This window comes from Chlorocebus sabaeus, chromosome 8 (assembly GCF_047675955.1).
Source record: "Chlorocebus sabaeus isolate Y175 chromosome 8, mChlSab1.0.hap1, whole genome shotgun sequence".
NCBI classification, from domain to species: Eukaryota; Metazoa; Chordata; class Mammalia; order Primates; family Cercopithecidae; genus Chlorocebus; species Chlorocebus sabaeus.
In genome coordinates this window covers 11763664-11907842 of record NC_132911.1, presented here as the reverse complement: position 1 = coordinate 11907842, position 144179 = coordinate 11763664, and the positions used below count along the sequence as shown (strand labels likewise).

The window sequence follows — 144179 nt, the reverse complement described above, 5'->3', positions numbered from 1 at the left end:
CAAGTGATCTGCCTGCCTCAGCATCCTAAAGTGCTAGGATTATAGGCGTGAGCCACTGCACTCGGCCTAATTTAACAGAATTTGAGCAAAGAATGATTCACAAATCAGGCTCAAAAATTAGACACAGAAACAAAATAGGTTCAGGGCAGCTCTGCGCTGCTGTGTAGTCAGAGAAAATTGATGAACAGAAAAAGGAAAATGATGTACAGAAAAGGGAGTGAGGTACAGAAGCAGCCGGACTGGTTACAGCTCAGCATTCACCTTATTTGAATGTGGTTTGAACAGCTGGCTGCCTGTGAGAGGCCAAAACTCTGTGACTGGTATACGAATATGAATAATTCACTACCCATTTTTCTGAGCACCTAGGTGTTTTCTATTCACACTTTCAATTAGGTGTCAGTTCTATAAAACAAAAGTAAAATTCTAAGGCCCCCCATCCATCTGAATAGACTTCTTCCTCAGCCAAGACTGCTTCAAAATTTAACCTGAGACAGTTTCAGGCCTTGCCAGGAAGTGGGGGTCACATATGCCTCATGATACCTGCCAGGCGTTAATATCAACACAGACTTTAAGTCTGATGAGAAACATTTTACAATCTATTCTCTGTGAAGCCTATTACCTGAAAGCTTCCTCTGCCAATAAGAACTTGGGTCTGCACCATCCTTTATCTTAACCCAGTCGTTCCTTTTTATTGATCCCAGGTCTTTACATATACTCAACCGATTGTCAATGAGTAAATTTTAAAATCTACCTGAAAGCTGGAAGCTCCCAAAACCCAACTTTGAGTTGTCCTGCCTTTCTGGACCAAACCAATGTATTTCTCAAATGTATTTAAATTACTTTGAATGGCAAAAACAACAATTACTTTTGCACGAACCTAATATTTGATCAAAGTCTCATGTCTCCCTAAAATGTATAAAACCAAGCTGCACCTCGACCACCTTGGGCACATGTTCTCAGGACCTCCTGAGGGTTGTGTCACAGGCCATGGTCACTCATATTTGGCTCAGAATAAATCTCTTCAAATATCTTACAGAGTTTGACTCTATTCATCAAAAGTTCACTATGGACGCAGATACTTTTAGGCTGTACCTAAAACATGTCAGAAGGCGGCTTTAGACCAAACTTAATTTAACAGTTCATCTCTTCTGGTCAACCTCTCAATTTTGGTCAAATTCTCAATTTTGAGAGATTGAGCAAAACTGTGTAAGCATTGACATCACCCCGACACCATCATCAAGGGACGTATTTGGTCTCAGATTCCACAGGGAAATAGCAGAACAGGGGGTTTTATAAAGCGAGAAGAAGGAAACAGAACAAAACAAAACAAAAATGGTTACTTCAGGGTTATAGCGAAGAGAATTTTCCTATTCTGCTGAAATTTCCTGTATCAGGGAAAAAAAACTGGGAATTTAAAAATTGGTCTATTTTGGGATCTGCTTCCTTAAAGTTTCAGTTTGATTACATAGCATTTAGCATGATCAGACTCATGCTGTGATCAAAATCACAGAATTAAGACCTCAGGCCTAAATATTGTACCATCATATGCTCAACTCAATAAAGAAGGGTATAGGCAAAAGCCCAGTTAAGATGGCCAGGAAAGACACCTTAAACAAAAGTAAGATTTGCCATGTACATTTCAACCCATGGACAGAGTTTCTAGTGACTGAGTCCTCTTTCTTTTCCCAATGCACACAGGCAGACATCCTCGCAAATGGAGATTTCTTCTATGTATGTAAATTTCTTTTACAAAAGCGTTTCAAAATAGCCAGCGAAATGCTAGAAAGGTGTACTTTGAGACCCATTTAGTTCAATAGGTGGTCTTTTTTACTTGGCTTCTATGTCTTAGCTAAAAGGGACAGAAAATAAAATAGGCAGAGTCAATTAAGGAGTAGGGCAAAGAAATAGTCTCTCTGCCTGGACTCAGCATGGATAGCTCTGAAAAACAAGCAAGCCAACTGCCTACCTTTATAAAAGGGCCTACCTTTTATAAACATTTAATCCAGCTTTCTTTTGGCCTTTGGGGTGAGAGTAATTATGCCAATTTTTAAAAATCAGCTAGTCCTTTAAGCTTTTTATATGCCTTTTGTAAAGAGTCTTTTAAAAGAGGCAACAAAAGTATTGAAACCTTTTTAGAAGCACAACAACAGACATCCCTGGATTAGCCCAATTTGGGAGACCTCATTTCTAAGTGCACTTCTTAAAGTGCGGTATTGTTCATTTGGAATATTCCACTGTGATTTTAAATCATCTTTAGGAAGATTCTGACAGTTTTGTAAGCGTTTGCTGCTTCCAGGGACTCATATTTGTCCATGTAAATGTAGGCATAGCTGGAAGGTGGAGTATATTCAGCTCTTCAGAAATTAAAGGTTTCATTTTTACATTGAATCTTGCCTTTGGCTCTCAGATCCACCTGATCAGCTTTGTCAATGATTTTCCCTACTAAGCATGTAAGAAAAAGAAACAAAGGTGATAGAATACAAAAATCCCTGCGAGTTTCCAAAGGCCAAAGTTCACACCCCCTACAATTTTGCCATTTACTGCCAGTTGCCATCTGACCCAGTCAGACAAATGAGGTCTCTAACTGGATCCAGGCTAGTTAATTCTTGGACCCAGTCCAGTTTCTGTCACAACTTCTGAATGCAGTTTGGATAAAAAATTTGCTCAAACAAACTCAGATAGCTCAAAACACAAATCTGCGGGGCTTCAGAATCTGAGAGAGAATTTAGCAGTAATCCCCAGTTGTGAGACAGCAATGGACACAGTGGGCTGGCGGGTACTGAAACTCCCTCTGCAAAACTTCTACCAGTGAGAAAATTATGGCAGTGAAAGAAATCTGATTTAACCGCCCCACATCTTGTCTGCACCTTTTAAACTGCCCTTCATTATTTCCTGGGCATGGGCCAATCTAACTTTGGGAGGCATTTAGTTTATAGTTTCAATGATAATAGCTCTTCTCTAAAGCTCAATTACCTTTGTAAAGCTGATGAGGGACCACCAGGCTAAGAGGATGGGAGGAGCCTGATTTCTGCTAAGGTGTAGACATAAATGATTACCTGCCATTATTCTGGAGGTCACAAGACACGCAACTTCCCCAATCACTCCTGCAAATCACATCACTATTGTAGAACCCATTATCGGCCTTTTCAGATGTCTTTTCAGGTTTTTGCTTGTCTGATGACTGATGGCTCCACCCAGACCTGCCAACCACTCCCGCGGCCCCATCCAGAAGCGGCTCAGCGTGCACCAGGACCATCTCCAACATCCTTATGATTGTACCCCCAACCAACCAGCAGCAAGAACCTATTGCCTCGTCACCTCCCCTCTCTTTCCCCAACTCTCATTGAAAGAGTCTGGATTCCAAATTTTCGGGGAGGCTGATTTGGGTAACAATAAAACTCCACTCTTCTGTTCAGCCAGCTCTGCATGAATTAAGCTCTTTCTCTATTGCAATTTTCCTGTCTTGATAAATTGTCTCTATCTGGGCAGCGGGCAAAATGAACCCATAGGGTGGTCACGGTACCTTGTCGGGTCACTCGGTATTCCTGGAGGGTCACTGGAAGCGCTATGTGAATCCCACTTCTGATACTGTAAGTTTCTCTCCGGGACCGAAAGCTTAAGAGGATGAGTAACTCCTCACTTCTCACGCCCAGCCCCAAGGCTTGCGCAGGGCCGCTTGCCGTCAGCAGGGTGCGTGAGCAGGTGCGCCAGCAAGATAGCGGAAGCAGGAAGAGGGCGGCAGGAAAACAACCACCGCTGAAGACGGAGAAGGAAGTACCCCTGAAGATCGAGAAAGAGGCCATCCGGGTACAACGCTGCAGGTATGTCAGACCAGGACACTTCCTGTTTACCGGAGACTATAAAACCTTTGCCCGCCCTCACTTGGGGCTGACGCCATTTTAGGCCTCAGCTCGCCTGCACCCAGGGGCTCATTAAAACAGCATGTTGGGCCAGGCGCGGTGGCTCACGGCTATAATCCCAGCACTTTGGAAGGCCGAGGCTGGCGGATCACTAGATCAGGAGATCGAGCCCTGGCTAACATGGTGAAACCCCGTCTCTACTAAAAATACAAAAAATTAGCCGGGCGCGGTGGCGGGCGCCTGTAGTTCCAGCTATTCGGGAGGCTGAGGCAGGAGAATGGCGGGAACCCGGGAGGCGGAGCTTGCAGTGAGCCAAGATCTTGCCACTGCACTCCAGCCTGGGCGACAGAGCGGGACTCTGTCTCAAAAAAAAAAAAAACAACAAAAAAACAAAATCCAGTATGTTGCTCTCCACACTGGCTCATGTTGTCTGTTGGCATGCTCTCGAGATTCAAACTGATACAAGAACCTTACAATACCATCTGATAAAAGAAAAACTTTAAACAAATTAAATTTGACAGAGTTTAAGTGAGCAAAAAACAACTGGAGAATCAGGTACCCCTAGAACCAGAGTAGGTTCAGAGCAACTCCTAGTTTTTTAAAAAATGTTTAGCGTTTATGAAAATTCTGCAACTTCAGCCTTCAGAATTTATAATGAATTGTTACTTTAGTTACCATCTTTATAAACTTTGAAGAAGTCTTTACTTTTTAAAATTTATCTATTTTTACATAACATGCTCTTCTGATCTAAGTGTAGCTTTTTACCCTCTCCTGCATCTTTTGTTTCCACTAAGTTGGTTTTGGTTTGCATTTTTCATGGTGATGACTTTCCTGAAATGTGTGATGACCTCTTGATACGGAAGGTAGAAACTGTTTAGGCAGATATTGACGGTAAAAGAGTCCTTGACAAGGCTTCACTTCTGACAAAAAGTAGCCCAAGAAATTGTTTGTTTCTAACAAAGAGCAGCCTGAAAAAATCGAGCTGCAAACACAGCTAAGCAAGCTGGAAGCTGGAAGCTTGCACGGGTGAATGAAGGCAGCTGTGCCACGAGGAAAAGGCTACCTGGGGGCCAGGCGTGTTCAACATGGAGGCCCCATCTTCTCTTTTATCACCGCGTGTAAAGAAACAGGCAACATGGCCCTGGCCAGGTAGCGAACCACGTGCATAATAAAAGATACGGGTGGGCAGCCACCTTTTCACACCCAATAAAATGGCACACTAAGCAATCTTTCATGCCCTATGTAAAACAGATACCGCCTTCTCAAGCTCTTCTGTAAAACCCCCTGCATTTCACCATGGAAGCGGAAACCCATTCAGGACCCCTAGAGGGAGCTCTTCGCTTTCTTTCGCCTGTTAAATTTCCACCTTAAGCTCACTGTTGGTGTGTCTGTGTCCTAGTTTTCCGTGGCCGTGAGACAAGGAATCTCAGGTATTTATCCCAGAAAATGATGCCGCTTCACTTTGACCATCTATTCATGTTTTAGAGAAAAACCTAAACAAGCAGGGCTGGGTTTGTTGAAGGCTAGCTACACAGAAGACTCACCAGTTAGCCAGCCTTCTTCCTGAGGGACTTCCGATGGCTGTACTCTTTGGCTTCTCCAGAAAGGAGCATGGGAGCAGTGCGTAAAGGAGGTTGAAGACCCGCCATTCAGTGTGTGGATCTTCCCTCAGTTCCCTCCCTGTGTCCTCCTGGTCTATACTGGGACTGCTATCCCTGAGCTCAGAGCAGTGGGACTGAAACTGTCCTGAGTGTGAACCTCCTGACTCCAATGTGAGTAGCTGGGTGAACAGAATTTGAATCCACTCAGTTTGCAGCCCCTTGCCTCATCTCTCTGCTCACAGAATATAGTGACTTCAAGCTTTGAACCCCGTAGGTGATCTTCAGAGCAAGACAGAACCAGTTTCATCAGCTGTCCCTCATACAGGCCAGTAACCTTAACTTCCTCTGTTCTGTTAGGTCAGTCACCCCATCTGTCCTCTTTCTGTCTTCTAAGGATTTTATTGAAGTCTTTTGTCACCTGTGGCTGGAGTCCCCAGCCCCTGGGCCATGGACTGGTACCAGTCAGTGGCCTGTTAGGATCCAGGTGGTACAGTAGGAGGTGAGCGCGGGTGAGCAAGTGAAACTTCATCTGTAGTTACAGCCACTCCTCATTGCTCACATCACTGCCTCCCCTCAGATCAGCAGCAGCATTAGATTCGTATAGGAGCGTAAACCCTATTGTAAATTATACATGAGGGATCTAGGCTGCATACTTCTTATGAGAATCTAATGCCTGTGATCTGAGGTGGAGCTGAGGCCGTGATGCTAGCCCTGGGGAGTGGCTGCAAATGCAGACTAACATTAGCAGAGAGTTTTTATGGCACAGAGACCAAATAAATCAACCGCTTGCACACTCATATCAAAACCCTATCAGTGAGTGGCAGGTGACAAGCTGCATCTGGTGGCAGGCTTTATAGTGGAAAGTGAGTTGATGTACTTCAGTTGCACAGCTGCATTTGGTGCCCTTAAAAGTATGTTTAACACGTTGGGAGGCCAAGGTGGGTGGATCACAAGGTCTGGAGTTCGAGACCAGCCTGGCCAACATAGTGAAACCCCATCTCTATTAAAAATACAAAAAATTTGCTGGGCATGGTAGTTCATCCGTGTAATCCCAGCTACTTGGGAGGCTGAGGCAGGAGAATCACTTGAATCCAGGAGGCGGAGGTTGCAGTGAGCCGAGATTGCGCCATTGCACTCCAACCTGGGCAAAAAGAGCGAGACTCCATCTCAAAAAAAAAAAAAAAAAAAAAAAAAAAAAAAGAGTGGGTTTGAGACAACTTCAAATCTCCATATGTTTTGGATTAAAGTCAAGGCCAAATATCCTAAAATTGCCACAAAAGCACTGAAAAGCCTGCTTCCATTTCCAACACCCTATCCTTGTGAAGCAGGGTTTTCTGCAGTGACAGCGACCAAAATGAGATTATGGAGTAGACTGGACATAAACGACACACTTCCGGTGTCACTGTCTCCCATCAGCCCCAGATGGGTCCATCTAGTTGCAAGAAAACAAGTTCAGGGCTCCCACAGATTCTACGGTGGGAGAGTCGTGTAATGATTTCATTATATATTACAATGTAACAGTAGAAATAAAGTTCACAATAAATGTAAGGTGCTTGAATCATCCTGAAACCATCTTCTCCTCCCGCACCCTGGTACGTGGAAAAATTGTCTTCCATGAAACTGGTCCCTGGTGCCAAAAAGTTGGGGACCACTGCCCTATGGGATCATCTCCAGTTCTCTTTGCCTCTGTGGATTAATAACATTTTAATCTTGTTATCTCCATTTTAGTGGAGTTTTTGAAATAGAGATGATAAACATATCTGGTCATTTTATTTTTAATTAGAAGTCCCACATTAATCCCTGTTACCCTTAAAAATGAAGGGCTCAGTTTTCAAATGAAAAAATTCGCTCTCGAGGTCTATGTCTGCATTTGTGCCACTAGAGGGTGCTGTGACATCTGTAAGATGAAACGCCTGGCTATTCGCAGCTTCAGAAGGGAACTGGGCTGATACATGTTTTAAAGCCTTTTCTCTCATATGGACAAAAAATATGAGCTTAGACATGGTCATTGTGTTTTTTAGGAACTATTTTTTTTTTTTTATTAGAAGTAGAACACTTTTTAATAATATCTTTGGAGCCTGAACCATGAATGAATATTCTTACAAATATTTACTAGATACGAAATCTTAGCTGAGTCACTTTACTTTTCTAAGCCTGAATTCTCTCATCTGTAATAAGATAATATATAATATATCTCATGTTTTGTAGGAGTGAAGTATTTATTACATCCCTCGTAGGGACAGAGTGCGTGTACAAAAAAATGCTAAAAATGACAACTTCATTAGAATAAAGAAGCTTTAAGATGATCACTTCAAAGGTCAAGGTAATTTCTGGCACCATTTTGTTTAAAAATGAATTATTGGTCAAGCGCGGTGGCTTATGCCTGTAATCCCAGCACTTTGGGAGGCTGAGGCGGGCAGATCGCCTGAGGTCAGGAGTTTGAGACCAGCCTGGCCAATATGGTGAGACCCCATCTCTACTAAAAATACAAAAATCAGCTGGGCATGGTGGTGCGTGCCTGTAGTCCCAGCTACTCGTGGGGAGGCTGAGGCAGGAGAATCGCTTGAACCCGGGAGGCAGAGGTTGCAGTGAGCCAAGATCGCACCACTGCACTCCAGTCCGGGTGACAGGGTGAGACTCCGTATCCAAAAAAAAAAAAAAAAATTATTTCTTCTTACTCTCATGCATATTTCACTTGCATGGTAAAAGAGTTTTTAAAAAATAAGATGAAACAATGACTACATTTTCTAAAAATTGAAAATGATTTTCTGTGAATGTGCTCTGGAGTCTGAAGTGTTCTGTTGCCAGTGACTCACTCGAACTTGATCTCTAGCAATGGAATAAAATCTTGTACACTCATTAGGTCACACCATAAACATTTCTGGGGGTGTCTGGTTAGGTCACACTGATTTCTCCTTCTATAGGAATTACCTGTGATCCTCAGAGACTATGCATCTAACATCTGCATTTTTACGATGAGACACTGTCTTAAGGTCTAGCTATTTAGTTCTTTCTTAAGTTCCCTTAAAACCATAGTATCCTTGAGGTAAAAAAAAGAAAGAAAGAAAAAGAAATGATGGTATCCTTACAAGTAAATTCCTTAATCTGCTTACCTCAGCTTAATTTGGATTCTATTATTTAAAACCAAATGAACTTTAATGCAATGACCTGTTAATAATAAATTATTTTAACAGCACCAGAATTTCTTTTAGAGATGGAATTGGTATTGCCTGGGAAAAATACCTTAAAAAGTAGCTTAGAGTTTATGGTAAAATCCCTAAGGAATAACTTGGCAAGAGAGAGTGAACTCCTACAAAAGAAAAGAGTGGGAATTTGAAAGTGGGGAAGGGCAACACAGTTTACGTGTTTGTATGTACTTGGGTTCCACATCTGGATCAAGGAACAGAACCAGACTAAGTTCCACATCTAGATCTGGAAGGATTGGACAGTATGAATATGTACATTCATTCCATATATGTGGAATTTTGATAGGAGAGTATACATATAGATAGATATGAATATAGATATAGATCAGTATCTACAAGCTATATCAATGCAAGAAAAATGAAAGGTGGACCCAGAGAAGGCCAAAGATCACTATAAACCAGCTTCCTCTCCTAAATCTGGAGAGAATTGGAGGGATTTAGAGCTATGACTACACACATGTGGTTTTACTTTGATTTCAAAAGATAAGCTACTTATGACATTGGAATTACACTTCTAGGACAAATTTAAATAAATCAACTTTGTAGTTTAAAAACATCAGCTGCTGGCCAGGCATGGTGGCTCACGCCTGTAATCCCAGCACTTTGGGAGGCTGAGGGGGGCAGATTACCTGAGGTCAGGAGTTCAAGACCGATCTGGCTAACCTGGTGAAACCCCATTTCTACTAAAAATACAAAAAATTAGCGGGGTGTGGTGGCAGGCGCCTGTAATCCCAGCTACTTGGGAGGCTGAGGAAGGAGAATTGCTTGAACCCAGGAGGCAGAGGTGGCAGTGGGCCGAGATTGCACCACTGCACTCCAGCTTGGGCAACAAGTATGAAACTCTGTCTCAAAACAAAACAAAAACAAAAATACCCATCACTGCTGATGATTTATAGCCATACCATAATTTCATCTAGTTCAATTTTTGTTCTAAATGCTTCAGTTAAATTTAACTCTTCAGCAATGATCTCACATCTCTGTCTGATTGACCAAACCAACTATCTTCTTTCAGCACATGTTTACTGAGTACCTTCCAGGCACTAAATTTAGGCTAAATGTTATTTCCATTCATGGATATTAACATCTAGCTGGAGAAATAGACTATCCACTGCAACAACAGCAAGTAATTTCAGGTTGTGATGAGTACTGTACAAGAAGCAAATAGGATATAATTTTTTTCTTTTCTTTTTTTTTTTTTTGAGATGGAGTCTTGCTTTGTCACCCAGGCTGGAGTGCAGTGGCACCATCTTGGCTCACTGCAACCTCTCTCCTGGGTTCCAGCAATTCTCCTGCCTCAGCCTCCCAGGTACCTGCCACCACAACCAGCTAATTTTTGTATTTTTAGTAGAGATGGGGTTTCAGCATCTTGGTCAGGCTGGTCTCGAACTCCTGGCTTCAGGTGATCCACCCACCACGGCGTCCCAAAGTACTGGGATTACAGGCATGAGCCACTGCGCCCATCCTAGGATGTAAATTTAAAGAACAGGGCTGGGTGACCTATTTTAAATGGAGTGGTCAAGGAAAACTTTTTGATGAGCGTGAGATGCGCCCGGGCATGGAAGGAGCATTGCAGATGGTGAGACAGGATGAGTGAAGGCTCTGAGGTGGGAAAGGTCTTGAGATATTTGAAAGTTGGAAGGTCACCTTTCAGAAATGCCCTTCCCCTTAGTCAGAGGGGAAGAGTAATCTGGTGACGAGTTAGGAGATGAAGCCCTTCCCAGAAATGTCTCCGTTCTAATGAGCAATTAGATCACCCCTTTAGGCATGGTGGTAGACACCTGCTTTTGTTTGGTTTGTTTGTCTATCTTTAAAGCACTGTTTACGCCAGTCATACACACTTGCTCTAGACATTACTTCTTCCCTGTGTCTCCCAGAACACAGGCTCAGGCTTGAAACAGTTGACTTTATGCAAAATTTGATACCTATCTTTTGTACCAAATGGACTTTTATTTGACTATGTCCTGAAATGCATAAGAAAACTGCTACCACAAAACCATATGCACTTACTCTGCTGAGGTTGCAAGATGAAACATGTTCCAACATGTCCTTATTCCTTTTCTGCTTCCAGAAGCCACATGTGAAAACTGACCTCGTTATGTTTTAGACACACCTCATAGCTCCTGGAAACACTAAACATGAGAACGATCACACCATAACATTCTCTGTTTTCCATGAGACAGAGAGAAATTACTAGATGAAACTGAAGTCTTTGCTACAAAAGGGAAATTAAAGGGATCCTCTATGTACAACAATAACTCATTGATGGAAAGGATGTTATTTGGCTTTTACAGCAATTTTATAACAGTTGGCTTGCAGAAAAGCAAAGACATTAAGAATCTCAAGTTACTAAAAGGAAACCTTATTCTTTGTGTGGGAATGTTATCACCACTTCCTCAATGCCTTACTGGAATTTTTACTATCTGATATATGGTAGTGGAAAAAGGGCTTTTAGATAGTAATCAAGAATTCTGGGTCTGCTCCAAGATATGTGATTTTAGGCAAGGCAAGTCGTCATTATTTCTGAGCCTCATTTTTTCCATCCATATAATGAAAGGCGCAAATTAAATGTTTTCTGAGATTTCCTCTGGTTCTAAATTTGACGATACTATGGAAAAGCAGGGTGAAGCAGTAAATAGAGAGTTAAGATTGGATTCAGCAGAGCTCATTATGAGTTTCAGCTTTGATCACTTAGTAGTCATTTGAGAAAGATTTTTAACCTTTCTAACGTCAGTTTCCTCATCTCTAAAACAGAATGGCAAAATTAGTACACAATTTCATCACAGACAGTTGAGGTCAAACGAGATGTCAGCTGTGAAACTTTGCAAACTGTAAAAAGTCAGTATAAATGTGAGTTTTATTACACAATTAATGATGATGATAAAAATTAAAATGAACAATACTGATAAGGTGTGGATCTGTGTCCCCATCAAATCTCATGTTGAATGGTAATCCCTGTTGGAGGTGGGACCTGGTGGGAGGTGACTGGATCATGGGGGAGGATTGCTCGTGAATGGTTTAGCACCATCCCCTTGGTACTGTTCTCATGGAAGTGAGCGAACTCTCATGAGATCTGGTTGTTTAAAAGTGTGTAGCACCTCCCTCCTCGCCCTCTTCCTCCTGCTCTGGCCATGTAAGATGAACCTGCTGCTCCTTTGCCCTCCACCATGATTGTAAGTTTCCTGAGGCCTCCTGAACCATGCTTCCTGTACAGCCTGCAGAACCATAAGCAAATTAAATCTCTTTTCTTTATAAATTACCCAGCCTCAGGTATTTCTTTGTAGCAATGCAAGAATGGATTACTACAAATACCAACCAACGTTTACTTGTTATTCTAAAGGCTTTGCATATATGGTCTTTTAATCTTCACAACAATCCTATAGGATAGTATGATCACTATCACGATGTTCCAGAGGAGGAAACTGAGGAACTGAGGAACACTCAGTCACCCGCGAAAAGGCCACACCCTTAGTGACCGGCAGAGCAAAGCAGTTGACTGCAAGTCCCAGCTTGGCTTCTTGATCAGCTCTAATCCTAAAAACCAGATGCAAAGGGTCTTTGTAGACTTGATGTGACCACGGATGCTGATTAGCTCCACTCCTATAATTTCTTCAGTTATATCCTAAATGGAAAAACATATACTCTTTTTTTTTTTGGTAAAGTTATCCCAAATGACTTATCTATTCACAACCCTGCAGCATGCAGCACAGTATATACTTAAATTTTTCCTAAATGTTATATGCTGAAAGAAATCAGAATGACCGTCAAAGCAAGCTCCTATTCAAGGAGATAATTGTGGAGGGAAATGCAGCAAGTTTAGACATACAGCTTCAAAATCTAAGAAAACCAAAAACCAAACTCAAAAGAACAAACAAACAAAACCCCAAGAAACTAAAACAAGTGCCCAAGTTAAAGTTTTTGTATGTACATCTTTAACCTCTGTGAAGCCATCCTACTCTCCTCTCTCCTCACCTCTGCCCCACTCCGGGGAAGCACTTAGCAAAAATGTCTGTGTCAATCCAATTCAAGCCTCCTGCACAAAGTCTGTGCTAATGACAGGCATGATTCTATGGCAGAATCTCAAAAACAGCAGACAACAATTTAATTAGCACTAAGTCAATAAATCTGCAGGTACCCAGCAGGTCAGTAAACCGTAAGTCTCTAGCAGTTATCAACCAAAAGATTATTCACGTACAACCACAATGCCCAACATTTGGCAATACCCAACATGGAACATTTATGATTTTCTAAGACTGACATTTGATGCACCAAAATTAATTCTGCTAGAACCCTTGATTTAGAAAGAAACAAATAGATACCACACAGAGGAAAACTCCAGTTGACCAATGGGCAAATAATAGGCAATTCACAAAATAATTTCAGAGTCATTTTGTTAGGTTTTTTTCTCAAAAAAGCAACTGCATGAATATTTTATACAGAAAAATATTAATCCTAGTGGGAGTGGGTTGAACTTGTGTTACTCATATATAAATTATATATAACTACTCATCATATAATTCCCCCACTTGAATAATTGCCTACCTTAAGCAGCCCTTGGAATCTGCCCCCAAATCTCATTTATGATTGAAACGCTGCTTTGGGTTAAGAGGTGATGGAAGTGCTCTGATTTCAGAATTTGTGAGTTTTGATCAAAGAATCTAATGAGATAAGCCAGATAAATATGCGTCCCAGGCTCCCAGCTTCACCGCCCTCAAGACACACACACCACCCCCAGACATGCATTAGACTCACAGCAATTCAAATCCAACAAAAGTAGTCCAATGCTTGAGGACTTTACCCATCACAAGTCAACATTGGATTTCTCCCTGCAAGGTCAATAAAATAACCCTACATTTTCAAGAGTGGTAGGCTGGTGGAATGCTGTTTTTCCTGTGTTCTCATTGGATTACTCTTGCTGACCAATCCTTTTAGGGCCTTCACTGTCAAGTCCTGCTGACTTTGCTCATCAGTATGGATTAGGTTTGGCTTTGAGTGATGGAAAACTCGAAATTACATTTTCTCAAACAAGCTAGCAGCCAGAGCTTAAGTAGGTGTGGAGGGGCTGCTGCGATGTTCCAACATGACCCAGAGCCCTTCCGTCTTGTTCCTGGGCAGGGCCTGGAGGCAGCCTCATGGTCCAGCCTGGGAAGAGCCACATTCCAGGCAGCGGGCTGGAGGAAAAGATGAGGAAGTGGGAAAGGGCACACGCATGCACTATCTTTAGAAAAAAAGGCCTCTGTGAGGGTTTGAAAACGTGTCCATGAACCCCTGGACATTCCATCAAGAAATGGGGAACATGCGCCTTCCACTCAAACCCGGGCAGCCCTTCAGAGTGTGGCAGAAGTGAAGCTGTGTGATTCATCAGGAAGGTAGGAAATGAAACCTTTGCCATCTCTCTTGGGATACTCATGCTAAGACCCTTCATCCATCCCGTAAGAAGTCTGACCACCATGAGATCTCTACAAGGAAAAGATACAGCAGAAGAGAGATGGGAAGGGAGGAAGCTCTCTGAAACATACTGGGGGACACATAGCAGTCTCCACCCTAATATATGCAGCAGTGCAGCAGTTTTCACCGATGTTCAAGCTTTTGTATGTGTGATTTAGTAAAACACAAAGTTAAATTCCAGAAGACATACAACTGTCAAGCTTTACAGATACCTACATAGACACTGAGCACTAGCCCCAGTACCATTTGCTTTGGGCAGAAATTACTCTTACAATGTTTCTTTTTTGCCCAAGTCTTTCCAGATCCCTTTTTTGGAGAATCATTTTTATAAAAGTAATATGTAAATCATGTAAAACCTTCAAATAGTATAGAACTGTGCAAAATGAAAAACAAGATTATTTTCCTTCTAAACCCCCATGAAACCTCAATTCCCTTTACCTACAGAGAACTGCTATTGACAGTTTCTTGTGAATCCTCTCAGAAATTTCATTCAATGTCCAGACTACATATGGATGTCTCTTAAAAAACGCCAAACAACTAATGTGGTATACCATAAATACTGCTATAAGCCTTCTCTCTTTTTCTATATAAAACATATTTTGGAAATTTTTCCATATTAGCAGGTATAGATAAAACTCCTTTCATTCATATGCAAAAGTTATACATGTTTAAATTGCAAGATTTAATAAGTTTTGACTTCTGGATAACACTCATAAAACTATGACCACAGTCAAGACTGAACACATCCACCCCCTCCAAATGTTTTCTCACGCCCTTCCTCCTGCCCCACTGCCTAAGCCAGGCAATTGCTGACTGATCTGCTTTCTGTCACTTGAGATTGGTTTGCAATTCCTAGCATTTTATGTAAATGTGATCATACACTAAGTATTCTTTGTTTTTTGCTTAACTTCTTTCACTCAGCCTAGTTATTTTGGGATTAATTCATGTTGTTGCATGCACCAGTAGTTTGTTTCATATTTTTTCTTCCTAGTATTCCATTACATGAATACACCACAAGTTGCTTATTCATTTACTTGGTGATAAACATTTGGCTTGTTTCCAGTTTACTTCCAGTTTTTTTTTTTGGTCGCTAAATAACAAGAAATTGAGTGATTGGGCCATATGGGAGAAGGATATTCAATTTTTGAAGAACCTGTTAAACTGTTTTCCAAATTGGTTGTACCATTTTACCTTCTCACTGGCAGTGGATGAGAGTCCCAGTTCCTCCCTATCCTTACTTTATGGATATAGCCTGTCCTTGGTATGTTCAGACTTTTAAATTTTAAACATTCTAATAAGTATGTGGTCTGAAATTACCTTAATTTTCATTTCCCAAATGACTAATTATGCTGAGAATCAGCTCACTTGCTCATCTGCCATTTGTGTAGCATCTTTGGTAAAGTGTCCATTCAAATCTTGGGCCCATTTTTAAAGTGCATTATTTGTTTTCTAATAATGTGTTTTTGAGGTTCTTTATATAATCTGAATGCTATGTTTTTGAGCTTCTTTATATAATTTTCATTATCTTAACACCATTCTTCAAAGACCAGAAGGTATTTCTGATGATGCACAATTTATCAGCTTTTCACCTGTGGGTTGTATATCTAAGAAATCTTTGCCTAACCCAAGGTTACAAAAATTTTCTTGCATGTTTCCTTCTAGGAATTTTATAGTTTTTGTTTTACATTTACATGACATTACAAGTAGGCCTCATTCACTTTGGGTTAATATTTGTGTATATTGTGAAGTATGAAATGGGGTTTTTTTAAAAATAAAAATATGTAATTTTTCCAACACCATTTATTAAAAAGACTATCCTTTCTCCACTAAATAGCTTTTGCAGCTTTGTGAAAAAACAAATGACTGTATGTGTGGGGGCCTATTTCTGGACTCTGTTCTTTTCCATTGATCTGTCTATTTTTATGCCAATACTGCACTGTTCTGAGTACTCTAGCTTTAACATTCCCCTTGAAGTCAGGTAATGTAAGTCTTCCAACTATGTTATTTTTCAAAGGTGTTGGCTTTTTAAGATAACTTATATTTCCTTATAAAGTATGTAAAGTATTACATACATTTACTAGTACATTTTAACAAAAATTTCTGCAGACTGCATTGACTCTTTAAATCAGTTTTGAGAGAATTGGCCAGGCACGGTAGCTCAGGCCTGTAATCCCAGCACTTTGGGAGGCTGGGGTGTGTGGATCACTTAAAGTCAGGAGTTCGATACCAGCCTGACCTACATGGAGAAACTGTCTCTACTAAAAATACAAAAATTAGCTGGGCATGGCGGTGGGAACCTGTAATCCCAGCTACTCAGGAGGCTGAGGCAGGAGAATTTCTTGAACCTAGGAGATGGAGATTGCAGTGAACTGAGATCGCTCCAGCCTGGAGTGACAGAGAGAGACTCTGTCTCAAAAAAAAAATTTTTTTTTTGAGAGAATTGACATTATAATACTATTGAGTCTTTTGATCTACCAACAAAGTATGTATCTCCATTTATTTAGACCTTTAATTTCTCTCAGGAATATTTTGACATTTTCAGTTTACTCATCCTGTACATCTTCTGACAGATGAATCCCAAAGTATTTGACATTTTTGTCACTATTGTAAGTGGCTTTTTAGAATTTCAATCTCCAGTTGTTGCTAGTACATAGAATTGTAGCTGATTTTTGTCTAGTGACCTTATATCTTGCAACCTTGCTAAATGCACATAGTAGTTCTAATAGTTTTTTTTGTAGATTTTTATCGCATTTTTAACAAAATGTCATTAGTGAATTGAGAGTTTATTTTTTCATTTCAAATCTGAATGTCTTTTATTACATTTATTTATTTTTCCTTATCATACTGATTAGAACCTTCAGGACAATGATGAAGAGAAGTGATAACATAAATCTTTGTCTTGTTTCTATTCTCAGGGACAAAGCATTCAGTCTTTCGCCATTAAGTAGGGGTGAGTCTAGGTTTTTCTTGTCTGATAAAGGTAAATTCTTTATCTGGAGGATGAAGTGCCCTTCTATTCCAAGTTTGTTGAGAGTTTTTATCAGGAATAGGTGTTGGATTTGTCAAATGCTCTTATTGCATCAATTGAGATGATAGTATGATTCTTACTTTTTAAATTGTTGATATATTTACTTACATTGATCAGTGTTAAAATGTTAAACTAACTTTGCATTCCTGGGAGGGGAAACTCATTGGGTCATGATCTGTTATCCTTTTTATATATTATTGGATTCAGTTTAATAAAGTTTTGATAAGAATTTTTGCATCTATGTTTATGAGGGCCATTGGTTGGTAGTTTCCTTTTCTAGTCATGTTGTTGTCTGATAGGAGGGTAATGCTGGCCTCATTGGATGAGTTAAGAAGGAGTTCTATCTCTTTCCTTTTCTGGGAGGGTTTGTGTACAACTGGTGTCACTGCTTCTTAAACATTTGGTAAAATTCACCAGTGAAGCCATGTAGGCCTGAAGTTTTTTGTTTTTTGTTTTTTGAGGAAGGATTTTAATTGCAACTTCAGTGTCTTTAATAGAGAGCTATTCATATTATGTATTTTGTGAGTGAACTTTGCTCATTTGTGTCTTTCAAGAAATGTGGGCCGGGCGCGGTGGCTCAAGCCTGTAATCCCAGCACTTTGGGAGGCCGAGACGGGTGGATCACGTGGTCAGGAGATCGAGACCATCCTGGCTAACACGGTGAAACCCCGTCTCTACTAAAAATACAAAAAACTAGCCGGGCGAGGTGGCGGGCGCCTGTAGTCCCAGCTACTCCGGAGGCTGAGGCAGGAGAATGGCGTAAACCCGGGAGGCGGAGCTTGCAGTGAGCTGAGATCTGGCCACTGCACTCCAGCCTGGGCGACAGAGTGAGACTCCGTCTCAAAAAAAAAAAAAAAAAAAAAAAAAAAAAGAAATGTGTACATTTAAGTTGTTGAATGTTTGTTAGCCTGAAAGCATGAAGTTTTTAGAACATTCTTTTTTTTTCTTTTCTTTTCTTTTTTTTTTTTTTTTGATACAGAGTCTTGCTCTGTCTCCCAGGCTGGAGTGCAGTGGCATGATCTCGGTTCACTGCAACCTCCATCTCCTGGGTTCAAGTGATTCTCCCACCTCAGTCTCCTGAGTAGCTGGGACCACAGACACGCACCACCACGCCCAGCTAATTATTGTATTTTTAGTAGAGACAGGATATCACCATACTGGCCAGGCTGGTCTTGAACTCCTGAGCTCAAGTGATCCGCCCACCTCAGACTCCCAAAGTGCTGGGATTACAGGCGTGAGCCACCATGCCCAGCCAGAACATTCTTTTATTATCCCTTTAGGATGTATAGAATCCATAGTGATGTTACTTCTCTTATTCTTGATATTACTAATTTGTATCTTTTCTCTTATTTCCTGATAAGACTGGCTACAGATTCTCATTTTAATTTTTCTCCTTAACAAAACAGCTTTTGGTTTTATTGATTTTTCCTCATTGTTTTATTGTTTTCTATCTCATTGATTTCTATTCTTTATTATTTCCTTTCTTCTTCTTACTTTGGGTTTACTTTGCTCTTCTTTTACTTCTTTCTTCAAATGGAGGCTGAAGATATTGAATAAGATGTTTCTTCTTTTCTAACGTAGGTGTTTGGTGCTATAAAATTTCCGCTAAACACTGTTTTAATTGCATCTCATAAGTTTTATTTTTCAAATATTTACCATATCTTTTTGGGATATTTTAATTGTATTACTTAGTTTCCAAATGCCTGGGGATTTTCTAAATATCTTTTTCTTATTTATATCTAATTTATTTCCATTGTGATCAGAGACCATTCTTTGTAGGATTTTAATCTTTTCATATTCATTGAAATGTAATTGATGGCCCAGAATGTGATCTATCTTGGTAAAATTTCCATGTACACCTTGAAGAAAATCAAAAGATTTCTCTCCAAAATGTTGAGGATTATTAAGTTAAAAAGATGGAAAGCTCAGGGCAACAGTGTGCCACAGCGTCTGTGTGCCTGACGGCAGGACAGCAACCCTTCCTTACCGGAGATGGTACTTGTTTATCAGCCTAGAGAAGGTACCAGCAGGCACCAGAAGAATCAGGGAACAGATTTTACCATCTTCCCACATTTTCCCACCTTTCCCACAAGACTGTAACTGCTCCCTGCTTTGTCTTTTAACTGTAGAGGACACAGGGCTCTTTATTAAAATACTATTCAAGCAAGGCCTCTTATATCTACTAAGCTAGGGACAGGGGTTACAAACAAGTCCAGGGCAGAGTTCCTTCCCTCAAGGAGTTCACAGTATGTGTGAGAGGCATGTACATTCACAGTGGGCATGCAAAGTGATAAGTGGCTTTTGAAAAAGTAATGTGTACCCTGCTATGGACCCTTAGGGAGGGCAGAATGACAGACAAAGCAGAAGATTCCAGAAAATCTCCAAAATAATGGAAACTTTGACTCAGCCCAGAAGGACCTCCTCTTAGCAAATCTCCTAGAGGTCATTCTGTTTAGAGCTGCTGTCTGTTACATTTTCTTCAGTCCCTTTACCTAATGTCTCTCCTTTAGCTCCCTTAGCCTTGGCAAAAGGCAGGGAAAGAGGAGAAAGGCATTTCCATCAATGGAGTCATTTTGCATCACAGGGCACTACATGTGCTGATGTGGATAGAATGGTCCTTGTAAAAATACCCTAAGAAGCTAATATCCAGTCAGATACAGGGAGCCCACAGCAATTTAGTGTCCATACTTGTTTCAGTAAAGTCTGAAACCAGGTACGACATATGAAGTCCACAGCCTCCATTTGTGTACACCAATGCCTTCCTTCCACAAAGCAGGTACTTAAAGTCTGAAACCAAGTATGACATATGAAATCCACAGCCTCCATTTGTGTACACCAATGCCTTCCTTCCACAAAACAGGTACTCAGTGATCGTTTGCTGCTTGGAATTCCTATCATCAGCTGAGGCGAATCAAACAAAATCACTATTCAGAGACCACTAACCCATGAGGCTATAAAGTAAATCCATTGATTTTTGTTCATCACCTAAGCTTCCACAATGGAAATTAATGAAATTGAATTTTAAATGAATGAATTTAAAATGAATGAAATGGACATTAGTGAAATTATCTCCTTTGGGAAGGTTCACCCAACATAAGCTGCAACTTTGGAAATAAAATGGCAAAGATAACAAAATAGCTGTACTGGTTGTGTGAAAGCAGGCAGAGGAATGAGAAACAGGCTAATTGCAGAAGGAGACAGTGGTGATTTTGTGCCTGTGCCAGAGAGGGCATCCTCCCTGGCGAAAAAGGAAGGAAAAGAGGCTGAGAGCTCCTTACGCCTTGAGTGGATAAAGGCGGCACAGATTATCTTAAGTGGCTCCAGAACTAAGCAGCAAGTGGAGGGGCTCAGATTGGGACCAGTTCCAGCCAAAGGGCTCTTCATCACCGCCAGCTGCCACACAAGTGGCCACTTTTGGAAACAGGCACCTGATCAGGAACTCCCTTCCTGCAACCTACTTCTCTTTTGCACATTGAGGAAGTATTCACTGGGCACCCATCATGTCTTGGGTGTTTTGCTTTGCCTGAGGGACATGCCCTTGAACTGGAGTTCCCCTCAGCCTACTTCTGGGTTAATGTGAATTTCCTCTATTCAGTACATCCAAAACAACATATGGACGTGAAATGGATAGTGGGAATAAGAATATAGCTGCCATAGGCCAGGCGTGGTGGCGCACGCCGTAATCCCAGCACTTTGGGAGGCCGAGGTGGGCAGATCACTTGCGGTCAGGAGTTCAAGACCAGCCTGGCCAACATAGCAAAACCCTGTCTCTACTAAAAATACAAAAGATAGCAGAGCATGGTGGCATGCACCTGTAATCCCAGCTACTCGGGAGGCTGAAGCAGGAGAATCACTTGAACTCAGGAGGCGGGGGATGCCAAGATCGTGCCACTGCACTCCAGCCTGGGTGACAGAGCTAGCACCGGTTTCAAAAAAAAAAAAAAAAGAATATAGCTGCCATTAAACTTGGTTTGTTTGCATTGAAATGCATTTACTGATCTCATGGATGGTGACTGTATCAGTCCATTTTCACACTGCTGACAAAGACACACCTGAGACTGGGAAGAAAAAGATGCTTAATTGGACTTATAGTTCTACGTGGCTGGGTGGGGGGGTGCCTCAGAATCATGGCAGGAGGAGAAAGGCACTTCTTACATGGTGGTGGCAAGAGAAAAATGAGGAAGAAGCAAAAGCACAAACCCCTGATAAACCCATCAGATCTCATGAGACGTACTCACTATCTCGAGAACAGCACAGGAAAGACTGATCCCCATAATTCAGTTACCTCCCCCCTAGGTCCCTCCCACACATGTGGGAATTCTGGGAGATACAACTCAAGTTGAGACTTGAGTGGGGACACAACCAAACCATATCAGTGGCTTTTATAAGAAGTAAAAGGAAGGCTTTTAACTTAAAAATAATTTACTAATAAAATATAATTTTATTAATTTTGCAATTGGAGTTCCATTGCTAAATAGTTTGAAAACCACTGATCTATGCAAACCTCCTACCTCATGTAGGAATCTTCTTCCAGCAGGCTTTATCAGTCAGTGGTCATTGGTCTTGTTCCTCCAGTGACAGTGTAGCCCTTCTATTTTCAGAGATTCTTATAGAAAATTTTCCTTTTTGCCTTTGTTTATTCATGTGTGGATTATTGCCGTCCTGCCACTCATTGTGGTTTCCATAGAATCTTGTGGAGGTATCTGTTTTTTGGCTCACACACCTGTTATTACAGAAGCTCCTCTACTTTTATGATCTAATTAGGCTCTGCAAAACAAAGAACCAAAAAACTTAGTGGCTTAAAAGTAAAGCAATGTATTATATCTCATGAATTTGTAAGTTGACTAGTATAGTTTTCCTGATGATCTTGCCTGGGATGGTTGGAACAACTGCATTCAGGTGGCTGATGAGCTGGGGGCATAGCTGGGGTACCTTGGTTCTCCTTTATGTGATCTTTCCTTTGGTAGCCTGAGCTTCTTTGTAGCATACTGATCTCAGACTAGTTGGAATTTTTACATGGCAGCTGACTTCCAAGAGGGAGAAAGCAGAAACTGCCAATCTTAAGTCCTGGGCTCAGAAGTTCCAGAGCATCGTTTCTGTTACATTCTTTTAGGGGCAGAAATCAAAGTAAGTAAAACAAGTTACAAGATCTGGCCAGGTTCAAGGGGAAAGGAAATAAACTTCATTTCTTAATGGAAAGAAATGGCACATGCAACCAGTGGTAGAAGGAATTGTTGGTGAACATGTTTGCCTACCACCAACCACACCTTAAAAAGTTGTAAATAAACCAATTTGTCCCACATAAGTTCTTTTGGCTACAAGAGGCTTGTGATTGTGGTTCCTCAGTGCATTATCATCCAGTAGGACAGTGAATTGTTCTTCTAAGAGCTTTACAATCAGAGTCTTTTCCTCCTTGATAATGTAAGTTCCACTTGGCATCTGTTTCCAGACCGGATGAATTTTTACTGTAATGAAAATATTCTGGGTAGGCATTCCCACTTCAGGGTGAGTGCCACTTGTGTTTTGAGGAGTTTTCTAGCAAGCAACTTGTAGATGCAGCTTGGCCACCCAACTGAGGTCACAAATGGCAGCTGAATTGCAGCCTTGTTCTACTCACTAAGTCTTGTTCCCCTGTATGGGATGGAGTCTACCAACAAAGAACAGCTGCCGCATCTATGTTGGATATGTCACCACTGACATTTGCTTGTCATGGACTTGTCACCAGTGACTTTTGCATTATGCATATCTGAAAAGACCTGGGCACCTACAAGTGTGCCTGGCCACCCTAGTGCCTGGCTACTTTTACCATGCTGAAGCTTTGGATAATCTTCCAGGCTTCTTCTTCATTAAATTTTGCCACGCTTACTGTGGTTTTTTGTTCTGTTTTTTTTTTTTTTTTTTTTTTTCATTTTGGTAGTTATTCTTTCTTATCTTTTGGTAAAGATGATTAGAGCAGCGGTTTTGACCCATTGCTTTGCCATACTGAATTATTCCCATAAGCCAAAGAGAAATGTCTTATGCACACATTGTTTTCTTAAAATTTTTTCTAATACCGTATTTCTGCTTTTGTTTCATTTGTGATAGTCTGCTTCTTCAATCTAGTATTTTTTTTTTACCAGCTTTATTGTTTTTGCATTTATTGGAGACATTGGAATAAATGTTGATAAAGTACCTCAAAACTAAGTGTAAACATAGCAAGTACACACTAGAATAATGGCTAATGCCTGAGGCAAAAGTATATTTGAACTAAAAGGATGGTGCATAATTGTTACTGCATGTCTTGTTAGCAGACGGTGTTGATAGGTTTTTGCTCTGGAAAATAGCTTTGCGCCTGTGATGGCTTGTAAGTTACAAGTTTTTAAGTATGAGAATTTCCATCTATAACTAGAAAGCTTTGGAGAATAGTCAGGTTTTAGGAGACACCATAGCATTTGAGTCACTGTTATATAAGCAAGTAATTGCTTTTAGAGTGCTTAAGCAGGCATGCTTACAGTCAATTTTTAAAGTTATTGTGTTTTTGTAAAAATAACAGTTTAGGAGTCTTGAGAACCTTAGTGAACATAGTTAAGCCACCCCAGTCAGATGACAGTGTATCCTTTCTCTGAGAAGAAGATTCTACACCATTTATAGCAAATAATCTTTGGAGTAACTTTCATTGTAAAGCTATTTTTCCTCATTATTGCCCATCTCTTTTCATGCTACAACAAAAGCTCATCCTCTCTCCTAATTTCAAGTGTAACTAAGTCTGGCATTGCTCTAAAGGAGCCACTCCTGGTCAGGACACATTTCTGGTTTAATAATTACTCTCATGAGATCACCACTCACGGGAACTTTTGTCCTTTCTTCCTTAGTGCCCCCATTGGTCCCAGAACATAATTCTGTAACATAGAGCACAATTCTGTCTTCATTCTTTTGCATTAGTGAATGTATTTGTTACACATTTGCCTGCTCTTTCTAGATTGTATGTTCTGTTGAGATGGGGCTGTGCCTGTCATTTTTGGATCCCCAACACCTAATTCAGTGTCTTAATAAGTGCTTAATAAACATCCACTAATAAACATAAGTGTCCTTAACTATTTCTCCTAGCTTTCTATTGTACTACTTACTCCTCAGTTCTCTGGCTCTCTTTTAGGTGCTCTCTTGGCTCCTGAGAAGTGGAATAGGTCCAGTTGTATATTTTAGTGTTGACAGCTATTTTTAATTTGACCAGTGTTACTTTATAAATGAGGATTACCAGTGGTTGCTCCTTTCAACAATACTTCCATTGCAATTGCATGCTGAAAGAATTGCTCACAAACAGAATCTCATTTGTTTTTCCCTATAAGTTTATGAGATAGCCAGGTTTGGAAGAAAGAGGGTCTCTCGCTACAACTTCCTGGTGTGTGACATTGGAAGTTCCTTCTCTGTGATCTCAAATTTCTTGTCTTTAGTGAGAAGTTTGTATTAGATGATCTCTGTTTTCTCCCAAATTGAATGGGCTCCTATTCTGTTGAGGTTTCACGTACAGAAGAACTAGGACTTGAATTTATCTTCGTCTTCAGGCTCCTGGATCGGGGATGTTTTCATTGCACCAATCAGCTCCTTTTCCTTCCTCCCTACATTGTGTTTATGCAACCAGAAGCAAATCAGCTTTGGAAGTATGATACTGTGGCATTTTCCACTAAGACTCTGTATTAGTCTGTTCTCACACTGCTAATAAAGACTTACCCAAGATGGGGTAATTTATAAAGGAAAAAGGTCTAATTGACTAACAGTTCTGCAGGGCTGGAAAGGCCTCAGGAAACTTACAATCACAGTGGAAGTCAAAGCAAACATGTCCTTCTTCACATGGCAGCAGCAAGGAGAAGTGCAGAGCAAAGGTGGGGAAAAGCCCCTTATAAAACCATCAGATCTCATGAGAACTCACTCGCTATCACAAAAACAGCATGAAGGTAACCACCCCCATGATCAATTACCTCCTACCAGGTCCCTCCCATGACACATGGGAATTAGAGGAACTATAGTTCTGGATGAGATTTGGGTGGGGACACAGCCAAACCATATCACACCCCATTTTCCTTTTCTTAATCTTTGATAGCCACATTTGCTTAGAGCAAATGTTCTTTTTCCTTTCTGAAGTTTCTCCCCTTTTTGCAGTATTCTGCTTTTCCTCTCATTTCATTTAATTATGTTTTTGTTATTTTTCCAATTCATGAATTGTCCTTCAATTAAAAGCTTATAAATATTTTCTGCAAACTTCCTGAATATGGCTCTCTATTTCATCATTCAAGTCATTGATGGAAATGTAATGCTTAAGATTCCAGAATAAGTGAAATAAAGCTGCCTGAAAGACTGTCCTTATGCTACTCTTCTACAAAACGTCCTGCATTTCACCATTCCTGCAACTCCTCTCCGTGTGTTTCAACACAGCTGTGCAAAGGCTCATCGGTGACAGGGAGAAGTTGCATTCTGGAGTTGCCAGTTGTTCTGAAAGCCTGGGAAGAAAGTGAACAACGAAATTACTGGGATAACTAGATAAGAGTTTACAAAGGGGCTTGTACCAAAAATGAAGTGTAGGTACTTGTGTGTGAGACCATCAGGGTGTCTGAGAGGCGGTTGTTCTGAGGGTGGGAAATTGTGGAGAGAAGTCTTGGCAGGAGATACGCATTCTGCAGTCATAAACATCAGGATGAGGCCGGGCGCAGTGGCTTATGCCCGTAATCCCAGCACTTTGGGAGGCCAAGGCAGGCAGATTGCTTGAGGTCAGGAGTTCAAGACTAGCCTGGCCAACACGGCAAAACCCCATCTCTACTAAACATACAAAAATTAGGTGGATGTGGTGGTGGGCGCCTATAATCCCAGCTATTCTGAGTCATGAGAATTGCTTCAACCTGGGAGGTGAAGGCTGCAGTGAGCCAAGTGAGCCACTGCCTTCCAGCCTGGGTAACAGAGTGAGACTCCATCTCAAAAATAAATAAATAAATATCAGGATGGTGAACGATGCCCTGGCATCCCACTGGAAGGATAACCAAAGAGAGAAAAATAAGGAATTGGGGCAGAATCCCAAACAACTCTGACTTTTTTGAGAAAAGAAGCCCACAACAGAAGCTTGAGCATGAGCAGATAACTGCATTCCACATCTGTTCTTTCATTCATTCAACAAAAATGTACAAAGCAATTTTTAGGCCCTGTGAATTCAACAGAGATAAGAAAAGCATGCTTGCTCTCCTTAAGTTTGAATTCTAGAGGGGAGACAAACATTAAACATGTAATCTACCCATGTACTTAATCACTGTTTGGATGAAGAGACACAGAACTTGCATAACAGGTCATGGCAGAGCAGCTGAAACCAGTCTAGGAGATTTAGGGAGGTCTTCCTGCATAAGTGAGGTTCTATTTGACCTTGGAAGGGTGAGTAGGCGTTACCTAGGTGAAAGGAGAGGGTGATCATGTCATGTACATAAAACTGTACTGTATGTGGAAAGGAGAATGAAGCATTCAAAGGACCCAAAGCCCAGTAGGTTTGAAAGGCAGAAAGTGGGCAGGAGAACAACTTGAGAAGGGGCTGGTGAGTTAGGTTGAACATGCAAACTAAAGATTCTTCTCTTTATCCTATGGGCAATGGGGTATCTTTAAGCAGGAGAATAACATGATCATATTATGACTTTAAAAGGCCGGTGTGATTGTGGTGTATTATACCATGTATTATACCTCTTTATGTGCACTTCACAATTAAGTAATACTTAGAGGAGTACTATGAGTATTGTGCTGAATAGACACCTATTCGTGATGAAAGAAGGAACAGCAGACCCTAAACTGGCCTTAGTTTCTTACAGCTTCCTCTTGCTTTTACCAACATTGAGGTTTCTTAGCTATTTTCTTTCTTCTTCTTCAGCCAATATTGGTTGAAGAGAATTCCATTTGCAACAATATCCTTAGTAACATATGCACTCTTTGTTAAAGTAAATGCATTTCTTTCTTTTTATTTTCTGCATAGACTTGACACATAGTCAATACTCAATTTTATTTCCTTTTAAAATAATTATTTATTGAGCATCTGCTAGGTTCCAGGCATTATACTTGTCTTTGGAAGGAGCTGAAATCAACAAAATTCACTTCAACACAAAGCAATAATTGTATTTTATGAAGTCTGTAGGCAGCACATATTTTTAGGAACTCTCAAAGTGTTTTCCAATAAGAATTGAATTGCAAATGACAATTAAGTTTTTAAAGCAGTCCCCAAAATCTTCTTACTTTGATTGTAGTTACAAAAGAACTAGTTCAAGTTCCTGTCTGTGTCTGTGTGTGTGTGTGTGTGGTAAAGAGGTTGTGTAATGCTGCTCCTTCTTTTCCACATACGAAATTTACAATCAAAGTTTTGAAACAGATGGGGGTTATCTTTGATCTTCTTTGATTTCCTGTCTTTGCTCTGCCATGCTCTCATGTATACATGCTATATATGTGATGGTGGTATGCTGTCTTCAGACCCTAGGGATTCAGCCCTCTCCTGCAGCCTGACCTTGGAACCCCCACTTCCTTGCCTACATGTGGCACTGCACTCAGGACTGGCCCATTGCCTGTAGATAATATTGTCCATTTTGACAAATACACCCTTCTCACCTGGTGTGAAAACCACATAAATGGCTGGGACCTAGGTGGGATTCTAGAAAAGAAGGAAAAAAGGAAGGAATTTATAGTCTATAGGGAAGGCAGATATGAACCAATCACCTAACTACAATTGAGATGCATATAATAAGTTTAGGGTGCTCCAAAGGCATGTGATGCCAGGATTGGCCAAGTCTTGGGTGTAGAAGGAAACCATCTCTGATGAAATGGCATTTAAGATGACTCATGAAGGATGAATGAAAGTCTTTATATAACATAGAGAGATTCCTATCAATCCATATGAACTCCTCTCATTCACATGTGACCCCCTGCTTCCAGCTGTCCTGGGCCTCCATCGTCACCATCCCCACCAGGCCAACTCCAGGACCAGCACACTGACAAGGAGTCAGCGACCCTGAGCTGGGAGCCTCCAGCATACTGAAAGCCCTTTGCATCCGTGTCTATAGCCTACGACCTTCTGACTCAGAATCAGATGAATCATATCACCCAGGTGTGATATCGTGTGGGTTCAGAATTGCATGTTAAGAAAACAGGCTTAGTGTTTGAGCCACCTTGGCTTCAAGTCTTGACCCCACCTAAGAAGCTGTATAACCTTGGAAACATTGCTTAACCTCTCTAAGCTGCAATTTCCTCATCTATAGTGTAGGGAGGGAAAAAAAGTGTGCCTCATATTGTTGTGTCAGTTAGGATGATTTGACTGCAACAAGCAGAAATCTACCTTTAAATTGGTTAAAAAATAAAGAGATGCATTATCTTATAGAAAACGTAATCTACCCCAGGGATGGAATAGCAGATCCCTGGCTGCATTTCTCTGTGGCTCTCTTGGTCCATCTTTCTACACAAAGTGTAGGTTTCAACCTCAGGCAAGTAGCAAGATGGCAGCTATAAAAATTAGATTTAGGCACAGTGTGCAACAGGGAAAGAAGAGAAGTTCCCCCTTGTCACAGCTCTCTCCTAGGAACGCATCCTAGATCTCTGGTACACATCCCCTCAAGGTCCTGTTAGCCAAAAGTTCATCTTGTGCCTGTTCCTGAAAGAGAAATTGGCCAAAGGAATGGGAGGACCCTCAGACAAACCAGAGCCATTGTACAGCAGAGAAGGAGGCAACCTGCTTCTGGGGTATAAGGTCAGGGGAGGTGGAGAACCAAACAGAATTGGGTACTATAGAGAGAAAAACAGGATCGTGTATGCTGGGGAGGGTCTGCTATAGAGTGTGGGAAGGATTCAGTGGGAATTGCTCATAAATTGCTTATTACTGTGCTTGACTTATATAAATAATTAATCATTAGCTTGGTAAAAGGGCAAACTCAAAGGAAGCTTCTGCAGCTCTACAGGGACCAAAATAACTAGTGCATCATCTCCACGTAGTGGCCTTTGCTGTCACAATGTCCTGTGTACCTCCCCAAGAATGTCCCATTCTGTAACAATAGGCCTGGCAGTTGATGGGTACCTGGAGATGGGGGGTTCCACTTCAAAAGATCCCTAGTCAACCCTGTGGTGTGCTAAGGTCAGAATAAATCATCATCTGGTAGCTGTTTGTCCCCCAGGGAACACATTTCAATGGAAGATGCCTGGGTCTTCTTCAGATTGTTGCAGAGCTGACATTCCAGAAACCAGAGGGCCTCTTGGGCCCTTCAAGGTATCTGAGGCCACCAACCTTGTGGCTTTCTGCCTCTAGCTTCCCTCTTTTGAAAACATCCGCACCACGCTGCATAGCTCCCTGTGACACCAAGAGCACCCGCCAGGGACCCAACAGGAGCTCCAGTAACTGATCCACTGTGACAATGAGCCTGGCTTCCTTCTTTGAAATGCAAGCTCCAGAATTCTTTAGAACCTTCTCCCAGGCAAACCTAGGGAAATTCTAAAGGAGAAAGCCTGGTGTGGAAGGGGTGGGGGGTGGGTGTTAGTTCTGAACCATTTTAGTTCTCCTAAATGTGGTCTGCATGACTTCAAAGCCATGGACCCCTCTTTGGGTCTTGCCCAATCCTCTCTCTCAGCAGTTCTCTTCTGCCTTGTTTTTCTAACCCATTTGGCACCTTACCTTAGTTCCCATTCACTGTTTGGCTCCTGGGATTGCTGTCCCAGTTTGAAATGTTTATTTTGGCCCTGACTTTGCATTCTTCCAGGGACTTGATTTTCAGTATTTACCTCTCTGTACATTGCACAATGACTCCCAGAGAGAAATACCTCCTTCCTCTGGCCCGCCCTACCCACAGACTGAGTGTGCACTGTGGCCAGGGGCACATATGAGTCCATAATCGACAATCATTCCTCCTTTCCTTCTCCTTTGTGAAAGTTGCTGTTCCTTAAGTGCCTTGCAGAGGCAGGAGAGAGGCCATCGGAGGGAACTGATTCTATCTCCTATGGGAATTACTGGTACCCATTACCCACTTAACACTTCAAGTTATATCTTAAACATATGTTTGGTTTTTAGAAGTCAGGAAATGTAACAATACAGAATGAAATATTTAATATTTGGGGTGCAAGAAGCCCCAAGCTGATGTTAGTCACTCCTTCCTGGGAGATGGAAACTCCTCACATCCACTGGGAACTGTGTCTTGTCCCCACCTCTTTCCTTACTCAACTTCTGGATACTCAGATCCCATACATGTTTAATTTTTTTTTCAGAGGCTTTTGTGGTTGTCATAGTGGGCATCAAAGGTATGGAAGAACATGGATGTCCCATTTCTTGTGTGATTTGAGGGTTTGGGTAGTGAAATATACATTTGTTCTAACCAACGTTGCTTCTTCACTATTTCTTTTAAGTTGTTGCAAAAAGCTGGCATATGGAACTATTGGCTTTGAATTCTAGCTTAAACATCCCTGCAATTACTACTTTTGTTTTCTCAGCTTCACTCAGTAGAAAAACTCCACAGAATGAAAGACATGGAGGGAAATAAAATTAGATTTAAGCAGGGCACGGTGGTTCACGCCTGTAATCCCTGCACTTTGGGAGGCTGAGATGGGTGGATCACTTGAGGTCAGGAGTTCAAGACCAGCCTGGCCAACATGTGAAACCCTGTCTCTGCTAAAATAAAAAAGTTAGCCAGGCATGGTGGTGATTGCCTGTAATCCCAGCTACGCGGCAGGCTGAGGCAGGAGAATCGCTTGAACCCAGGAGGCAGAGGTTGCAGAGAGCTGAGACTGTACCACTGCACCCCAGCCTGAGTGACAGAGTGAGACCCTACCTCAAAAAAACAACAACAGCAACAACAACAACAAAACCAAAAACAAACAAAAAATAAAGTAAAATTGGACTTAAGAAAGGGATCAATTAGATTTTAAAGTAGAAAGTGACTGATGTCTTGAATTTTAGGTATCAATCTAAGTCCTGTTCCTTCCTTATACCTTGATGTGGTGAACATTTATGAACCTCAGATAAGCAAAACCAGCTGCTCGGTATGGGGAATATTCACCTACTTTACCTCTGTGATAGACATTTTAAAATGTAATGAAACTATCAAGCTTAATAAACTATCAAGGCCATTAACAGGTGACGTCTGGTTATATACATGAACCACACGAACCTGAGTCAGAAATGCACATAAACTTTTGTTTGAGTTTAGAGGCTCTAACGATGTGGAAACATCTATAAATAACCATTTTTCTGTAGTTCCCACCAAGCCTTTACAGAAAAAATCACCCCACCTCCTAAACCCCCAAACAGGAGCCTTTGAAATTATTTATGCAGACAGTTCTCTCAATAATTGTCAAGCCCAGATCATTAGTAGTGATTACTCCAGTTGTTTTTATAAGGCTGATAAATAAAAGGTTTGAATCAACACACAAAACTTCCTAGAATGTATAAGATCTGTGTAACTCTTATAACATAAAGGGATATAATGATACTACAGAAAACCAGCAAAGGAAACAGACTCATTTTGGGATCTCATTTAATGTCCACATACAAACAGGGACACTGTCATGACTATTCTCAGGAAAATTCCCATGAGCCAATGAACGATTTTCCAGTATCTGCTCAGGGCTACGGTCCAGTGATAACGGGTGGTACATGAGGTGAGAGGTTTATGTCAGCGTCAAGTTGATATTGACATTAGTTTGCAAGTTTATTTCAATGAGGTGGCCTTCAAGTTTGAGAGTAGGTACATGCTTTGGGTAGGATGTTCACTTTCCATCCTAGAATGATAATAATTTTGTTATCTCAAAAAATTGAATGATTTCTGGAACATTTATCTGTTTACCATGGCAAAACCAGGAAATGTGTCTATTAACATTCAAAATAAAAAGCATATTTGTAGCTAGAAAAAAAAAAAAAAAAACAGAAAAAAAGCAGAGTTTCCTAAATTGAATACCTTTCAAACATTTATGGGTTCTTTATTTAATCTGAACCACTGACAATGGTTAGTCAAGTGGCATAGCCCTTTTTAAATTTTCTGTTTGAGAAGCACAGACTGAGAGGAGCCAAAAGTCTGAGAAATTTAAAATTACTATAAAACTGCCATCATTTTTCTTAATTAAAGAGTAGGCTAGTCTGATTCATAGAGACAGGCCTGAATTGGAGAACCCTGTATAAAAAATGCGATTTATGGCAGAACTTGATGGGATAGGGGAATCAAACTAAAAGCCTTAGAGAATTTTTAAAAAACTAACAAAAATGAATCATTTGTAACTCACTTATTATTTGTATATAAAGGCTACTACGAGGTTGGTTTCTCATGTTCTTTTGGAAAAAAGGCATTTGCCTTAGCATTTAAGTAGACTAAACATGTCGCTTCGTTAATCATCACTGGCAGTGTGGTCTGCCTGGAATGACTCCAAATTCCCAACTAATAGAGTCCAAATTAATAAACTATGTTGGCTTTGCCAATATTATGCTGGTTAGAGCTACATCAGTTGCTGGCTTTGGGGAGGGATTTTTTTTTTTTTAACATTCACAGAAAAAGAATGTACCAGTGTGTAACAAAATGGTTGTACATTCTTGCTATGGCCACCAGAGGGCTATGCACCATTACAAATACTCCAGGCCTCGCCACTGAAATGCGATTACAGGCAAGCAGTGTGGGTATCCTCACTGGTAAGAAACAGAATCTCCAGCCTGACCCCAGACCTGCTGAATCAGAACCTGCAGCAATGTGATTCCAGGGAATTCATGTGCACATTAAAATTGGAGAACTTCCAGTCTGGGCGTGGTGGCTCACATCTGTAATCCCAGCACTTTGGGAGGCTGAGACCATCTGAGCCTGGGTGGATCATCTGAGGTCAAGAGTTCGAGACCAGCCTGGCCAAAATGGTGAAACCCCATCTCAGCTACTGGGGGAGGCTGAGGCAGGAAAATTGCTTGAACCCAAGAGCCGAGGTCGCGCCACTGCACTCCAGCCTAGGCGACAGAGTGAGACTCCGTCTCTTCTCTAGGTTTTGGGAAGAAAATATTTTATATTTTGTATCTGATCAGAATTTGAAGATATAAAAACTGGAAGCATTTGTCATCCAGTCTCAAGCTCAGTTTCTTGTCTCCCGATTTTTCCTATCAGCATTACAGCCCAAAAACTCTTCTTTTCGTAAAAAAGCCTGCCCTAAAATGTTCCTTTCGTGACATGTTCTAATCCCATCAATTACTGTAGCTGTGAATATTTATTTTGTCTAATGTATAGATTTTTTGGAGCTGAAAGAGTTCTTGAGTATTATCTAACACTAGTCTAAATTTTCTATTTTTACGGGAGAAACATCTGGGCAGGTCATTTTCAGAAAACGGTCCTTTGAGTGAAATTCTCTTCCCTTTCACACCCAAATCCATTTGCTTTTCAAGAGTCAGGACCCACAGTGGATATAGACAGGACCCTGTGCTCTCAGGAGCTGCCCTCCCTCACAGAAAGAGGTGGTGTTGAGCCGAATGAGCTGGAGACAAGAGCAAGGCTTGCCAAACGATGTGCACACTTCTTGGGGGAGAGTGTCCACCCTGTCCTACCTGAGTGTGTCAAGATTCCCCAAGGGACACAAAGATTTGGACAAGTTTTTCCTGCCCTTAGCATTGGGAGAGCCTAAGATAATCCTGGGAGCAAGGATGCTTCCTCTAAATGCCTCTGAGACACCTGAGCCATTGAGAGGATGTGTCCCCAGTTGTGTCATTTTCTACACCCAGGCTCACAGGAAGGAGATCCCTTTGCCTGAAAGTTTCCTGATTTTTAGGGTACTACAAAGAAAAATAAGCCTGAGCTCAAATAGGCCAACAGAGAAAAATAATAGTATATTTAACTTTGTTCAGAAGCCAAAGAGAGGACAAATCAATGCAACCATCAGATAACACAAGCAGTGGCACAGACCTGGTGGCGCAAATAGGTTCCTAAATAAAAAGTTAAAATGAACCCTTAAGAACAAAACAACAGAACAACAGGTAAAAGAAAAAGACTTCCTAGAACTTTTGAAAATCTTACCATTTCAGTGGAGGAATTAAGAAAATGGATGGTGATTGATGAGAATGGAATGAGTGGCCTGGAAGGTCAAGTACAATCAGCATCACAAATCACAGAGCAAAATACAGAGGTAGAAATCATAATGGAAAAGGTGAGAGATTTGGAAAATGGAAGCAGGATACCTATCATTTGAATAACAGACCTTGTAAAAGAGGAAAACAAACGCATAGAGTAGAAGAAATAATTTTACACAATGTAGGAGAAAGTTTTCCTAAGCCTGCCTTCAAAGTAGAAAGGCTCAGAACTCTTAGCTGAATTCGTAAGAAAAACACACAGGTGGGCATATCTTGGTCAAATAAATTTCCAGGGGTTTTTCTTTTTTGGAAGAAAAAAAATAAAACTGTCATTGGACTTCTCAACTGCAACTCGGAAAACTAGAAGACTGTGAATTTGTAAATTCATGCAGCTGAGAGAAACCCCCAAGAATTCTATACTAGGCAGTTGTTCATCTGTTAAGGTGAGAGAAAGGACTATGATTTGTATATGGTTTGTGCCCTCCAAAATGCAAGTTGAAATTTGATTTTCAAAGCGGTACTGTTGGGAGGTGGGGGCTAGTGGGAGACGTTTGAATCATGGAGGTGGATCCCTCATGAATGGCTTGGTGCCATTATCTAGGTAGTGAGTGAGTTCTTGCTCTAGTGAGACTGGATTAGTTATAGGAATAGATTAATTCCTGAAGAGTGGATTGCTATAAGGACAGGGTGCCCCTCAGGTTTTGCCTCTTCTCAGGTATCTGCTTCCCCTTTTACCTTCTCCACCATATTGTGCACAGCACAAAAGCCCTCACCAGGAGCCAGGGTCATGCTCTTGAACTTCCAAGTCTATAGAATTGTGAGCTAAATAAACCTCTTTATAAATTACCCAGCCTCAGGTATTCTGTTATAGCAACACAAAACAGACAAAAACAAAGATAAATTTGAGAACATGCCTTAATTCAGAGAATAAATCATTGAGTACCCCACCTGAGGTAAATACTTGAGAAAAGGAGCTTTCCAAGGACCAAATGAACTGGATCAGAGGCATCGGATGGGGGAAGGTAAGCAGAAAAGAATGGGAGATGAACGACGTGTTGGCCCTATAAATATGTCATTAAATAAATGTTCATGGATAAACATACAATGTGTTACATAAGTCCCAAATGTGGACCCTCAGAACAAAAAGATAGTAAGTGAAAATCTGATGTATTAAACTATTTTAGCAATACATCGGAATTAAGAATGCAAGAGGAAGTAAAATCATCTCAAAGTTTAATTAAGGGCTGAGGGATATGAGAGAAAACAGAAACAGGGAAAATGAAGAATTCTAAAGATTTCATTCCCTTAGGTGGTGAGCTAAATATAAAGGAATCAAGAAGAAATCAGTAGAAAAGACAGTGGAACTCAAAAGGAGACATAGCATCGAAATAGTAGGACAATAGGGTCATTTGGTCTGATTTAGAGAACAGGAGGAAGCCAGGTCATTAACTGAATGGAATATTATTATAGAACTCCTCAATCAACAAGATAAAGATAAGATATATAGCAACACAAGCAGACCAACAAAAACAAGAAGGGAAACAGAGGAATAACAATGTTAAATAGTAGCCATAAAGTAATAAGAGAGGTGTATTTATTTAATGTTTTCTTTCTTCTGTATTATTTGGGTTCATTTTAAGCTCAAAAATTTAAAATTTAAGGCTATGGGTGGTTTTTTTGTTTGTTTGTTGTTGTTGTTGTTTTTGCTAAGTATGGCTTTTATTGCAATACACAAGTGTTCATGTACAGCATTTTCCTTACTTTGTAATTCCAAATATTTTCTAAGAAGTTAGAACTTCTAGGCTGGGCACAGTGGCTCATGCCTGTAATCCTAGCACTTTGGGAGGCTGAGGCAGTCAGATCACCAGAGGTCAGGAATTCGAGACCAGCCTGGCCAACACAATGAAACCCTGTCTCTACTAAAAATACAAAAATTAGCCGGGGATGGTGGCGCATGCCTGTAATCTCAGCTACTTGGAAGGCTGAGGCAGCAGAATCGCTTGAACCCAGGAGGCAGAGGTTGCAGTGGGCTGAGATCGCGCCACTGAACTATAGCCTGGGTGATAAGTGAGACTCTATCTCAATTAAAAAAAAAAAAAAAGGAAAGAAAAAAGAAGTTAGAACTTCTTTTGACCCATGGATAATTCAGCTTATTTTTAATTTTTAAAACTTTGATTTTTGAGTGTGTAGAATGACCATTTTGCTAGTGGTGTCTAATTTAATTGTGCTAAGGCCAGAGATGGTTGTCTATATGAAATAGGTTTTTCAAATATTCATTGACATTTGCTTTGTGGCCCAAAATATAATTTTTATATGTAATGACCTTTAGATCCAGCTTATGTTTTCTTGCCTGCTTGATCTATCAATTGCTAAAGAGGTACATTGGAATCCCCCACTATCATGGTTGGTATGTAAAATTCTTCCTATAGTCTCCCAAATTAACCTTTATATATTTTGAAGCTACTTTATTGAATTTGTATAAATTTAGAATTGATACATCTTTCTGGTGAGTTGAAACTTTTATGAGCATGTAGTAATCTTCGTCATTGTCATTAATGTTTTTATTTCTGATGTCTATTTTGTCTATTATTAAAATAATTATCCTACTTTCAACTTTGTAAAAATATCTTTTCCTATTAAACCTTACTGTGTTCTAAAGTGTTAAGTTTACATCTTCTAAACAAAATATAACTAGATTTCTTTTTTAAAAAATCTAGTCTTTGAACTGCAGATATTAGTCCATTTATACTTAATGTGATTATTATTATTTTGTATTTTCTAATTTTCTCTCAAGTTTATCTCCCTTTTACTCCTTTCTTGCTCTCCTTTGGATTAAGTTTTGTTCCATTCCTTAGTATTTTCTTAACAATAAATTATTTCTGTTTCTAGTAATGACCCAGAAAATGTAACATGCATGTTTAATTTAATAAAATGTAAAGTTAATCAACATCTTTACCCTCCTCCCCAAAATTAAAGAGCCTCAGTTTTTTTTCTCCCATTTTCTTCTCCTCCTGACACTTATGCTATTTTTCTTGTACAGAAATTTATCTGTATATCTTAATTTTTGTGGTCTTATGAACATTTTTATCATAACCTTATCAGTCATATAAATTTTGTTTATTCACATTCATGCATCTTAGACTCTTTCTGAGATTCTTTTGTTCTCTTCTGAAGAAATTGCTGTGGGGGGAGTCTGTTCATCATGACCTCTCAGTTTTTGCTTCTCTAAATTTGTTTTTCTTTGTCCCTTGTTACTAAAAGAGAGTTTGGTTACATGCAGTTCTAGCTGAATATATTTTCAGTACTTTGAAGATGCTATGCATTGTCTTCCTGACCTTCATTGTCATTGCTGTCAATGGAATTGACTATTATTTTTTAATAGATTTTGACATATGCCCTAATTTGCCTGCCATAATTCCTATTTATTTCTGTGATACTCTCCCCCTGTTTGGTTAGCACCCCTTTCATTCTCAAGAGTATCCTGGTTTGGCTAGGTGCAGTGGCTCATGCCTGCAATCCTAGCACTTTGGGAGGCTGATGCGGGCAGATCATGTGAGGTCAGGAGTTCCAGACCAGCATGACCAACATGGCAAAACCCCGTCTCCACTACAAATACAAAAAAAATGGTGGTGCATGCCTGTAGTGCCAGCTACTAGGGAGGCTGAGGCAAGAGAATCACTTGGACCTGGGATGCGGAGGTTGCAGTGAGAAAAGATTGTGCCACTGCACTCCAGCCTGGGTGACAGACTCTGAAAAAAAAAAAAAAAAAAGAGTATCCTGGTATCCTGGTTTGGTCAATAAATTTGGCCAATAAATTATATAGTTAACCAATTGGTAAGCAGTTTATCCTTTCCCTCTGGATACCTTTAAGGTTTTTTGTTTTGTTTTGTTTTGTTTTTTTAAATAAACTTTGGTGTTCTGCAATTTTATTGTATGTCTTGGTGTTGAATTTCTTTTAATTTACTCTCCTTGGGATTGCTTGGACTTCCAGAATCTAAGACATGATTTTTCTAGCAGGCCAAGAAAGTGCTCAATCATCATTATCTTTCAAATGCTTACCTTTTCTCCTTTTTCTCTGTTCTCTCCTTTAGGAAGCGTTAGACGTGCTTTAATGTTGACTGATTTTACTCTACTCTCCATGTAGCTTAACTGCTCAGATTTTCCATTTCCACATTTGTCTGTGCTATGGTCTGAGTAATTTCACCAGCTCTGTTTTTCCGTAATCTATGATGTATCCAGTTATTGAGTTTCCAGTTTCCAGTTTTTCATCTTTAGATATTCACTCAGTTCTTTTTCAAGTTGATCTGGTCAATTTTCATAATCTATTATTAGTTGGTTGTTCTTTCAATTTATCTTTTTCCTTTAAATATAGTACACATGCTTATTTTGTATTTTTAGTAATTCCAAAACCTATTGTTTTTGTCTATCTGAATCTACAATTTCTTGTTTCTGCTGAGTCTCACGCTTAACGCCAATGTGCTCCTTCCTCATTTGTGGGCAGGAGGTCTGGTTTAAATGGTGAGTTTTCTTCCATTGGTCTGGGAACACTATCACCTTATGGGCACTACCAGTTCAGGACTACTAGAAGTTTAAACATTGTCTTCCAGAACATACAGACAATAGAAGTTCTGGCCTTGCAGACTTGTTAGTATGATCTTGTGGTTAGTAATTTTCATGGGAGAGTTTTCTCCTACCTTCTTCTAGTCTCACCACAACCAAAACTAACACAAGCATGTCTGATCATTGTTTTCCTCTTCAAGGCAAGTTCTTTCTTAGTTCAAACTGTGTGTGTCACCTACAGAGGTACAACTTTATGCAGTGGGTCTCATAGGTGACCTCTCACGATGTTCAGGCTTGAGGCTTCATCTCTTGGTCCCCATGTGTGGCCTGTTGTGACTAAGGCTGTAGGTTACCAGGCCACCCAGATATCTCCAGGTGAAATTCCAGTGCAAGTGTTGCCTCTTGGATTCAATATTTCTTGTCATTTCTGAATATGAAATCCCTACTTTTCACCAGCTAAGTCATGTAATATACATCTATCTATCTATCCATCCATCCATCTCTCTATCCATCCATCCATCTCTCTATCCATACACATATATTTATGTAAATATACATTTAGCATTTTAAAGTGAGATATACTTTTAAAAGTTTATTTGAATATCTTATCTGCCATATTACTAGAAATTGAACTGGTCATGTGTGTGTGTGTGTGTGCACGCGTATGTGCACAAAGCTTGTTGATTTGCTCAAGGAAATATTCATAGCCCTTCACAGTGCCTTATCTTAACATGTGAGTCATCTCACTGCCTCAGCTGGGCTGCCTCACCCTCCTCTATCTTATTCTGATACCCTGAAAGTGTTCTAAGATAGATTGATTTTTCTCATATCTTGTAGTAAGAATTCAGAGACTGCTCTCCAGTAGGCGTTGAAAATTAGAATAACATGCTTCAGTGCATTTCTGGAGTACAGAATAATTTTATAATACTAACTAATGAATGGTGCAAAACACAGAAATAAAGGCATGAAAGAAAACGTAAGTACATGTCAGTAAACGAAAACATAGAAATCGCTAAGTCTTGTAGTGTACTTGGTTATTGATCATTGATGATTGATTGTGATAGATATTAGATAACTAAAATTACACTCAACGTAAGATCATTTGATGTGCACTTTAAGTAATGAAAAGAATCTTCTGTCTAGGCGTGCTACACATATTCAAGAAACGTCTCTCAATTCCTATAGACCCACACTCAATGGCAATTAAAGCAAAATAGTGATAATTTCTTTAATAAAGTAATTAACTTACATTTAAGGTTTTGTTCCTTACTCTGAATTTTCTTACTGTTTCCTCACAGTGGTCTAATTTTCAGTCACTTTCTATCTAAAGCTACAACAGAGTCTTCTTATCAAGCTAATAGTGCTATCTGTTTTTAAAAATACAGTTCTATGTGTACTGCTCTGTCTTAATTTCAAGGAAATATTTGTTAACTTTTCTCCACTTTCTTGAATCACATGTTCTAATGTGTTTGTCTTTGGATGACTTTATTCAGAAGAAATTTATAATTTTTCTTTGAGTTTTATTAAGTATTATTCTGCAGATTTATTTGCGTTCCATCATTTCATCACATACCTTCTATAATTAATATTCCAATCTAGGAAATTAGGGAAAGACTGTTCAGGAATAAAATCAAATTATGTAATTATTCTGGGCAAGTTTTGATTTCTTAACTGATGTGTTGAATGTGTGCCAGGATAATTCACTGAAACATTAAAATGTGTTTCCTCTTTCTCTTTCTCCCCTAGCTTTCAGCGATAATGAATGCCAATCCCTTGCCTTTGGCACTTTTAGCAGTGCAGAAAGCATAAAATAATGGACAATATTGCTACCTCTCATTTTCAAAAATTGGAGCTCACTGAGGACAATATGCTCTGTGCCCATAGGGAGAAAAAAAGGAAAAGAAAGAGAGAGAGAGAGAGAAAGGGAAGGAGGGAGGGGGGAAGGGAGGGAGGGAGGGAAGAAGGGAAGGAAAGAAGGAAGGAAGGAAGGAAGGAAGGAAGGAAGGAAGGAAGGAAGGAAGGAAGGAAGGAAGGAAGGAAGGAAGAAAGGAAAGACTTTTTGTTACTGTTTCTCTCTCTTCCTTTTTTTCTGTAGGGAGATCATGCAGTCCAAGTGCACTGGAGACCCATACCCTAATCTTTGATAGCACTTCTAAGGGGGACTTTGCCATGTATAACTAGACACCTGGGCTCCTTGGCAAAGGAGAAAGGTAACTCTGCTCGGGCTGAGAATAGCTCACTTCCAGGGACCACAGGCTCAGAGAATTATGTCATCATGGCAACTCTGCCGGGTTGAAGAGCACGTGTGGGTCCTCCCTTTTGAGTACCCTATAGACTTCCTGGGCTCTCTGTATCTCAGAGAGGACAGGGGCCTTTGTAATGATAGAAGTGGAATTTTCTGCTGGTCCCTTTCAGAATAGGAATCCTAAATCACAATTACTTTAAGTTAAAATATAGGAATCATTGCATTACTTCTACATATGAATTTAGGTTTGCAAATGCATATTCTCTACAAATATCTGTTAGAGAATAGCAACACCCATTCCCAGGTTGGCCACACACCATACTGGCCCCATTGTCATAGGAAGTTGTGAAGGTCTTGAGACAAAGATACCTGCAAAGCACACAGATTTCTACCCATCTTTGAGGAAACATATGTGAAAATCTGTGTAAAGTGCTAGAAGTAATTATTATTTTTAAATAAAATATGTGTCACATATTATTTAAAGGACTTGCAGTAAGAATCTGCATGGAACAGTGCTGGGGTGTCATAGTTAAAAATTGCTTTAGAGTTTTACATAACTGAATTTCCAAAATAGAATTTTATATTACATTTTTAAAATAATTCCAGAGCCTCCTGGAAAATGTGCTCTGAATCTCAAATGTCACCATTTCCCTGCACTCTATGAATTCTTTTTATTTGCCCGAATAGATGAAATTACCAGTTTGTTTGAAACATATTGTACACTAGATACAATTTCATATACAAGATAATTTCTGTATACATGAGAGGACTTCTGGTTTCTGGTCTGACATGTAAAGAGCTTGAAAGTTATTGCTCCTTAGCTGGGTGTGGTGGCACATGCCTGTGGTCCCACCTACTTGGGAGACTGAGGCAGGGGGGATCATTTGAGCCTGGGATGCAGAGGTTGCAGTGAGCTGAGATCATACTCCAGCTGCACTCCAGCTTAGGCAACAGAGTAAGACCCTGTCTCAAAAAAAAAAAAGAAAAGAAAGAAAGTTATTAATCCTGTCTTTACAATAAGGGAAAAAACTGAAGGAAGTGAAAATCAACTCTTCTTATTTCCATCAGAGAACTGAGGCCACAGGGTCAACTGCAAGCCCTACAACTGGAGAGAAAGGCAGACAAAGAGAATCACAGCTTCCTGGAACAGAAGCCCAGGAGCAGAAGCAGCCTGTGGCTGGAGCCAGTATCCATCAGAACGCTGGCACTGGTAATCTATGAATTGCTGGAGGCTCAATGGACCAGCCTGGGAGATACATTTCTGGGGGCCCAGTCTTGGGAGGGGCACACTTTCAAGAGTTGTACCTCCAGGACCCCTAACAGGTTGTCACTGTGAAGATTAAGAAAAAATCCCCTTGTGCTTCTTGCAGCTGGGACAAACATATAAACCATTTGAAATATACCCAGATCCTCTGCCTCCTGGGTTCAAGAGTTTCTCCTGCCTCAGCCTCCCGAGTCACTGGGACTACAGGTGCCTGCTACCACACCCAGCTAATTTTTGTATTTTTAGTAGAAACAGGGTTTCGTCATGTTGGCCAGGCTGGTCTCGAACTCCTGACTCAGGTGATCCATCCGCCTCAGCCTCCCAAAGTGCTGGGATTACAGGCTGAACCACTGCACCTGGCTCCTTCTGTTCTTTTTTTAAAAGCCCTTCCCTCCTCAAGAGAAACATTTTACCAGAGTCTAACCAATCAAGGAGGAGGAAAATACCCAAGTGAGGCTCACTAGAGGACTGAGACCTAATCTTAGGAGTATAAATGCCTCTTCTCCCCCCCAACACCTCACCACCACATCAATAGAGGTTTTACATAATAGCAGGGGAATATATCTGAAAGAATTGCAAGCCTCAGACCCCATTTAAGGAGTCTCTAGACAAAGAACACAGGGGAGACAAAAACTGCGACACTAAGGGAATGTTAGCCGCTGACACCACAGCTATAGCAAACAGTCAACACAGCCTAACTCCTGGCCGAATCAGCAGAGAAGCTCAGGCTCAAGGCCTGTCTCAGCTGTTTGTACTCTATGCAAATGAGAGCAACTTCCTAACTAAGCACTCAAGCGCTATCTTGGAAATGAGAGTGGAGCCCCTAGGTGGATCATTTCTGCAATGTTTGGGTACAAGCTGCACACAGGCTACAGCAGTAATGGCATGCAGAATTGCAAGAGTCACAGAGACACGAACCATCTTGAAGGACAGACACTGAGCTTCAGAATCACAGAATATCAGTGCTGACAGGAATCACTTAGTGCTGGTCCAACACTTACATTTCAGAGGAGAAAATTGAACTCCAGAAAAGATATCTTTGGCTGGGCACGGTGGCTCACGCCTGTCATCTTAGCACTTTGGGAAGCCGAGGTAGGTGGATCACATGAGGTCAGGAGTTCAAAACCAGGCTGGCCAACATGTTGAAACCCCGTCTTCACTAAAAATAAAAAATATATATATAAAAATTAGCCGGGCGTGGTGGCAAGCGCCTGTAATCCCAGCTACTTAAGAGGCTGAGGCAGGAGAATCGCTTGAACCTGGAGGCGGAGGTTGCAGTGAGCCGACATTGTGCCACTTCACTCTAGCCTGGGAGATAAGAGTGAAACTCCATCTCAAAAAACAAAAAAACAAAACCAAAAACAAGAACAACAACAAAAAACCATGCAGGATTCCTGGGATGTTATCTTAAAGCGAAGTTTATTTTTCATCTCCCACCGTTCCTGTATGTTTTCCTGGGGTGGAAGTTGTTTCCTGATCTCTGAGTGAAAAATATATTTACTTTAAATCAGATGCTTCTCAATGTAGTAATTAGTGGCAAGGCCTATAGAATAAGCAAAGTTTCAAATTTGACTTAGAGTAAAATCTCACACTGTCCTTCCTCCCATTCATGCACCCAACACTGGGGTCTGCTGAGGTCTGGAATCTTCCAGTGGGTAAGGAAGGCCGGTCATTTCTCTCTTTGCTCCTCCTCCCACAGAAGTTTCTCACCGTATTTGGCTGATGAAGGGAAAGCAAGAAATAGGAGGAGATGGAAAGTTTCTACTTGAATGGTAATGTTTTAAGATGGTTTCATGCACTCCTAGTGTGAAAACTATTTTAAGGCCAAATCTGTCACAGCTGCCCCAGTACTTTTGTGGGGTTTTCCGAGAACCTATCCTGAGGGTCAGCAAATGTCTTCTGTAAAAGGTCAGAGAGTGAATATTTTAGGCTTTGCAGGTCACACAGCTTCCGTTGAAGCTACTCAACTCTGACCTTGTAACACCAGTGAACAGGTGTGACTGTGTTCCAATAAATCTGCAGTTACAGTAACAGCCAGCCAGCCCAGGGGCCACAGTTTGCCAACCCCTGATCCATCCAGTCTCGGGCGTTCAAGGTCCGTTGGCTTGGGCACATGGAATCTAGTTCGTGGTTGCTGAACTCCCCCTTACCCCTTTGGGAAAGAACAGAGCAGCTCTAGCTTCTCCCCCACTGCAGCCTGGTGTTTTTCAATGGCCACTTGAACAAGTTCTGGAGTACGTCCCCATTCCTTCTCTTCATCATGGGCTCATTACATCCGTTCTACAGGAAACTCTCATGAGTTATTTGCCTCCCGAATCAAAGACTCTGGGCATCTGGCTGATCTTTCTCCTGGGAATTCACTGTAGTTTGCCATCAAGTTAGCTGGCCAGTTTGGAATCTCAGATCCGTAGGCATGAGTCAAATCCAAGTCAGCTGCATCCATCTAGATTCAGAGATGTGAGTTTTCCGAGGGTTCCTTTGAAGGCCCCTCTCTCTGCTCGAAGTAAGGAGCAGGCGTGGTGGGTCTCATTATACTCCAGCAGCCTTTGCCAGATCATCTCCACAAACCTCTTCAGTCTCCAGCAACCCGATCCCTCTCACCCTTGGTGTTGGTGAATCTCTAACTTGCTTCAAATTTCTAGGTGGCCGGGTGTGGTGGCTCATGCCTGTAATCCTAGCACTTTGGGAGGCCAGGGCAGGAAGATCATTTGAGACCAGGAGTTTGAGACCAGCCTGGGCAACATAGGGAGGCCGCTCTCTCTTCAAATAATAAAAAATAAAAAGAAAGAAAAAGTAGGCATGGTGGTGCATGCCTGTCGTCCCAGCTACCCAGGAGGCTAAGGCAGAAAGATTGCTTTGAGTCCAGGAGTTCAAGGCTGCAATGAGCTATAATTATGCCTCTCCAACCTGGGTGAGAGAGTGAGACCTTGTCTCTGAAAAATAATAAAATCAAGTAAAAATGTTTCCATGGGAGAGAAACATGGCATCTATTGTACTCGCACCTCAATCAAACCCAGACAGGAAGTGCCATTTTCACATTGCATGAGTAAAGCGCCCATCACAGGACTGTGTTTCATAACTACCGGCTTTCTTGCTTCTTGTCCCTCCATCTGAATTTCAGCCCCCGCTGCCTGTGTCTCAAATTGGGATCACCAAGCTCTCTAACATAACTTTTAATTTTTATTGTAACAAGAATCTAAAAAATGTGACAAACACACAGCACAAGTTAATGCATGCATATTCATTATCACAATGATATTCACAGTCTCCATCTTTCCCCCATCTCACACGTTTACGTGGCGGGGAGAGGCTGGCAGAAGGGGAGAGGACAGATCTGAGGGGACAACAACGAGACAGACAACTGTGGGGAAAAAGGAAGGCTTTGGGGATGGGGAGGACAGGGCAGGCTGTTGCAATGGAGACTTTGGGGAGCAGGAGCAGAAAAGAAGAACTTTGGGATGTTTGGCTGTATGTGTAATGCACTCATTTAAATCCCTTTCAAGAAAACCTCAAAGAAACATCCACATTACTCTGGAGGTTTCTGGAATAGTCTGCATTTTTTTCTTCTTTCTTTGTTATTCTTGTTGGCTGGGAAGGCTGGCTGTAGCAGGCAGAGGTTGGCTTCAGGTCAGCCCACCTCTATTCAGGCTGCATTCCATGTTGTTGGATAAATACAAATATGGCCAGTTGATTTCAGTTGTACTAATCACCCGTCATCTTCAGGTGGGGTAACTGGATGTTCTCATTTACCCAGAACAGTCCCTATTATTGTCTTTTGTCCCAGCATAATGAGTAATAACATCCCCTTTCACTCTCAGTGCACACTACAGGTGCACACCCCCACGTCCAGCTAATTTTTGTATTTTTAGTAGAGATGGGGTTTTGCCATGTTGGCCAGGCTGGTCTCAAACTCCTGACCTCGAGTGTAAGCAATGCTATATTCTCTGCTTACATAATTATCTTGTCCTGGTTTAGATGATGGATGATACAGTCACTCTTCCTTTAAGTGACAGCTTTTGCCTTTACGGCAGTGCCTCTCTCTGCTTATCTGGCTTAAGACTAGAGAGTATCTTATGGAAAAAAATAGAAGTCACTATTTTTATTAACAAAAACAATTTGTGACTTGGAAGAAGAGTTATTCGGGGAGTTAGTAACACATTTGATCCCCATCATCTGGAGATGTGAGGAATAATTTAATCAGCCTCTGTTGCAAAGGAAGTAGCCCAAATGCTTCTCTTCTTCCCCAGCCTGGATATACTTTAACATCAGTGACTCAGGGAGCCTGTTCCACCCACGTTGCTCCACACACGCAGTTCCCTGCATAAAGTGCTCCTGTCCCTCTCCTTCCCGACCAAAATATTTCCGGGAATTTCCAGACATTCACTTTTCTACCAAACAAGCCTGACTACATCAGTACCCCCAAGACATCAGCTACATGCTTCACTTCCCACTCTCTCCTCTTCCCATGTCAGCTGCCTACTTGAAGGAGCCACATTCTTGCTGTAACTGATGGAATCCCAAATCAAGCCCAGTGTCTGCGCAAAGGTACTCTCACCCAGTTCTCCCAAAGCCGCCCTTCCTCAATGGAGTTGGGCAGAGCTGGCCTCCAGGGACAGCTGCAGGGAAAGACTCTCTCTTGGCCAGTTTGTTACTGAGTCCCACGGCAGCATGCCTGTGCCTGTCTGTGCTCAGAGTCCTTCATTTGCTGGCCCTTAATCCTTATTTCCACTGGGGTTCCAACCAGGCCAAAGGACTAGATAGGAAACCATACAGCCTGTGTTCTCTGTCTCCCGTTTCTCTTCCTCCTTTTGATCAAAACAGACCTTCCAATTGTATCACTTCGTTCACATAGATACCTGATGAAGGAGATGTAACCTTTTAGAAATACTCAAAATCAGCCTATCCTATCATAGAAGTCCTTTTTAATCATTAGAACTGTCTGAACATAGAATTACATTCTGGTTGGGTCATGGTTTGCCCACGATACTGGTGATATTCTGGGAGTAACTGGATCCGGGGCGTTAGAGAGGGTGTCCCTTCATTGGGTGAGAACTTAGATGTGAAGGCCACCAAGCTACCTGCAATTCTGGGTTGGCCAGAATTCTAAAATTAAGTTATTTACTCTCCATTAACAAACTCAGAGATATGGAAAAATAGACTTATTGTATATTGATTAGATCTTGAGATTTATAAACTGGAAAATGAGAATGAACAAAGGATGCTTTTTGTTTGTTTGTTTTTGAGATGGAGTCTCACTCTGTCACCCAGGCTGGATGGCAGTGGTGTGATCTCAGCTCACTGCAACCTCTGCCTCCTGGGTTCAAGTGATTCTCCTGCCTCAGCCTCCCGAGTAGCTAGTACTACAGGCGCACACCACCACGTCCAGCTAATTTTTGTATTTTTAGTAGAGATGGGGTTTTGCCATGTTGGCCAGGCTGGTCTCAAACTCCTGACCTCGAGCGTAAGCAATGCTATATTCTCTGCTTGCATAATTATCATCTTGCTCTCTTAACTAATATTTTGGCTTGCGACAAGACATTCCTTTTGGGCTCTTTACACTCTTGGCTCGTTGACTCAGACCTGAATATCAAACCCTCTTAGACCTGCACTTTATAACGGAGCAGAGGCCGTGTGCAGCGGGGTCTGTGATGAATGAACTCAGCCCCTCCTGTGTGGCATACATGTGGCAAGGTGCCCGGTGTGCAATCACTCAACTGCTCTGCCTTCTCCACGGAGGTGGGGTTGTCCAGGTGTTTTATCACGTCCTTGTTTCCGGTCACACACTATTCATCAGGAGGGATCACTAACAGGATGTATACCAAGTCATGACTAATACTCATTCCCCCACATCACCTAATCTTTTATTTGGTTGCTGTTGCCATAGGATTAGCATTTCTTACCAGGGCCAGAGGCCTGCTGAGTGGAAGAGCTGATGCATTGGTGAGGAAATGAAGTTGCAACAAAGGCTACTACGTTAATTCCATTTGTAGAACACTTAGGGCGCTGGAGAAGCAAAGAAAGCCAAGAAAGTCTAAATAATTTTTGAATGCTTCGTAACTCCCTCACATTTAAAAATATAACTTTACTTAAGCTGTAGATATGCAAACCATATGTGTTTTCCACATCCAGTCCCTCCTCTGGAAATGAAGGATTGGCATACTGTTCCTGTGCTCTCCCTCCACCAGACAATTCAATGTGCACCCAAGCACTATGCACATGGAAATAATGAATTCTAGAAAACGACTCTATCACACCAGCATGGTTTAAATGTGTTTATGTATACAAATAGTTGCATTTACACAGCAAAAATAATAGCCAAATGTTTAAAAAATACATTTCCTATCATATGCAAATAAACTAGGAGAGTGAGCTTGCTCTCCTGGGGCATGGTGACAGTGACTTGAACTCTTCCAACTCAGCCAGATCTGGCCAAGTTGCACGCTGTTGTCTGCTCCTTCACTGCCTTCCTGAACCTTCCCTGTAGCATTCTTCCTTTCCTTTGTCTATTTCTAAGCCTGATTCTCCAGTTTTTATCTTCATAGGGTAACATTTTGGAATTGTGGAACTCTGGAGAAAAGCTGCTCCACAGAAAGAGACAGAAAGAGAGAGGTTCCCTTTATCTCTGTTACCATCTGTCTCTCCTTTCCTGTTTCTCTACACTTGCTATCTCTTTAAGACCTTTATAATGATTTTATTAAATCTAAATATACGAGGAAAATGCATATTGTGGTTCACGACACGTGCAAAAAGATTGAATCATTAGCCACCTAGTAGGACTATGAAATATTACCCTGCATTTTTTTCTTCTCTGTCCTGAAAGTTTCTATTGCTGTTTGGGTTACACCACAGGGTAATGCAATGGGCACTGGAATTGGTCTTAGAAGATCAACGGTTGAATTCCTATTGAGGCTATTACTAGGTTTGACAAGTCAGTTAGCCTCCTAAGGATTTCTTCCATGCTTACCCATTTCATTTGTGTCATGCAAATTTAAGGTACATGCAAATACACTCATAAATACACACATAAACACTTGTAGATATACACACATATTTTAATGGAAGTATATAGTTCCTACACTCTTCATTTACTTTTTTTGCTTTGTTCAGTGTAAATTAATAGACATTTACCTTGCCCCAAATTTTTAACTACCAGAGTAGATTTTTTTGAGGATATAAGGTTTTCATTTTGCTTTCAAATAAATAATCAACCATAGGAAAAGGAGATTTATTGTGTGTATAAACATGTGTTCTCCATGCAGGAGATATCAGATGTATGCTAACTCTTTTGTGTAAAGAGATCATGTCTAAATCCCTTGAGTGGCTGTTCAGCTAAAGTTTAGAGTCTCTTAATCTCGTATTTGATGCTAAACCAAATAGGCCCTTAGGGAAGAATTAAGAATAAGCCAGACAGTATAAAATTCTTATTTTGTTAAAGTTGAATAGTATTTGTTGCATTAGGTATAACCAGTGTAATTACTATGAGGGTTAGTTGAGTACACTCTCTGTACACATACACTCTAAAATGAAATGACCTAGGTACACAGAAGGACTAAAGGGATTAAATATTTCTATCTTATTATCTGACATTGAGAGCACCGCCCTTTTGTTGAAACAAAATTTCATTCAGATGAATAGATAAGGTCATGCCTCCGACATCACAATGAATCTAAATCAAGGGGAAAAATAAGTTGAGTAACAAATTTTTGCTTAAATGCCATCCAATTTTATTATGTATTTTTGAGTCTTGGATTTTGTCCACAGAAACATTCTAATATTGTTTAAGCAACAGGGAATAGAAAAGGTTAATCGGTAATTAGCAAAGCTTTAAAAAAGTGAAAATGGACATGAGTCCTAAGACACACTATGATTTTTGCTTTTTGTTGCTGCTGTTGTTGTTTTTGCTTTGTCTTCCAGGCTGGAGTGCAGTGGCATGGTCATAGCTCACTGCAGCCTTGGGCTCCTGAGTTCAAATGATCCTTCCACTTCAGCTTCCTGAGGAGTAGTGGGGGCTACAGGCATGTGCCACTGCATTTGGCTAATAAAATTTTTTTTTTTTTTTTTTTGTAGAGCCAGGATCTTGCTGTGTTGCTTAGGCTGGTCATGAACTAACACTGTGATTTTTTAAACATGAGCTCTCCTTTGGGTTGGCATCATGATAAAATAAAATATGTTCTTTCTTCTGAGGAATATAATTATTTATGAACACATTTTTTTTGTTAAAACACAGATTTAGCCTAAAGTCTAAGTCAAAAGAAAAACAACTTAAATATTCCTCCATAAGGCTAGTAGTTGGTAATTTTTTTTTGAAATGGGATCTCACTCTGTCACCCAGGCTGGAGTGCAGTAGTGAAATCTCAGCTCACTGCAAACTCTGCCGCCCGGATTCAGGCAATTCTCCTGTCTCAGCCTCCTGGGTAGCTGGGATTACAGATGTACACCAGCACACCTGGCTAACTTTTGTATTTTTAGTAGAGATGGGGGTTTCACCATGTTGACCAGGCTGGTCTCGAACTCCTGACCTCAAATGATCCGCCCACCTCAGCCTCCCAAAGTCCTTGGATTACAGGCATGGGCCACCATGCTTGGCTAGTTGGTAATCTTTTAAGGTGAGGTTGCATTTACAGTAATCAGTTGTGTTTACTGCCCTTGACCCACATTTTGTTTTCAGGGATTCGGTGGAATTTGTTCTCATATTTATTTGTGAATAAGATTACATATTTCTCTGTTTTCCCTTTCTTCTCTTTGGCTGTTGCTGTGCTGCATGCTTTAGTAATTATTACCAAGCCCCACCCTCGCTTCCAGATACCCAGGTGACTTGTATTTGGTTCCTCAGCTCTGGTAGGGATGCACTGTCTCTCCCAGATGCTACACAGGGTGCATTGGCTATGCGCGGGCTGAGCACCGCCTGGCTGCTGGTGCTGCAGCCCCTGCCACCCTCTCTGGCCCTGCTGGACATCACTGCCTCCAGCTAGCTTTCACTGCAGACACGCTAGAGCCCATATAGCAGATGCTGAGATACTGGAACCTCAGGGTTGGGGAGGAGATGCCGAGCTGCATAATATTCCTTGGAAAAGTGGGAGAGAATTCTTGCCTCCCTTTGAGGGCTGTGCTCCATTAAACTGGTCTAGAAGTTTGGGCATAAAGTTTATACTCAGGTGATCCGCCCGCCTCAGCCTCCCAAAGTGCTGGAATTACAGGTATGAGCCACTGTGCCCAGCTTTTTAAAATTATTTTTTGTATAGATAGGGTCCACCTGTGTTACCCAGGCTGGTCTCAAACTCCTGGGCTCAGGTGATCCTCTGGCCTTCACCTCCCAAAGTGCTGGGATTACAGGCATAAGCCACCATGTCCGGCCAGATTACTGATTCTAATCCATTGCATATAGCTATAGGTTCTCTCCTCTGTGCCTCAGTCTCCCCATCTGGAAAGCAGGGATAATAATAGTATTCAACTCATAGGACTTCTGTGAGGCTTAAATGAGTTAACAATTTTTTTTTTTTTTTTTTTTTTTTTTTGAGACGGAGTCTCGCTCTGTCGCCCAGGCTGGAGTGCAGTGGCCGGATCTCAGCTCACTGCAAGCTCCGCCTCCCGGGTTCACGCCATTCTCCTGCCTCAGCCTCCTGTGTAGCTGGGACTACAGGCGCCCGCCACCTCGCCCGGCTAGTTTTTTGTATTTTTTAGTAGAGACGGGGTTTCACCGTGTTAGCCAGGATGGTCTTGATCTCCTGACCTCGTGATCCGCCCGTCTCGGCCTCCCAACAAATATTTTATGCTTAGAAATATATTTATATAGCGACTACTATGTAATTATTAGCTATTGTTATTTTCCCAGCTTTTTCTAATTCATGCTGTCATATCCTGGATTTCATTAGACAACTTAGTAGTTTCCACAGGTGACCTACATTTGTTTTTATCTTTCTAATTTTTGCCTCCCTACTTCCTGTGTGAGGATTTTTTTTTTTTTTTTTTTTTTTTATCCTTCCTGCTTTTGTTGAGCACTTTTGCTAGGATTCCTGACATGGTTGGTTTCTCCGTTCACATAGCTGCTGATCTCATTCAGTTTTTCCTCCCTGCTCTGGGCAAATGGGAGGGTAGGTGGTGTTTCAGGGTCAAATCAAGGACGAGGAGTGAGTCAGGATCCAGGTGAGAGGATGTAGAAATAAATGATCCTGAAAGAGAAGAAGAGGAGGCGGCTGAAAAGAGAGTTCTCGATGCTCCCCACAGCCTCCTCCAGATTCACGGATGGCATGAGGCTTTCACGACCCCTTGGAGAGCCCGGAAAGGGAAGTCCAGCACTGCGCCGAGCTCACGCAGATTCGGCTTCAGTGCGCTCTGGGCATCCTCAGCTGCCGTTGCTCTCCAAACGCCGCATGCTTCTCTAATTCTGGGTCTTTGTGCAGTTGTTTCTTCTTCCTGGATTGAGCGTCACTTGTCTCTTTGGGAAAACCATACTCCACCTTTCAAGACTCAGCTCAAAGCTTGGGCTTAATCATCCCCTAAGAAGTACCCTCTCCTTCCCGGTGTCCGCCTCTGGTCCCTGCTTCTTGGCCCTCTGTGCTCCCCTCTCATCAGGAGCACAGAACTTACCTTGGGCTCTTGTGATGATGCGGGGATATTTCCCTGATGCCACTGGGAGCGCATGCAGGCTGGGACTTGGCACCCCTGTCCTAATAAAGGGTTTGGGACATGGTACTTGCTCAGCGGTAATTACATGCTGGATTCAATGAAAGAAGAAGAAAGATAAAGAGATACTTGACAAGAGGAGAGATTGCCAATATGAAAAGAAAGGGCAATGGGATGCTGATGAATTCCAGCATAGTGAGTGACTCGATGTTGTAAGAGGTGTGAGTGGGAGGAGGCAATGGAAAGGCGGAATTCAATGACTTTCCTCCTGTGAATGAGACACTGGACTGGGCCTTACACTGAGAACCTATGTCTGCCTGGCTGGCACCCTCCTCCACCTAACCCCCTACAGCTTGACCACGGTTGCGGCCAAGTCCACCACTCTCCATTCACCCCTTCTGACTGACCCTGCCTCTCCCAGTAGAATGAGGGGTGCTGAGAATGGTGTGGACCCAAGTATGTAAAAGCATGCCTGGCACAGTAGATCCTGCCTGTTATCCTAGCACTTTGGGAGGCCAAGGCAGGAGGATCGCTTAAACCCAGGAGTTTGACACCAGCCTGGGCAACATAACGAGACCTTAACTCTACTAAAAATAAAAAATAAAAACTTAACCACATGCGGTGGCACACGACTGTAGTTGCAGCCACTTGGGAGGCCGAGATGGAGGGATCTCTTGAGCTTAGGAGTTTGAGGCTGCAGTGAACTAAGATTGTGCCACTCCACTCCAGCCTGGGCAACAAAGAAATATCCTGTACCTAAAAAAATAAAAATAAAAATAAAAATAAGATAACATTTGAACAAAAACAGTACTGTGAGAATCAAAGGCCAGCAAGCCCAGCTGATGTCCCTGCCTGCTGCAGGCCTGTTTCCCCACCTCTGGGCACTCTCCTGGATGGTCTGCCCTGCTCATAGCAGTGGCTTTAGAACCCTGGGCACCATGCCCGGGCTCCAGGCAGCCCCACTGTTCAGCTGCAGTGTGGGACCCCCACAGCCTCACCCTGGCCTGTGGCCTCAGGTCCATGGCCGTGGAGCCCACTTAGGAAGGGCTGTGCCACCTCTGTGGAAACTACTCTTTTTTGGGTCACAAACCATATTCCACCATCAGGGTCACCATCATCTTCTCTCAGCTACCAGAGTCTTCTTTTTGGAAGTGCCTCAAAGGAAAGATGAGGTCAAAGAAAAAAAAAAAAAAAAAAAACAGAATAAAATAAAATAAATGGAAGTGCTGAGCCATCGGTGCAATTTCTGAGCCAGCACTTTTGGTTTTTTTTTAGTTCTCACCTATTCTGTTGAGAAAATGTGACTTTGCAAAGACTGGAGAGCGAGATCTCTGGAAAGTGCTTCCAGTGCAAAGCTCCCATTTTTCATGTCCCTGAATCAATATTTGTAGATTGACCCCATGTGCCAGGGGCAGGACACTGCCTCCCATTGTCCACCTCTGATCAGATGCTCCCTTCCTTATGGAGGCTGCCGGTGCAGGTAAGGGTTTCCTCTCACCTGCTCCCAAGGAGCCCAGAAAGAGTGAACCCATCACAGAGCAGCAGAAAGTTTCCATTGGTTTGAGGAGGAGAATGTTGGACTCGCTGGATGAAGCCTTGCGCCAAGATCCCTGCCCTGTGCCCTAGAGCGGAGCTGAGTGACTCACCCCCTGTTCTCTGCTGGGAGCGGAGGACCCATGAGGCTTTCCTCCCTTTCTTTCACCTGGTGTGCAGTTTTGCTCACGGCTTCTCTCCTATCCTCTGACTCATCGACCTTGACAGGGAGGGAGGGTTACCCAGAGGCATTCCATGAGGCTGACTTCAGCAGTCACCTCCGCCCTGGGCCACAGGGGCACTGGGGACACCAGTGCATGACCACTCCCGGCTTGCTGCTTTCCTTCTCACACCCGCTTTCTAAGGGTAGGCTGTTTTCCGAGGAACTCAGCAAGTCATACCTTCTCAGAGACTTCTGCAGAGCAGCAAGACAAAGCTTACTCAGAGGCACCCACAGACCAGGAAGGGTGGGTCCCTGGAGCAAGGCTATGGGGATCCTGCTGCACTGTTTGTGTCCTCTGTAGAGCAACAGGACATTTTCTCGCTCCCAGGCCCCTGTGTGGTGAAAACAGGCTGCCAAGGGAGCCTCTGCCTTCAGCCAGGCTTGGAAGAACACCAGGAAAGCAAAAGGTGGTGGTGGGGACCTTCTCCATGTTCATGAGTCCATGCTGAAAATCCCAGTATAGATATGAAAAAAGAGCCCTCCTACGGGCAACGGAAAGGTTAGATTGATTCAAAGAACACAGTGAAGCCTACTGATTTAAGATGATGCTTTGAATAGAACACTTAAAACGTAGGTCTTTCCTTAGCCTCTGAGTTGTGTAAACTAGATGATGTGGGGACTTTGATGTCCTCCAGTTTCTTTCTGATTTGAAATGGAGCTAATGGTATCTCCTGCCACCTCCCAGAAGGAAACAGAGGAAATATAAACACTGAAGTGGTGGTGGCATCATAGTAAAAAAAAGTCACAAGAGTTCAGTTTGCTAAAGCAAGACTTGGAGTGACCTGATAAATGGCCAGGAAAGACCAGCTGTGGGAAATAAATTCCTCTCCAGACTTTAGCTGTTGGAGTTAGGATTTCCGGTTCGACGCTTTACTTAGGAAGGTGAGTAGGCTCAGAAAATGCACAGCCCCCTTTGAGAGCTGGCCACCCAGACAGGGCGGCTGGCTCAGCTAGATAAAATTCCTCTGGATTAGGGGAACTCTGGGGGAGGGATTTTAATAAGTGGAAATGTCTCCCCACTCATGGAATAATGGGTTGAAACAAAGAGCAGGTGGAAATCAAGAGAAGGCCAAAGAGGGTGAGAGAGAAAGATAATGTGAGAAGAGGAAAGAAGAAAGGACCACTGTCTACAGCAGAGGGTTCATCGTCAGGGAAAACTCATGATAGAATTCAAGAAAACCTCTCCTAAAGTAAGCTGTTTGGCCATCTTGAGAAAAGCTTAGCCTCTGGAAGCAAAGTATTAGCTAAATACAAAGACTTGGTATAGTCTGGACGTTTGTCCAAGCCTCAAGTTGAAATTTGAACTCCAATGTTGGGCGTGGGGCCCAACGGGAGGTGCTGAGTCCCAGGGGCAGATCCCTCATGAAGAGATTGATAACCTCCCTGCAGGGGGTTGTAAGTGAGTTCTCTATTAGTTCCCGCAAGAACTGGTTGTTAAAAAGAGCCTGGCACTTCCTCTCTCTCTCTCTCTCTCTCTCTCTCTCTCTCTCTCTCTCTCTCTCTCTCTCTCTGTCTCTCTCTCTCTTCTTCCCTTTCCATGTGGTTTCTGCACCCGCTGGCTCCCCTCCAACTTCCACCAGGAGTGGAAGCAGCCTGAGACCCTGACCAATGCAGGTGCCCAGACTTGGACTTTTTTAGACACCAGCATTGTAAGCCAAATAAACAATTTTTCTCTATAAATTACCCAGCCTTAGGCCTTCCTTCATAGCAATACTAAATAGACTAAGATAACCCCATAGATATTTCAGAAGGATGGTGGTAAGGAGAACATGACAGAGACTCTTCAGGAATCTTGATTGCTAGTGGTGACTATTGAAGATCTTACTCATTCATCTATTTGGCCATAGGATCTCTTGAGGCCAGAAGTTCAAGACCAGTCCAGGCAACATAGTGAGACCCCATCCCTACAAAAATTTTAAAAATTAGCCGGGTGTAGTGGCAGGTGCCTGTAGTCCCAGCTACTCAGGAGGCTGAGGTGGGAGGATCACTTGAGCACCGGGGTCTGAGGCTGCAGTGAGCCATGATCAAACCACTGCATTCCAGCCTGGGCGATAGAGGGAGACCAACATTTCTATAAATAAATAAATAAATAAATAAATAAATAAATAAATAAATAACTTTAATTGTAAGTTAAAAGAACAGTTGCATCCATTCATTAATAGTTCGTCCTGTATCTTCCCATATTTCCCCAAGTCAAGGCCCTCACATCTCCTACAAAGCACAGAAAAAGCCAACTCAGATGCCACCCTATAACCATCAAAACAAGGGGGCATGTCAGACTCCACCTGCCTAGACCCCAGTGTGAGCTAGCCAGGCTGGGAAGGGATCAACCTTGGTGCAGGCCCTTGGCTGGGTCTGGCTGGGGTTTGAAAAGAGTCATCCCATCCAGTCCCTTAGAGGTTGGGCTGAGCCAGTTGTCCAAGCAGATAAACCTCCACATTCTGCCAAACTGCTCATATGAAGAATGCTAATGGGCTAAAACTTGACAGGAAAAATAAATCTGTGGATCCCCAAGCTCAGTGCTTAGGTAAGATGATGGGGCTGCAGCCGTGATAAAGTTCTCTAACATCTGTGCAAGGGCAGAAACCTTCACTGCTAAAGAGACAGATGCAGTAGTAATTGATTTTTTTTTTAAGGGAAAATAGCCTTAGGAGAATCATAAAACTGGAAATGACATGAAAGATGACCTTCTAATGTAACCCCTGGGCTGAATTTTTCCAAAAAGATATTATAGATGGAGCAATTATTTTAAAAAAGTGTATTCATAAGTGATTACAAGTACTGAAGTGGTGCTTGAGAGACAAAAAAATAAAAGCTGCAGTTTTAATCAGGCTTTTAGGAACTCCAATTAAATCCTACTCTTGGGCAAAAGCCAGCTCATGGTCTGGAAATCAGCCTTGGATGCTCATAACAATACCTTCCCATTCCCACCACAGTCTGCGTTTCCTCGATCTCTACCTCATCAACTCCATCCTACCTTATGCTTGAAATCTTTACCCCTGAAAAGATTTGAGGAAGAGCTGGGGACCACAGTGGAGGCCAACTATAATATCAAGAAACCCCCCAAAACCTTTCTTCTCCACACACGCTACCCCAACTGAAGAATGGTACATGGGGCCTTGCAGTATAGGAATTTAGAGGGAAATGACGGGGATTTTAGATGCGAAGGCCAATAAGATGAAATATTTGGTGGGAAGGTAAACAGAAAGCAGAATTTTGTAAAAAACTATTTACAACATGAAACAAAATATTTAAAATGTTCATATCACCTCAGTGACTCTCTCCCAAAGGAATCACAAGAAATCCTTCCCCCAACCCCACACACAAAACACACACAAATGTGTAAAATTAAAATGATAAAGACTGGTCATGCCGAGTCACATAGAAGAACTGGAACTCTCATAGGCAGCAAGCAAGTGTATATAATGGCACAACCACTTCGGAAAACTATTTGGCAGGTTCTAAAAAGTTAAGCTAACACCTACTTTATGACCCAGTCATTCTACTCCTGTGTGTTTACCCAAGAGAAAAGAAAGCATGTCTACACAGAGATACCACAGAAATATTGTGGGTTCAGTTCCAGACCACTTCAATAAAGCAAATACCTCAATAAAGCAAGTCAAAAGTTTTTTTGGCTTCCCAGTGCATATAAAAGTTATGTTCACACTATGCTGTACTCTCTTAAGGGTGTAATAGCATTATGTCTGAAAAAAATATGCACACCTTAATTTTAAAATATTTTATTGCTAAAAAGTGCTAACGATCACCTGAGTCTTCAGGGAGTTGTAATCTTTTTCTGGTGGGGGGTCTTGCTTTGATGTTGATGGCTGCTGACTGATCAGGATGGTGGTTGCTGAAAGTGAGTGTGGCTATGGCAATTTCTTTAAATAAGACAGCACCACAGTTTGCACCATTGATTGACTCTTCTTTTCATGAAAGATTTATCTGTAGCCTGTAAGAATGTTGTATAGCATTTTGTCTACAGTAGCACTTTCAAAATTGTAGTCAACTCTCTCAAATCCTGCCCCTGCTTTATCAACCAAGTTTATGTAATATTTGAAATATTTTGTTGACATTTCAACAATGTTCACAGTGTCTTCACTAGCAGTAGATTCCACCTCAAGAAACCACTTTCTTTGGTCATCCATAAGAAGCAACTTTTCATGTGTTCAAGTTTTATTTTGAGATTGCAGCAATTCAGTCACATCTTCAGGCTCATTTCTAATTCTAGTTCTCTTACTGCTTCTACCACCACTGCAGCTACTTCCCCACTGTAGACTTAAGCCCCTCAAAGTCATCTATGAGGGTTGGAATCAACTTCTTCAAAAACCCCTGTTAATGTTGATATTTTGACCTGTTCCCATGAATAAGAATGTTCTTAATGGCATCTAGAATGGTAAATCCTTTTCATAAGGTTTTCAACTGACTTTGCCTAGGTCCATCAGAGGAATCACTATCCATGGCAGTTACAGTCTTATGAAATGTATTTCTTAAATAATAAAACTTTAAAGTCAAAATTACTTCCTGATCCATGGGCTACAGATGGATGTTGGGTTAGAAGGCATGAAAACAACATTTATCTCCTTGGATATCTCTATCAGAGCTCTTGGGTAACCAGGTGCATTGTCAATGAACAGTGATATTTTGAAAGGAATCTTTTTCTGAGCAGTAGATATCAACAGTGAGCTTAAAATATTCAATACACCATGCTGTAAACAGATGTGTTGTTACCAGGCTTTGCTGTTCCATTTGTAGAGCACAGGCAGAGAAGATTTAGCATAATTTCTTAGGATCTTAGGATTTTTGCAATGGTAAATAAGCATTGGTTTCAACTTGAAGACTCCAGCTGCATTAGCCCCTAACAAGAGAGCCAGCCTGTCCTTTGAAGCTTTAAAGCCAGGCATCAGCTTTTTCTCTCTAGCTATAAAAATCCTAGATGGCATCTTCTTCCAAGAGAAGGTTGTTTCATCTACATTAAAAATCTGTTGTTAGTGAAGCCACCTTCATCAATGATCTTAGCTAGATCTTCTGGATAACTTGTTGTAGCTTCTATATCAGCCCTTGCTGCTTTCATTTTGGACTTGTATGTCATGGAGATGCTTTAGTTCCTTAAACCTTATGAACCAGCCTCTGCTTTCAACTTTTCTTCTGCAGATTGCTCATCTGTTTCAGCCTCCATGGAACTGAAGAGAGGGAGGGCCTTCCTCTGAATTAGGCTTTGGCTTAAGGAAATGTTGTGGCCAGTTCGATTTTCCATCCAGACCACTAAACTTTCTCCATCTTAGCAATAAGGTTGTTTCACTTCTTATCATTTGTGTGTTCACAGGAATAGCACTTTTAATTTTCTTCAGGAACATTTTCTTTGCATTCACAGGTTGGATGTTTGGTGCAAGAGGCACAATTTTGGCCTATCTTGGCTTTCAGCATACTTTCTTCTACCTATGGCAGTATAGCCTTATTAAATGTATTTCTTAAATAAAAAGGCTTGAAAGTTCTTATTATGAAACTAAGCTTCATCATTTCTAGCTTTTGATTTAAAGTGAGAGACATGTGACTGTTCCTTTCACTTGAACACTTAGAGGTCATTGTAGGATTATTAATTGGCTTAATTTTAATATTGTTGCATCTTTGAGAATAGGGAGGCCTGAGGAGAGGGAGAGAGATGGGGGAACAGCTGGTCAGTGGAGCTCTCAGAACACACGCAGCATTTATCCATTAATAATATAATATGAGCATGATTTGTTATGCTGCAAAACGATTACAACTGAAAGCATCAAAGATCACAGTGATTACAGATCCGTGTAACAGATGTGAAAGTTGATCATAAAAATTGGGTCATTCTTGTCATACCCAACTAAAACAGAGCCCAGAAGCCAGGGAGGAAAAGGCACTCAGGGTACAAAAGATTGTTCCAAGAATGCAATTCTCTGCAAGCCTGACTGCTGTAACTGTTTGTGGTAACCTAAAACCAGTATTATCTATACCTTTGGCGATAACTTGCTGCAACTCTAGGACTAATTTCACCCACTACCATTGCTCACAAATCAGAGTTTGCAATCTCCCCAAACACATACTAGCACCAATAAACTTTGTGAAAAAGCAATATGCAACATTTCTTCTTTTTAATAAAACTTCTAACCTTCTCTTTGTTTTGTGGACATCCTGGAGACCCCCTAGTCTGTGTGTGTGCCCTAAACTGTAATATTTTTCTTCACCAATAAAACTTTAAATTTAGAGATTTGTCTCTACGTTTTTATTGTGACCTCAATGCAGACATAATAATAATGAAAAAGTTTGAAATACTGCGAGAACTACCAAAATGTGACACCAAGACGTGAGGGTAGCATGTGCTGTTGGAAGAATGGCATCAACAGACTTGCTCAATGCAAGGTTGCCACAAATCTTAAATATGTGAAGGGCAATAAAGCAGAATGCAATAAAACAAGGCATGCCTATACAGAGACTTGCATGGAAGTGTCCCTAGTGGTTTTATTTATAGTAGCCCCAAACTGACAGCATTCAAATATCCACCAAGAGATGATGAATACAGTAAACTATGGTATATCCATACAGTGGAATACCATTCAACAATAAAAAGGAATAAATTTCAGATATACATGATAACATGGGTCAGTTTCAAAATGTTTAATGCCAAATGAAAGAAGTCAGACAAAAAGGATATATATTATATGATTCTAATTATATCAAATTCTAGAGAAATACAAATTAATGTATAGGGAAAGGAAACATATCAGTGGGTTTTTGAGGATGGGTTGGCAGCAAGGCAGGAGGGAGGAATTATAGAGAACCACAGAAAACCTTTGTGGATGATGAAAATTAGGCAGGTGTGGTGGCGGGCACCTGTAATCCCAGCTACTTGGGAGGCTGAGGCAGGAGAATCAATTGAATTGGGAGGTGGGGAGGTGGAGGTTGCAGTGAGCTGAGATCACGCCACTGCACTCCGGTCTGGGCGTCAAGAATGAGACTCCATGACGACGACGACGATGACTACAAAGAAGAAGAGGAATAAGAGGAAGAAGAAGAGGAGAAGAAGAAGAAAATATTCATCATCTTGATTATGGCAAAGATTTTATGGGTGTATATGTATGTCCAAACTTATCAACTTTTTATTTATCAAGTTTATTTACACTTACACATATGCTGTTTATTATGGAAATCAATGATACCTCAAAATAACTGTTAAAAATAAAAAGTCCCTCCCAATCTTGTCCATCTTGTAGACTTCGAATTATCTTTCAAAATTCACCTTCAAGGCTGGGTGCAGTAGCTCATGGCTATAATCTCAGCACTCTGGGAGGCCAAGGTGGGTGGATTGCTTGAGCTCATGAGTTTGAGACCAGCTTGGGCAATATGACAAAACTCTGTCTCTACAAAAAAAGAAAAAAAATTAGCCAGGCATGATGGTGAGTGCCTGTAGTCCCAGTTACTCATGAGGGAGGCTGAGGTGTGAGGATGGCTTGAGCCCAGGAGGTGGAGGTTACAGTGAGCCGAGATTGTGTCACTGCATTCCAGCCTGGGTGATAGAGCCAGACCTTGTCTCAAAAACACCACCAACAGACAACAAAATTCACCTTCAATACAACTCCTTCTGTGACCTTTCCAGTTCCTCTTCTTATCCACCTCATGAGCCAAAATTTGCTTTTTCTTCCTGTGTACTCTCCTTGCACCTTAGATTGTATTTCCATTATAGCACATATTTAAGTCACTAATACTTTTTGTGTTGCCTTTTCTTTTTAGTTACACTGGAACCATTCCTGTTGATGTTCCCATCAGCATTAAGATGCTTAGAAAAGTTTATGATAAAAATAACATCCTAAAGATTATATGACAAGCACCTTAAGCTTTTAAGCAGAAAGGTACAATAGAAACCTCATAAATAAGTCCTAAAGAAATGCTTAAAGCTAATGTTTTACTAAAGATAAAGCAACCATCAAGACATCCTTGTAATGCCTGGCAGAAAGCAGAGGGAATCATGCAGTTTAATTAGCAAAACAGCAAAAGGAATAAAGAGACCTTGTCTTGTTCTTGTTTTTTTTTTTTGTGATTATCTTTAAAAGTGGCTCCCCTTCAGACTGTCTTGTACACTTCAAACATTGATTAGAAATTGAAAGCTATGAAACACTTCATTTTCTGACTTATGTTCAGTCTAAAAGCCAAAGAACTCTATGAGGCTTCCACTTATACTCTAGGACTGGGAGAAAGAATATTGTAAATCCGAGATCATTTTTTTCTTCATTAATCTAAATCTTTTGGGTGATCTTAGAAAAACCAACTAACTTCTATTTCAATTATTCCATCTACCAGTCTAATGAACTAAAAGTCAAAAGACAGGACTAGACCATCGCCCCTTATACAGGTAAATCAACCCCTTGAACTTCAGTTTCCTCATCTTTTAAATGTGGACAGCAGAACTTGTTGTCTGGATTACAAGGTGAAAATACTTTAAAAACCTAAGGCATGCCCCAGTAATTCCTCTCCTAGGTATATACCAAAAAGAGATGAAAATAGATGTTTTTTTGTTGTGTTTTTGAGACAGAGTTTGACTCTATCACCCAGGCTGGAGCACAGTGGTGTGATCTCAGCTCACTGCAAACTCCGCCTCCTGGGTTCAAGCAATTCTTGTGCCTCAGCCTCCTGAGTAGCTGGGACTATAGGCACCTACCACCACGCCCAGCTAATTTTTGTATGTTTTGTAGAGATGGGGTTTCACCATTTCGGGCAGGCGGGTCTCAAACTCCTAGCCTTGAGCAATCTGCCCATCTTGGCCTCCCAAAGTACTGGGATTACAGGTATAGCTATCATGCCCGGCTGAAAATAGATGTTCATACAAACACTTGTATGTGAATGTTCAAAGCAATTTTATTTATGACAGCCAAAGAGTGGACGACCCAGATGTCCATCAACTGATGAATGGACTAGCAGGCTACCCTGTTCCTTTTTAAGGAGACTGGACAGGTGGTACACAAACTGAGACTGAGAGTCTTACCTGGCTGTAAAAAGTGATTTGGGAAATCTTTCTGAGGTGATCATAGCTCTTAATAGCTGCACAAGGTTACAAATTTCTATCAACGAAAAAAGCAATGACTGAGGACATTGTTTATAGTTGGGGACATTAAACAGTGATCACATTATAGCTCAGCAATTGACAAAGAGAAAGCATGACTTCTCACTCCAGGATTCTGGCTTGTCGTGTTTCACTTACTTTTGAATGCAGACCAATTTCCTGAGGAGGATTATGGATATGAGAACAAGTCAAATAGTAAGACTTACATATTTCTACCTCTTATGTGCTACTTTTAAAAAATTGAATTTTAGCCGACCTCAAGATCCCAGATTTTACACGGAACTAGATATTACCAACTTAGCCAGAGGCCTAATAAGAGGTTCTATGGCCTTTTGCCATACCCGGTAGCCTCAGCCCATTCTCAGAGATTTTCAGTTCTTGTCGATGGCCCTTGGAGAGATGGTTGGATTTCTTGTCTTAACTCCCTCTGATCTTTCTGGATAATGGGAGCCAGGGAAAAGGCATGGCAACCACAAATCTGCCCTGTTGCTGCCAGAAAGAGTCCATTGCAGGCAGCCCCCAGTTCTGGACATAGAAAATATTGTCAGTCACAGCCAAAATAAACAGTTCTCCATCTGGGAGCCCCACTGAACGACAAGTAGCTTTTGATGTAGACATCACTCCCCCAGAGAGCTATTTGTTTGGAGGCTGAGGAGACAGGGAAAAGCTTCTCTGCCAAGATGCTGTGCTATCATGTTTTTACTTCCTGCAATGCAAGCTTCATGAGTCTGGGCAGAAGAGATTACCCTGGCACTTTAACAGGAAAGTTGCTTCAGAAACCAGATTCTTCCTGGCAGAACTCAGACATGCCTTTATTGGAGCTGATGAAATAATCAGCCCAGGGTTTAGTTCACTCTGATAGACCCTTCCGACCAGAATTAAGAAAGAAACTAGATCAAGGTCTGGGCCCTGCCAACTGTAGCTGTCAGGAATACTGGAGTAGGTTCCATAAGTTCTCAGGAATTATTTTGGAAAGCCGAATTCCTGCTATAAAAACATAACATTAGGAAACATCTCAAAAAGAAGGCATCCATGATCCGTGGCCAAGAAATAGAAGTGTGTCTTTTAAAGCCGATCCAAATTTGGGGAAACCTGGAGAGCGTTTAACCCTACATACATGGAATATTTTGCCCATGGACTTGTGTCACTATTCCCTAAGAATCACTGACAAATTTTTAAGTTATCTGTGTGTGTCTAGCATGCCTGTGTTAGTTCATGTTCGCACTGCTGTAAAGATACTTCTTGAAACTGGATAATTGATAATGGAAAGACATTTAATTGACTCACAGTTCCACATGGCTGGGGAAGCCTCAGGAAACTTACAATCATGGCGGAAGGCGAAGGGGAAGTAAGGACCTTCCTCACGTGGCGGCAGGAGAGAGAAGTGTAAGCAGGGGAAATGCCCGATGCTTGTAAAACCGTCAGATCTCATGGGCATTCACTCACTATCATGAGAACAATACGGGGGGAACCGCCCCCATGATCCAATCTCCTCCCACCAGGTCTCTCCCTCAACACTTGGAGATTACAAGTCAAGATGAGATTTGTGGGGGGACACAAAGCCTAACCATATCAATGCCTTTCAGCACCAAATCTTGCTAACCTGAGACCCCTGTAAGAGGTTCCGTTCCTAGTAGTGTAGGGACAGCCTCAGCATAAATTTGAGGTGGCTCACCAGGCTGGCGTTTCCCAGCCTCAGTTTTTGTTTTTTTTGAGATGGAGTCTCACTCTGTTGCCCAGGCTAGTGTGCAATGGTGCAATCTCAGCTCACTGCAACCTCTGCCTCCTGGGTTCAAGCAATTGCCCTGCCTCAGTCTCTTGAGTAGCTGGGGCTATGGGCACATGCCACCATGCCTGGCTCATTTTTGTATTTTTAGTAGAGATGGGTTTTCGCCATGTTGGCCAGGCTGGTCTCCAACTCCTGACTCAGGTGATCTGTCCACCTCGGCCTCCCAAAGTGCTGGGATTACAGGTGTGAGCCACTGCACTCGGCCCAGCCTCAGTTTTAAGGAGAAAAATCTTTTAATACAGATGGAAAAATAAGCAGCTTGGGAGGTTTGAGGACTCGCTCCCTTTCTGTCCTGGTAGTTTAGTGTAGAAAATGGAATGTGATGTTTTGTAGCAGTCCAGCAGCGGAATGGTACTATGCCTTTTGTCCACATGTCCTGCTAGAAATTGGACACCATACTGACAAGCCTGAGGTGGGGGTCACTTGGGAAGGTGACTGTGGAGGCACAGCCACCTGCCTGCAGGTTTGCTGCCTGGGAGGATTGGGGGTGCAGCAGGTGGGCAGAAGCAGAGATTGCGGCAGGGCCTGGCAGGGGCTAAACTGGGTAAGCACCTCGGAATCCCCCACATGCCCACCTGACTAGCCCCACAAGACCTCTAAGCAGTGGGGCAGCTTGGCATAGTCCAGGCTTGGATGGAGCAGATCATCCATATTCTCCCTCCAGGATACTGGAAGGGCTTCATCACCCTGGGACTGCCTTTAAGGTATTGCAACTGAAAATGGTTTTAACAAAGTTTATGTGCATCTGTGACACACCTCATTGCTACATATTGCAGAAAGGTAGATAGTGTTTGGATGACATGCCCAAGAAAATAGAAAATGTCTCCGTGAACCTAAGTTTTAATGTCACCAGTAGAGCACTCACTACATAGTCACTCTTGCAGTGGAAGCCACTCAATATAGGAAAACTAAATACCAGCTTTAGTGCAAAAGACAGAGGCTGTGTGGATCCTGGGGTGATGACCAGGGCACCATTCATCAGAAACAGAGGTGAGGCTGTGCTGGGGTGGACAGAACATTGGGTTTGAATACAGAAGACCTTGGTTGCAATCTGAGTCCTGTTGCTAGCCAGTCATAAGGACTCTCTGGCAAGATGCTTTGTCTCTCAGAAGCTCCTCGTCATGCTGTACAGGTGAGGATGTTGTATGACTTTCGAGGGTTGTTGGGCGATAAGGAACATGAAAGCGTTTTGCCAACTGTAAAGCTCTGTATCATTTGTGGAACATCGTTCTTCTTAAGCGGTTGACACAGTCATTAACTAAAAACCAGGCATCATCATAAATGTCCTCAACACACTTATTAAGCACCTACTGCATACAATGCAGGAGACTAGGGAATGAGGAAGCAAGCGGTGTAGGACATTGTCACTGCTCTCGATCGTCCTACAGTCTACTCAGTGAGAAAGAATATACTTACGTTCAGATGTTTAAAAATCCGCCTGCCTCCCAGGTTCGGAGGGATGCAGTAGTGGACGATGGCAGAGGAGAAAGGGACACTAGCTTTCTTAAGCAGGGGAGGACTTTTTTATTTTTATTTTTAGTAGTTATTCTTTTTTATTATTTTTAATTTTGGGGACCACATAAGTGTATATATTTATAGAGTACATGAGATAAATATTATGTGCAATGTGAAATAAGCATAAGCACATCATAGAAAATGAGGTATCCATCCCCTCAAGCATTTATCCTTAAAGTTACAAACAATCCAGTGACACTCCCTATTTAAAAATGTACAATTAAGTTATTATTGACTATAGTCACCTGTTGTACTATCAAATAGTAGATTTTATTCTTTCTGACTTTTTTTTTTGTCCCCTTTAACCATCTTCACCTCCCCACTGCATTAAGCCCCCTGTGACCCTTCCCAGCCTCTGGTAACCATCCTTCTACTCTCTATATTCTTGAGTTAGGTGTGGCTTGAGTCAAACATTGAAGGACTGGCTGGGTGTGATGAGTCATGCCTGTAATCTCAGCACTTTGGGAAGCCAAGGTGGGCGGATCACCTAAGGTCAGGAGTTCGAGACCAGCCTGGCCAACATGGCAAAACCCCATCTCTACTAAACATACAAAATTAACCGGCCGTGGTGGTGGGCACCTATAATTCCAGCTACTTGGGAGGCTGAAGCAGGAGAATTGCTTGAAGCCAGGAGGTGGAGGTTGCAGCAAGTCAAGATGATGACACTGCACTCCAGCCTGGGTGGCAGAGTGAGACTCCATCTCAAAAAAAAAAAAAAAAAAAAAAAAAAAATTGGAGGGCAGGCAAGATGCTGATGGGTACCCAGTAAACACTGGGGTATACACATGGAGTTACAGTGTACTTAGTAGAGAATGGAAGGCATACAGCCTAGACTCTAGTCCTGAATTTACACTTCACTTATCAATTCACTTTTCTACACCTTAATTTCTCTTAAAATAGAGATTATCTGTTTAGATTTCTCCATATATCAGAGGAATGTTTTAAGAAGGTAAAATAATATTTCAAACAACAAGAGTTTGAATCTTGGAGCAGAGAAGTCAGGTAAACAAAGACACTCTTATTCTGTCATTCATAGTTTTCCAACATTGTCATCAGACACCAAACTAAAATCTTCTGTTCAAGCAGCCCAGGGAGTCTTTGAATGACAGGTCAGTGGCATTAATGAATTCCTTTCTCAGTGTTCCGACCACAAGGATCTGTGAATGAAAATGAGACAGAGGACCCGGATGTAATGCCAGTCTCTGTTTGCTAAACTGAGTAGTGTCCATTTACAGAAACACAGATACCACGCAGAGCCAAGCTGTGGCCATTATCAGGGCTTGTATTATGCTCTTAACATCACTGCAGGAATATTCACTGTCTGTCTCCTGCATTATTTCTTTCCCTTACAGATAACCTTAGAGTTACCACAAAGGAAACATTCCAGACCTCACTGGGCCTGTCCTACTGAAGGTCATGATTCCAACCCTCCATCAAACTGCTACCAGAAGCCTGTGCCCCAGTGAAAAGCCATTTTATGGGAGCACCTGTGACAGGTGTTATTTAGAAATGGTTATCTTGGGCTGGATGCTCACACCTCCAATCCCAGCACTTTGGGAGATGGAGATGGGAGGATGACTTGAAACCAGGAGTTCGAGACCAGCCTGGGCAACATAGTGAGACCCCCCAGCTCTACAAAAAATTAGTCTGGTATGGTGGCATGAACCTGTAGCCCCAGCTACTTGGGAGGCTGAAGTCGGACGATCACTTGAGCCCAGGAAGTCGAGGCTGCAGTGAGCTATGATCATATCATTGCACTCCATCTGGGCAGTGGAGCAAGGCTCTATCTCTGAAGAAAAAAAAGAAATGATTATCCTACCAAAAGAATACATGGCTGCCATTGCCATTTCACGTTGCCCTTGGTTTTCTTCATTTTGACTTTTTCTCCAATGAACTGTTGACTTTTCAGAGATAAAACAAAGCGTTGCTGGGTAATAAGGCAGGGCCCAGCAGCTGGCTCCAGCAAGGCCTGTCTGCAGGATGAAGGCTGCGATCAAATGTGTGACTCATAGTTGGGAGGCGGCTGCCAATCCCGGCTGCAGGGCACAGTCGGCACTGGCCGGGAAGGCACGCTGATCTGCACCCTTGTCTGCTTCCTGTGCTAGGATCGCAGCCCCCACCCCACCTCATTTCCCCAGCCCTATCTCCACATGGGATTGTTCCACTGGCTGTCACCCAGGGAGCCCCTTCTTTCTACCCGTGTTCAGATGGGTACTCGAAACAGCACATGACTCATGTTGTACTCAGCCAAGACTAACAGCATCAGGCTTTTATTGTTCAAGAGCTGACTCCAAGTTCCATGAACAATTTCAATGAGTGGAGTCCTTGTTGCTTACATTGCCGCTCTCTAAAGTCATGGAAAGAAATGACCACACTGGAGCCACAGAAAAGCCAAGGCACAGAGTAGCACAACCTTGCTCTTCCTTAAACACTATCTCTGGAAGCTCATCCTGAAGCCTTTTCCTTGGAGAACCGGCCATAGCCACCAGGTTGGGTTTGCTGCAAGGGACCAATACAGAGCTTGTCAAAGAAGTGTTGAGTTGCAAACGCAAAGACTAGCAGAGTCACTCCAGGGACTAGTAAGGGCCTAAGGGTGAATTTTATCATTAACTCAGGGCTCTGCTGCGAATGCTAACTGCATTTTAGAGCAAGCCTCAGGATTTCCACCTGGGAAGAAAAACAGTCTGTATCTCTCAACGAAAATTAAATGAGTTGTCCTAAGACCAATAAACAAGGACCAAAAATAAGGGATCATTAAAATGTTGATGAATTAATGCTCTCCAAGCAGTGTAAATGATATTTTAACACCTGGGTAAAAGGTGATGAAACCTGTCAATTCTCTGACTCGGGGGAGAAATCAAGTCACTTCTTCTCTTTAAGAAAGTTCCAGCTAGGTGCCATGGCTCACACCTGTAATTCCAGCACTTTGGGAGGCTGAGGCAGACGGATTAGCTGAGGTTGGGAGTTCGAGACCAGCCTGATCAAAATGGAGAAACCCATTTCTGCTAAAAATACAAAATAAGCTGGTTGTGGTGGCACATGCCTGTAATCCCAGCTACTGGGGAGGCTGAGGCAGGACAATTGCTTGAACCCTGGAGATGGAGGTTGCGGTGAACCGAGATTGCACCATTGCACTCCAGCCTGGGCAACAAGAGTAAAACTCCATCTCAAAAAAAAAAAAAAAAAAAGAAAGAAAGAAAGAAAGAAAATTCCTCTTGACATACTGCTAAGTGAGGAAAGCAAACTGCTCTCCCATCTCAGGCATGGTAACTTCTGTGTAAGAAAGAAGGATACACTTGTATCTGCTCATCTGTGCACAAACACAGGAAGGATCAAGCAGAAATTGGTGAGTCCGATGACCATGGTGGATGGCTGCTCACAGGGGAAAGGAAGGGAGAATGGCATGGAGTAGAAAGCATGGAGGATTGATACCTGCTCTGAGTATCCTTTTTTTCTTTTTCTTTTTCTTTTTTTTTTTTGAGACAGGCTCTGTCTGTCTCTCTGTTGCCCAAGCTGGAGTGCAGTAGCATCACTGCAGCTTTGATCATTCAGGATCCAGTGATCCTCTCACCTCAGCCTCCTGAGTAGCTAGGACTATAGGTTTGTGCCACCATGCCTGGCTAATTTTTTTTGTAGAGACAGAGCCTCTCAATGTTGCCCCAGGCTGGTCTCCAACTCCTGGCCTCAAGCAATTCTTGGCCACCCAAAGTGTTGGGATTATAGCTTTGGCCTTCAAAAATGCTGTTACAGGCATGAGCCACTGTGCCCAGCCCAGAGTATACCTGTTGGAGAGTTTTATCTCTGAGTGCCATGTTAGGGTTTGCCTACTCAAATAAATAAAACCAACAAAGCTGAGGGGTAGGAAAAAGAAAATCTGTTTCTCTTTTAGGAAAACCAGAACTTGCTTATGTCATCGTGGTGATGGGAATGGCCAGTAAATAAAGGATTTAAATAAAAGCCTCAATTGTTAAAGTCTTTCTGACTTTTTTAAGGAATCTGCTGTAAGTTCTGAAATTGAACTCTACACAATCTAGAAAAGAGGAAATGGTTATAGCTTCCTCATTCCGGGAAATCTTTGAGAAGAGAGTAGACATAAAAATGTCTGTGTAATCCTAGTAAAGGAAGGAAGGCAAGATTATCCTTTAAGGATGGTGGGAAGTCATCAGGGCTGAATCCATGCATATGGTATTAAATTGGTGCAAAAGCTATCGCTGTTTTTGCCATTAAAATTAATTGAAAAGTAATGGCAAAAGCCACAGTAACTTTTGCACGAACCTAATAGTGCAGGTAGTTTGTCTCCGAATCTTGTGTTCTCAATTCCTGCCTTGTCTTCTCTCCTTAGACCTCCACATTCAATTCTCTCAACCTGTCTCCAGGTCTGCTCTGCCCTGATACGGTAGCAAAGCAGAAGTCTGCAGAGTAAGCTTGAAGTTCATTACAGTGCACAAACATCTTAACAATCGAAGCCCATCTGGTGTCTAGGGCAGTATTTTTAGGGAATTGCTGTAATCACCTCTGGTATAGGAGCTGGAAATATTCGAATCTAACATTTAGAATATGTGATCAATGTCTATGTTCAAACCCCACTGGGATAATCCAATACAAAGTCAGCCTGTTGACATGCAGAAAAATCTCGAGTAAACGTGACTTTCCTTCCCCAGTTCCATAAGCTTGGCATGGATGTAGTCAAGTTCTGGGAGAAAAGATCCAGATCAGACAAGACTGAGTATCCTGGATCTGGTAAAGATCCAGATTGGTCACAGATGTTCTGGCCCAACCCCAGAGTCCCCTAAACCAACAATATCACTTTTGAGTGAATTTGGAGTCTTTTTCTGAAACCCTAGAATCCATCGGGCTACCTCCTGACCACTTTCCCGGGGTGCAATTCCTCCCCCAAGGACGTCTTTTATAGGGAGGTTGCCCCATTGCCTGCATTAATCAGCACTGGAAAAAAGAAAGGGTAATTTGTCAAGACAATCATCCCACGGTACTTGTTCCAACCATTTTATTCTTGCCTTTAATTTTTTTTTTTTTAAATTTTCAGCAATGACACCAGCTAGGTTAAACTTTGATTTCTAATAAATAAATTCCATTCACATCACCCTGTCTTAAAAATGGCAAGTTGGTTTTATGTTACAAATCTACTACTTTTAGTGAGATTTGGTAAGCTAATCTTTAGATCTCCAAAGATTTTCAGATATTCAACAGAGCAGAAAAGGGCTGCCTCATTTATTGACTGTATTTTAAGAGCAAATTTAGAACTCACTAAAGTAACATGTGTCTTCTCTTTAAAAAATCTTTATAATTATTTTGTGTACATGCGTACATGTACAAAAGAGTTTTTTCAGCCCTAAGCTCTTGGAAACCATGAAGTGTTATATAAAGTGGTAACTACAGCTCCCCAGAACCAGTCTTTTCAGATCTGAGCCATATGTTATGATAAATAAATAATCCCTAAAGCGCTTATCTGGCTTCTGGCAAGGATATAACTATTTAGATATGAGGCTTTATAATGCCTACATTTAAAAAAATTAGAAGAAAAATGATTCCACATCTTGGCATGAAAATGAGAATGGCTTACAAACAACAAAAATTACATATGTGGAAAGCATAATGGGGGCGACTTCACTCAGAGTGGGAGAAAGAAAAACTGGAGATTTAAATACCAGTAGTTGGGTTTAGAGCCAAGAAAAATGGGAGATGAACTCACTGATAACAGGAGTATTAAATTGCCAGATGCCCTGCAACTGCCCTTGTACAAAAGTCCCTGATTATTTCTGAACCTCAGTCCTGCAGAACAAGCTATTGTTTCTGGGCATAATGGATTTCATGCTAGAGCCTTCTGTGAGATAAAGCCATGCAGCCTAGGTGTATTTTGAAGTAACAAAAAACCAGTTATATTGAACCTCTGAATTTAGTGTGACTGAAGTTGTTTGCTAAACCTAGTATTTATAGTCACATGACTAATCGTTTATGGAAAAGGCCAATCCATGGAGGGGAATGGGTGGCAATCATTTCCAGAGAATTTGAGGAAACTAGGTTTTAACACTCCATATTTAAATTTCACCAATGGTAGAGATTAAAAAATGCCCTATTGTATAGAGTACCCTTGACATAACTAACTCCATCTTTGAATAAGTCTCCATTTTATGTTTCACAGGGCACTCTGCCAACAAGGATGTTTTGTTTAATAAAAAGATAAAGACTGCATCCAATCAGATAAAGACACAAACAAGCACACTCGTCCGCGATCAGTTCTCACCAGAGGACTCTGTGACTTTAAAATGTCAGACTTTCAGCAGCTCAAAACGCAGCTGTCTTAACTGACGCTGTCTTGCAGTCACTCACGATACGAACTTAGCATCTGCTTCTGCCACCTCAAACACTCTTCCTTGCAAGACCGACCTGCTTCCGCTGGACTGGTTCCTTAACCCTTTCTCCTATCTCTTTCTCCCCTTGATGTTCAATGCTACTTTGTTTATTGTGGAATGTTTAATCTGTAACATGTGTATATTGATTAAGCATACTATTATGTGTGATTTGCCATATTGACTGGCTTGTGGAGTGGCTCAAGCCTGTGTGCCTGCGGCTCTGACTACCAAGAGAACAGGAGGTACTAAAGAGAATTGCCTCCTTGGGAATTCCATGTAACTCCTGGCTTTTGTGACTGAATTAGCATCAACAAAAGCCTGACATTGTGGAAAGACACAAGCATGTGTGGACCTCGTTATTTTTAACCTGGCATCGCTCATGACACCTATCTTCAAAAAACGCTTTTTTTTTTTCTTTTTAAAACTGCTATTGGGGCATTATTCAATGTCTTCAAACAAAGAATCCTTGACAAATTTCCTTCAGAACCAAGCACTAGGCAAAAATTTCTTCCTCCTGATGAACTCTTTCCTAAAATTGCACACAAAAAAGAATTCTGCAGCCAGTTTTCTTTTTCTAGGTTGGTGGGCAGCTCAGAAGTAAGTTTCATATTTAATTGCTCTTATTCCTCTCATTCAGAATTTATTGCTAATGTTTCTTCTTTATCCTTTACTTTTCGGTTCACGTTGGTTCTTAAAACTGTTTTTACAACCTCGTTTTTTTTTTCTCAAGTGGGTGGCATAAAAAAAAGTCGCAATTAATTCAGGGATTAAAAATGTGGCTCCTAAGACTTTCTTTCTTTCTTTTCCTTCCTTCCTTCCTTCCTTCCTTCCTTCCTTCCTTCCTTCCTTCCTTCCTTCCTTCCTTCCTTTCTTTTCCTTCTTTCTTTCTTTCTTTCTTTCTTTCTTTCTTTCTTTCTTTCTTTCTTTCTTTCTTTCTATCTTTCTTCCTTTCTTCCTTTCTTCCTTTCTTCCTTTCTTTCCTTTCCTTCCTTCTTTCTTTCTTTCTTTCTTTCTTTCTTTCTTTCTTTCTTTCTTTCTTTCTTTCTTTCTTTCTTTCTTTCTTTCTTTCTTTCTTTCTTTCTTTCTTTCTTTCTTTCTTCCTTTCCTTTCCTTTCCTTTCCTTTCCTTCTTTCTTCCTTCCTGCCTTCCTTCTTCCTTCTCTTTCTCTCTCTCTCTCCTTCCTTCCTTCCTTCCTTCCTTCCTTCCTTCCTTCCTTCCTTCCTTCCTTCCTTCCTCTTTCTTTTTTTTTTTTGATAGCCTCTCACTCTGTCACCCAGACTGGAGTGCAGTGGTATGATCTTGGCTCACTGCAACCTCCACCTTCTGGGTTCAAGCGATTCTCCTGCCTCATCCTCCCGAGTAGCTGGGATTACAGGCATGTGCCACCACACCTGGCTAATTTTTGCATTTTTAGTAGAGACAGGGGTTTCTCCATGTTGGCCAGGCTGGTCTTGAGCTCCTGACCTTAGGTGATCCACCTGTCTTAGCCTCCCAAAGTACTGGGATTACAGGTGTGAGCCACCACACCAGGCCTTATTTTCTAGTGGCACTGCATTCCCCTGGCAGAATATTTGCTCCTCCCTCTCCATTGTTTATTTACTTGAAGTGAAAAAGGACAAAAAAGTAAAAGACAGCAAATTGAGGGCAGAAGGTTTGCCTGGAAATTTATGAGGGACAAAGAAAGAACTGGCAAATAATGCCCCCTGAAACAGGTCCTAGGGAGAAATATGATTTCCACGTTTGCAGACTCTCTTTCTCTTGTGCAAATGGGTTGGGAGCTGGTTTTGGTTCAGTTCTTTCCTCAATACTCAGGAAACAATTGAAATTACAAATGTGCCCCAGGTGCTGTCTTCACCACCGGTGCATGGAAATATGAATGTGTTTACATGTAGTCAGGGGCTGGAAGGTGGAACTCACAAAAGGATTGAAATTAATATGCAGAAGAGGACCTGGGAGAGTTTCCTATCCTTCCTGCTAAGTGCATCCCCAGGTTTCTAAAACATCCATTCAGATCTTTCTATTTGTTTTAATTTGTCCAGAGTTATTAACAAGATTTTAGAAATTAATTAGTTATCTAGTTGGAAGATTACCCATTAGGTAGAAATACAAGAGTCTTGGGGCTATTTCTCTTCAAATAGGTAATTTTTGACTTTTGTGCATGTGTCTAGTTTTGAGGAGGAAAGATCTGATGTCTCCTAATTTTCTTTGTGTGTTTTTAAAGGCATAGTAACAAATATTAACTATAGTAAGTAGTAGGTGCCAATAGATGTGTTAAATGAGGTTTTAGAAAAGGAGACTTGAAGGAGGCCTGAACAGCAGAGGGAGTACTGGCCTGGGAGTTGAAACACCTGAATTCTATTCTTGCCCTGCCAGTATCCAGTACAGTAGGAACAGTGGGCTATTTGCCACCTGGCATCCCATGCGTTCTCTACCTCCTCCCTGTCCCTGGAGGCTGATCCTTCAGACTGCACCACCCAAGGTCCCTTGCTGTCTGGCATCCTATTAGGTTGGAGATGACAGATGGGAAACAGAGACTCCATCTCTGGCTGTAGAGATCTCAGTGCAAATACCTCCTGTATGTTTCCCTGTCCCGCTGTTCTGGCTCTTGCTTTTGTCCTTGTCACTCTTTGTTCTCATAACCCTGATCACACCTAGCTAAGTGGTCCCTTTAAGGTCTTTTCATCTGAGCCATCTGGGGTGGACTCTGTTTTCAGGCACGTCTCTGAATGATACAAATGGCAACCAGCTTTAGCAAACTGGAAATGGGTTTGAATTCCAAACCACTGGGATCACAGCGACTGTGTCTGGAGTCTTTCCAGGAGGCTTCCAGGTGGGAAGAGAAACAGGGAAGATAATTGGTACCCACTTGCCTGGTCCTTTGTAGACTGCTGCTCTATCTCCTGAAAAGCCGAAAACCAAAGACAGGTCTGTTTTACCCACCAAGCATATTAATGCACTCAGGCACTTAAGGATAAAGGGCTTTGCTCATGACTCAACCAAAAAAATTTTTAATGGAGTTTTCTTCTTTTTTTTTTTTTTTTCTTTAAATAACAATTTGACAAAAGGGTGAAGAAATCCTAAACAAGGTGTCGAGGCCAGTGTCCAGGCTGCATTCTGTTCACAGAACTGTCCTTAGGACGTTGCATGGAGCTAGAAATGTACATAATTATGGAAGAAAACAGGGAGGACTTGGTGCAGAGAGGAGACCAGTGTGGACGGGCAACAGCATCCTTAGTCTTTCATATTTATATATGGTATATGTGTTTTCTATATATATATTTATATATTTTACATCCAGGTATACCAGTCATCTGTACCATTTCCCAGGGAGACATGGGCGCTTCCAAGGCAAGACAGGAAAGGGTTAGGCAGGGAAGGGGCAGCGACAGTGCAGGCTAGGGCTTGGCTCACAAAAGCTGCAGGAGCTTCAGTGACTGTAAAAGGGCCCCGGGCTCCGCGGACGCCAGGTACTGGCAGCAAAGCCAGTCCTCCAGCTCCACGCCCCGCCTGCGATCCACCGCCTTCTCCGCAAACTTCATCATCATCAGGGCCCGCTTCATGTCGATCCAGTTGTGCAGCGTGCCGCACAGCGCCTCCTCCGAGGTGCCCGGCTGCTGCACCAGCTCGCGCCGGGGCCCCCACAGCAGGCACTGCAACACACGCTTGGCCTCGCCGATGCGGATACGCTTGATGGGGTCGGCCTCCAGCAGCAGATGTGCCAGCTGCTGCAGACCGGGTGAGTAGAGGGACAGCGCAGGCAGCGGCGGCAGGTCCTCCTGCCGGTAGTCCCGCTCCCGCAGCTGGGCGCGCACCTCGAACGGGTTGGGCTGGTGCAGCAGCTCGTAGATGAGGATGCCTGTCTGGAACTCATCGAACTTGCGGTACTGGGAGGCAGACACGATCTCGGGGGCCAGCCGGGCCTGGCTCTTCTTCTGCTGCAGGTTTGGAGTGCCGCCTGGCTTCTGCTTGGCCTTCAAAAAGTTGCTGATGATGAGTCTGGGCAACTGCTTCTCCCGGGGCCCTTCTGGGGAGGCGGGGCCGGCTGCGGGGCTGAGAGTGCCACCAGCGGGCAGGGCGGCAGAGGAGCAGGGAGGCGCCGCGGTGGCGGGGGTGGGCCCGGGGGCGGCCTGGGGGGTGCAGTGCACCAGCAGCAGGTTCTCCAGGCACAGGTCCCGGTGGATGATGCCGTGCTCCTTCAGGTGCTCCAGCCCGTTGCAGAGTTGCAGAAGCAGGAAGCACACGCGCCGCTCGTACGCCTCGGGTTCCGCCTGGTGGCTGGCCGCCGAATCCCGCACGAAGTCGGAGGCGGTCTGATGCGGCACCTCTCGGGTGATGACGACCACGCAGTCCTGCTCCTGGGCAGGGGGGTGTGCGGGCAGGGCAGGCACGGGGTCCTTGGGCGCGTCGGGGGAGGTGAGCATGCTGGAGGGCACCGAGGCGACGAAGTGGCCGCAGTCCTGCTGGATGTTAAAGTGCACGGGCACGGACGGGCTGCAGTAGGAGACTGTTTTGGGCTCAGGGGTTTTGCAGATCTGTGGGGAGAAGGAGAAGTGAAATCAAGAGTGGGGCCCATGGTTCTGCCCAACAAAGAGTGTGGAAACATTTGAGTATCTACGTGCAATAAACCTATCACATATGCTTGAGGGTAAGAGCAATCCATACACACGCTAGAAGAAAACATGGGACAGAAATTTTGGGGCCTTGGGTTGGGCAAATATTTCTTAAATACCACACCAATAGCATCGTTCACAAAAGAAAAAAAATCACAAACTTAACCTCAAAGTTCTAAAGTTTTGTGCTTCAAAAGGCACCATTAAGAAAGTGGAAAGACAAGTAACAGACTGGGAGAAAATATCTGCCAAAATGTATCTGATAAAGGACTTGTTTCCGGAATTTATATATAAAAAAACCACTCTTACAACTCAATAATACAAACAAAAAAGGATACAGAATCATGGCATAGAGAAAAAATAATAAAAAATGGGCAAGAGATATGAACAGGCAATTCACCAAAAAAAATTTGTAAATGGCCACAAGCATGTGAAAAGATGTTGGACATCATTAGTCATCAGGGAACTGCAAATCAAAACCACAATGAGATATCAGTCCATGCCCACTAGAATGAGTTCTAATAAAAGACAGTTCCAAGCGTCTATGAGGATGAGCAGAAATGGGAATCCTCACACATTGCTGGTGGGAATGTAAAATGGGGCAGACCCTTTGGAGCAGTTTGTCAATTTCTTAAAAAGTTAAACATAAAATGACCATGCGACCCAGTGAGTGGGGTCCCTGCTGAGCAACACATAGTGAGGTAGGGAGGTATTGGTGGGAAACATCCCTTTGTGCATAGTGTGGACAAATTCTCACCAAGTCGAATAGCATTTATAAGAAAGCAGCCTCACTTCTCACCACTTTTCCTCCAAGGTGAGTCACAGCAGCTGAAAGAAACCAGAAAGTTCTCCAGGGAAGAGGGGTCCAGAAGGAACCCTCAGAGGAACCCCAGGGCACCCTCTGAGATGAAGGTAGGAAAAACAAGATGGAAGATCTCAAGCTCCTCTGTGGGAAAGGCAGCTAGGGATCCACACAACTGTGTCTTTCTCGCCTCCTCCATCACTTCTTACACAAATGACAGTGCCAGCCGCCTGGGGACCTCTAGCAATCCTAGTCCACATCTGGCTGCCACTCAACTAGAGAGTCTTGAACCAGCCATAACGGCCCTCTGTCAGGCCTCAATCTCCCTGTCATTACCCTGAAAGGGACTGAAGTCTCCTCTCTCAAATGAATATTATGATGCAACCTCACCCAGGCTTTGTAGAAAAACAAAGATCAGATGTGAGAAGAAAGGAATCTCACATCTACCCATAAAATATTATCCTGCAAACACTCCCAAAATAACCCTGCCTTCAGGCTGCAGTGCTGGAATGATGATGAAGCAGTGTTTTTGAAGAGCCTCAGTGCTTACAGGCGATACTTTTAGAAGTTCTATTGCAAGTACCTTTTCACGGAGATTTATTTATATTGCAGCTGTACAAACCTTCTCAGCATGAAACCTGGCATACAAGAGCTCAGCCTCCAAGAGACGTTTTTAAAGCTAATTGTGGGGAATGGTGGGTAACACATTAATTTAGTAATCTATTATAAAAGCAGAATGGTAATAAAAGGGAAAGACATTTACCCCAGACATTGCTTCCTATTACACTAACAAAAACGATTTTGAAATACATGTCTAAAAGGCATTGTTCAGGCTCTTTCTTATTCTGGCCTACTCAACAGTACTCAGTTTTTATTTATTTTTTACTTTTTGAGACAGGTGGGAGTTCAGTGGTGCAATCACAGCTCACTGCAGTTTTGACCTCCCAGTTTTAAGCAATTCTCCTGCCTCAGCCTCCTGAGTAGCTGGGATTAGAGGTGTGCACCACCATGTCCAACTAATTTTTGGAATTTTTTGTACAGACAAGGTTATCCCATGTTGCCCAGGCTTGTCTTGAACTCCTGGGCTCAAGTGATCTTCCCGCCATGGCCTCCCAAAGTGCTGGGATTACAAGCGTGAGCCACGGTGCCTGGCCTGCACTTGGTTTTTAAATGGCAGGCTTCTGGAGCGCTATTAAACTAAAGGAAATTTGCGGCAATGGAGGGGGTCCTCAAAGAAAGCGTCTTGCATGTACGCAGCTGTATTGTCAATGGAGATGTGGGAAGGACATCACTGTTATTGTCTCACCCCTAACACATACAGATCGGGCTCTTGCATGTGCAAGGACTGTGCCGATGGTGAGGGCTCCATGCAGCATCCCATTCAATCTCATTAAATCCAAGGAGGAAGATGCTATTACGGGGAGGAAACTGGGGCTTCCAGCGGTTAAATTATTTGCTCCGGACTATACAACGTAGAAGTGTTCCAGAGGTCAAAAGCACAGGCTCTGCAGTGAAAAAAGGCCTGGGTTGAAGTATTAGCTCTGTAACTGTTGGCAAGTTACAGGGGATTTTCATTATTTGCAGAAGTTATAGTCTATGAAGAAGCCATAAACACTGAATTAGTGAATAGAGAACCATTGCTTAGGGGAAATACAAGGTAAGTTTCCTGGGAACTTCTGGTCACAATATTTTCATTAACTCACCAGTGTTCAACCTTGTTTCATGTGTGCTTCTGTTTAGAGATCCTTGTTTAATATACATTACATGTTAAAAATACATTAACATGTTACATGTACATTAACATGTTAATATTCATTAACATGAATTCACAGGCAACAGCACTAGAGCTCATCCCTGAACAAAGCTTATCTAACACACATGTTTTTATCCGTGAGGCACATCCCGCCTTGTGGTGGCTGGGAACACTAGACAGCACTTCAGCCCTATGCTGGGACCATTTTATTTTATTTTATTTTATATATATATTTTGAGATGGAGTCTCTCTGTCACCCAGGCTGGAGTGCAGTGGCGTGATCTCGGCTCATCGCAACCTCTGCTTCCCGGGTTCAAGCGATTCTCCTGCCTCAGCCTCCTGAGTAGCCGGGAGTACAGGTGCCTGCCACCACACTCGACTAATTTTTTGTATTTTTAGTTGAGACAGGGTTTCACCATGTTGGCCAGGCTGGTCTCGAACTCCTGACCTCAGATGATCCAGCTTCGGCCATTTTAAACAGCAAAATCAACAACATGTAAACCCAAAAATAAAATTCTAAGGCCTTCCAACGATCTGAAATGGACCCTTCCTCTCAGCCAAGGGCATTCCAAAGTTAATCTAAAAAAATGAGTTCAGGCCATAATGGGAAGGGGGAGCTGGGCATGCCTCATGCTACCCTCCTCCCTGTTGGAATTACTGATAGAGCAGACTCTTCAAGTCTGATAAAAATATTTACAATTTGTTCTCACTGAAGCCTGCTACCTGGAGGCTTCATCTGTATGATGAAGCCTTGATCTCCATAACCCCTTCTCATAACCCAGACATTCCTTTCTAAGGATAATAACTCAACCAAGTGCCAATCAGAAAATCTTTGAATCCACCTATGACTTGGAAGCTTCCCCTGGCCCCCTCAACTTCCATGTACATCACACATGTATTGATTGATACCTATGTCTCCCTAAAATGTACAAAACCAAGTTGTGGCCCGACCACTTTGGGCACATAGTCTCAGGATCTCCTGAGGGCTGTGTCATGGGCCACAGGTGACTTATATTTGGCTCAGAATAAATCTCTTCAAATGTTTTACAGAGTTGGACTCTTTTCATTGACAAACAAAAAGCACATAAATGTGAAAAACAAGACACTAAATAGACTGCAAAAAATCACCCTTGCTTCCAGGATGAGGGCTGAAACAAGATGGGAGACTGTCGCCTCATTCCCCTTCAGCTGGAAACATGCACGTTGGGTGATACAATTTGGCCATGTCCCCACACGAATCTCATCTTGAATTGTAGTTCTCATAATCCCCACATGTGGTGGGAGGAATCTGGTGCTGTTCTCATGATAGTGAGTGAGTTCTCATGAGATCTAATGGCTTTATAAGGTGCTTTCTCCGCTACCCCCCCCACCTTTTTTTTTTTTTTTGAGATGGAGTCTTGTTCTGTTGCCCAGGCTGGAGTGCAGTGGCACATCTTGGCTCACTGCAACCTCCTCCTCCTGGTTTCATGTGATTCTCCTGCCTCAGCTTCCCAAGTAGCTGGGATTACAGGTGCCTGCCACCACACCTGGCTAATTTTTATATGTTAGTTTTTAGTAGAGATGGGGTTTCACCATGTTGGTCAAGCTGGTCTTGAACTCCTGACCTCATGATCCACTTACCTCAGCCTCCCAAAGTGCTGGGATTACAGGTATGAGCCACCGCACCTGGCTGCTTCTCCCCCTTTTGCTTGGCTCTCCTTGCTGTCACCATGTGAAGGACATGTTTGCTTCCCCTTCCACCATGATTGTAAGTTTCCTGAGGTTTTCCCAGCCATGCTGAACTGTGAGTCAATTAAACCTCTTTCCTTTGTAAATTACCCAGTCTCAGATATGTCTTTATTAGCAGCGTGAGAACAAACTAAAACATCAGGTGACTCACATTTTTCTTTGCCTTACACATATCCAGAAATCACTGGAAAGTGCTTTGAGTATTGATTTTGGAATTACAAATAAATTTGAGCGGATAGATGATTTTGCAAACACAGAATCCATAAATAATGAAGATGGACGGTATTTATCTCAAAGCATGTTTTCTCCTCTGAATGACAGGGGCAGGGATAGTACTTCCTCGTAGGGCCATTGTGAGGATCAGATGAAATGATGCAGGCATGGCTCTCAGCGCCAGGCCCAGCCCAGGCCCAGGCCCAGCCCAGGGCGAGCACAATGGGAAGGGTTGCTATGGTGACTGCTCTTGCCATCTCGGCTGTAGCCCTCTGGTGGTGCGGAGGCATCCAGAGCTGGCTTGCAGGTATTGTGCAAACCCGAAGAGCACAGCTGCCCAGGGGCCTGGGAAGAGTTTCCAAGGCCCCTTTTTCTCAGGGGTATGAAAGGCCAGGGCCCAGCAAACACTTGAGACCTGGAGCTCCAGTCAGGCTGCTGACATTTTGCACAGAGATGTAAATGAAGGAGCAGAGTAAATGGCAACTGGGTTGGATGCATTTCAAAATCAGTGCAGTGGGCCTTTGGCAAGACCCGCAGCTTCCTCAAAGCCCAGCAACGGAGAGGGCTGCGTAGGGCGCATGCTAACCAGCCCTGTGAGTGAGCTCTGGGCCCTCGCCGGAGATCATTCTACAGTACTGGATGGGGAAAGAGGCGGTGGCGGGGGAGTGGCTTCTTCTCCATCTCCATCTCCCTACTCCCCGCCCCCACCCTCATTTCATTTTCAGGGGGCCCTGCACTCGGATTTTTAGCTCTAGAACTTTACATAGACCCTTGGTTCAGCTCAAGTTTCAAACGTTTTGCTGAGCCAGGACTCATTTAAACTTTGGAGTCAGGGCCTCATTCATAGGCGAAAGTCTGGGCTAAATCATGTCTGTGAAATAAAAAGGCCCAGCAGCTTAAAACGGGTCCCTAATCACCAAAGTGGAATTACTGTCTAGATGGCTGAGAAATGAAACTGCTTCGAAAACGCACACACAGCTAATGGTTTTTTTTTTTTTTTTTCCTGTCACCTATTCATGCGGTGGAGCTACAAGAACCAGTTTTATCTCCTCACTGCTGCAGGGCGCTGAGCCCAAGGTAGTAGGTTCCAGCATCAGCAAGGAGCAGGTGTGAGCCTGCTATTGTTAACTGGAACTCCGCAATCGCAAATGAGGCTCCGTCTGCCTTCAGTGCCGGCTCCCTGCTTAACATGCGCAGATGAAATGCGCTCAGTCTCAGACAGGCAGCAGCTCGCTGGCTGGGGAGGGAGACCCACTCCCCCTCTTGCGGATCCCCAGATGACTGTATTTCGTCTAGACTGGAGAGCTAATGAAGTGGAACAGCTGCCCGTGCGAGATGATGCTCCAGGGCCCCCACGGCCCACGCCCCAGTGACCAGGCCAGGCACATTTGCAAATTGATATTGTTCTTGGTCACCTCGTTCCAAGAATTACCATCCTCTGCATATTGGATGCCAGTCTCCAAATTTCCTTTTTCACGTGGCACAGAGATGGTCCTTGAGCTACCGGTCTCCAGCAAATTCAAATAGGAAACCCCTGCGGCTCTTGTTTAGAGGGCTAAGGCTTATCTTTTGGTTTCTGTGTGGCTTCTATTGCTAATGAAATAAGAAGCAACACTTGTTTTTAACATTCTTAAGGAAAATTAAATTTCTTTTGTGTTGTTTATTAGAGAATGCGGCTAATTCTGCATGAATATATGGGGCCCTAGAATCCAAGCTGCACAGCACAATTATTTATGGATGTGAAAAACAAAACTGTGGCGGGGCACGGTGGCTCCCACCTATAATCCCAGCACTTTGTGACTTGGCCGAGGCAGGCGGGTCACAAGGTCAGGAGTTCAAGACCAATCAGGCCAATATGGTGAAACCCCCATCTCTACTGAAAATGCAAAAATTAGCCAGGCGTGGTGGGGGGCGCCTGTGGTCCCAGTTACTCAGGAGTCTGAGGCAGGAAAATCGCTTGAACCCGGGTGGTGGAGGTTGCAGTGAGCCAAGATCACACCACACACTCCAGCCTGGGCACAGAGCGAGACTCTGTCTCTAAATAAATAAATAAATAAATAATAAAAAAATAAAAACAAAACCGTTTGTCCCAAGGGCTCCTTCTTGCAGAAGGATCACCTCATTTTCTATCCCATGAGCAAGAGAGATTCAATCCCTTCCACCAGGCTTTTTCCTCTTCCAAATAGAAAGGCCAGCTGTCTCTTGATACTGAATAATATTATTCAGTACATATTATTTCTAATAATACTATTACTACTACTATTGATAATATTCAGTACATATAAATAATAAATAATTATAAATAATATATAATGAACATTAGTATTATTACTACTATTAACTGTAATTACTATATATTATTTATATATACTGAATAATATTAATAGTAGTAATATTATTACTTAAATATTATTTAATGTTATTTTTTAAATGTTAGCAATATTATTTTAGAAAATTGTTGGTAAGCAAGCTGCCCCACCAAGGCCACTTCAAATTAGTTTATTCTTTGCAATTTTCTAACATATAAACAGAAAAAGGATGTCTTAGGACCGGGGATGAGAGAAGACAGCTCAGGGTCTCCTTCCTGACTCCCAATAAAAGCCTACATTTATAGAAGGGCCAGGGTCTCACTAGGTAATCAAGGAACAGCAAAAGAAGATGAGAAATAAGGCCACAGGAAGGACTGGAGTTCATGGTAGAGACCCCAGTGGCCCAAATGGGTGCAAATGGCTCAACTAGCTCACACAGAGCTGCACTCTGACAGGGCAATGCAGTGCGGGTAGCAAGAGGCCTGAACCAGCATCAAAGGTTAAAGAGCTGTGCTGCCCTCAGCTAGTCACTTAATGTCTCTGAGCTTCATTTATCTTCACTGGTAGGGACATAACTTAGGCTTTGGAGACAGACACACCAGAGCTCAAATCCTTTCAGTCACCAGCTAGCTATGGGCAAATTACGTAACCACTTTGAGCCTCAGATCCCCCATCTGTAAAACCTACCTAACCTGTAGGATTACTGTTAGGATTAGAGGTAAGAGTCTAGTTGTAGAGTGAAGGCTCACACAAATGATATTATTACTATTATTGTTCAAGATGATTCCTAGGTCGCATGCTCCTTCTGGATCTAACATTAGAAGAATGACCTCATTATCCATCTCCCTCACTACATCATAGCTCTATAAGGAAGCTTACAGTCACCCCTACATACTCAGATTGTGGCAAAGTACCTGGCATATAGTAGACACGCAATAAAAACCTGGTCAATACATGAATAAACTCTCTGTTGCACTAAAAGGCAACTGTTTTCTGAACTCAGCTAAAGCACAGAATGTGTCTTATATTCATACTACAAATCTCATTGCACCATGTCCTGGGGCAGAGAGAGAGTGAAATTGTTGAGCACTTAGTGTTAAAAGAATGCTTAGGGGTCAGGGGCGGTGGCTCACACCTGGAATCCCAGCATTTTGGGAGGCCGAGATGGGGGGGGATCATCTGAGGTCAGGAGTTCGAGACCAGCCTGGCCAACATGACGAAACCCCATTTCTACTAAATATACAAAAATTAGCTGGGCATGGTGGTGCACACAGATAATCCCAGCTACTCAGGAGGCTGAGGCAGGAGAATCGCTTTAACGTGGGAGGCGGCGGCTGCAGTGAGCCAAGATTGTGCCACTGCACTCCAGCCTGGGCAACAAAGTGAGACTCCATCTTAAAAAAAAAAAAAAAAGAAGGCCGGGCACGGTGGCTCAAGCCTGTAATCCCAGCACTTTGGGAGGCCAAGACGGGCGGATCACGAGGTCAGGAGATCGAGACCATCCTGGCTAACACAGTGAAACCCCGTCTCTACTAAAAAATACAAAAAAACTAGCCGGGCGAGGTGGCGGGCGCCTGCAGTCCCAGCTACTCGGGAGGCTGAGGCGGGAGAATGGCGTGAACCCAGGAGGCGGAGCTTACAGTGAGCCGAGATCGTGCCACTGCACTCCAGCCTGGGGGACAGCGCGAGACGCTGTCTCAAAAAAAAAAAAAAAAAAAGAAAAAAGAAAAAAGAATGCTTAGGAATCAACTCCCCCGCTAATGCCCAGACAGGAGAAATGACTTGCTCAAGCCACAGTTCTGCCCAAGCCAGCACTAGCCAGTGGCACAGCAGAATGGAAAGAGGAAGTGGTACCTACTTTCACAGCATAGGTGCTGCCGGGGTCCTCAGAGCAGGTGGCACAGTAATAAATGGCATCCCCCGAGTCACAGCAGGGTTTGTTACAAGTCAGCTTGAAGAGTGACCAGTTATTCTCATTGAAGTGGAGCTCCTTTTTCTGGCCGCCCATGAAGAGGTCCTCACATTTGGCTACAAGGCGGGCCAGGGACTGGGTGTAGAGTCCCCCCAGCTTGGCGTAGGTGCCCTCCTTGCTGCTGATGTTGCTTAGGAGACCGTGCAGCTGAAACTGGGTGCTCCCGGTGGAGGCTTGACTGGACACACTCAGCTGGGAGGACGAGGCGGATGGGGTCCCTTTGCACTGGAGGCCAGGGCTCCCACAGCCACCTCTGTTGCCCGCCAGCCCTGCTGCTGGAACCCAGTGGCCACTGCCTTTGAAAGCTTTCTCCAGAGGATCAGAAGAGGAGAAGACAGCATGGTGGCGGTTCCCGGGGCTCAACGAAGAGCTAAAGTGAGACTCGTCGTGGACGTTGGTTTCTGAGTGGCTTAGATTCAGTTTGGGGCTTGCTGTTTGGGGCTTGGGGGAGCCTTGGGTCCAGAAGAAGCCATCCGGCGAAGAGGCTGCCCGGCTCACTATCTTTTTCTGGGGGAGTGGAGGGGGTTGCCGGGGTCCACGGGGGGACACATCCTCAGTGGAGCCTGAAGGAAATGGAACGGGAGCAAAGAGCTTCTTCCCGCTGTTGGTGGGCGAGTGAGCCAGCTCAGACGAGGGACCTGAAGAGGAGAGACAGAAACCATCAGGCCAAGCAATGCCACTCAATTCCAGGATCCTGCAGACTTTTTTTCCTTTATTTATTTATTTGGTCAAAGCAATTGATTTTATTTTACTTCCTTTCTATTTCTCGAATAGACAATATATGCACAGTGGAAAAAGTGAAAATGCAAAAAAGGTATAGATTGACAATTAAGTCTTCCTCCTAGCATGTCCCTCAGCACCCAGCCTCTCTTATCAGAGGAAACCACTGCCAGCAGTGTTTCATGCATCCCTCCAATAATCCAAACAAATGTGCACACGCACACACACACACACACACACACACAATTACACGGAAAAGAGCAAACAGCAGCTACTGTTTGGAATAACGCTTTTCTTTCACATCTTGGAGAGACTTTTTAATCAAATATGCAGATCTATTTAATTATTTTAAACAGTCTTACCATAATATATCATCATATGTAAGTATCATAATTTATTTAAGCATCCCTTTTTGATGGACACTTAAATTGTTTCCAATATTTTGCAAACAATGCTGCAACAGCAATAACAAACTTGAACATGTGTGGTTTCAGTGGAATTTTTTAACAGTCAGGTTTATAGAGGGTGTAATTGGCCAATGGTAAAATTCTCCCTTTTGGCTGGGCATGGCGGCTCATGCTTGCAATCCCAGGAGGCCAAGGTGGGCAGATCACCTGAGGTCAGGAGTTCGAGACCAGCCTGGCCAACATGGCGAAACCCCCATCTCTATTAAAAATACAAAAACTAGCCGGGCATGGTGGCAGATGCCTGTAATCCCAGCTACTCAGGAGGCTGAGGCAGGAGAATCACTTGAACCCGGGAGGAGGAAGTTGCAGTGAGCTGAGATCGCATCCCTGCAATCTAGACTGGGAAACAAGAGCGAGACTCCATCTCAAAAAAAAAAAAAAAATCTCCCTTTTTAGTATGCAGTCCCTGGAGATTTCATGCATACCCTGCTGGCTTAGTGGGTAAGGCAGGCCCACAGAGATTTTAGAAAGCAGGAAGGTCATGATTTTAGAAAAAGGAAATGGATCTTAAAGAAAAGTGAGTCTTTTCAAGGCCCCACAGTTTCCAGAGTGGTGCAGATGGCTAAAGAGTCTGCCTGGGCAAAGGTTCAATCAGGGCCACAGGTGTCTGCAGGGCATGGGGACAATCAGAAAACCTTTCTAAGTAGCGCACAGAATGGTGAGATGAAGGTCCAGTCTCTACAAAGGTGAGGGCTGACCTCAGTCTTGGCATCAAGATATAAAATAGTGGCTTCACAATGAAAGAAGAGTTTAAGTTAAAAATATATATATATATGAGATATACACTATTAGAGCAAAGGGCAAACTGAAATAATACTCATTTCCTGTATTCTCAGGACAGCTCTAAAGTGTTATCTGCTATTTTAATAACAGCTTTTAGGGGGATAAAAGAAATAATAAGTCATATTCATAGTCTGTAAAATGCATCCTATTATCTTGAGGGTTAAAATATGAAAGAAATATGGCTTGCAGACTGGGTGTGGTGGCTCACACCTGTAATCCCAGCACTTTGGGAGGGTGAGGTGGATGGATCACTTGAGGTCAGGAGTTTGAGACCAGCCTGGCCAACATGGTGAAATCCCATGTCTACTAAAAATACAAAAATTAGCTGGGCGTGGTGGTGTGTGCCTGTAATCCCAGCTACTAAGAAGTCTGAGGCAGGAGAATCGTTTGAGCCTAGGAGACGGAGGTTGCAGTGAGCCAAGATTGAGCCACTACACTTCAGCCTGACAGAGTGAAACTTCATCTAAAAATAATAATGATAATAATGGGTTGCAGCCCTAAGAAAATACGTACTTAGGATGTGTACCCCTCATTGAGTTCTCCGTGCCACATCACCCTAATGGCAGAGCATGGAGTGCCTCTATGTCTTTCCACACCTTGGCAGTGGGACCAGAAAACAAACAACAAAAAGGCAGAACAAATGCATAGGAGCAGACGAAGGGTAGAAGGCCCCAAAGGAAGCAAATTATGAGTCTTGTGTCACCTCACTCAGGTGCACAGGACATTTCCAGGGCTTCTCCTGAACAATTAATAACCCTCTAGCTCACACTGAGCCCTTCTCTGCTTTCTCCAACCCAAGAGGGAGCAGAATAGACCCCTGAGGCTCAAACACCAGTTGCAAACCGCTCAGATGAAGACTGGGTCTCCCTATTTCTGCTGCTGCACAGGGAGGAGGGTCTCTCTAGGGAGCAAGATGGATGGCCATGGGCTGACATTCATGCCCCAGCCTCAGTGACCGAGGCTGCATTAGTGAGCGATGGCAGGGCAAAACCTTGAATGCAACGCTCACAGGAGGACAAACTCAGCACATGCAACCTGTTGAACACAGGAGCTGAGAACCAATGGGTTCATGCAAAGAAAAGCGCTGGGCAGCTGAACAAGACTGTGGGGTCTCTGCACCAATATCCTCCTGGGCTCTATCATCTATCATAAACTCAAGAGGAACTGGGCACGGTGGCTTATGCCTGTAATCTCAGCACTTTGGAGGCCAAGGCGGGAGGACCACTTAAGCTCAGGAGTTCGAGACCAGCCTGGGCAACATGGCGAACCCCCAACTCTACAAAAGATACAAAAATTAGCTGGGCGTGGTGGTGCACGCCTATAATCCCAGCTACTCAGGAGGCTGAGGGGAGAGGATCGCTTGAACCCAGGAGGCAGAAATTGCAGTGAGCCGAGATTGTGCCACCACACTCCCACCTGGGCTACAGAGTGAGACTGTCGCAAGTGAAAAAGAAATTCAAGAGGGGAGCGCCGTGTTTCTTAAGCTCCCCTTGCCCACTTTCCCATCTGCAGTAAGCAATCTTTGTTTCCCTGTGGTTCATCAAGATCGTAGGGAGTTGTCCTTCCCATTTGCTAATGACAGGCGGGGGCCCTGGCAGCAAGGCTGAGTGAATGATTTACACCCCTTCCAGGAGGGCTAAAGTTAATAATAAATCAAGCAGTGATGGTGCAGTCTGGACCAGTCACTTTTATATGCCCACGAATTTTCCCCTCAATAGTCAGAATGGAGGATGCACAAGAAATAGCAAGCCAGAGGAAGGAAGATCCAGATGGCAGTGATTTCAGCACTGAAATTTTGTGATTTCAGCACAGGTGCTGAAACCCTGCAGTCCACAGGTCTCCCCATCCCACGCTCCCCAGGAAAGCAACGGGGACAAACGGAGGCTAGGGCAGATGATTCACTTCCTCTCCCTCCTCCCTCTAGCAGAAGAGGCTGAGAGGAGGAGGAGGATCACTTGCCATCTCCTGGATAAAAAAGGGAGGGCAAGACCACCTACTTATGGGGCTCTCAAAGGACTGTAAGCCTCAACCACCAAACTCCCAGCCTGATGAGCAGGAGAAAAGGGAGCCGTGAGTACACATCCACTTCCTGACCTTTCTGCATTCTGGGCAGCAGAAACCGTCACCAGCAAGGCATTTGATTCTCAATTTATCATCAACATGACAGAAGCTGAGGCTGGGGGATGGGAGGGGGGTGTGATCAGAGCCCTGGTCAATGCTTTCATCAGTACCCTCAGAGACAAGGACAACCTGCCTACGTTCAGGACTCCTTCCCATCCCCAGTCCAGTTGGTCAGGGAGGTTCATAACAGATTGGTTTCCTGGCTGGTCTCTTCTTTAAACCTTAGGCTTATCTCCCCATGTCTATTGGTTTTGTCTTCCTCGTCTTTACTACAAGGCTCTCCTGATGCCACCAGTATGCCCCTTTTTGCTTCGGCCCCAATTTGAGGATGAGCAGTGGAGTGAACACTTTACCAGCTGTCAGCCTGCCCCGCCTGAGTTTCCTCCTTTAGAAAATGGCCAATGACATCATTGTGAAGGCCCCTTGCAGCGCTAATAGTCTATACATTCAGCTGCTCTCTCCATTTTCAACCTCTCTAAACATGCATTTTATCTCAAAGCTGCCCCTGAAATCAAATAGCTCTAGGCAGATCGTTATCTTGCTTCAATTGTTCTTCCTTCTATCTCTAGTTCCCACAAATTGCCACTGGTATATTTTTCCAATCTGTGAGGAGACCAGGGATCTTTTAGCAACATAATCAGTAACACTTCTAATTCCCTAGATGACCAAAGAGAATCAAGAGGTTCTGCTTTAGACTGTATGGTAGGTCTGAGCACAAAAAACACTTCGTGTGTTCAGGCAGCTGGAAGGAAGCGATTTTCTCCTTCCTTCTGTTTTCTCTTGCTTTCCTGTGGGAGGTGTTAGTCAGTGACTTTGATCAGATCTATACCCTTTCACTACTTACCTATCATTTACTGGGTAAATCTGACAAGGGATACTATGTATTAGGAGGGAAGCTTGACTTCAAGGATTAGCACACGTGCTGATTAATTTTTCTTTATTTCTTAGATGGCTATGAGTTTGGGGCACCAAACTCAGTACTTGCTGCATTATGCACATACTCATCAGGGGCTAGCACTGCATACCCAAACATTCCCTACCCACGCCCTTGCCCAGCAGATGTAAAGGCATGTAGCTACACAAACCTCATCAGGTGAAATACAGCTCCCTGAAATGTGGACTTTACAGGGATAACTGGGTATTATCTACGCATATTACGATTTTTTTTTTTTTTTTGGACGAAGTGTTGCTCTTGTTGCCCAGGCTGGAGTGCAATGGTGGGATCTTAGCTCACTGCAAACTCCGCCTCCCAGGTTCAAGTGATTCTCCTGCATCAGCCTCCCAAGTAGCTGGGATTACAAGCACCCACCATCATGCCCAGCTAATTTTTTGTATTTTTAGTGGAAACGGGGTTTCAACATGTTGGCCAGGCTGGTCTTGAACTCCTGACCTTCAGGTGATCCACCCACCTTGGCCTCCTGAAGTGCTGGGATTCCAGGCGTGAGCCACTGTGCCCGGCCTATTATGATTTTTGTATTCAGAAAAGATGTGCCTGGTTCTATGATAAGATACTACATTCCAACCTAATGCATCCTTCCTCTGAGCTTACAGATCCCTAAAGCTCTCCAGGTGTGGAATTACAGCTCGTGAGAGGTCAGAATTAACTCTTGGAGCCCCCACCCCTGCATCACCGCCTCCAGGCCACTCCAGGCCTCTGAGGATCCTATAGTTTCTCAGGTGTTAATTCTTGGGGATACTTTGAAATAGATGTTAACATGCAGCCCTTGTAGATGAAACTGATTTCTCCACTACATGGCAAATGGTAGCTGTCTTCTATGGAATTTGCAGGCACTCCTAAAGACCTCCTCTGGCTAATTATCTTGACTCGTACCTGGGGAACTATCTCTCCATAAACACGGCCTTAGGCAACGCAGCAGCTGTGTTCTTACTGTCTGCAGCAGCTGCCACATTCTGGATTCTTACTGTTTGCAGCAGCTGCCACATTCTGGATTCTTACTGTTTGCAGCAGCTGTCACATTCTGGATTCTTACTGTTTGCAGCAGCTGCCACATTCTGGATTCTTACTGTTTGCAGCAGCTGCCACATTCTGGATTCTTACTGTTTGCAGCAGCTGCCACATTCTGGATTCTTACTGTTTGCAGCAGCTGCCACATTCTGGATTAGGAAAGCCGGAAAGAACATGGAACAAATACACCCTGACACCTAAAGTAGTTCCAAATTCACAGGCAAACCACGGGTTCAGAAACGTCTGCCTAAAAAATCCATCCACAACTTTAGCCAACAGCCCATATTCTTGGATGTCCCATGGGACATGAGACTAATTCAAACACATCCTGGTTTGATGCTGGTGTTGGACTGCTGTTTCCAAATTCTGCCTTACAATTAAGGGTGTAAAATGGCTAAGAGGGGAGAACATTTTTCTGGGACCTTGGCCTATGACTCAGTTGCCTCGTTTGCAGGTTTTTAATAATTTTGCATGCTAATTGGGCCAGAGGGCTCCGAACCCCAGGTCCTAAGTTTTCCTTCCAATTTCCAATTCTGCATATAAAGGAAGTTCCTGGCTATACAGTACAACACGCTCCATGCCTTTAGTGAATGTGCTTCAGGGAAAAGAAAGCGTTTCTAGTGGGAAACTACATATCACATATGCTGCACTGGATGAGATCTTAAAAAGACCAAGGGAAAGTGCACTAGTTTGGTGTCATTATATTTAGAAAGCAGAGACGAGAAATCAGGATTTCAGTGGTTGAGAAGAACAGCTTAACCTCTCTGCAGAAATGCAGGCCAGAAGTTCAAACATGGTACTCTGAGGTTTTCCTTATTATAGAGTCCTCTCTTCTCGCTGGGTTTTAATAGGCACTTTCATTATTCTCTGCAGCCAAAATGAGAGCTGAGTTGACAGAGGAAGTGGTCAGTCCTGTTTTGGCTCTTTCTGTGCACAGCTCTGCTGTCTGATAGCAGCTGCATCGGAACAAATGCAAAAGCAAAGAGCAGTGTCCCAACTAAGTTTCCCCAAGCCTTTAGCTTTTATGTTTGACCATTCTCCAACTTTAAGTAAGGTAAAGCAAGTGGAATATGGAGGCAGAAAACCTTACCCATACCCTGTGCCCTGTGGCCCTAGTGCAATTCCCTCATGTGAGAGGTGAGAAAACTAAAGCCATCTGCACGGGCACCTTGCCAATATCACCCAGGAAGTGGCTGTCATGCAGGTTTCTGCCAACCCCAATTAACTATTCCTGCATCAGAGAGTATGAAGGGTGGGACCGAGGGATGCTTTGGCTTTACATGGACTTGTTCCTCTGAAGGCAAGTGTTGCAACCTCTTGTTTGGTTCCACAATCAGAGCAGGCTCAACATTAAATATAGAAAAAAACAAAAACAAAAAGCAAAGCAGGCCGGGCTCGGTGACTCACGCCTGCAATCCCGGTATTTTGGGGAGCTGAGGCAGGCAGATCACCTGAGGTCAGGAGTTTGAGAACAGCCTGGCCAACATGGTGAAACCCCATCTCTACTAAAAATACAAAAATTAGCTGGGTATAGTGGTGTGTGCACCTGTAATCCCAGCTACTCAGGAGGCTGAGGCAAAGAATCACTTGAGCCTGGAAGTGGAGGTTGCAGTGGGCACTCCTGGAGTTGCACCACTGCACTCCAGCCTTGGTGACTGAGTGAGACTCCATCTCACAAAAAAAAAAGAAAAAAAAAAAAAGCATTTCTTTAAAAGCAACCTTTGCTTTTTTCAAGAAGCTAAACGTGTTCTGAAACTGGAAGCAGGTTATCAGCATTTTATAACTGGATGGAAAATGTGGCATTTGTGAGGAGTCTCTCCAGACCACTTAATCATCCCAGGAAACAATAATCAAGATGTGAATGTGATTTACATGCAAAAGAAGAGAAAGCTCTGCCTCGCTTTGGAAAACAGGCTCTAGGTACCTCGAATGCCCTGCCTACAGCTCACATGTGGTCCTGGAATTGTGATCTTTCAATCTCCTGTTATAACATAATCATTAAGGGTTTTCTTCTGAGTTCGTAAAATTAAAAGTTAATTCAAAGCACTTTCCATGCCGGGCGGGGTGGCTCATGCCTATAATCCCAGCACTTTGGGAGGCCGAGGTGAGCGGATCACTTGAGGTCAGGAGTTTGAGACCAACCTGGCCAACATGACGAAATTCCGTCTCTACTAAAAATACAAAAATTAGCCAGGCATGGTGGCATGCCTGCAGTCCTAGCTGCTGAGGCAGGAGAATTGTTTGAACCCTGGAGGTGGGGCTTGCAGTGAGCAGAGATTGTGCCACTCCAGCCTGGGCAACAGAGCAAGACTCTGTCAGAAAAAAAAAAAAAAAAAGCACTTTTCAGATGCTGTGATGGAAAGTAAATTGACATTTTTAGAGGATACTTTGGTGATATCTATTTAAAATACACATACAGTTTGATATGTCAGTTCCTTTTCTTCTAAGGATTTAGCTTATAGATTTGCTCACCAAATCATGCCAATGTATGGCACAGAGTCTTACTGTAAGTCTTGCAAAAATCAGCCTAGTCATGCATCAGCAAGAGAGGGATTTATAGCCAATTCATACAATGAAAAAATAAGCAGCAATTTTGAAAAACGAGGCAGTTCTAGGTGTGCTGATTTGAAAGGCCTTAAGATATGTGAAGTGCAAACATGTGTAGAACTGAATTTTACATTTGACATATGGATACACATTTTTGGGATGATACAGAAAACAATCTTAAAAGTGATGGTAGGAGCTGGGATGGGGTGTCAGAAAACTGACTTTTCATTTTAACCTTTCTCCATTGTTTGAATTTTTATAAGAAATGTATTAACTTTATTGGAGCATTAATATATGATTTAAAATTCAGTTTAATGAGGAAAGTTTAAGTTAGGTTGAAGCTTCACTTCAGTGATATTATGGCTTAGGCCACAGAAAATTTTTTTAAAAATAAATGTTTTTTTCCTTTGGGGCACTCCTATCCCTCCCCACCCTGTTCCTGGCTTGATTTTTCTCCCAGCACTCACTGCCCCTCTGACCAGTAGCTACTTTACATCTTATCTTTCTTATTGTCTATCTCTCCCTACCAGAATGTAAGCCCCTTGAAGGGACTGGGAATTATTTCCATTACTGAAACTTCAGCATCTAAAATTGTACCCAGCACAGAGTTTGCACTCAACAGTATCTGTCAAATGAATGACTGAATTAATATACATTTTTTAAAAATTTGCCAGTAGTAGTCAGCTTATTGAGAAAAACCAGCTGACTACCGTCAATATATTTAATTAGTGTTCTGTATCTCTGGTTTGCCAGCTATAAAAATAAGAATGATGTCACTGCCCTGGTTCACGTATTCATGCAAGTGAGAATATCTATATGAACTGTATTTTCAGACCTCTTATCTATTGCTGGTGCCAATGGTTTCAGTTCAACAGAGAACTCTCTAATCTCCTCTAATCTCCTGGCATTCAGAAATGTTTGCTGAACTGCTGAACTGAATTTTAATGTTATCCTACATCAAAGAGGGAAATTATCTCAAGGAGACATTAGGTTTGCATATTTACAAGTAACCACTTAAAGCAGAAGGGTCTCCTGATGACCATTTCTGATCATCATTTCCCTCACACATCCAACCATCCATTCCCTACAAAAACCTTCCCCTTGGCAGCCTTCATGGATCTGTCCGGACACATGCAGTCTGCCCCTCCTAAACCAAGCATACACCAAACAACTGCTTCGACCAATTTTCCTTGCACTGAGTTGACTGGCTGTTCAACTGACTTGGACAAATGGGATAACAGATGCACTGGAGGAATATGAAGTCTGATACAAGTATAAAGAGGTGAAATTAACATTGATACAAAAGTGGCATTTTGCCACTGTAACATTTAGAACAAACACCTGTTTTAAAAATGTAACAAAGTTAGAGATTTTGATTAGGTTTTCCTTACACAGCTAAAACCATCCCCCCCATAAAACTTGAATCACTAACTTTAGCCATTAACCCTGATACAAGTATAAAGAGGCAAAATTAACGTTGATACAAAAGTGGCATTTTGCCACTGAAACATTTAGAATAAACACCTGTTTTAAAAATGTAACAGAGATAGAGATTTCGATTAGGTTTTCCTTATACAACTAAAACCTTCCCCGCCCTGCCACCACCCCCACCCTCCACTCCTTCGCCCCTCCCGCCATAAAACCTGAATCACTAACTTTAGCCATTAATGCTATTACATTTCCAAGAAGTTTACACAAACTACTATCATGATATGCCCTGGAATGACTTTTTCCTCCACTCATTCAGGCCAGCCTATACTATGGATGGAAAAAGTCAATGAAACGCAAAGTTTTCACTAGTCGATTCTTACTGACAAAATAAATGTAGAGTCTAATGGTATCTTTTGGCTTAATGTATAATATTAGAAAGGCAGACACTACATGCAAGTTTCAAAGAACTTCAGTGTGAACTGCTTCTGCTTCTATTTGGATCTAATCTCTCAGCTTAGGTGCTACATGCCAAATAGTAACTAAAGTTGCAATGGATAAATATTTCAGTTACAAGATAAAAGTGAGTTAAGGACCCATGGGACTGGAAGATAATTGTGCAATAACAGATCTAAGCTGCCTTGGTAAGCGGTGAGAAGTGAATGAAGGATTTCTCATATTACACGACCAGTAGTTCTGTATATTCTCCAGATTAATGATTAATGTTTAAAAGACATCAAAAGGAAAAGAGAGAGAGAGAAAGAGAGAGAGAGAGAGAATGTCATGCCTTTGGTCTTTTGCCAGTTTCAAAACATGGTTCCGGGTACAGAGCCATGCCCAGGGGCAGAAGATAGAAAGGTTGGCTCTCAGGGGCCAGAGTTCAGTGACAAGGTACATATCTTCTTGTTGACCTGGGAGTCCAAGTTTTGAAGTGCATTTCCACTGAACAACTAGCTTGTGATAAAGGAATACCATGGCAATGCATTCATTTTAATTCATGTTATTCAGAAAAGAACATGAGAAAATGTCTGAATAGGTTTCCCCATTGAACTCACAAACCTCCAGCATTGAACTCACAAACCTCCAGCAGCTCTCTGTCTCCCACCTGCACAGATTGCTGTGAGAGTCATATACAACTCAGCCCCTGCTTCCCACCAGCTCATGTCCCATTTCCCCTTGCCGGTGTCTATTGAAGCGCATCAGACTGGTCTCATCCTTCTCCCACGTGCACTGCCATCCCTGCGGCTTTGTTTCTCTTTTATTGTTTTTGGAACCTGGAAAGCCCTCTCCTCCTCACCCGCTATCTCCCCAGTTCTGGCCACATTTCAGATATGATCTCTAAGTCCCATGTTCTCATAAAGTCTTCCTGAAACCCTCCATCAGCCTTCATTGATTTCTCTCTCTTCTGGAAGCCTTTACAAGAAGCACTCATGTTCTGGGCTGCCCAATTTCCTACCGTATCCCATCCACCCATGTGCCATGTGTTTTAACCTTATCTTTCCTAGTTAGTTCTTAGGAACCCTGCGAGCAGACATCATGATTTACTGGTTCTGAGAAACAAAGTGGTGAAGCCATGAAGACCAGTTCTCCTGACACCCACTGGCTGGTGGCTGATGGTTCATTGTAGATCACTCCCCAGAAGTGGTTACAATCCCCAAGAGAGTGGATCAGAGCTGACCAGCACACGGGCTCATGGTCGAGATGCCCTGCCCTCTATGGAATAATCTGCCTGTTGAATTTGTTGTACAATGGGCTGGGAAAAGGAAGAAGATAAGAGCCTAGAAAAATCTACAGAAAAAGAAAATCTGTTGTTGCTACATTCCTCCCAAATCAAGACTAAGATATTTCCTGTTTTTAAGTAAGAACTGTCAGAGGTTTCTCATCAGAACACACCACAGACTGACTTATAACACACACTTTTGTCTCAGGCAGTACCTATCGTTTAGGCGGAAAAATGTTGCAATAGAACCGTAAATTTGCAATAGAACCCTCCACTGTGTCATTGCCTACTGAGAAGAAATACTTCCATAGAAGTGAAAAAGGAAGTCATGCGAGTACAAGTCTAAATCCAACACGCTAACGCATGCCCAAGAGAAACACAGGAGAGGACACATACACAAAGAATGCTGAAAGGGTGAGAGGGTTTAAATATGACCCATCCAGGCCACAACTATGGAAAAGCAAGAGTTCCTTTTTAGGGATATGCCCGATGGAGGACAGACCCACCCATAGGCTTTAGAGCTTAATCCAAAAAGCAGGTTAGATGGTAGCCTAATGAAGTCTTCATGCTTAATTCAGCAAACATTATGTAAACATCTGCTGTGTCCAGTAAGTGTGTGCATGTGCGTACATGCACATGTAGTTGCAAGAGGGGGAGGGGGGGAGAGAGAGAGAGAGAGAGAGAGAGAGAGAGAGGATGTGTGGTTTAGGACTAATCCTGAGGACAGAAGTAGAAAGCAGGCCTGTACATAGATGGCTCATTATGGCTCATTACCCAAGCGAACAGGAGCCTTTCAACCTCATCTTCCTCCCGCCATGTTGCCACGTCCACACACTTATAATTTGGAGAGGGCAATATGGATGGGTTGGCTTGCCATACATTCAGTAGATAATTTACTTCAACAGCTCCCTGGAGGAGTCTACTTCATTGAGAAAGCAGGACCAAGACAGTAGTCCTTGCTCAGCCCTTCCAAATCCTGCAAGTAACCCACGACTGGTCTGGAAGGTCCAGGAGAATCTAAGCCTCTCCGTCAAGGTCAAGTTTGTTACCTCCATCGCTGCAGGTCCTGGAGTCTGAGGCCAGGCTGTCCGTGGAGCCGGTGGTGAAGCTGACGTGGACACCCCTGAAGGATGGGCTAAGGCTCTCTGCAGAGCCCTGGCTCACTTTTTCCAAATCAGAGCTGCTCTTGTTCATTTTTAAAAGGTGCCTGGAAAAGGTAGGAACAAACAATACAAGTAACTCATTCGGTTTCCATTCAGAAACCAGGCTGATGGATCATGAATCTACCATGCTCTTGAAACTGGCCAATGTCAGCAAGTTTATTAAAAAAAAAAAAAAAAAAAAAAAAGGTTTTGGGGAGACAGTAGAGGTTCTCTTCTGAGGCCTTATGTGCATGAATGGCAGCAGACTTCCTGAGACTCCTGAGAGGTTAGGAGAAGCGAGTCTATTAAATTTAAACAAGCACCAAAATTCTTATATGGACGGAATTGCCTTCACATTCTGACCCCATCTGCCAAAACGTTTCTGCCACCTATTATATCCTGTGTAAAATCTCTACAAATAAAAATAAAGATATTATCATACACACCAATGTATAGAGATATACAGAGATTGGGTTGTTTTTGCAAGATGCCAGGACAAATGAATTGCAAACTAGGACTTTACAAGTGGGATTTCTTTTTTTACCTGGTACTCTTTTGCTAAAGCTTCAAAGGGTCTAGATTGTTTCTTGGAATTAAGGAAAACTTTAAATGTGAACCAGACTTCCAGTGACATGCTTAGATAGAACCAAGTTGACATAACCCTTATTCCAGAACAATGGAACCAACCTTTGCTTTTCTATGAAATCTTTTGTTGCATCTCTAAATAGCATCACCGACGGATCAAGGACAGAAATACCAACTTCAAGAGAAAAACACTCGCATTGGAGAAAACAGTTCTATTATTAGGTTGGACATTTAGCTTATTGATTTCTCCTTCTCACTTTCCAAGGGCCACATGAATATTCATTTCTGATCTGACACTTTCATCAAGAAGGGAGACAGATCACACCAGGTCCAGCTCTTTCCCTGTTGGTGGAAACCCACATTTGTCTGAACTGATATTTCCTGATGACATTCCTGTTCCTACTACAGCAGATCCATATCTCAATATCTGCTATGGGAAATACACAATACAGTATTGATTTGACATCAGAACGGCCTTATTTCATGCAAATGACCTTACAGTCAAGACTTTATTGGCTGTTCTTTGTGTTCAACATTGCCAGGCCTTGTTTTAATTTTCATAGGCACAGGAATCCCTTGTTTACTAACAGAAGGGTTTAAAGTTTGTTTGTTACCACAAAAAGTGCTCCTTAGAAAACACGTCCTTCTCCCCACTCCCAATCCTTAGAACTGCATTTTAAACATGTTTTAAAGCTGTCAAATAAAGTGTGACAGTGACGGCAACGTTATGACGGCAACGTTACAACTAATCTTCACCTTTGTATCTCAGTGTCACTGTGGGAATCTTGAAAATACCAGTTCCTTAGGAAATGCTATGGCAGTAGCTGATCTTTATCTAACCTGCTGGCAAAATAAAATCAAAGACAGTTTCATACAATATTCTTATATCCACATCAGATCCACCACTAATAGTTTTCTCCAAGGGAAGCCAGGATATGAAGTCATGCATAGCAACTCCTCAGTGTAGGAGAGAAGTCAGCTCTGGGGCTATCCCACTACGTTGCCCCCTCCAAAGTGGTCTCTAGAGTTTCTTGGTCTTCAGGCCCAGAAAATCACTAAGGGAGAAACTCCAGCACCATGGCTACGGAGCTGGCCCAGCTTCCCACTCCACAAACTTCATGAAATGGATGTAAATAGACAAAACTAAAAAGTACATAGATATGTGTATGTATGAGCATATATATTCATATACATATGCACACACACACACACACACACACTTATTTAAAGTAACAGCCACGATTAAAAGAAAGAACAATTCTCAGGTGCCAGATACAGAGGGAATTCCACACACAGGCAGTACAAGGGATACTTCAACACTAAGTGTATGTTTACTATAGGTTTCAGTAGACGCTCTTTATCAGGCTAAGGATATTTATGTCTATTTCAAGTTTTCTAAGGTTTTGTATTTCAAAATCATTTTTGGCTATTAGGGTTTATTAAATGCCTTTTCTACATCTATGGGAAAAAAATGGTATCATGTTTCTCCTTTACTCTGTGAATGTGATGAGTTATGTTAATAGCTTTTCTTAATTAAGCCATGCTTGTACATGTTGTATGAACTTATTTTACTACACATTGCTGGATTCAGTTTTATTAATATTTAGTTTAGGATTTTTACATTTACATTCAAATAGAGCCTAGCCCATAATTTTTCTTTCTTGTCCTGTCCTTGTCCAATTTGGATATAAAGGTTAAATTAGAATTATAAAATGACGGCTGGGTGCGGTGGCTTCCTCCTGTAATCGCAGCACTTTGGGAGGCCAAGGCAGGCAGATCATTTGAGGTCAGGAATTCAAGACCAGCCTGTTCAACAGGCCAACCCCATCTCTACTAAAAATACAAAAACTTAGCTGGGCATAGTGGCGTGTGCCTGTAATCCCAGCTACTCAGGAGACTGAGGCAGTAGAATTGCTTGAACCCAGGAGGCGGAGGTTGCAGTGAGCCAAGATGGAGCCACTGCACTCCAGCCTGGGCGACAGAGTGAAACTGTGTCTAAAAAAAAAAAAAAATTATAAAATGAATTGAGTAACTTTCACTTTTTCAATTACCTCATGTAGTTTTTTTTTGTTTTTTTTTTTTGTTTGTTTTTGAGACGGAGTCTCACTCTGTTGCCCAGGCTGGAGTGCAGTGGCCGGATCTCAGCTCACTGCAAGCTCCGCCTCCCGGGTTCACACCATTCTCCTGCCTCAGCCTCCCGAGTAGCTGGGACTACAGGCGACCGCTACCACGCCTGGCTAATTTTTTGTATTTTCAGTAGAGACGGGGTTTCACTATGTTAGCCAGGATGGTCTCGATCTCCTGACCTTGTGATCTGCCAGCTTACGCCTCCTAAAGCACTGGGATTACAGGCATGAGCCATGGCACCCGGCCTCATCTCACGTAGTTTTTATAAGATAAGCATTATGTGTTCTCTGGAAGATTGCGAAAACTTGCCTATAAAACCATCAAGGACCAGTTGCTGTATAAGTGACATCAGTAAAGATCTGGCTCTGATTAACCTAGGACCAACATTTTCAAGACAGAGACCCAAGAAACAGACTGGAGGATTAACAAGTCAATTCACGGTACTCACACCAGCTATTTATGATGTGAAGAAAGAAAGAAAGTGGAGCCATATCTCATACCATAGAGAAACATGAATTTTCAACAGAAAAGAAACACCCATTAAATTTTAAATTCATCAGAAAAAATAACAGAGAAAACTTTATGAACTTGGGGTAGGAAATAACTTTTAAAATAAGGGCTAAAAACAGCAATATAAAGAAAAAGATAAATCTGACTACTTTAAAACTTAAAACTTCTGCCTGATAACATAAAAGGCACCATTAAAAAGTGAAAAAAACAAAAACAAAAACAAAAACAAACCTTGGAGTGGCCAACTCACATCTTGGCAACCCACATAACTAATAAAGTATTGGTATACAGAATAGAAAAAGAGTGCCTATAAATCTAAGAAACAGACAAATGACCCCATTTTTAAAGTGGAAATGAACAGGCAACTCACAAATGAAACATGAAAGGCCACTCAACACATGAAAAGATGATTAAATTTATGAATGATCAGATTATAAATAAAACAGGATTTCATTTCATACCCATCAGATCGGACTGGCAACATCAGATTTTGTTAAAGATCTACGGAACTAGGAACTCTCTCACACTGTTTGTGAGACTGTAGATTGGTAAGCTCCCACACAGGATGACAATGTGATGAATCCTGTGAAGTTAAATACACACATTCCCATAATCCAATCACTCCGTTTTTGGGTATATATATTCTTGAGCAATGTCACTTAAATAACTAGGAATGAATGAATGGCTAAGTCACCTGAGTGGGTCACTAGCAGTTTATTTTAACAAAATAGAACAGAACAGAAAATATGAAAATATATAGAAAGGATTTGTGAAACTTTGTTTTGTAAAACTTTTGTTTCAGATGTGTGTGTTTGTTGGGTCATGATATTAAATATATTTCTTACTGTTGGTCATGGTTTTTAAAAAAAAGTTAAAAATTACTGCTCTAGAATATGAGTCAATAACCTTTTCCTTAAAGGGCCAGATGGTAAATATTTTAGGCTCATGAATCATAAGGACTCTGTTGCAACTACAGAACTCTGCTGTTGTAGCTGGAAAGCCGCCATAGAAATTAGTGGCATGTTTTCTAATAAAGCTTTATTTACAAAAACAGATGGCTGGTATGTGGGCAATCAGTTACTGGTTGGTCTTGACCAGCCTTGTCCAGTAGAATTATAATGCAAGCCATATATATAATTTAAAATTTTCTAGTAGCCACATTTAAAAAATATAAAATAAATGGGAAAAAATAGTTTTAGTAATATATTTTAACATAATGTATTCAAAATATTGTCATTTTAATCTGTAATCAGTATAACCTACATCAATTATTAATGAGATATTCCATATTTTTTTCATTCTAAGTCTTTAAAATGTGGCATGCATTTTATATTTACACACATTGCAATTCTGACTAACCACATTTTAAACTAGTGGCTACCACACTGTGCAGTACAGAGCAAGAGAAACTCTTATAAGTGGAGAAAGGTGTTCACAACGTTACAAATAGCAAATAACCTTGTAAACTGTTAAACTGTGCTTCAACAAAAGAATGAAAACATTGTGGTATAGTCTTTTAGTGGGATGCTTTATAGCAGTCAAAAAAAATGAACTGGATCAACAAAAGAATGAAAACATTGTGGTATCGTCTTTTAGTGGGATGCTTTATAGCAGTCAAAAAAAATGAACTGGATTTTAGGGTAGCAATATGAAAGAATATCTTAAAATGCTGAGTATTAAAAGTAATTTACTTCTAAAAGGCTCAAGTACAGTGTGATGCCATTTGTATACAGATTAAAAACATGTAAGGATATATACAGATTTTATGGAGCATGTAATAAAATGTAAATAGTACTCATCAACTTCAAGACAGTGATTGCTCTGGGTAGCAATGGGAGGTTGAAATGGGAATTGGATAGGGAGGGATCTTCCACAGTAGCAGTAATAGTTTATTTTTAAAAACTCTGAAGCAAATGGCAAAACGTTAATATATGAAAAATCTTAGGGAACACCTGCAGGTCAGTTAAATTATTATCTGAACTTCATTGCATGCTTGGAATATCTGATACACTAAAAATGAAAATTTCTAGTGAGAAAGCAAATCACAGGGCCTGAATGAGGGCAGAGGGTGACTGCTCCTGTTGATCTGTTGTTGTGCCTCTGGGAGGCAAGGAACACACAAAATAACACAGTGGGATTTCCATCAGACCCCTGAGTGGGAACAAGTAGTCTCAACGAGGGTTGGTTTCACTACAGAGCACCGCTGTGGCTGGAAACAGTTGCATCATAGACCTAACTACTCTTTTAAGACTTGGGAGTCAACGCTTCTGTCTATAGTTACTATGAGGCAGAAGTCACCGCTGTCAAAACTCTCATCAAGTGAATGCAGACAAAATTAGTCTATCCCTGTAATTACAGGATAAATTATCTGCAGGGGGTGTGTGTGTGTGTGTGTGTGTGTGTGTGTGTGTGTGTGTGTCTGTGTATTAGGGAGGAAGGGAGCCTCCCAAAGCAGACTTTGGTAAATCTTAGTTTCTAAGCCCCAAGTGGAATTTTCATGACTTTTGGGATCTAACCGCTGCTTCTTTACTGGAAAAGCTCGAGAAATCCAGGTATCCTGCCAGGTCACTAAAACCCAATAGGTGACCAGGCATGGTGGCCCAAGCCTGTAATCCCAGCACGTTAGGAGGCTGAGGTGGGAGGATCACTTGAGCCTGGAAGTTTGAGACCAGCCTAAGCAACATAGTGAGACCCTGTCTCTATAAAAAAAGAAAAAAAGAAAGAAAGAAAGAAAAAGAAAATCAGAAATCAGTAGGCATTTGGAATGCTCTGTTGTAAATGGGGATATAACATGTCTTCTAATACACATGTAGGTGACCCTTTTGCTTAATAGCAAAATCTTAAGGCTGGACACAATGGCTCACACCTGTAATCCCAGCATTTTGGGAGGCAGAGGCAGGTGGATCACTTGAGGCCAGGAGTTCAAGACCACCCTGGCCAACATGGTAAAACCCCATCTCCACTAAAAACAAACCAAAAACTTAGCTGGGCATGGTGGTGCATGTCTGTAGCCCCAGCTACTCAGGAGACTAAGGCAGGAGAATCACTCGAATCCAGGAGGTGGAGGTTGCAGTGAGCTGAGATGATGCCACTGCACTCTAGCCTGGGTGACAGAGTGAGACTCTGTCTCAAAAATAAAATAAAATAAGATAAAATAAAATAAAATAAAACCTTACAACGGATGACTCTTTCCTATGAACCGCATTAAAAAGCATCCGCCCTGGAAACCTGTACAATCCGTACTTTTTGAGAACTGCCACTTTAATGAGGGCATGAGCAAAACCACATCAAATTTAAAAATGAAAAGGAAGCTTGCCATCAAAGCACAGACTTACAATCAAGTTGTTTTTGTGTCTTTACACTGTGTGTAAAATAGACTTCTTAAGAATCCCTGGAAAAGGCTTACTATTGCAAAGGTGACTTCTCTGAGCCCTAATGGATTGTTCTATCAGACGTGAAGCCAAATGACAATGAGTGTACTCAACACGGTATAGCAAGGCTACTTGGTTTTTTTAAAGGCACTTTTCCCTCATTAATAATACTTTGATCTGTCTTTCACAAAACTGGTGCAAACCATCTGCAAAATACTTCTACGGACAAAAACCTCATACTCCAGTCTTTTGTCTCTGGTTGGTGAATAACATTCCTATCAGCTACAGTGAGAGTACGGTCTCCACAGATGTCTTCACTCACGTAGTGTGATAAAAGGCGTCTTGTGCTTAACCTCAAACTTCCTTTCTGCCTCCCCCTGTTGATTACATACAGTCCAGGCGGGCAGGGTGAAATGTACAGGCCAGTGGCACAGCGTCCTCGGAGCCCCAGCCTTGCAGCTGCTGCCCAGTGTTTTGAGAATAGCTTTTCCCTCCATTGTCCTTAGAGAGAGAGGTCTTGCCAGAGTGGTCTCCATACTATGTTGGTAGAAAGCTGGAAAAAAAAGACTCCAGCCGGAAGAGCCATCTGCTAGACTTCCTCATTTGTAGGAACAAGCCTCATCTAAAAATACCCCTGAAGCTTTCAGAATGAGAGCTTTCAGAATGCCCACAATCCTTAACGGATGCCGGGCCCCAGTGTGCAGCAGAGAGTGAATCTCAGACTTTCCGTGGCTGCTAGAATCTTCATATGACAGCAATATTGAAAGTGTGATTGAGGCCAATTTTCATTCTCACTGCCCCTGACTTTTGTTCGGTGCACATACATTTGGCCGAGAGCTTTCTGCCACTGGAGCGGAACCTTTGAAAACCCACATAGTGCCAGCGTGCAGTTTCAGACAGGCTCTCTAAATCCCAGCATGCATTCACGCCACTGGCTCTTGGGATTGGTCAAATGTACTAGTAAGTTTAGCCAAAGGATCTGGAGAAGATCTAAAGGAAAGTTTTAGAGAATCAAATGAATGCTCTGAAAGCACGAACAAGTTTTTAAAAAGTCTATACATGCTTTTTCAATTAAGAAGAAGAAAGGAAAAGACTGGTTTTAAACTCAAACAACCAATAATTGTCTTAATCAAAGATTTGAGAACCTCTTACCATTCTAGACTCGGGCCCGTGGTGCCGTCCTCATCAGCAAGGCCTCCCCGGCCTTGTGACCAGCTGGGACAGTGACTTCAGGGTCCCAAGGGGCAGTCTTTGGGTGTGAAGAGCCAGCTTCAGAGGCAGCTGGAATGCTTCTCCAGGCTGCTGTGAATTCACCAGCTCAGAGCTCTCTGTTTCCCTTCAGTTCCTCTCTGACTTTTCTATAAAATGCACTTCCTGCAAAAGCACAGGAAAACAGGGACGGCTCTGCCTCTCTGACCTGCAGCTTTCAATCTCCAATTGTCTTATTGGCTCCATGATTCAAAGCAATTCAAATATGCTCTAGAATACAGTAAGTTTCTCTCCATTTATTCTCTACATTTAGCCACTCACTAAAGTCAAAATCATTAAGCAAATCAAGTTTTCTTGGTAGATAAGAACACCCTGTTTTTAACTTATCATATGCCTGTATTACCTGCGGTGGATCTTCCCCCTTGTCTATCCTCAATACCTTTCCCAGGCTTTTCAGCATTAAGTCTACTTTGTGCCAAGTACTGTTAGGTGTTGGGGATACAATGGTTAACAGAACTGACAAGATCCCTGTGCTTGAACAAACCTACAGACCTAGAAGAGAAATATTTATCAAGTTCCTCTAGTGAGAGACCAATTAACATCTTCTTTTTAAATTTTTTTTTTTTTTTTTTTTTTTGAGACAGTCTCACTCTGTCACCCAGGCTGGAGTGCAGTGGCATGATCTCAGCTCACTACAACCTCTGTCACCCAGGCTGGAGTGCAGTGGCATGATCTTGGCTCACTACAACTTCTGCCTCCCAGGTCCAAGAGATTCTCATGCTTCAGTCTCCCGTGTGGCTGGGACTACAGGTGCACGCCACCACACCCGGCTACGTTTTGTATTTTCAATAGAGACAGGGTTTCTCCATGTTGGCTAGGCTGGTCTCAAACTCCTGAGCCGAAGTAATCTACCTGCCTCGGGTTTTCAAAGTGCTGGGATTACAGGCATGAGCCACCGCACCCGGCAAGCCACATCTTCAGAGAATATTTGCAACCTTGGTAAAAGCACCCTGACTCAAAATCTTTGTAAAATACTGTTCTCATAATGATGGACGATCCTGTAAGAGTCATACCTGGCACCCCTATAAGGATTCTCTCTAGCTTGGCCACCGTGTTGGATTGACTCAGGTCCTCTGTAGTGGCAGAAACACACATCTCAGATTTTCTTTGACGATCTCAATTTCAAATATTCCCCCTATAGTCTATTCATTCACTTGTACGCATTCCAACACATTCCTAGATTTCTGGTTTAGAAAACAAAATATCACCATTTTGATTAACATACTGCTACTTCCCCTCCTAACTCCTCTGTTCCAAGCAGGCTCATCTTTGTCTTCTGATTGTCTCCAAAGCACCAAAGTGCTCCTTCTTTTTTAGAGAATCCTAAACATGGCTCAGAGGAAATGCTCCTCTCTCCCTTTCAAATCATCTCCATCCTCAAGACCCAGCATCAGTTTCACTTACCTACAAATTCCTCCCGAACTATTTCAGTCTTCTCTGACCCTTCTCATCCTTCTGGAACTCACACTGCACTGAGTCTGAATCACATCACTGAGCATTTGGTTATAACCCTGGTTAAATTATTCTAATTGTTTTATGTGAAATAGACTTGTAACCATCCCAAAATTATAAATGGTTTGAGGAGCTGTGTCACAGTCGAGACGTGCTGGAACACAGAGTCATTCTTAAATAGTTCTTGATTAAGTTTATCTGCCTCTGTTTTGAGGCCGTGGTGACATCTGGGAGAATAAATGTTTCCTTTAAGAAAGAATTACACTTGCCCAGCAAAACTTGCAAAAGGCAGGAACACAGAGCAACTGATAACCATCAAGAATACTGGATTCAACAGCTGAAACTTTCTCATATCTACTTGGTTGGTGCAAAAGTAATTGTGTTTTTTGCTATTACTACAAAAACACCCGTTCTAACGTATTCTGAATTTTCACAAATCTTGTAGTTTTTAAATGCTTTTTTATCCAGAAGAGAGGATGAGAAAGGCAGATAACTAAGTTGGGGAGGTTGCTATTATTATTATTATTATTATTTTATTTATTTATTTTTTGAGACAGAGTCTTGCCCTGTCACCCAGGCTGGAGTGCAGTGGCGCGATCTCGGCTCCACCTCCTGGGTTCACGCCATTCTCATGCCTCAGCCTCATAAGAAGCTGGTACTACAGGCGCCTGTCACCACGCCCGGCTATATTTTTGTATTTTTAGTAGAGACGGGGTTTCACCGTGTTAGCCATGATGGTCTCGATCTCCTGACCTCGTGATCCACCTGCCTCAGCCTCCCAAAGTGCTGAGATTACAGATGTCAGCCACCGTGCCTGGCCAGTTTCTATTATTTTTATCATTGGAGATTTTTGATGAAGATGCTAAGGGAGCTATTTTGCAAATGCCTAAACGCCACCTGAAAAAACTGATAGGGCCAGTCTGCTCTGGGGGGATGTTTTCTCCCCCCAGATTTATTAGCATGCATAAAAATAGGAAATCAGTTTCATCTTTGGTCAGATGACCTTTGTGGTCCCCATGGTGCAGGCCTGTTCATTTGTATTTTCAGTTAATGCACTAGTGACTCTTCTGGAGCTCTGCAAGTTTAAAAGCCCTTTGTTTCAACTTCACATTCAGTAGAAACCATTTAACACAGGAATAAAGTCATAGTTACATTAAAAGATAGGAAAATACACACACACACAAACACACACCACACAAACACACATACATGCACACACACACATTTGGGTTACTGGTTGGTTTCAGTCAAGGATAAAAATTCTTAAATTGGTCAGATGGCTGTCTGCCCTGACTATATACAGATATTCTTTAGGATGAGAGATACAAACAGTTTTTAACGATGACCATTCAGATTTCAGAAAAGCAAGTCTTTTATTTGTGACCCCAGCCTACACAGTTGTGGACTTTTCCAAAGAAGCGCTGGGCTGCCTGGTGCAGGAGTGAGGATGGCAGATGTTTAGGGGTATACAGGTGTGGAGGTTTCAGCTGAGGCTGCAGACAGGGAGATGGAGCTGCTGATGAGCAGGTAAGAGAGTGATGAAGAACTCATAGCTTGGCTCCATCACCCTTGTGCAGTACACTTTCATCTCTAAAATGATCACCTAAGAACAACGTGTTCCAACTCATGGCCTGGAAAGTCAAGGAGGAAACACATCTGTTCACACAAGAGGAGCAGATGGGAAGAGAAGGAGATGAAAAGAGAAAAAGTGGGAACTAAAGACAGAGTAACTGCAATCCACAAAAGGGCCTCTCCTACCAGCCTTGCCTATAGGCAAGCACAGTGTCCCAGGGCCCTCAGGAGCTACTGGGAAGAACAATGACACTAGCAGTTGAATAACTTCCTAGATGGATTTCAAAGTCACCAAGGATGGCCAATGGTGTGCTGGTTAAGAGCATGAACACTGCTGCTTCACTGCCTGGGTTCGGGTCCTGACTCACTGCTTACTGGCTGTGTGTTTTGGAAAAGGCCCTTAATCTCTCTCTGTTTCAGCTTCCCATCTATAAAATGTGGATAATGACAATACATACCTCATGCAGTTATGAGAAAGATTCAATGAGTTAATATTTATAAACTGCTAAAAACAGCACCATGTATATAGAAAGTACTGGTTAAATGGATGGATGGATGGACGGATGGATGGATGGATGGATGGATGCATGGATGGATAGATAGATCAATGGATAGATAAACAGGCAGACAGAGGACTTCTGCAGTCTCCAGTAAACTGAGTGTATTAGTTTACTCTCATATTGCTATAAAAAAATACCTGGGACCGGGTAATGTATAAAGAAAATAGGTTAATTGGCTCATGGTTCCACAGGCTGTACAGGAAGCATGATGTTGGCATATGGTGGGCTTCTGGGGAGGCCTCATGAAACTTACAAACATGGCAGAAGGCAAATGGGGAGTGAGCACTTCACATGGCAAGAGTAGGAGGAAGAGAGTAAGGGAGGTGCCACACACTCTTTTGAACAACCGGATCTCATGAGAACCCTACCATGAGAACAGCACTAAAGGGGGAAATCTGCTCCCATGATCAAATCACCTCCCGCCAGATCCCACCTCCAATACTGAGGATGATAATTCAACATGAGATTTAGGTGGGGACACAGATCCAAACCATATGACTGAATAATCTTTTTGCTATCGACAAAAGCAGAAATCTTCAGATAGTCTAGAGGTTCACCCTACCTTGATGTCTCTACTTTTACTACAACATTTAAAAGATCCGCAAGGAAAGATAGAGTGATGCTTTGAGGACATGCATGATTCTAAAATCACAAGAAAGAGTTGATTTGTCCATTGACCAGACCTCATTTTGAATTTGTGTGTTCAAGAACTAGATAATTTATAGTATAGCTCTAGATCCAGGAGTTAACATATTCCTCAGCTAATCAAGTTGTTTAGCTCTATCACTTCCCTTTCAGTATATGAAAATCTAGAAAGAGAACAACCTATTTAATTACATCAGCCTGCCTTCCCCTTGCAAAAAAGAATCTCCCATGAGTGTCCTTAGCCTCCTAGAATTTTCCTTTCTCCATTCACACCATCTCCTCGTCCCCCAGCACACACTTGCCTCTGGTGTTTAGTTAAACAAAAACACTAGTGAGTTGTTACCCACTTGTGAGTCACCGCAGTTCTGGGCCTGATCGATTCCTATTGAAATCCCACCAAGATCTACTGTGCTTGACGAAAATCTTTGTGTTTCTAGACTAATGGTTTTGGTGATCTTGCTTTCAGAATTCTCAGACCCCACTTTTCTTGATTTGGTGAATATTTAAAATTCACTTTGTTGACCCAGCTTCAGTGTATTTTATACTAGACTTCATTTCTACCTGCCTAGCTTGGGAGGTTATTTGGACCAAAGCTCTTAGGATGAGCTACTTTGCCATTCTTCATGCTGGGGCAGACTTTTGCCCAATAAGGATCAGACACCATCACAGGTTCTCTCCACACTCCCTGATCAATTCTTCACTCTCTTATCTGTATCTCAACAGGTCCAGCTCCCAGACTCAGTTGACCTCCCCATTCTGGATATCCCCAAGCATTTTCCATCCTCATTCCTGTACCAGGCAGCCCAGTGCTTCTCCAGGAAAGTCCACAACTATGCAGATTGGGGCCACAATTAATTCATACTAGCTCTCAGGGCTCCCTGCTTGTACTTGACCCAAATCAGCTGTTCCAAGCATTCGTCACTTTTATTCATCTTCTTAGTCACCATACTCACCTCTCAGGTAAGTCCTCTCTCTATCTCTCCATGACTCACAGTTTCTTTTCCTGTTAGTTCTTAAGTGCAGAGAAGTGAGATGATCATATGTCTAATTAATGATACATTTTTACATTGGTCTGCATTATTTTAGTTTTTCCCTTCATCTCTAGCCCTACTCTAATTACCCACTTTCCCAATATCTCACTTTTAGGTATACACACTATATTTGGTATACCTGTATATTTGTTGTATATCTTGAGTTTTTCTTTGAATAAAGATTTTGTACCTGCTTACAAAAAATCCATTTTAACTTTAAGGGCATACATAAGCTGAAGGTGAAGGGATGGAAGAAGATATTCCATGCAAATAATAACCAAAAGAGAGCAGAGGTGGCAATATTTATATGAAATAAAATAAACTCCAAGTCATAAATGGTTACAAGAGACAAAGAAGGGGATCATTTAATAATAAAGGGGGTAATTTATCAAGAGGATGTAACATTTGTAAATACATATTTACAAACATTATAGTATCTAAATATAAAAGGCAAATATTAATGAACATAAAAGAAGAAATAGATAGCAATATAATTATAGTAGGAGACTTCAACACCTCATTTTCAACAATGTGATAGATCAACCAGACAGAAAATTAATAAAGAAATACTGAACTGGAATTAAACTTTAGACCAAATGGAACTAAAAGGCATATATCAAACTTTGCATATAACAGCAGCATTCTTCTCTAACACACAGGGAACATTTTCTAGGATAGACCATATATTGGGCCATAAAACAAGTCTTATCAAATTCAGGAAAATTGAAATCATATCTAGTATTGTTTCCAACCACAACAGTGTGAAAGTAGAACACAATAACATAAGGAATTTTGCAAAATTCACAGATATGTGAGAATAAAACAACATGCTCCCACAACAACCAGTAGTTAAAGAAAAAAATCACAGAAATTAAAAAATTATCTTGGGAAAAATTACAATAGAAACACAATATATCAAAATGCATAAGATGCAGAAAAAGTAGTTCTAAGAGAAAATTTTATAGCAATAAATGCCTTTGTTAAAAAAGAGAGAAAAGGCCGGGCGCGGTGGCTCACTCCTGTAATCCCAGCACTTTGGGAGGCCGAGGCAGGCGGATCACGAGGTCAGAAGATTGAGACCATCCTGGCTAACACGGTCAAACCCCGTCTCTACTAAAAATACAACAAATTAGCCAGGCATGGTGACAGGCGCCTGTAGTCCCAGCTACTCGGGAGGCTGAGGCAGGAGAATGGCATGAACCTGGGAGGTGGAGCTTGCAGTGAGCCGAGATTGCACCACTGCACTCCACCCTGGGCTGCAGATTCCGTCTCAAAAAAAAAAAAAAAAAGGAGAGAGAAAGATCCCAAATAAATAGTGTAACATTATATAACTCAAGGAAGTAGAAAAAGGACAAAACCAGTGTTGTGGCTTATGCCCATAATTCCAGAACTTTGGGAGGCCAAAGCTGAAAGACTGTTTGAGCCTAGGAGTTTGAGTCTGCAGTAAGCTATGACTGATCCACTGCAGTCTAGCCTGAGTGACAGAGTGAGGCCCTGTTTCAAAAGAGAAGAAGGGGAAGAAGAGAAGGAGGAGGAGGAGGAGGAGGAGGAGGAGGAGAAGAAGAAGAAGAAGAAGAAGAAGAAGAAGAAGAAGAAGAAGAAGAAGAAGAAGAAGAAGAAGAAGAAGAAGTAGTAGTAGTAGTGGAAGAGGAAGACCACCCATTGCACAAGGAAGGAAATCATAAAGATTAGAACAAAAATAAATAAAATAATAGAAAAGCCACATAAGGAAAAAAAAGTCAATAGAACTGAGAATTGCTTCTTTGAAAAAAAACAGGCAAAATCAACAAACCCCTAGATAGACTAAGAAAATAAGGAGCGAAGACTCAAATAAATAAAATCAGAAATGAAAGTGGGGACATTGTAACAGATGTCTCAGAAACAAAAAAGATCATAAGGGACTATTATGAACAATTATATGCCAACAAATTGGATGACAGAGAGAAAATGGATAAATTCCTAGACTCAATATTGAATCAGGAAGAAATAAAAAGGTTGAACAGACCAATAACAAATAAAGAGATTGAAGAAGTAATTAAAAACCTTCCAACGAAGAAAACCCCAGGACCAGATGGCTTCACAGTTGAATTCTGCCAAACATCCAAAGAACAATTATTACCAATACTTCTTAAATTCTTCCAAAAAAATAAAATAAATAAAGCTAGAGGGAATACTTCTAAACACATTTTATGAGGCCAGCATCACCTTGATACTGAAGCTTGACAAAGATACCACAAGAAAAGAAAAAGTACAGGCCAATATAGCTGATGAATAGTAATTCAATTCTCAATAAAGTATTGCAGACTGAATTCAACAATACATTCAAAAGATTATGAAATGTGACCAAGTAGGATTTATCCCTGGCATGCAAGGCTGGTTTGGCATATACAAATAAATCATTGTGATATGTCACATTAACAGAATGAAGGATAAAAACCACATCTAAATTGACACAGAAAAAGCATTTGACAAAGTCCAGCATCTTTTCTTGAAAAAAAACTCTTAACAGCTTGGGTATAAAAGAAAAGTTCCTCAACATAATAAAGGCCATTTATGAAAAACTCACAGCTAATATAATAAGCAATGGGGAACAACTAAACGTTTTTCCATTAAGATCCAGTAGTAGGCAAATACACCCACTTCTACCACTTCATATTCATCATTGTATTGGAGGTACTAGCAAGAGTAATCAGACAAGAAAAAGAAATAAAAGGCATCCAAATAAAAAAGAAAGAAGTAAAATTATCACTATTTACAGATGACATAATCTTGCTTGTAGAAAATCCCAAGAATTCCACCAAAAAAAGAACTAAAATGAATTCAGTAAAGTTGCAGGATAGAAGATCTACATACAAAAACCAGTAGCATTTCTACACACAAATAACAATCTAGGTGAAAATAAAAAATCAAGAAAACAATCCAACTTACAATGGCATAAAAAATTAGGAATAAACTTAACCAATGAGGTGAAAGATTTGTATACTGAATACTATAAAACATTAAATGCAAGAAATTGAAGAGGACATAATTAAATGCAAAGATATACCATGTTCATGGATCAGAAGAATTAATATTGTTGAAATGTCTACACCACCAAAAGTGATATACAGATTTAATGCAATCTCTATCAAAATTCCAATGGCATTCTTCACAGAAACAGAAAAAACAATCCTAAAATTCATATGGAACTACAAAAAACAAAAAACAAAAAAAAAAAAAACCCTTCAAATAGTCAAAGCAGTATTGAGAAAGAAAAAAGAAAAGATGAATCTTGAGCCTTCCTACTTCCTGATTCTAAATTATATTACAAGGCTATAGCAATCAAAAAGAGTATGGTAGTGGCATAAAACCAAAATCAGAGCAATGAAACAGAATAGAGAGATCAGAAATTGATCCAGACATATATGGTCAACTAGTTTTTGACAAGAACATCAAAGGGGCACAATGGAAAAAGGATAGTCTCTTTAACAAATGGGTCTGGGAAAACTGTATTTCCACATGAAAAAGAATGAAACTGAACCCTTACCTTATATCATACACAAAAATGAACTCAAAATGCATAAAAGGCCTAAATGTAGGACTTGAAATCATAAAACTATGAGAAAAAAATAGGGGAAAATCTCTTTGACATTGGCCTTGACAATGATTTTTTGAATATCACACCAAAAGCTCAGACTACAAAAGCAAAAATAAATAACTGGGACTACTTCAAACTGAAAACCTTCTGCACAGCAAAGAAAACAGTCAACAAAGTGAAATGGCAACTTTGGAACTGGGAAAAAACGTTTGAAAACCACGTATCTGATAAGGGGTTAATGTCCAAAACTTATGAAGAATTCTTACAACTCAATAGCAGAGCAATAAGTAGTCACAAGTGGGAGAGCTTCCTCTGCTTTTTCCAATTCAGTACATTCCCTCTTAAAATGACCTGGTCTCCCACATCTGTAACATCTATCTTGCCCCCCTTCTCTTCCAAGCCCAGGGTACTTTTTCTTCTTCTCTTTATTTTCACATCCACAGCCCCTATGGCACTTACTTTTACCTTCTCCTCTAAAATACTGACCTTGCCTTCTTTCCCTCTGCATTCCTAAATTACCAAATTTCTCCTCTTGCCTCCTCTAGAAAATCTTGCAGGCGCGGGTCTAGACTTAGCCCCCTACCTCATCTGTCCTGGTGAATTCTGTCAAAAGATTTTCGCTTTCTGCCTTTGCCTTTCCTCATCTCTCCTCACATATACCTTCTGAGCTTCTCCTAACAGTTCCTCTATTGACTTATTCTTCCCACTCTCTAATTTTTGTAACTTCTTAGCAATGTCTGGCCAACTCTTAGTAACAAAGTGCAGTTTTAACATTCCTTGCCCAAGGGGGCTTTCTGGGTCTAAATCTGCATATTTTCTCATTTGTTCTCTTAGTCTATCTAAGAATCTCATAGGTCCTTCATCCTTTTCTTGTTGTATGTTAAATGCCTTGGAAAGATTCTGGGTTCGGGGTGCTGATTCCCGAATCCCCCTAATTATTATTTCCCTTAAGTCTTTCATATTATCTCAGTGGGCGGCATTATTGTTATCCCACTGTGCATCCTGAGTGGGGAATTTGTAATCTGCTGCCAGAATATTTTGACCTGGAGGATGTTCACATTCCCAAATTGCCATAGCAGCTCTGTGGATTATATTTCTTTCTTCCCCTGAAAAGATGATACCCAGGATGGACATTGAGCATTTACAAAGTCAATGTCCCCCTCACTGAGGAACTTCCCTCAAAGGAAAGAAAGCTGAAGTTGACTCCTTAGTGGGGGAGGAAAGTGAAGATTCTGAATATCCTTTTTACATTGCTGTATCTCCCACTGAAGTCCTTTCTTTAAAGAAGGATATTTAGAATGCCCAGATTCCTGGAATTCCCAAGAATCTCGGTTATATGGTAGGGGGGAAATAACATGGAAGTGCCTGGAGTGGCAGTCGGGTCTGGGATCAGGTCCGGAAGGGAGTCCAGGCCAGCAGCAGCTGCCTGGGGAGGTGGCGGTGGGTTATTACGAAACGGGGGAAGGTAGTCTAGAGGGTCCCATTTCTTATCGGATGAAGCAATCTCTAACTCTTTCTTGCTCTCCCGTCCCCCTTCACCTGTTTTCAGAGGGTAAAGAACAGGTCCTTGCCACCAGCATAGAGCATAATCAATTTCTTCTTGTGATACAGGACTCTTGTCATTAACATACATTATTAAAAGTTGACAGACCCAATCTTCATCTGACCCAAATTTTGGCCAAAAAACTGCTGGCTTGAGGATTGGCTCTTTAGTCCAAATGAAGCAACAATACATAATCATCTACTGCTTCTTTTTGAATTTAGTTATTTCATTATCTTTCCAATCTTTAACGTAAACCCTCAAGAACAACCTGGGGGAATCTGATCACTTGCATCTTTCTTCACTCCCGATTTACTAGAAACATTTCCCATATTGAATGCTGGGTAGACTCAACTTCTTAATTCTGGAGACTTCTTGTCTATCCTGTTTTTCCCTGGCTTGTTTAAATTCTTAACCTCACACACTAGAGGCTTCATTTTCCCTGGGAAGGATTTTAACTCCTCTTCCCCCACCTCCGTGGTTTCTTACACTCTTCACTCACTTTGTCCTATGTGACTGCTTCCCTCATGGGAATTTAGGCTCCTCTTAGCATTGGCATGCCAATATAAACCCCACGGCGGGATCCACCCTAAACTTATGAGGCGGCCATGGAACCACAGGTAGGACCCACCCACTCCATCCAGCAGGACTTGCCACCATCCACACAAGCAACACCACATGGCTTGCGACAATTCACACACACTTTCAACTTCCAGAATATCTGGACCACCAAGGAAATACTTTATCATGCCCTTGTGACATTTCTTACCTTGTTCTGTGCACAGAGTTTACCTGGTTGCCACAGCAGTGCAAGCCTGTCCATCCTTTCCTGGGTTGCTGAGAGTCTAGGTTTATTCATTACAACAGGTGAGTTCTGATTCCCAACCCCTGAGGCCACCTCAGCAAGGCACTGGGGCACCTCCCCTGGGGGAAAGATCAGAGACCCTGCCCCAGAGGAGAATGGGTGACCCTGGATGAGCCCCCAAACTGTTGGAAATAAATGCTTACTCCTCAGTGCCACAAAGAAGAATCGGCATTCAGACAAAAAGTTTTCTCAGTACTTTCTGCAGAAAGGGTGCTGCCCATCAGCAATCCTGCCACGAGAGCACACTGAACAAAGAGACACAGGAATATTTACCTCTTACATATAAAGTCCCTATTGCTGTGTCCTATCTCCATTGGCTGGAGTTGGACCTCACAGTCTAAGCTTAGTCTGACTGACTAACAATCTAAAACTTTCCTAAATAGGTAAAGACAATGTGGAACAAAGGAAAAGAGGAAGTTGCTTATGTAAAGGCTTATAGAAGCAATAACATTTCCAAATAAGGAAGGGACATAAGCTGTGAGCTGGGACATGCCTGAGCAAGCCAAAACTAATATTGTAGTTAAAGTATAAAGATATATATGTGCTTATATATATATACACACACATATATAATACGCTTATCCTTTTATGCCTAATGACTATATAAGGTTTAATGAAGAGTTATTGCAAAAAGCTAGTCTTTAAGAGAAACTATTAGTTCTAACACTTAGGATTTATTCCTTAATAAAAAGGAAACTTTGAAGAGGAACTTTTTACTTTTCACAACTTCGAAGATTCCAAAAATTTTAGGAGTTGTTTGCCAGGACAGTGGAAGAAGACAAAATATGTATTTCAGAATAATACAACGGTATATACATACAATGGAATATCACTCAACTTTTAAAAGCAAGGAAATTCTGGCACATGCTACAAGATGGATGAACCTTGAGAACATTATGCTAAGTGAAACAAGCAAGGACAAAAAGACAAGTACTGCATGATTCCATTTAGATGAGGTACCTAGAGTAGTCAAATTTAGAGACAGAAAGTAATGGTGGTTCCCAGAGGCAAAGGGAAGGAAGAAATAGGAAGTTGTTTAAAGGTGGAGAGTTTCAGTTTTGCAAAATGAAAAGATATATGGAGACTGATTTAATATACAACAAATGGAAAATACTACTAAACTTTATACTTTAAAATGGTTGTGATGGTGAATTTTATGTTATATGTAACATACATACATACTTTATGTGTATGTTTACTTTTAAAAACTACATAAAAGGTTAAGAATGCAGCTTTCCTTAAAAAGAGACATAGCGTTATTTTATGAATCTTTTTATATTTAATTTATATTAACTATATTGTGCTATAGATTTCATTCTCACAGTTATTTCAGACAATACCAGTATGAGGTTCACCCATGTTTCTGGACATATTTCTAGTTCATTGCTTCTGACTGCTATTAAATAGTTTATTTCATAATCATAACATTTTACTTACCTATTTCTCTAGAGATGAATACCTGGACTTGCTCTAACTCCCCGCTACTATAATGTTGTGACGAACTTCCTTGTTTGTGTCCCCTTACTGACCTGTGTGAATATATACTCAGGAATGAAGGTTGTGGGGACATGATGTAGTCTCATACTTAATTTAATAGCTGTTTAATAGCCATTTTCCTGTATTTTTGCTGAAATTTGGTATCCCACTTTGTAATTTTCATCAATCTGATTAACATAATGTGCTATTTTACTGTTAACTTTATGCTTCTCTGATTATTAATGAAGTTAAGTAGCTCTTCAAATTCTTGCCCTGCATTTAGTTTTTCTCTCCTGTTAACCGCCTATCCATGTTTTTTGCCTGTTTTGCTACTGGTTTCCGCATATGTTCTGCTTGAATTACGAGAGCACCTTACATGTTAATCCCGTCTCAGTATTTGATACACTGCTTTAATTTCTCACCCATCTATTAACTGCCGATGGCATCCTCCGTTTAACAGAAATCCTTAATTTGATGAAGTCAAAGCCATCATTTTATGGCTCACTCTTCTAGGGTCTTAAAAATGCTGTGAATGTTTTTAATTTGCTCTTTGGTCTTATTTTTCTCATTTGGATCATTATTCCATCTGCAGTCCACTTTTACTACACTATATGACACTGTATGGTAGGATTTCCATTTTTTTGTTTGTTTGTTTGTTTTCCCCATACGGTCAACCAGTATGTCAAAATCATCTCATGAGCAATCTGTACTTTTCCTACCAATATATGGTCACGGCTCCACCTGCAACAAGTCTTCAATATTTAGCGATCAAATGAATGTCAAGATGGAATCTCAGACCCTGAACTGTAAGGATCTTGTCTATTCTGCATGCAAAGTCCTCCTTATCTTTCTCAGGTTTCTGCTTTTTGTAGGAAACACAGACAAGCATCGAGAGTGTTTGAGATCTTCACGTCTTGAAGATGACATGAATATAGAGAAGATATTTTGAGAGATTTGAAGAAAGGATACCAAGGAAATACGACAGATCAACAAATATCTCTGTCTGGTTTTCTTCTATTTTCTCCTAGGGAGACATGATCTGTTTTCAATCAAGCATCTCTATAAAAACGATGGTCTATCTTTTCACCAGTGGAGAAGATTCAGAAAAACTATAAGTAGCATATGTTATGAAAACAATAGTTTTGTTTTCGTTTTCCCAATTTAAATTTATGTTACATCACTGAATTTTCATTGTTAAACTCTCCCTCCCAAAGATTCTGACACAGCTCCCGCATCTGCCACCTCACTCCCCAATCCTGGACACTGAAAATCAATACAAATCAATGAAAATCAATACACTGGGCACGGTGGCTCACACCTGTAACCCCAACACTTTTGGAGGCCGAAGCAGATGGATCACCTGAGGTCAGGAGTTCGAGACCGCCTGACCAACATGGAGAAACCCCGTCTCTACTGAAAACACAAAAAATTAGCCCAGCATGGTGGCAGGTGCCTGTAATCCCAGCTACTCAGGAGGCTGAGGCAGGAGAATCACTTGAACCCAGGAGTTTGAGGTTGTAGTGAGCTGAGATCATGCCATTGTACTCCAGCCTGGGCAATAATGGTGAAACTCCATCTCAAAAATGAAAGAAAGAAAGAATGAAAGAAAGAAAGAAAGAAAGAAAGAAAGAAAGAAAGAAAGAAAGAAAAAGTCAAAGAGAATAAGGCTAAGTGGGCCGGGTGCAGTGGCTCACACCTGTAATCCCAGCACTTTGGGAGGCCAAGGAGGGCGGATCACCTGAGGTCAGGAGTTTGAGACCAGCCTGGTCAATGTGGTGAAACCATATATATATATATACACACACACACAAAAATTAGCTGGACATGGCATGCCCCTGTAATCCCAGTTACCTGGGAGGCTGAGGCAGGAGAATCTCTTGAACCCAAGAGGCAGAGGTTGCAGTGAGCTGAGATCACACCACTGCACTCCAGCCTGGGGACAGAGTGAGACCCTGTCTCAAAATAAACAAACAAACAAACAAACAAAATAAGACTAAGTGAAAACACATTGCTTAATAAGATTTAAGGATAGAAACAGCAAATTGAAAGTCTATAAAGGAAAATAATCCTTTAAATAACTTGTAATAGGCTGGGCGCGGTGGCTCAAGCCTGTAATCCCAGCACTTTGGGAGGCCGAGGTGGGCGGATCCGAGGTCAGGAGATCGAGACCATCCTGGCTAACACAGTGAAACCCCGTCTCTATCAAAAAATACAAAAAACTAGCCGGGCGAGGTGGCGGGCGCCTGTAGTCCCAGCTACTCGGGAGGCTGAGGCAGGAGAATGGCGTAAACCTGGGAGGCGGAGCTTGCAGTGAGCCGAGATCTGGCCACTACTCTCCAGCCTGGGTGACAGAGCGAGACTCCGCCTCAAAAACAAAAACAAAAACAAAAAAAAACTGGTAATAAACTTAATAGTAACTGTTACTTACTAAAATGCAGAGTTCCAAAAATGGTTAAAATTCATGGGACGCTACTCAGGAGGCTGAGGCAGGAGAATGGCGTGAACCCGGGAGGCAGAGCTTGCAGTGAGCTGAGATCCGGCCACTGCACTCCAGCCTGGGGGACAGAGCGAGACTCCGTCTCAAAAAAAAAAAAAAAAAAAAAAAAAAAAAAAAAAAAAAAAAAAAAAATTCATGGGACGATCATAATCACTCACTAAGAGGAAACAAGACATTTTGGCATTTCAGTCTAAAATCAGAGTCTGTATTCAAAGAGAATGGCCATCATCTGCCAAACAGGAGTGGCACAGTGTCCCCCCACCACTCAAAGGTATGGGAATTCTTTTTTTTTTTTTGAGACGGAGTTTCGCTCTTGTTGCCCAGGCTGGAGTGCAACTGGCATGATCTCAGCTCACTGCAACCTCCGATTCCCGGATTCAAGCGATTCTCCTGCCTCAGTCTCCTGAGTAGCTGAGATTACAGGCGCCTGGCACAATGTCCAGCTAATTTTTATATTTTTAGTAAAGACAGGGTTTCACCATGTTGACCAGGCTGGTCTTGAACTCCTGACCTCAGATGATCCTCCTGCCTTGGTCTTCTAAAGTGCTGGGATTACAGATGAAAGCCACTAAGCCCGGCCGGGAATTCTTTTTTCTTTTTTTTTTGAGACGGAGTCTTGCTCTGTCGCCCAGGGTGGAGTGCAGTGGCCAGATCTCAGCTCACTGCAAGCTCCGCCTCCCAGGTTTACGCCATTCTCCTGCCTCAGCCTCCTGAGTAGCTGGGACTACAGGCGCCCACCACTACGCCCAGCTAGTTTTTTTTTTTTTTTTTGTATTTTTAGTAGAGATGGGGTTTCACCGTGTTAGCCAGGATGGTCTCGATCTCCTGACCTCATGATCCGCCCGTCTCGGCCTCCCAAAGTGCTGGGATTACAGGCTTGAGCCACCGCGCCCGGCCTGGGAATTCTTAAACTCTTGAATTACTAACAAAAATGGCTATCAACCACTGGAGATTTTGCATTTTATTTTTATCTTTTTTTTTTTTTTTTTTTGAGACAAGATCTGGTCTTGTCACCCAGGATGGAGTGCAGTGGTGTAATCATGGCTGACTGCAGCCTTGACATCCTGACTCAAGCAATCCTCCCACCTCAGCCTTCCAAGTAGCTGTGACCACAGGTATGTGCCACCGTGCCCTACTCATTTTTGTATTTTGTTTTAGAGGTAGTGTCTCACTATGTTGCCCAGGCTGGTCTTGATCTCCTGGGTGCAAGTGATTCTCTTGCTTCCCTAAACGGCTAGGATTATAGGTATGAGCCACCGTGCCCAGCCACATTATGCATTTTAGAAGATAAATTTTAAGTTTCATGGCGGAATCAGCAAATATCCAGCACACGACATGTATCTGCACCCCCACCTCCCTACAACCTGGAGACACCACGAATAGATCATGGCCAGCTTTCCTGATGCATGGGCTCTAAATGATCAGAATTGGCATGGAGGATGCAATCAAGTGACCTCATGGTTCAAGAATATGCAGTCATAAAATCTTACCGTCCTTTTGATCTGTACGTATTATAAGAATTACAGGTGGATCACCTGAGGTCAGGAGTTCAAGACCAGTCTGGCCAACATGGTGAACCCCATCTCTACTAATAATACAAAAATCAGCCAGGCGTGGTGGCAGGCGCCTGTAATTCCAGCTACTCAGGAGGCCGAGGCAAGGGAATTACTCGAACCTGGGAGGTGGAGGTCGCAGTGAGCTGAGGTCGCGCCACTGCGCTCCAGCCTGGGTGAAAGGAGCAATACTCCATCTCAAAAAAAAAAAAAAAAAAAAAAAAAAAGAATTATGTTAAGTGATGCCACCACTGACTGCTTTTAAAATTGGACTCTGCCTCCTTTTCTTCTTGACCTTCAAGGTCATAAGGTCATATTACTTACTACTATGTCAATTTATCTCAACTGTTCTTGTATGTATCTAGTGGGGTTTTTTTGTTTGTTTGTTTTGAGATGGAGTCTCGCTCTGTCGCCCAGGCTGGAGCACAGTGGCGCCATCTCAGCTCACTGCAACCTCCGCCTCCTGAGTTCAACCAATTCTCCTGCCTCAGCCTCCCGAGTAGCTGGGACTACAGGTGCCCGCCACCATGCCCAGCTACTTTTTTGTATTTGTAGTAGAGACGGGGTCTCACCGTGTTAGCCAGGATGGTCTCGATCTCCTGACTTCGTGATCCACCTGCCTCAGCCTCCCAAAATGCTGGGATTACAGGCGTGCGCCATGGCGCCTGGCTATATCTAGTGTTTTTAAATTTCATTAATTTTGACTGCCATGTGGAGCTCACAAAGAGCAGAAGCTATTCTGAACAGCTTTCTACAACTCAGGAACATCAAGTAATATCACCACCAGCTATGTGTTTAGGTTTTAGACTTTAGAAAACTTTTCACAGCACACGTATAAATTGCTATGAAATGGCTAAAAGCCAAACTACTGGGAAGTCGGGGGGAACATTTAACCATGATAGGACTACTGGAGAGAAAATATCTGAGAATAAAAATTTTTAAAGTAGCCTTTGGCCTGGAAGCTCCCCTCTTCATCCAACAAAGAACAGCTGTTTATGTAAGTCTGCCCGTCACCGAAGCGCACAGAAGAAGCCGTCCAGTGCATCGGACTGAAGCTAATTAAAGCGGGGAATTTTACAGAGTTGTATGGGAACAGTATAAACACTCCTAACGCCCAACATTTTCAGGGCTCTGCCCAAAAGTCAATAGAAAGAAATAATGAGCAATGCAAGCACACAGGATGCAGACCCTGATCTTTAAACTCTGAAACTTCTTACTGCAGAAAGGGACACAGGGTATTCTTTGTAGTTGGTCTATCAACCCTGATAGAAGGAAATGTAAGATCTTTAATGAGGACATTAACAATCCCAAAACAACAACAAAAAATTCCTTGTGCCACTAACAGAGAAAATTTCCTACCAATTGGTGAGTTTCACAACCAATTATGTAGATCAAATGTAGGCTGGTCATTCTGGGAACAAAGTCCCTCTGACGACGTGAGGGACACAGGGGGACTGACCACACTGCCTAAGCTTGTATTTTGCAATGCACCTGAGAAAGCACGGAAAATCTATTCTCAGAGAAGCAAAACCACACCCTAGAATTCCTTGTAACTCTCTGGTGGAAAAAAAGGTGTTTAGATGATTACTACCTGAGAACATTATTTTGGCAAGAGAATGCTGGCTCTACACACCTGCTCAGGTTGGAAAAAAAAAAAAAAAAAAAAAAGGCAGGGTAACAGAGACCAGTAGCAAGAGTGAAATGTATAATCATTGGAGAGTAATTAATCCATGAAAGGATGCATTGTGCCCACATGGTGTTTGCCCACCTTGAATCATTAATAATGATTAACCTTAGCCTCTTAGCCTCTTTAACTCAAGGTGGTAATGTTCTATTGAGTGAGAATAGTTGCAGAATTACGATGGGTCCCCAGTGAAATATCAGGCCAGGAACTATTACATTTGTAGTTCACTCTGGCTTGCTTTTTTTTTTTTTTAGAAAAAATCAGTAATTCGCCATTGAATATCTACTACATATCCAGCTCTGTGCTGAGGTATGCTATGGAGAAGTCAAGGAAGAATGTATGAGACACATCCCTGCACTCCCAGGAGTTTATAATTTCTTGAGGAGATGCAAATGTTGACCCATTTTAATGTAATAAAAGATACATTGTGTTAACAGCCAAACCAGAGGCCTGAACAGAGTACACGGGCAACCTGGAAGTCTGGTTTTAGGATACACTGCATTCAAAGCAATTTGCTTTTTTCTTCAACATTTCTTGAGCACCTGTTATGTGCAAAGCAAGGAGTCAGGTGCCTTTCTGGAAAATGAAATAAACATGGCATTGTCTCTGTCTACACCTGTCCATTTAACAAACATTTCTTGAGCATCTACTACATGTGATGCTTTGAGTTCCACCTTAGGAGTTGCAGATGGTTAAGCAAGCTCTTTACCTTCAAAGTGTATCTGGCCTATTTTGTAAAAAATAAAAGTTTTTTTGTTTTTTTGTTTTTTTTGGTTGGTTTGTTTGTTTGTTACAAGCTTGTACTAATCCTGATCTTGGATCAAGTTGAAACAAACACAGTTAAGGGAGAGGACTATAAGGCACTCCTGGACACAGAGCTGAGCTTACCTTTGTGTTCCCTAAACAGAACAGAGGATGTGGTGAGAATCCAGGTCCTATAAGAACCTGTCTCAACAAAGGAAATCAGAGCAGGGGTCGAGCTTTGACAGTCATATTGCACAGCTGCTGATTTAATTCTTACCAACTCAATCCTGAGGATCGTTAAGGAACAGAACCCCAGTAACTGGCTTTTTAGCACCTTGCACAGAGCCTAATCAAAAGTAGACAATTAATAGATAGCTGACAAATTAAATAAAGAATCTCTCATTGCCAGCCTTAGTCAAGAATGTATGCTCACAATTAGACAGAAAGTCTTATATGTTGAATACATATCGCTGTCAAATCAGTAATTTTTAAAGAAATTGTAGAACAAGACTCTAGGAATCAATTTCAATGGTCCCTGCTAACAGTATCATTAGATGTCCTGTGTTTCAAAGTTCCATCCCCATACTTATGGGAACAGGCCAACTATGAATTTGCCCCTGGCATGGGACAAAATATAAACTTGCATTGTTGGTACATATGCTTTGTTCTGTTTGCCATACTCTGTGTGTCTGTGGGGGCTACTGAAATACGGCCAGTATTTATTCTCTCCCGACCAACTTGACCTCCAGCCTACTTATTTAAGTTTTGTCAAAAAGGCTAAACACAGTCCATGAAGATTCTCTAAATACAGTGCTTCCTAATACAAACTGTGATTTTCAAAATGCCACCCAGAAAAGGCAGTTATGCATCAAGAGTATGGGATTTCCTAGTAAAACATTGCCACCCAAGTGTCATCCATTATAGTAGAAAGGGTCTGCAGAAGAAAACATTGGAAGCTCTAATCAGATTGGATGTGGAGACTGGAGACAAACACCCGTCTCACTCATGCTACGCCCATCCTCCTGGTTCATGCCCAGAGACCATGTTTCAGGAGAGACCACACAGTGAAGTCATGTCAGTTCCTCTGGTTAGTGATGTGGCCATCTCTGTGGATAGAAACGAACTCCACTCATGACACTGTCACTACCTGTCTACTGAGAAGCAGCTCAGGAGGAGAATTAAGAGTGAGCACAAGACCAGGCGCACAAGACCAGGCACAGTGGCTCACACCTGTAATCCCAGCACTTTGGGAGGCCAAGGCAGGTGGATCACTTGAAGTCAGTAGTTCGAGATCAGCCTGGGCAACATGGTGAAATCGCATCTCTACTAAAATGCAAAAATTAGCCATGCGTGGTGGCATGCCTATAATCCCAGCTACTTGGGAGACTGAGGCAGGCAAATAACTTGAACCCAGGAGGTGGAGGTTGCAGTAAGGCAAGGTACCACCACTGCCCTCTAGCCTGAGCAACAGAGATTCTGTCTTAAAAAAAAAAAAAAAGGGTGAAGTGAGCAAAAGCCCAAGAATAGATTTAACCTCTGCTCCCCAGCAGCCCACAGAAGGGGTGAATTTAGCAAGTAGTGGGTTAAAATTCAAATTGGCATGAGTGATACCTTTAAAACAAAGACATCAGCTGGGCATGGTCGCTCATGCCTGTAATCCTAACACTTTGGGAGGCTGAGGCAGGTGGATCATCTGAGCCCAGGAGTTTAAGACCAGCCTGGGAAACATGGTGAAAACCCATCTCTACAAAAATATAAAAATTAGCAGGGCATGGTGGCATGCAACGGTACCCCCAGCTACTCAGGAGGCTGGGGTGAGAGGATCACCTGAGTCTGGCAAGAGGAGTCTGCAGTGAGATGGCACCACTGCACTCCAGCCTGGGCAGCAGAGTGAGACTCTGTCTCAAAACAAAACAACACACAAAAAACAAAGACATGGCCCACTTTCTTGGGGAAACTTTTCTTTTGATTAGTCTCACCTGGGGCCAGACCATTTAGACACTGAAACCACATAAATCTGTCTTATTTCTTAGTCGCCTGTCACCCTCAATTCCACCCGGGCTCAGACCTCTTCTCCTAATTTGAGGTTTCTTTGTGAAACGCTTGTCTGCACTACCAGATGATTCTCTTTCAACTGACCTGGTCACCCAAAAGTCGTTAAGTCATTTAAAACTGGGTTTGCATCTGTGAAAAAGCAAAAGGCAGAAAGCAAGTTGGTTCTTTCTCTTTTTTTTTTTTTTTTTTGAGATGGAGTCTCGCTCTGTCGCCCAGGCTGGAGTGCAGTGGCTGGATCTCAGCTCACTTCAAGCTCCGCCTCCCGGGTTTACGCCATTCTCCTGCCTCAGCCTCCCGAGTAGCTGGGACCACAGGCGCCCACCACCTCGCCCGGCTATGTTCTTTCTCATCTTAATTGTTTCCCCAGCTCTGCTGTTCTTGTTAATGTTGGCCAGGCTGGTCTCGAACTCCTAACCCCAAGTGATCCACCTGCCTTGGCCTCCCTAAGTGCTGGGATTATAGGCGTGAGCCACCGTGCCTGACCAAATAGCCATTAAGTCTTAAGCACGACATTTAAACTAAAAGTCCACCTTTCTTTCCTGAAGTATTTTGGTTTCCTAACCAGCAGTACTTGTTGATCCTCATCTTATAATTCTGCCTTATACTGGGACAGGGGTGACCCAGAGACTCTGTGAGATCCATCATTCTCAGTAAGTGTGACTTTGCGGGTATAAAATCTTGCCTTGACAGCAACAGGAAGGAAGTATCCAGGCCTTGCCACACCTGCCTGGGGAGGAGGGTTGGGCACGCACTTAAACTCCTCCAAAGAAGAACTGTTCTGTGCACGAAATGAGCATGGAGAGCCTTCCTGCAGGACACTCCAGCAAGAGGTTTCTCAGGAACACGAATGGGAGTTTACAGAGGACAATGTCTCAAAAGGACAGATGAGCTACTGCCAAACATTCAACACAGGACTCCAGGAAGCCAAGTCATTCTTAACATCTATTTTTTTTCCTCCAGGTCAGAATCAGTTTTGCAAAATAGGGCGATAAACAGAACAACAGGCAAAAGAGAAAATCATTCCCTGTTCTTCCATAATGGCCTAAGGAAGCCGACAATCTGTCTCTCTCACACCACGTAAGTGGAAAGGAACAGTGTCCCATATGAAGCAACCCCTTTTTCTAGAGGTTTAAGCATAGGTAACGCACAGAATGAAGCTGATCATTAGAAATAGGATCTATTTCACAAAGGGACCCATGTGAAGAAATCAAGTTGACCTTGTATGTTGCCTGAAGACCTTCCATGTTTTTCTATTTTGGAAAACTGACATCAGCCTGCCATAATTACCAGTGTGTACTGGAATCGGTGCCGGATCAACTGTTGGCTGCATTCTCACTGACACTCTGATTTGCCAACACCCTGACCTACTAGGTTGGAAGACTCTGGGGTTCCTGGCACTATCCCCAGGGGAGGTACGGAGTTCCAGAAGTAAAAGTCAGCATATGTTCCCAAGCCTGCTCTCTTATCTTCTCACAGGGAGATTCCAAAGATAATGTCGGTAATGCTTGAGAAATGAAAATGCTTCCCCAAATGAAAATATATTCTAGCTTATTTTAAATAATATAAGCTGCTGTTCTTTTTCTGTGTTCTCTTAAGATAATTTTATTTTCTAGATTTTTTTTTTTTTTTTTTGAGACAGGGCCTCCTCTGCTACTCAGGCTGGAGTACAGTGGCACAGTCACAGCTCACTGCAAGCTCTGCTTCCTGGGCTCAAGCCATCCTCCCCACCTCAGCCCCCAGAGAAGCTGGGATGACAGGTGTGTGCCACCATGCCTGGCTAATTTTCGTATCTTTTTTGGTGGAGACTGGGTTTCACCATGTTGCCCAGGTTGGTCTCGAACTCCTGGGCTCAAGCGGTCCGCCTGCCTTGGCCTCCCAAAGTGCTACAGGCAAGAGCCACTAACTCCAGCCCTTCTTTTTAATTCTTTTTTCTCCTCTAACTTGTTTATTTTTTAAGAGCTGAAATCTTGGACCTCCAAGATTCCCACCGAGCTTGAGTTAAATGTAATCTAAGGGTTTTATCATAACAAACTGGGCCGAAAAAACTCTGATCTCAACCCAGATGCTAATTAAAACCCTACCTGAGTCATGTTGCTACGGTTACTGGGATTTCTCCAAGCCCTGAGATTCTTAAAGGAGTACATTTTAGTTACTTCTCCAAGGCTTAGGGTGGAGTTCCTGAGATTGAGCCATGCTAGTTCCTATAGGGTGTGGGTGTCATTGTGCAATCAACAGCCCGGGTGGCTTTTGCCTACATCGTAACTAACCTTTGCATTGGATTCCATTGTTTGTCTCATTAGAGGCTTTCAATAGCAGGGTGTTATCGAAGTACCATTATCATCTCATTTTAGAGAAGAGACTCCAGACTCTCAGTTTAGAGACCGACTCTTCTGGAGTAGAGACTGGAGACTCAGTCACAGTGAGTAGCTTATGCAAGGTCACTCCATTTGTAAGTGAGAGAGAGGGAATAGGAACTTGGTCTAGTGCCAATACCTGTGCTTTCCACTAATTTACCCAGGACTGAGGCAGATACAATTTAGATGTTTTACTCTCATGCCCTGCTCAATTTCCATGCTCCTTGATGTCCTATAGGTTCAGGAGGAGCGTAGACTTAGGATTCTTGCGGGTATGGCAGGAACCTTAGGCTGGTTACTCTAGCTCTCCATCTCTGCTTTGTCATCTGTAAATTGGGGCTGGCAATTCCTACCTCTTAGGGCTGTTCTGAGGATGAAATGAGTTGTTATGTCTAACTCTTTTAAATCCATGCCTGGCCCATAGTGAGTGCCATATAAACGGAAGCTCATCTTAGCTGCTGAATCCCTCATTCATTCGGGGAGTTCACGCGGCTGCCAAAGAGTCTGCAATCACCTCAGGATCTGGAAGACGTCTGTTCTGCATGGTGGGCGGCCAATGCAATTCCAGAACAAAGTAGTGGTCATGAGAAAAAAACCCACGTTAGATCACATCAGTGCCTGAGACGCCTTGATGTTCAAAGTCAAGTGTCCTAACTGCTTCTCTCTGTGGTCAATTTCCTTGTTTCTGACATCAGCCCAGAGGCACATCAGCTGAAACAGAACCACTGGAAATGACATGACTCAAGCAAGTCTGTTCAGAAAGGCTGTAATTTTTTGAAAAACAGTAGGTTTCTCCTTTTCCTAACAGGAATCAGTTTTGTTCTAATCGAAAGAAATTTTTTTTTCCCATCATTTAAGTCCCATCCACAGCTCAATAGCTTAAAAAAAAAAAAGACCATTTATTTTTCTTGAGCTTTTAAAAGGCACTTTAAACTGGTAGGAGATAGCAGGGAAGCAGTAGAGAAAACTGAGTTTCAGCATGCTAACATGAAACTACATTTTTTTTCTTTAAAAACCCACGTCTGAGGGTTCCTAACCACGTGTAAAGCTTCCTATTTTCTGCTTTTGGCCCCAAGACCTAATCACCATTGTGGTAACAGTTTATTGGAAACACATTTATTTGGCATTAACTGTTTGCTTCCCCAAATCTTTTTTTTTTTTTTTTTTTTTTTTTTTTTTGAGAAGGAGTCTCACTCTGTCACCCAGGCTGGAGTATAGTGGTGGGATCTCTGCTCACTGCAAGCTCCGCCTCCCAGGTTCACACCATTCTCCTGCCTCAGCCTCCTGAGTAGCTGGGACTATAGGCGCCCGCCACCGCTGCCCTGGTTGATTTTCTTTGTATTTTAAGTAGAGACAGGGTTTCACCGTGTTAGCCAGGATGGTCTCGATCTCCTGACCTTGTGATTCGCCCGCCTTGGCCTCCCAAAGTGCTGGGATTACAGGCGTGAGCCACCATGCCCAGCCTTCCCTCCCCAAATCTTTAAAAAACAATTTTTTTTAACTTTAATTTTAAAATTTTTATTATTTAAAGAAAATAGAGACGGGATCTCACTATGTTACCTAGGCTGGTCTCAAACTCCTGGGCTCAAGTAATCCTCCCACTTCAGCCTCCCAAAGTGTTAGGATTACTGACGTGAGCCATCATACCCAGCCCTCCCTAAATCTTATAGCATAACCTCCTTTCGCGCTTTTGTATGTTTAAATTAAATGAAAATATTCAGGACTTCCTGGAAAAAAAGCCTACTGAAGACACTTCAGAGAACTGGGCAATAAAAAGAGGACCAGACTATAAAAATGCAGGCACCAAACAAATGGCAACAGCTTGGTGGCGCTTCTTGGAAAGATTCATTTCAAATCACCAATCCCAAGCAGGGCCCCACATGTAGATTTGTTTGCTGGATACAAAGAGGGCCACAACTCCTGCTCTCCTGCTCTCCCAGGGCTGCACTGGGACCCTGGGGAAATTTACATAAAGGCACAAGGGCCTTTGGGCAGATTCTGGGGCCTGGGTCTGAAAGCTTTCATGAGGGCAAAGGTTTCTGGAAGAGCCCTTTGCCCTGCAGAGAGAGTCCCAGGCAGACAATGGTACTCACCTCGACTTTGGAGGCGGAGGAGGAGGTGAGAATGTCTCAATCCCACTTCTGTCCTTGGGGAACTCAAAGGCAAAAGAGGCCGATTTGCTCATCCCAGTCCCAACTTTGCTGTTCTGCCCAGAGGAGCCATCTGTGGGGTGGAGACGGTGCCAGGTCGTGGAGTTTGAATGGTCCGTGGGGCCATTTTTGGTCTCTCTTCCCCAGCTGTGACTCAGCAATTCCTGCTCCACCTCCTCTTCTTCCTCTATCCGGCACTGACGACTCCAGGTGCCTGCCTGGAACCTGGGCCGCCTCTGGTCCAAGGCTGAGGAGGTCACAGTTTGGGGACACCTGGATGGGTCACTGAGAGTGACACCATTGGTCCGGCAGGGAGGAACGGGGTCAGCAGGGCCTCGGGATGGAGGCTGGGGCCCAATGCCGCTGCTGCCAGAGCTCCCATCACTGAGGTCAGCCAGCGGTGACACCAGGGGCCCTCCGGCAGATGGTGACACCGGGGACCCTCCAGGGCTACTCTTGGACAACTTGGGGGGAATGGCGGGCCTCTCCTTGGGCTTGCTCTCCTTGGCACTGTGAGCATGGCTTTCCCTGGAGCTCAGCCCCTGCCTAGCCAAAGTCTCCTCTTCACCCACCTCGGAGTTCTGGCTCCCAGGCCCTGGCGGCCACTGCACCCCCACGGCAGAGTCAGGGCTGCTCAGGTAGATCGTCCGATGGTCCTCTTCCGGGTGGGCCGCCATGACGGTGATGGTGGCTGCCACCTGGGGAGTTGGGTCTGGGCTGTCCTGGCCCCAGCCAGATGCTGTTTTCTGGGCCCAGGCATTACCTGTCCATACCTGACCCTGGCCTTGGCCCTGGGCAGCTGCTGCATGTTCTGTCTTGGCCTGTGGCTTGGAAGGCACCGGAGCTGCCTTCTTCCTCTTGGTACTCTCAGCATAGATGGGTTCAGGCTGTGTAGCCTCCCTGGGGTGGGCCGGGGGCTGGGGCTCCCCCGTCAGCCCAAGGCATCTGCTAGAGGCCACCCCTGGGCAGCCAAGGTCCTGCTGCTTCTCTGGAGCAGGTTCCTTCATGAGGGAGCAGTAATCACTCTCGAGATGGGGGACGAAGGGGTTGCTGGCGCCGCTGCCGCTGCCACAGGCGAGGCCGTCAGAAGAAGCGGCAGCCTCCGAGGTGAAGGACGCTTTCTTGGGGCCCAGGCAGGATGGGTGGGCAGTGGGGCCCTGGCTACAGCACTCCTTGGGGAAGCTCGGGCCCGGCTTCTCCTGCTCTGTGGGCCCTGCACACTTCCCCTGCCCCCAGCACGTGGGTGAGCCGTCCCTGCCACTATGCCTGCCCCGGGAGCCTGCAGCCTGGGAGGCAGCCTTGGCAACAGGGCTCCCAGGGCAGCAATCCAGGATGGAGCAGTACTCTCCGCCCTCGCTGTCCCCGGAGGGCGAGCACCTTTGATCACCGTCATCCTCCGAGGGCAGGGATTCCCGCAGGGGCCCAGGACCCTGATGAGAGCCAGATGTGGTCCCAGCAAAGGCAGCCAGTTTCTGGCGGAAGCTCTCCTGAGTAGAGGGCCGGTCTTGGTAAGGAAATGAGGGTTTTTCTTTGTGCCCAGCCTTGTCGTCAGGGAAGCTCACTGGATGGAAAGCAACGTTCCTCTCGCTGCGGGGCTCAAGGTTGTGCAGGCCAACCATGGTGTAAGCTGGGGGACAGCGAGGGGAGTTGCTGTCGGGGGAGGTAGAGGGACCAGCAGGCTTCTGTACACCTCGGAAGCTGCCCAGGTAGACAACGGGGGCATCCTCCTGCTTCGGGAGGGGGAGCTTGCCGGGCGCTCGTCTCCAGATGACCTACACACAAGCCCAACGCAAAAACACTTATATTAGAACTTGTCATAGAAAAAAGAGAGAGGGGAAAAGTGAGAGGGAAGGGCAATGATCCTGTAGATTGTCTTCTGTAGTGCAGTGCAGGGGCGCTGGGGCCGGGGACACAGTGCACGCCCACCTTCTGATCTCCCTACGGCCCTGTGATCATTGCTGGGGCACCCGCTGAGCCATTTGTCTTCCCAGACACTGAGCTGTGCTTCCCACCCATGGATTATAATGCTTTTGGCTTAAGTCTGTGAAGTAGGAAAAGAAAATATAACTCTGAAAAAGGACACTTTGCCTTCTTCCTCCCTTGCAACTTCTCTCACTGGGTGAGAGAAGTTGTTCCACAGGACTGGAAAATGGAGCTTGGGGTTTTGTTTAATTTTTGCTTTGAGTTTGTGAGTTTTTTGATAACCCAATCACAGCGCATGCCTGAAGAAATGGAAGTCGTTAAGTGTTTTTAAAACACACGGGACACACTGGAGCCAGGCGCCGTGGCTCACACCTGTAATCCCTATGGGAGGCTGAGGAGGGCAGATTGCTTGAGCCCAGGAGTTCAAGACAAGCCTGGGCAACATGGCAAAATCCCATCTCTACAAAAAAAATACAAAACCTTGCTGGGCGTGGTGGTGTGTGCCTGTAGTCCCAGCTACTTTGGAGGCTGAGGTGGAAGGATGGCTTGAGCCCAGGAGGCGGAGGTTGCAGTGACCCAAATCACGCCACCACATTCCAGCCTGGGCGACAGAGCCAGACTCTGTCTCAAAAAAAAAAAAAAGAAAAAAGAAAAAAGAAACACATTGGGTGGGTGGGTGTGGGCAGAACAGGAGAGTGAGGGGTGGTTTCTGAACCGGATCAGGGTGAGGGGTGGCTTCTGAACTGGATCTGGGCTTCCTCGCTTCTTTCTGTGCTTTGCTTCCAACTATGCCAGAGGTCCTCTTTCTCCCACCTACAGCAGTGACCTCAGCCTGAGCCTGTGCGAGTGGTTGGACTCGTTGGGCTATGAGACAAAGATGTGGACTGGTCAGTACCACCCCTGAAGTCACCGTTTCCTCCTCCTTCTGGTCTAAAGTCCTCCCTTACCCCCACTTTTAGAAGCAGCCTCAAAGCAGGGCCTGCCTCTGGCTTCTTTCCCAGGTGGTTCTGAGCTTAAAGAGTCCCTGGCTCAGGTTGGTGAAGGCTGAAGGTATTGAGAATGGCCTGGAGAATGGGTGTAATCAGTTTAGGAAAAAACAGAGCAGCCCGGAAGGGGACATCAAGTTCATCGCAACCAAAGGAAATGCCTTTCCTTAATGAAGCCTCTCCTGATTTAGAATTGACGTTAGCTTTCATATATACTCACAGCCTTCCTGACCTACTTACCATATTGGTCAAGAAAACTAGAACAGGCAGAGAGGTCAAACAGGTAGCAAGCAGTTCCTAGAACATGTCTTAGCCACATAGCTTCCTAAACGTGTCTAAAGACAGCAGATGCCAGCAGCCCTGGGTTATGTGCCCTCTGACTTTGTAAAGGTTACCTGTAGAATGAGCAGAATGGTCTGCCCTCTAGGGTGTAACTGTTTTTAGTGACCCTAGAAAAAAAAGCTGGTAAAATCCAAGCTTCAAAACTGGAAACAGGAGTACTGGCTGGGTATTAGATAATATTAAGGAATTACTGCTAATATTTCGAAGTGTGGGGCCAGGTATGGTGGCTTACGCCTATAATCCCAGCACTATGGGAGGCTGAGGCAGATGGATTACTTGAGCCTAGGAGTTCGAGACCAGGAATTTAAGACTAGCTTGGGCAACATAGTAAGATCCGATCTCCACCAAAAAAAAAAAAAGTAACCAAGCATGGTGCCATGCACCTCTAGTCTCAGCTTCCTAGGAGGCTGAGGCAGGAGAATCACTTGAGCCTGGGAGGCGGAGGTTGCAGTGAGCCAAGATCTCAGTGCTGCACTTCAGCCTGAGCAACAGTGAGACTGTCTCAACAAAATAATAATAATAAAATAAAAATTAAAAACTAAAAAAACAGGCCAGGTGTGGCGGCTCACACCTGCAATCTCAACACTTTGGGAGTCCGAGGTGGGTGGATCACTTGAAGTCAGGAGTTAGACACCAGTCTAACCAACTAACCAACATGGTGAAACCTCGTCTCTACTAAAAATACAGAAATTAGTTGGGCATGGAGGTATGCACCTATAGCCCCAGTTGCTTGGGAGGGTGAGGCAGGAGAATCGCTTGAACCCTAGAGGTGGAAGGTGCAGTGAGCTGAGATCACATCACTGCATTCCAACCTGGGTGACAGAAAAAAAAATTAGTGGTGCCACACGTCTATAATCACAGCACTTTGGGAGGCCGAGGTGGGCAGATCACGAGGTCAAGAGATCGAGGCCAACATGGTGAAACCTATCTCTACTAAAAACACAAAAATTAGCAGGGCATGGTGGCAGGCGCCTGTAATCCCAGCTACTCAGGAGGCTGAGGCAGGAGAATCGCTTGAACCAGGGAGGCAGAGCTTGCAGTGAGCAGAGATCGTGCCACTACACTCCAGCCTGGGTGACAGAGCAAGACTCCATCTCAAAAAAAAAAAAAAAAAAAAAAAAAATTAAGTGTGATGATGGTATTGTGGTTATGTTTTTCATAAAGACTTTATCTTTGAAAGGTATGTATTGAAATGATGTGATATCTGGGGTTTGCTTTAAAATCATAAGGAAGAGGGATCAGTGCGGGGGGGAGGTGAAACGAGATTGGTCATGAGTTGATGGTTGCTGAAGTTCATATTGAAGGGTATTGGGTGCATGCGATTCACTTTGCAATTACTGCTACTTGTGTATATATTTAAAATGATCAATTAAGAAAATTTAAAACTTTTTTAAAAAAGCTTCATTTTTTGTCTGCCCTACACAGTCTGCAAATCACAGGAGGAAATTCTGGGGGACTAGATTAGCCTAAAGGGACAGAGAGAAAGGAGAGCAGCTACAGTGAATCCCAGGCAAAAGCCATCTCAGGGCAAGCTGACAGGAAGCCATCCTGCAGGTTTCTTGCTGGAACAGCCCTCCCTGGCTGCCAGCCAGTCACCAAGCGTTCAAACAGCAGCAGCCCCTGTAAAAATACCACGAGTGTTAGTCAGCCTCACCTGCGAGACTTCGGCACTCAGGCTGGCCTCTGTCCACACATCAGAGGCCTCGGAGCTCATCATGGTGGGCTTCACAGCAATTGTGGGCTTGGAGTAAGGTGAGCTATTCACACCTTCATCTTCCAGGCGGCAGTTCTCAGGCCTGGGAGGCAGGCGCGGTGGAGGGGGCAGGCTGCCCGCTCTGGGCTGGGGAGGGCCGGCCACCAGCTGGTGGTCACTCCGCAGGCAGAAGCAGTTCTTACAGGACCCGGGTTTCCAGATGTGCTCCACAAAGTCACTGCACGCAGACATTTTCAGGCTCTCGGGTTTCAGGCGGAGGGTCTGGTGCATCTTGAGCCGACAGGGTGCTGGTTCATCTTGCGCCCGGCTCTCTGGTGTGGTCTTGTGGGATTCAGAGGTGGGTCATAGAGTGGCTTCCTAGAAAGGCAGGACACTTTCCTGATTAGAGATGTGCCATGCCAGACCATGGGTGCATTATCGGTTAGAGTCTCATTATTTGATCAGGGAGGAGAAGGAGGAGAAAAAGGTAAAGATTAGGATCCCATTTATTTTGTTGCCCTTACCCATCTGTCACAAGGCTCTTAGACATTCTCTGGTGGTGTGGCCTTATCAGAAGCTGTAAAAACTAAACACAGCCTTGTTGCTTTAAAAGAGTACATAAAAGACATTTCAGTCCCCTAAAATCCTGGGTGAGGAGTCCCCTAACATCCTTGGAGGTTTGGGGCAGTTATGGGAAGAAATCACATAGGGTTTAAGATGAGAAGCCGGTACCTCATCCATGTATTCCCTGCCACCGGGGGCCTAGAGTCTGGGACACTGACCCAGAGAAACAAGAACTATCAAGTAGTACAACAAATAAAAAAAAAAATGGCTTTTGGAAAATAACCCACAATTTTTGAACAAGAACTGTGTGAGAGGGGAGGCAGGTCTAGGCCCTGAAATGTGCACTGTAATCCAGACTTCCAACCAGGTGGAGATAGGAAAGGTTGGGAAAGGGGAGAAGTGGGGTGCTGCCCTGTCCTCCAGACCTTGTGCAGAGGTCTGGCATCTTGAGAAATATCCCTTGCTTAATATATATTACTTGACCATGTGCTGCTGAGGTCCACAACACTGGGTGCTATAGGCCAAAGGAGCAAACCAATAGCAAGACAAACTCATGGTCAAAGGTGACTGGATAGATGATAAGAGAGAGAAGAGATTAAAGAAGAGCTATTTCCCAGTGATGGCTCTGGAGAGAAGGCAATTGGCTTGATCAAAGAGTTCATTGCTTCTGAGAGTAAAACTGCAAGTGACAGTTTGCACCATGGTCCCTTGTAAATCCACCATTGAGAAGGAGCTCAAAGGGTTGCAGTCATTAACCGATTACCTTGAAATCATTCCATCAGGTAGTTGTTGTCCCCATTTTACAGGTGGGGAAACTATGACAAAAACAAGAACTTGCACCAGTCCATAGACACAGAGAGTTTGCCTGTTCTGGAAACAGAAGCCAACTTTGCAGGCGACTCCTCACTGCAGTGGTGATCTACGCGTTGCTCCTGGCTCTTCTTAGCCTATTTAAAATGAACTGACTTCCCATAAGGAGAATGTTCAAGAGAAAAATCTTCCTTAAGAACATAAGTTAAACAGATTCTCATTATATAGGGAGCATTTTGCCTTAGGGTTTGCTCTCCACCTTCCTCCCATAAGGATCTGAAGTTTGATAATCTCTAAACTGTCAACAGGACTAACCAAGTGGAATGAGCCTGGTAACCCCAAAATCATTCCAGAGTGTTTGTGGGAAGTGCTCTCTCTTATCTCCACACTCACAGACAGGGACGTTCATTCAACAAGTGCTGAAGCTATATGTGCCTCTTTTCCCTCCAAAGTGAAAAATGGGTTGGGGCCGGGCGTGGCGGCTCACGCCTGTAATCCCAGCACTTTGGGAGGCCAAGGTGGGTGGATCACCTGAGGTCAGGGGTTCGAGACCAGCCTGACCTACATGGAGAAACCCCATCTCTACTAAAAATGCTGGGCGTGGTGGTGCATGCCTGTAATCTCAGCTACTCGGGAGGTTGAGGCAGGAGAATCGAGGCAGGAGAATCGCTTGAACTCAGGAGGCGGAGGTCGCGGTGAGCCAAGATTGCGCCACTGCACTCCAACCTGGACAACAAGAGTGAAATCTCTTTCTCAAAAAAAAAAAAAAAAAAAAAGGGTTGGAAATGGTGGCTCACACCTATAATCCCACCACTTTGGGAGGCCGAGGCAGGAGGATCGCTTGAGCCCAGGAGTTTGAGACCAGCCTGGGCAACACAGAGATACCCTGTCTTTACAAAAATAATAATTATAAAAAAATTATCCAGGTGCTGGAGTGCACGCCTATGGTCCCAGTTACTTGGGAGACTGAAGTAGGAGGATTGCCTGAGCCCAGAAGGTCAAGGCTGCAGTGAGCCCTGATCACACCACTGTACTCCAGCCTGGGTGACAAGAGTGAGACCCTGTCTAAAAAACAGAACAAAACAAAAGTTAAGAATAAAGCCCACTGCATCTTTAAGCTAAATAAATCATCTGAAATAAAAGTATCTTTTAGCAATCCTTGTTAGGGTCTCACAGGTCCTTTTCTTTAAGAAGACTGTTAGCTAGGTTCTTCTCCTCCTCCAAGTACACCCAAGTAGCAGGTTCCTTCTTTGCCAAGTTCTCCAGAAGAGGTCACTGGGCTTCAACACGCTGAGGAAACAGCTAGGTCTTGTCTTTCCCTTATAATCTCGGGCCACAGAGAACTATAGGCTGGTTGCTAAGTTTTGGGAGGCGGAAAAAGCAGAGGAAGTATTCTAGCCTTCAGGAACAGGCAGTAGGTTCCTTCCTGGGAAGCTGATGGGTGAAGACTGCCTACACCTTCTAGGCCACAGAAAGGACGCTGCCCAGCCCACCTCCACTGCAGGCAGAGGCTCCCATGCCTGCTCCATGAGATGGAGGAAGACAGCTTGGAAACCAGCCCTGTGTGGGCTCTGCAAGTTCCCACAGCTCCTCCTGACACGGGGCTATCTGAGGAGGTGGGTGCCCAACCACTTCCTCAGGGGCTACCACAGATTCACAAAGCAGCAGTTTTGCTTCGCGACATGTTGCCTTCTCAACAGGCAAGTAAGAACACAAACTTGTTATTGGGGAAGGGGTGACATTGGTACCACAGGCCCTACTTTCTAAGATTCCCCAACCTTTGCACAGCCCTGGGAGTGTGGAAGGATCTGGATTGCTAGCATGGGGGAAGTTTCCTTGAGACTGTCTCACCAGTTTACGAGCACTCTTTGCTCCCATCCTCAGCTCTGAAATTCTTGGATGTTTAGACACGCAACTTTCATCACACGACTGCCGGCGACGACGCAAAGATTTTTAAAGGGAAGTCGTTGAATAAGAAGAGAACAAACGAAGCCCTGGGCTTCCCACTGTCTTTGACTCACTGCATCCTGTTAAAACTGGTTTCTCAGTCACAGCAAACAGAATTTACCACCGCATGCAGCCAAAAAAAAAGGCTGTTTTCCCGTTGCACTTCTGTGCTTGCTTGGAATTATCTCCTATTTGTTTTAAGTAAAAGATGGTGAGAAACACAAGTGGCACAAAGCCTCGCCTCGCCTTGCTTGGTGCAGCAGTGCCAGCTCTCCACAGCATGGGGAAGGCACTTCCCAGCCCACGTGCCTTACCTCTGAGGGGAGGCGGCCCCCAGAATTATGCAAATCCCCCCATTTCAGTAGGAGGCTGCAGTGTCAGATTAGAAAAAAGAGCTCAGCATTCTTTCTGATCCAAGTCATGAAAACAATGTCTTTGCCTCTGCAAACTTCTGCACTAGATTTGTGGCTACAGTTTGCAAGACTGAAGCTGTCAGATACACTCCCACCCCATTTCAAAAAAGAATCTGAAGAATCAAGGTGGCCAGATCTATAAGATTAAATATTTTGGTCCAAAATACCCCCTCAGACTTACATCAGAAGTTGCTTATGCCTTATCCTGAAGTGACAGAATTCCAGAAAACATTCACCTAAATTCTTTTTTTCTACATTTACAGTGAAATGAATGCAACATCAGAAAAAGGAAAGAAATGTGTGTGGAAAGTGTCTGAACTTCAGCACACTCCACTGGCCAGGGTTGACCAGGCAGAAAGGAGAAAGTGACAACAACTTTACCACCCGCTAGCCCCCTGCCTCCCCACTCACACAGAGTGTAAATTATGATATTCACCCAACTTTTCCTTTTCTTTTTTCTTCCTCCAGTGCTGTGGAATCTCATCTCAGAGGGAGGAATGTGGTTTTGCACCCACTACAGTCGAAACCAACCAGACCTCAGGAGAGCAAAATAACTGCGGAATTCCCTAGCGCTTCCTGTCAAATTTCCTTCTCAGAAAGGGAAGGGGGAGAGAAGTTGTTCAGGATAGTTCAGGCCAGTGATCAGGAAAGCCTTCTGAACCTGACTCCGGACTGAATGCATCGCAAAACTCGTCGTCCCCAGACCACTGGGTTTTGCTGTCGGCTCTGCAAAACCATGTGCAGGGTGAGCTTACTTGAGAGAAACGCACACACCGTGAGCTGGCGCTCTCCGCTGCGAATGCCCGGCCGCCTCCATGCCCAGCAGAGGATTCTGCGTTCTAAGTGTGTGTGTCCCCGGATACCAGCAAAGGTTAAGAACGTGCTCACAGCATGCGTTTCAGAGGGCTCAGCCAGGGCTTGGGGGAAAGGGCATCATCTCGTTGCCTCTGGAGCCCCGCTGCTGCATACCTGGGAGCTACCCTGGACCTCCAAACCATCCCCCCGGGTCCTGGTCCCAGCAGCCAGGCGGCCTTCCGTCTCCGCCTCTTGACAATACTCTATCGGTGGAAAGCAGTCCTCAAAGCGCTTCAGTCTCCCGCCGCACACAGAGCAGCGAGACCAGAGAAACCATCCTAACAGTCGGTCCTCCCTCCTGGAACTCGTAGGAAAGTTTCCCCGTTTTAAAGAGCGCGATTCTCGAATGGACCGAAAACACCCTCCAGCTCCTCGGTCCTCCCGGCCGGGGGCCTCCCTGCACCTCGGGCACCACCCCGGGCTCACGCGGCCCCGGCGCTACCCACTCCCCGAGCGGCCGCCTGTCACCCCAGGGGTCGCCTGCTCGGCGATCGCAGCGCCCCTCCAAAGCTCCCCTCTGCGACCACGCTCGCCAGACAAAAAGAGGCCGAATTTGGAGAGCGCGTCGCGGGCTCACCTCGGGGCTGCGCTTCCTCTGCCCCTCCGTCGGTCTCCAAGCCGCCCGCCGCCCGGCCGGAGCATTGTTCGCTGAAGGTCTGCGCGCGGTGCGTGCCCGGCCGCTGGCGGGTGGCGTCTGCCTGGGCCCGGCGGCCGGGTGGCAGCTGCGAGCGCGGCTCCGCCCCCTCCGCCTCCGGTGACGCCGCCCGCCCCGGCTCTCGCCGCACCTCCGCAGTCCCTGCCGCCGCCCGGCCCCGCCTGGCCCGCGCGCCCCGCCGCCCGGCTCGCGCCTGCCGCTTCCACCCGGCGGGCTCCTACCCCCAGGGCCCCGACTCCTTCAAAGTCTCCAAGCCCCGGGCCTCCCTCTCTTGCCCACCCTCCCGCCCCCGACCGGCAGGCTCCGCCCCCAGCCCCAGACTTGGTGCTGGCTGACCCCCGAGCCCAGCACCCGTTTGCACGCGCTCTTCAGTGGGGACCCTGCACAGCCCTGCAGAGGCGAGCTCTAGCGTTCCAATCCTCCTTTTACCACCATGCATGTATAGGTGCCCGGCATCGCTTCATTCAGCCGGCCCTGCGGGACCCTGGGAAGAGAGGGAGAAGGAAGGGGAAACGAGGAAGTGAGGGGTCGGGAGTGGAATACCAGGTCAGGGTCCGAGGCGGGCTCTGAAAGCCACGTGAGCACAGCGAGCCTCAGCTCCCCCTACCTACCCCTGGGAGAGGGTGGCGCTGGAGGGAGCAGGGCTGGGAGTCCTGGTGGCGGGTTCCAGGTTCCGCTCAGTCCCTGGACTGCAG

The 144179-nt window shown here is 43.1% G+C and overlaps 1 protein-coding gene across 1 annotated transcript; it reads right to left on the bottom strand.

Annotated features, from left to right (window-relative positions):
• Positions 1 to 69269: 69269 nt before the first annotated feature.
• On the bottom strand, positions 69270 to 143538 carry PRAG1 (PEAK1 related, kinase-activating pseudokinase 1). Its single transcript, XM_037983794.2, has 6 exons — positions 143407 to 143538; positions 138202 to 138618; positions 133240 to 135068; positions 99587 to 99744; positions 86672 to 87423; positions 69270 to 77930 (listed from the first exon to the last, which is right to left on the bottom strand). The coding sequence occupies exons 2-6, from the start codon at positions 138529 to 138531 to the stop codon at positions 76806 to 76808; spliced, it is 4194 nt and encodes a 1397-aa protein (XP_037839722.2). The 5' UTR covers positions 138532 to 138618; positions 143407 to 143538; the 3' UTR covers positions 69270 to 76805.
• Between the last annotated feature and the right edge of the window lie 641 nt (positions 143539 to 144179).

Coding starts and splice junctions, on each gene's coding strand:
- PRAG1 (XM_037983794.2), bottom strand. CDS start 138,531: ATGCACCAGACCCTCCGCCTGAAACCCGAGAGCCTGAAAATGTCTGCG. Junction 99,745..133,239: donor CCTCCGCCTCCAAAGTCGAG/GTGAGTACCATT, acceptor TACCTTTTCCAG/GCACCTTTTAAAAATGAACA. Junction 87,424..99,586: donor CAGGACCTGCAGCGATGGAG/GTAACAAACTTG, acceptor TCTCCTCTTCAG/GTCCCTCGTCTGAGCTGGCT.